This window comes from Ostrinia nubilalis, chromosome 16, assembly GCF_963855985.1.
Source record: "Ostrinia nubilalis chromosome 16, ilOstNubi1.1, whole genome shotgun sequence".
Classification (NCBI taxonomy): domain Eukaryota; kingdom Metazoa; phylum Arthropoda; class Insecta; order Lepidoptera; family Crambidae; genus Ostrinia; species Ostrinia nubilalis.
Window position 1 is genome coordinate 14,627,337 of NC_087103.1, and position 144,179 is coordinate 14,771,515.

General features: G+C 40.6%; 2 protein-coding genes and 1 non-coding gene across 3 annotated transcripts; 2 read left to right on the forward strand and 1 right to left on the reverse strand.

The window, feature by feature from the left end:
- Positions 1 to 17,727: 17,727 nt before the first annotated feature.
- On the forward strand, positions 17,728 to 80,079 carry LOC135079465 (fibrillin-2-like). Its single transcript, XM_063974125.1, has 54 exons — positions 17,728 to 17,878; positions 32,580 to 32,755; positions 35,259 to 35,341; positions 35,748 to 35,867; positions 36,753 to 36,857; positions 37,499 to 37,606; positions 38,049 to 38,227; positions 38,678 to 38,839; positions 39,151 to 39,238; positions 39,336 to 39,491; positions 39,789 to 39,996; positions 40,490 to 40,627; positions 40,970 to 41,086; positions 41,438 to 41,657; positions 43,164 to 43,374; positions 43,704 to 43,808; positions 43,883 to 44,142; positions 44,433 to 44,613; positions 45,503 to 45,610; positions 46,428 to 46,597; positions 46,835 to 46,967; positions 47,042 to 47,200; positions 47,298 to 47,623; positions 47,787 to 47,937; positions 48,025 to 48,177; positions 48,246 to 48,426; positions 48,898 to 49,090; positions 49,786 to 49,959; positions 50,707 to 50,873; positions 51,216 to 51,355; positions 51,693 to 51,809; positions 52,338 to 52,484; positions 53,350 to 53,466; positions 58,188 to 58,291; positions 58,638 to 58,899; positions 60,515 to 60,839; positions 63,064 to 63,297; positions 63,581 to 63,750; positions 64,069 to 64,270; positions 65,167 to 65,286; positions 65,864 to 66,021; positions 66,438 to 66,538; positions 67,350 to 67,589; positions 68,031 to 68,250; positions 68,777 to 68,950; positions 69,701 to 69,812; positions 70,236 to 70,553; positions 70,882 to 71,171; positions 73,269 to 73,475; positions 74,908 to 75,062; positions 75,900 to 76,142; positions 76,227 to 76,317; positions 76,876 to 77,027; positions 77,639 to 80,079. Exons 1-54 carry the CDS (start codon positions 17,876 to 17,878, stop codon positions 77,873 to 77,875), a joined length of 9,171 nt encoding a protein of 3,056 aa, XP_063830195.1. The 5' UTR covers positions 17,728 to 17,875; the 3' UTR covers positions 77,876 to 80,079.
- A 332-nt stretch (positions 80,080 to 80,411) lies between these two features.
- LOC135079463 (solute carrier family 25 member 3-like) lies at positions 80,412 to 81,627 on the forward strand. Its single transcript, XM_063974124.1, has one exon. It carries the CDS (start codon positions 80,558 to 80,560, stop codon positions 81,503 to 81,505), a length of 948 nt encoding a protein of 315 aa, XP_063830194.1. The 5' UTR covers positions 80,412 to 80,557; the 3' UTR covers positions 81,506 to 81,627.
- A 33,107-nt stretch (positions 81,628 to 114,734) lies between these two features.
- Positions 114,735 to 114,806, reverse strand: Trnat-cgu (transfer RNA threonine (anticodon CGU)). Its single transcript has one exon. It is a non-coding gene; the product is annotated as a tRNA-Thr (tRNA).
- Positions 114,807 to 144,179: the final 29,373 nt, after the last annotated feature.

Genomic DNA, 144,179 nt, shown 5'->3' on the forward strand with positions numbered 1-144,179 from the left:
AACCGGACACAGAAACAATTGCAGCAACAAACGTAACTATGCAACTAATTTAAAAATAGTGTGGCGTAGGCGCAGGGAATGGGATAAAACAAGCCAATTGTTGAATTAAGATAGCTACTAATAAGTTGCAGTCTTGCAGTCAGGTGTAGGGTCTTCCGCGGGGGCCGCTTATGTAACGCGGCACGTGGACGCTGATTTGCAAATTGCAAAACCAACAAACTAAATGATAAAATGCGTTTAACACATTGCATTTCCTGATTGACTGATTTAAAATATTTCTTCTCCAGTTACATTGTGTGTAAAGTGTTCCGGAACAGCGTGGGTAGATGAAGGAAGGGAGAAGAGAATTTACTGTCACGTGTTTACTATGCATGGAATCGGTGTCAATTACTGGGGCATCTATAGACACGAGTAGGTACCTTCTGTTGAGAAGTCGGAGTGCATAAACAAGTCCCTCTTTTCATTTATTTACATTGTGCATGATCTTTCTACCTATACCTCCATTCGATTAGGCCTATTTCGTTCGTTTCAGCCAAATGATGTCCACTGCTGGACAAAGGCCTCCCCCAAGGCTTTCCATAACGACCGGTCCTGCGCTGCCCGCATCCAGGTTCTTCCCGCAACCTGTACCAGATCGTCGGTCCACCTAGTAGGTAGGAGGCCTACTTATTTAGGTTAATCAAATAAATGCTTACATTCCATTATTACAATCAAAAGTTAATTTCGAATCTCAGTGATTTCTTGCAAAGTTGTTTTTCAGCTATGCGTAGCCCTTTGCTACCCTACTGATCAGTTTTAGTTTTGATCCTACACAGTTTTACGTAGTTCTCAGAGTTGTATATCGTGTCCACAAAGTTAATACCTAGCGAATAGTTTACTCACATAATTCGTTAAGCAAAAATATTTATTCGACAATTAAAATTCCTGGCGTTATCTGGCAAGGATCTCCAAGCACACGCCGCGATAACGGAGCGCCAGCTTAACCCCATTCGTTTGAATTGGTTAGAATGCATCGGCTCATCGCTCATCTGCCAGTGCGCAGGTTTTATTGATATTTTTGGTATTTTCTTTAAAAAGTAATTAATGATACTCCCGCTAACCTTTCCAGCAAGCTGTCCTGAAGAAGTAGTACGGTTTAAAGTACAGGCACGAGTAAAAGCACTTTTTAAAAGCCTATTTACAAGAAATATCTTGACTTTCAATAAAAGAGTCGGGTTTACCACAATAGTCCAGCGGTTTACGATGATCGAATCGAACTAGACTAAGACCCTCTAATCGGCTCTATCTTGTTCAATTAAGTATTTATTCTTGTACTGGCAGCAAAAAAATTGGCTCAACCTAGCCCAGGACAGGAAGAAATGGAGCGGAATGGAGGAGGCTTTTGCCCATACAGAGTGCCACAAGAGTGAACGGACAGATGCTCTAACTTAATTTATGAATTGTAATTTGTAAACTTGTGGAAATAAAAGCTTTTTATTTTATTTTATTCTTGTACTAACAATAAACAGTTCTATTTCTTGTCTAGTGCTTTAAAAACACCTGTCTCAAACCCAGAGATCCCGGGTTCGATTCCCGATTCATAATGTTATGCTCAGTTTAAATTTCTAAGCCCACCTGCTACATCTAAATATATATAACTCAAAGGTGACTGACTGACTAACGGCACCCCTAAGAGGGTAAAACGGGATCCACGCGTAAGAAGTCGCGGGCGGCCGCTAGTTTTACACTAAATAACAATCACTGTTCAGACGAACATTGATCTCTGATCAGCAACAAATTTGGCCTACATCATAGTGCAATCGTTGCACATTACACGGGCGTACACTAATATAGATTTAAGTAATGTACTTGTATGTGTGTGTAAATAGCGTTAGTATAAATATTGTAAGATTGTTAATAAATCCTCTTTGACCGTTTGGACTTGGACTACATCATTTCAACTACGTATCGTTCCACCTGGTAACTATATTCCTCTCACTGTGGCCAAGACACCCTTAGCCATCAGATCCTGATCAGTCTTGTGAGTCTGCTTGACTGGCAGTGAGAAAACCCACTCCTCACCTTATTCCTCACCACATTCCGTCTGTTACCTTAGGTCTCACGGTGCAGACATCCCTCACTTATTTATATATTTATTTATCTTACATTTATGCTGTAGGTCAGGGAACTAGGGAATTAGGATACCTAGGGACATAGTTCTATCCTATAGTATAATTGTTCATGTGTAGCTAGCCGGTGCCTTTACAAGAGACCACACTTCCACGCACTTAAATACATTATTTTCACACTCTACATTAACATTAGTCGGCAGCTGCACAATCACATAAAGTCTTGCAGTAGCATAATGATGTTTGAATGTAATAGAAAGATAAATTAGCTCCTTAATCTAAACATCAAGATTGGTCTGTCCTATAATTGGCACATGTTTGTGCATGGTGTCGGGTGCTCCCATAACCCGGAACGCGATCGGGGTCACATTTCGCAAGTGACGACACTCATATCACTATCATAACATTGGAATTTTTCTTGTCTAAATTTTGATATGAGCATGTACCTAAATACGCCATAGGACCTTCTAATAGCGTGTCACATAAGGTAGATATTAAGGCTTGTTTTTCCAAAGAGATTCACTCTGGTTGGAAAAACATCTTAAGTAAACACTCTACAAATTAAAATGTAACAAATAGCAGACTAGAGCCACATCATTAGCCAAAGTCTGAGAGTAGTAGTATGATCTCAGCCATAGGACGTCCACTGCTGAACATAGGCCTCCCCCAATGCTTTCCATGTTACCCGGTTGGTTAGGTTAGGTTAGGTTTGGCCTGCCTACAATGTAGGCATGTTTTCCAGCATGGCTTTAACTATGCTGGAGAGCGAAAGGTCTACGCCTACCGCTGAACCAGTCTGGGGGCAAACATGCTCCGCCTTATTGCCTGAGGCCCGGCAACTGCCAGGTCGTGCGTGGAGGGGGAGTGGAAGTCGACCAAACGGGTTCCCACTCCTCCTCGACACACGATGCACGGTTTATGGTGGATAGGTTTAGTGGGTAGGGTCCGCTAAATAGGACGAGCCCCACACACCTCCCAGCAGCCCCTCGTGACTGGGAGACGGTGCGCAAAATGCATTCCGCCACCTAAAAAAAAAAAAAAAAAAGGTTTGGCCTGCCTCCAGCGCTTTCCTGCTACCTTTATGATGTCGTCGATTCACCACACACGAGAGTAGCTACTCGTATATAAAAGGTATTTAAAAGGTTAACCCATTGCCTAACAGGTGTAAGGGGGAGTTTTTAAGTTAACCAGCATCTGGGTCATATATTTATCACTCCTCTCTAAGCGATCGCCACCGCTCCGCAAATCAAAGAGTTGACTACTACACATAACAGCAGATCTAGGTATGTATGTATGAAGATAATGAGATATAAAGACCTATGTGCCTTTCATTCAGAAGGTCAGGAGTAGCTTTAAGTTATATACATAATACATTATGTAACTACTAAACTAAACTAAAAAACCGTTGATCTCTACGAATAGGCTCTATTGACTCGATCCTAGACTTTATTTGTACAGTAAATCTGTTTGCCCTTTTATTGCTATCCACATAGTAACTTACAATCTGAGATTACATAACTAAAGTATAGTCTCTTGAGATAATATTTGCACAAATTAATCATAGTAAGTAGGTACTGGTGCCTTGTATTGTATGACATCAGCGCGGTGGACATTATGCCTGTTGAATTGTAATGGCAGCCATATAGGCTTCTATGATGGTTGTAAAACTGCTAACGATTTATAAATAGCGTCCCATGGTTTATAAATGTTATTATTCACAGATATTTTATTATGTTATGGCGCCTGTAAGAGCTTTATAGAACACACGCGTTGGAACTAGAGCAACTTACTTGCGAGGACAAAAGCATCATCTAGTTTATTAAATATCATTTTTATGGGGTGATCCAATCTTTAAGAAACAATGTAAAACATCTTGACTATCGTACGCGATTAATGCAAAGAAGTTTTTACAAATATCGTCCGTATATGTCACGATTTATTTATTGTATAAGTAATAACTAGAGATTCAACATTCAGAATGATGAAAAATGCCTTTCAAAGGTAACAGACATCGTAATGCTTAAAAGCAGCCTAGAGCTGGAACATGAGCGTTGACTTGAAGGCACCATTTTACCGTGAATGTAGGTAGAGACACAGAATAGATGGGGTGTCGGGAATTAGAAACGATATGAAATATTTTATATTCAATTTGGACTTTTGGCACCTGTATGGTGATCGTATTCCGAATATCGAATAGGTCGTCGCAACTTCGCAAGTCGTACTCGAAGACTCGTTCTATTTTACCGCGATTACTTATTATGGGCTTTAAGTGAATGGTGACTTATTATGGCTAATTAAATTTCTGACAAACTAATCTTATTATCTGGTGAATAAAGAGGTTCAACATTATAGTACCAAGACAATAGTTCGTAGTCTGGGGAATTTATTTAAATTAGTAGTTAGTAGGTAAGTAAAATCGACTTTAGAGATTCCTCGAATAAGCTATTAATCCATCAGTTTTATAATTTAACTGGAATCCAAGGTTTGAGATAAGGCAATCATTTGATGGAGCGGTGATATTACATCACACAGCAAAGTAAGCGAGTTAACGCAATTGTTTACAATTTGTATTAATTGAGACAATTGATTTACAGATTATGCGCTTGCCTCTAAAAATACCGACGTGTGAACCGACGAGGGAGAAGTAGGTACTTGGTGGATTTAGCAAGACCATCATCAATCGTCATCGAAAATCTGAGCTACCACTAGGTCCTATGCTCCGATGAACTGACCGTTTATATTTATTTATGTGGAAAGTGTTGCTTGAATAAGGCTGTTAATCCAAGTGGCTTTTTCTCAAAGACATAGGCTTGGAGGAATATTATTCGTCTCTCCTTTATATGTGGCCTATGTGGGGCTATGTGCTCTAGGTATGTGTAAAGTAGCCACTAGTGGTAACTTTCGCACCCAGTGGCGGCGTAGCATGACTTGGCACCCGGGGCGATCACCCCACCCCCATGCTCGGGGCTATGGCACCCCAGAATGGTCAGGTCTGGTAGCCCCCAGGATACCGATTCGAAGATGAAAGATGTACGAATCAGTTATAATAAGACAAGACACCCCCCCCCCCCCCCCGTATCATGATCTTTATCATGCAGATGCGCCAGTGAGTACCTACTAATCTGCGCTAATTTTGTCACCCCCTGATGCTTGGCACCCGGGGCGGACCGCCCCCACCGCCCCCCCCCCTTACGCCGCTACTGTTCGCACCCTACTACATTACTGTATTTTATACAGTGTAAACACAAAGCAGGACCGGTCTTTGTGGAAATCCTTGGGGGAGGCCTTTGTCCAGCAGTGGACGTCTTTCGGCTGAAACGAACGAACGAAGGAATGAAACACAAAGCAACAAGGAACCTGAGCAGTAGTTCACCAAACCTGAATATATTCACAAATCGGGGCTTCATGTGGTCTATATAGCGTACAACTCTTATCAGCGACTCTCACGCCTGTATTCACAAACGATGCTTGCTTAAGTGACGCAGAAAATCGAACGCACAGCGTTGAATAAGCATTGACTGTGTGATTGGTTCGTGTGTCACCCTGTGCATCCAGGCGCACTGTAAGACCTCAAGTAACGTTTTTGAATACGGGCGTAGGTATCTGTTGAGAGCAGTTTTGATGTAATATTTCTCAGGAATACTAAAGACATCAAAGTCAAATAAATGAAGGCCATGCTGTGGTGGGAACTCCCGCCCTCTTAGAAACATTAATTGTTTATGTATCCAACCATTTTTTAACAATAACTTGAGGTTTGTTTTTAATTGGTCTTACGCTGAACTTAATCTTATGCACTTTGGAACTATTTATTATCTTTTTTGCTGACAATAGTGTCGAGTTTCTTGCGCTGCTTCTTCACAGCACTGACCCATTTATTGTCCCGACGCAGTGCTAGGGTTAATACTGGGACGTGTAAAAGTGCTTTTTAAAAGCCTATTTGGAAAAATAAACGGAGTTTTTGCCACCCTCGACTCTCAAGGAATAGCAGTCGTTACATACGTTTTTTTTGAGTTTCCATGCATTTTCATCGTAAGTTTCAAAGATAGCTTGAACAACTGTTAGCAAAACAGAATGAGTTTTCACCAAAAACAGCTCAGTAAGTGGGGCACGGCAGAGAGGCTGCGGCAAACAGCGATTAGATACCGACGGCAAACACACCGGCTAATTAGGTAATTGTTATCTGCCCGGTCACATGCTCGCAGGTGCAATGTCTTCTGAAAATATTAGAAAATGATCATCTCTCATTATTTCAGAAAATACTGCACGTAATACACACACACACATGCGAGATTATTTTCGGTTATCGGAGAAAGCCTGCATTATATAGACCAGTTAAATATCCTGAAAGATCAACAATTTACTGCTGAAAATAGTCACTCCTTCTATTTTAAGTTGAATAGTCCGATGTAAAATGACATTTATTTTACGTAGTTTTTAAATACTTAAGCTTAAATCCCATTCACACTGAAAAATAACAATTTCTCTACCAAGAGCTGATGAGCTGAAATGCCGAAATGATCGGCGCAGTCACTCGGCAAGACAAAGGTCTCGGGTTCGAGACTTACGTTTTCAGTCGATCTTTAAACCGAAAAAGCATCTTTGACTAGTTAACATTTTGTAAAAATTTAAATACTGAATGATACAACTTTGTAATAGTTTAATGCAATTATTTAATCACTAGATAATGTAGCAAGATTTGGTAGAGGCAAACGAAATTCAAGTGGCATGAGTCAGGCATTACATTACTTTGATAAAGATGCAAGTAAACTTCGCATAATATTTGAAAACATTTGTTTACATGTTTGAGGACATTTTGCAACAATAAGCCATTACGTAAGTTTTCTTTATTCTGTTATCAAAATTATGTGAATCATAATTTAAACGAGATATAGGTACTTGTGAAAAAATAAATAAATTGACCGCTATTAATCGACAATGACAATGATTCACCAAATGATATTTTTAATTTCAGGATAAATGTGCTCATGTATTAATTGTAATATTATTTACTAGCGGCCGCCCGCGACTTCGTACGCGTGGATCAGATTTTTTCATACAAATGTTTTTTCCCGCTAACTCCCGTTCCCGTGGAAATTTTGCAATATCCTGTTGTAACTAAGCTTTAAGTTTACTAAGGTATCTGCATGCCAAATTTCAAGCGTCTAACTTAAGCGGTTTAGATTTTTCATATAAAAGGATTTTCCCGCTAATTCCCGTTCCCGTGGGAATTTCGGAAATTCCTTTCTTAGTGCACCTCTACGGTACCTAAGCTACGTCCCTTCCAAATTTCAAGTGCCTACGTTTAGCCGTTTAGGCTGTGCGTTGATATGTCAGTCAGTTTAGTTTCTCCTAAATACATAGTCGTAAAACTTAATGAGGGCTATCGTTTTTATACTTAACAGTTGGCACCCCTGGCGATTGACAGGACCTTACTCTACAGTGGCGCCATCTTGATGAGTGCAAATGCTTGATGTCCTCCTACCACTTTAGCGCTCACAAGTTGGCGCCACTGTCTTCGCTACTAGCAAGTGACAGGACCTTACTCTACAGTGGCGCTAACTGGTGAGCGCTAAAACGATAGCCCTCAACAATTAAGTATGACAGTCACTAAACCACAAAAACTATGCTATTATTATACTTGTAATGTAACTAGTCTTTGTCCACGGGGTACGTAGAATTCAGTATATTTCTATACAAAATAGGTATTATTAATTTTTAGCTTTTCACTTAAAATGTAAACTTGATGAGGAGCCTATTCTTCGCTAATACACTTTTCCGAAGTAGATTGAACTTAGTGATGTGCATAAAACTTTAGACCAACGAGCCATTTCAGCCTTAGTTCGATCGTTTTAACCAAATAACGTCTACTATTGGACAAAAGTCTCTAAGGATTTCCACAACGACCTTCACCAGATTATTGGTCCACCTAGTGGGAGGCCTGTCCACACTACGTTTTCCGGCCCTTGATCACCACTCGAGAACTTTCAGCTTTTTAGTTATAAATGCTAATTTGGAGGAGATTAGAAATGATTCAATCCTCTTTATGATCGAGGTAGAGTTTAGAGTTTTGACCATGGAAAGATGAAAAACTTTATATTTATAAAATTTTCCTAAGTAAGAAATGACCTGCTGAGTGGAGCCAGGATAATTAGTAAATGCTTAACCACCTTAATTTGGCACGCACCGTAAGTATTTAGCCAAAACATAGGTACATGCCGCATTCCAGTGGAAGCCTGAACACATAGTAACGTTTTTGCAATCTTATCTTGTTCTCGGGTTAATCTCTTGATGACGGCGAATATTTCGCGCGGGACGTCATCGAAATTAGAGCTTTAGCCTTTATGTGAGCAGCATGTGCCAGCAGACATATTAGAGCCGTAAGTGTTTGCATGAGTTGTTCAGATGTTCCTTTAGTTTTGTACACAAGGAAGTTGAAACATCTAAACAAAAAGGTTTTGCCTTTGGGTTTTGAGGTGTTAATCCTACATAATGCTGTAGGCTGTAGTAATGCTGGCATCTAAGTTAAAATCATATTTAAAAAATAGAACCTTTGGGGATATGAATATCTCGATCGCCATTAATGCTACGCCCTATAAAGCTACGAAAATCTTGAGTTCTGAAATTAAAAGAAAGAAAGTAACACCTACCTTCCTATTAGTTACTTTTGCATTATTTTGTTTGGCATGGTGACATACGTGACATACTCGTAGCAACTTTATGAGGAACCTTCCATAATAATAAAGTTATATGTACATATAGCTTAGTATGTAGAGTCAGTTAAAGTTATTTCAGAAGATGAGACATCTGTACATGATAGTGAAGTAATCTTTTATTTTAATCGTTTAGTCACTGCAGGCTACCTTCTGTGTATAAAGCGAATTTGCCCAGGTGTCCCGGTTGTCGTCGAGTTAATTACATTTAAATAATTTCGAGGATGTCACGCCTTTAATAGCGAAGCCCAAACATGACTGAGTGACGGATAACAATGTCATGTAGATTTTATAGCGACGCATATAAGAACCTTGGGGCATAAAGATGAGGCTATATTGCCCTATAGTAACGGGTATTAACTAGTTCATTCGATCACTAAAACATAGATTATACGAAGTTATTTATAGTTTAATAGTGGTATTAATTTCTCGTTTCATCTTAGTGGAATTAACTTTGGACAAAAAGTGATTAAAGCCTTTATCTACTAGCAAATAGTTAACCGTACTTATTAGGTAGAGTCCGACGTCATAGCAGCGCGGGCAGTAAAATATTTAAATTAAATTAAATTAAAAATTGTTTATTTCTGTAAATCATTTACAATAAAGTTACCGGGGTCTCCCAGAAAGTAATCGTAAGATACTTGTGTTGGGAGTACCTCGCTCTTCCACCTTAGTTACAAATTAGATTTACGTGATAGATTTGCTAGTAGTAATAACATTGTTAAGTACACAAGGTTATAATTAAGGTAAGTGTGCATGGGTGTGATGTGTATGTATGTAAATGTGAGGTAAGTGTGCTTAGGTGTGATATGAGTATATGTTTGTAAATGTTGAGTATGTGAGTATGGGTGTGATGCGAGTATAAAATATGTATGTAAATGTGAGGTAAGTGTACATGGGTGTGGTGTGTATGTATGTAAATGTGAGGTAAATATGCATGGGTGTAATGTGAGTATATGTATGTAAATGTGAGGTAAGTGTACATGGGTGTGATGAGAGTATAAAATATGTATGTAGATGTGAGGCAAATGTGCATGGGTGTGATGTGTATGTTATGTTGTGTGTCAATTTCAACTTCAACTAATTCTTACAAAAATATTTTCCACCTCAACGTAATCGAGTGTAAAAAGCCAATCAGTGAGACATTTCTTACACTCAAACAGTAACTTGGGGTAAATATTAAGAATGCGATTAATTTTATTATAAACGTGGGGGGCTTGGGATAAGTTTTGCCGAGTGGCAAAGACAGTTCGCGAAGGATAGGTAGGGGCCACGATATCGCACCTTCTTTTACTGAGTTTAGCATTATCAAGAGGTAGCGTTTTATGATATCTTAGTGTCAAATGCAAAATATATAGTTTCCTGACAGTAAGTAGTTTAGAGGTTTTATATAGGGCATCGGTAGAGAATCTAAAGGGCTTACAGTACATTACCTTAATCAGGGACCTTTGAGCTCGTTCTAATAATTTATTTACATTTTTCAACATATTTTCTTTACATTTTTCACCAAACAATGCTGCGAAATCTTGCAGCTCAAGCGAATAACTTTTATTATGACGAATTTCTATCTTTCATCTCCCTACCGGCTTCCCAGGTCAACACCCTATAATATGCATAGTTCAGCACATACTTCTTTATTAGTTTACGACGTCGTATTAGACTGAAACCATAACACTATGCGTGAAAGGTGAACGTCCTTGCGGCGAGGAAGCGCTGTCGATCTGGTCGAAGTGTAGTCGAACTGGTCGAAGTAGGTGATCGAAGACAAAGAGCCAGCTGCACAGGTGTCCATGAGACGGCGGGTCAACATTGAATATAGGTCACAGACTACCATGCTATGTCATAGATCAAGAGTACAGATGTTGCGTTATTGGCTACACTATGCCTATATGGTTCGTCCTTGCTGGTGTAATTACCGACCCAGGCATTGGCAGGGTCAAGATTGAACGTAGATCGCTGAATAAAAAAAAATTATTAAATAACTAACTTTGTAAAACAAAATATCGGAATGGAACATGGACTTTTATGAGAGAGAGGATCAACGCCAAAATATAATATACCTGCCATAGATCACACAGCCAAATAGGTTGACCATAGATCAAACGTGAAGGTGACATCTATTTCGCCGTAATATCATACTGGTTATTTAGTTAAATAAACACTGTTTTTAGTTCACTGTTGTTTTATTTTCTCTTACAATTACACAGACATGTTTTTTACCACAGACAATCAAGAAGTTTTTTTTTTTTTTTTATTACGGTCCGATCATATAGGGAATAATCCATCCATACCGCCGCCCAAGGACGATTACAGTCCTTCAAGATAGAGGAATGAATAGACACCAATCTAATAATCTAGTTGGAATCATCCAGGGGTAGAGGGCACAATTTGGCAATTGGCCTTTTAAAAATACCGTCTTTATACCTTAAAGAAACAACTCGAGTTACCCCATCTGCACCTGGGTGCTTCCGAACAACACGCCCCAAAAGCCATTTTCCAGGAGGAAGTCTATCATCCTTTACTAATACAACGGTACCTATAGCGATTTCCGGCTGATCTTTGTTCCATTTGTAACGATGTTGCAAGGTTGTCAAATATTCATTCTGCCATCGCTGCCATAAACATTGTACCATACGTTGAATTATATGCCACCGATGCAAAGGGCTAAGTTTTACGTCCACTAAAGATGGTTCCGGTACACCAATTAAAGGTTCCCCAATAAGGAAATGTCCCGGAGTTAAGGGAGCTTCATCAAGAGTAGAATTTACTATAGTAAGAGGGCGGGAATTAACGCAAGCTTCCACTTGGGTTAAGAGCGTAGAAAACTCTTCATAAGTAAGTAAAGTTTGTCCGATTACGCGTTTTAGATGTCCTTTAACACTTTTAACTCCTGACTCCCAAAGCCCTCCGAAATGAGGTGAACTAGGAGGTATAAAGTACCAAGTCGTTTTGTCATTAGCCAAAAGTTCCGAAATTTCTGCAACGAGTTTAGATTTTGAGTCATGAAAGGCAATGCTTAAGTCGCGAGACGCGCCTACAAAATTGGTGCCGTGATCACTCCAAATTTCCTTGCAGTGGCCACGACGGGCAGTAAAACGTCTAAAAGCAGCAATAAAGGCAGCTGACGTCAGGTCAGTAACCAGTTCTAGATGAATGGCTTTTGTGACGGTACATACGAATAAGCAAATGTACACTTTACAAGTTCTCTTACATCTACCAGGATACAATTTCATGGCAAACGGGCCAGCAAAATCTACACCACTAGTTAAAAATGGACGACTTGGTTTGACACGAAACTTAGGAAGATCTGCCATAAATGGCACAGAGGGATTAGCTCTCTGTTTAAAACATGGTACACATTTTGAAAGTACACTTTTAACTAGATTTTTGACTCTAATTATCCAAAATTTTTGTTTAATAACATTCAAAGTGAGTTGATTTCCTCCATGTAAAGATTTCAGATGTGCATTTAACACAATAAGTTTAGAAAGATTAGAATCGTTACTCAAAATAATAGGATTTTTCATATTATCTGAAATCTCTGCATTGGCAAGTCGACCACCGACACGAACTATACCATTAATATCTAAGTATGGATTAAGTACACGCAATTTACTTGATTGGTGAACTCGCTTACCCTGTGACAGGCAAGAAATTTCCTCATGAAACGAATCCGATTGAGACATCATAATGCATCTGTTAAAAGCGTCGTCAAGCTCCATAGAACTCAGATAAGCGGGTTCATCAAACAGTGTCCTATTTATTTTTGATTTACACAGTTTAATAAATCTCAAACAATAAGCAGTTACACGTATCAATTTTGAGAGAGTTGACCATCGTTTCAAATAAGAAATAGTATCAGCATTTTCAAAAACATTCACATTCGCTTCTACTTTAGTTTTAACTTTCATTTCCAAATCAGTGACTGGGACTACATTCTCATGGTTTACAATTGGATTACAATTTTGTAAAAATTGTGGGCCATTCCACCACAGGTCTGACTGCTGCAAATCACTTGGGTATACTCCACGTGAAGTCAGATCGGCTGGATTATTCGCGGAACTAACATGATGCCACTGGTTACTATTTGTAAGTGTCAAAATCTCTGAAGTACGATTAGCGACAAAGGTAGTCTATGTAATTGGTGTTTTACGCAGCCAAGCCAGAACTATGGTTGAATCTGTCCAAGCATAGATGTTTTCATTTGGTATATTAAGTATAGTTTTAACATGTTGTATCAAATTTGCTACGAGAACTGCACCACAGAGTTCGAGACGAGGGAGTGAAACTTGTTTGACAGGTGCAACTTTCGATTTGGCCATAACAAGATAAACTTTAACTGCATCACTGTCCCAAACTCGGAGATACACAACTCCAGCATAAGCAGCACAGGAAGCATCACTAAATCCATGCAGTTCCAATTTCATTGTACTATTAGAGATTCCAAGCCATCTTGGGAACTGAATGGTTTCAGCGTGTGTGAAACGATTAACATAATTAATCCATTCTTGTTTCAAATCATTAGGTAACTCTTCGTCCCAATCCAAGCCAGCTAACCACAGTTTTTGCATAAAGATTTTAAGGGTTATTATACTTGGTGTTAGCCAACCTAGTGGGTCGAAGGTTTTTGCAATGGTAGATAATACATTTCGTTTGGTGATATTATCATTTACAAAATTTACACATATGTTCAATTCAAAATTATCTGTTTGTGAGTTCCATGTAATACCCAAAGTTTTCAGGGTATCTTCAACTTTTATATGGACTTCATTTTGTAGTTCTTTGTCATGATCAGGAATTTGTGATAGTACTGCTTTACTATTTGATGCCCATTTGTGTAGAGGGAAACCACCGCGTGCTAACAACTCAGTCAATCGTTTTTGAAGGACAGCAGCATCATCTTCACTGGATGCCCCGGTCATCAGATCATCCATGTACAGATCAGTTTTCAAAATTTCTGCTTCTATAGGAAAATCATGCTTTTCATCTTCAGCGAGTTGGTGAAGTGTGCGTATGGCTAAAAAGGGAGCGCATGATGTTCCATAAGTTACGGTGAGTAGTCTATATTCCTGTATCGGTTGTGATGGGCATTCTCGCCACAGTATTCTCTGGTAGTCCACATCATCTTTGGATACTAATATCTGTCTGTACATTTTTTGAATGTCAGCTACTAAACAGAATTTATGTTGTCTCCATCTTGTAATTAAGTCTCTGACATCTTGTTGTAATGGGTATCCAATCAAAAGTTCTTCGTTTAACGATTTTCCTTTTTCAGGTACAGCACTTCCGTCGAAGACAACTCGCAGCTACGTGCTCAAGCTTGTCGGCCGGAGGACAGCGTGGTGAGGTAAGTAGTGACGTTTCTCTATTTTCTTCTCATTTTCAGGTACTATCATCATGTGACCTTGTGATTCATATTGTTTCATGAATTTGTGATAATCTTCCTTGAAGTCTTCGTTGCGTGTGAAACGTTTTTCCATATGTTGCAAGCGGTTAACAGCAAGGAACTCAACATCACCGAGGTTTGTGGGTGGATCATCTTTGAACGGTAAAGACACAATGTAACGTCCATCATCATTGCGCTTGTGAGTAGCCTTAAAATGTTCTTCACATTGTAATTCCAATTCTGTCATTGGTTTCTTGTACTGTATATTCTCTTCAATTTCCCAGAATTGTCTCAATAATTGATCTACTTCCAATTTTGTGTGAGTAACTACCATGTTGTGTTCTAGTGTTGCCGCATCAGTTTGTGAGGCTCTTCCAGAAATCAACCAACCCAGACGAGAGTTGAGTGCGATGAGTGAATTATACTTGCGAAGACCTTGTAGCAGGATGTGAGCATGCACGTCGGCACCAAGTAAGACGTCGATAGATCCTGGCTTGTGAAAGTTTGGATCAGCTAGATCCAACTGCATGTGTGAGGGCCAAGTATCTTGTGGGAATTCACGAGACGGCAGCAATGAAGTGAGTTTCTTGAGTACGTATGCATTCACTTCAAATGTGGATGTTTCACATTTTGTGGAGTGTATTGTGAGTTTCACCATAGATTTTGTAGTGACCACTGATGAGTTTGATATGCCGGAGATTTTGCCAATAACAGGAGTGCGGTCAAGATTCAATAATTGTGCAGCTGCTTCGGAGATAAAGGAGCCCTGTGACCCTTGGTCAATAAGAGCTCTCAGTGTATAAGTATCACTGTTCCTAGACTCGACCTTTATTTCAGCGGTTGCTAATATAACTAAGTCATCATTTGTTTCAGCCTTCAAGTTGACACTGAGATTGCAAGAAGCGCCAGATTCAGTATCATTTTCCTTTGCTGTAGATTTGTTACTTTCAGGTTTCTCGGTGTTATTCGTTTGTGAAGGTCTTGTGAAATGTAGTAAGGTATGATGTCTACGTCCACATTTTTTGCAATTCGTGCTTTGTCTGCAATGTGACACAGAGTGACCTTTTATTAAGCAATTGAAGCATATGTTGTTTTTCTTGACATAATCTTGGCGTTCAGAAACAGGTAATGCAGAAAACTCTTTACAGTGGCAAATGTAATGATTCTGTGAGCAGTAAGTACAAGTGCTTTCGACTTCAGTGGCAAAACTTTTCACTGTAGTTGTCTTTGGTGTATGCTGAACAGATTTTGATACATCTTTTTTATAAACTTCTCGAGGTTGTGAAAGATTGACCATTTCCATTGTTCGAAATCGTTTTTCAAGGAAGTTACTTAGTTCTTCATATGTGGGAATATTTGTAGAATTTTCTAAAGACTGTTCCCAAAGTTTGTGAGATTCTATGTCTAACTTTGAGACTATGATATGTACCACTATTGCATTCCAGGAATCTATCTCTATGTTTTTTAGTGAGGTAAGACATTGGCTAGTATTATCTAATAAATCTTTAATACCTTTGGCAGACTCTGTTGTTAGTTTTTTCTGCGATAGAAATCTACTGAGAATATTATTCACAATCACTCGCTTATTTTCATATCTTTCATTTAGCTTTTTCCATGCATCATCATAGTTAGCCTCAGTTAATGAATAATTTTTGAGTAACTGTTCGGCTTCTCCTGATAAACTGGATTTTAGATAATGATGTTTTTCAATTTTCGTTAAGCGATCATTGCAATGTATTAGTGAGATAAAAAGGTCTCTATAACTCATCCATGCATTATAATCTCCTGAAAATTGCGGTATCGTTATTGATGGGAGTTTTGGTCTCATTTTTGAAATCTCAGCAGAGGTTATGTCAAGCTCACTAACTGTGGTTGTGGTTGATGTAATATCATATTTCTTGTCTTTTAGCCATGTTTTCAGATCTAAGTAATTTTCCTCTGTGCATTCGTAGTTTTTCTCAATGTCGAAATTATAATCTTTTTTTGAGGTTTCGTTGTTTATTATTGCTGTCAATGACTCGTAACTTTTAGTGTACTCACACCAATAATCTCTCAATGCTTCCAAGCGGGTGTCGATATAACCTTTTGTTCTCTTGTCTTTAGGTGATTTTCTCGTATTGGTGGAAAGTTTCTCAATCTTTGTAGAGTTTTGGTTCATCACCATGATGTGTTTTGTTACACGTTCCGCCATTTTCACAAACTCGTATTTTATAGTTATATTCCACTTTGACACTGATTTCAACAATAATTACACTTTACTTTGATTACTATCCGGTTCTCAGAAGGACCATTTGGTTATTTAGTTAAATAAACACTGTTTTTAGTTCACTGTTGTTTTATTTTCTCTTACAATTACACAGACATGTTTTTTACCACAGACAATCAAGAAGTTTTTTTTTATTTTTATTACGGTCCGATCATATAGGGAATAATCCATCCACATACTTACTTGTTCCTTCTATCTTGAAGCTGTATGACATTGGTGTCAATCTTCAAGGGCCATCGATGCTGAAAATTTTAACGAAAACACATCTGTGAGAGAGAGAGACTCTTTATTGTCATTGAATTATGAAAACGTTTTTCTTTTTAAACCTTGATAATCATTACTTTTATGCACTTTTAGAAAATTTAAAATTATTGAAATTGAGCTCTAAGTATAATCTTTAGTCAAAAATTCGGCTCTACAAACGACATTTTTCGTTTATTGTTTTAATCTATGAGAGCTACTATAAACACATTTTTAAAGTTTAATACAATGATCATATGTGACGCAGATGCTCGAATTACACATACTTTAAGAATTTATTTGAAGGTTACATGGCGAATCATATGCAAGTGAATAAATAGACCATACATAATATTAAAAACCTACATAACTACTTAGTTTATGATGAAGTATGGAAAATTTGAGCGGAAATAATTTAGTTTATATTATAAAAGAATACAAGTATACGTAATCAATATTATAATACGCAGCTTAAAGCAGGTTAAGAGTCCATGCTAATAATGTAGAGCCATTAATCTGAATGTTTAACTTAGTCACTTACTGAACGTTTAACGTAGAGGACGAGAAACAAAAGTGGTCTTATTGTTATACCCCGTAGAACACCTTAAACAACTACTCAAAAGTTATTGGTATGTAAAATTAGAAATAAATAAGAAAACATAACATTTAAGAAAGTGCGTAGAATTTGCTCATAAGTTTATTTTATTGAACTTTCATAAGCTTCATAGGGAATCACCTAATGCAAAGAAATATAACCCATACCAATCAAATGAGAGGATGTCTAAAACTACGAGCACGATCGTAACTCAACAAGTGCAAACCATAAATCCGATAGCGGCGAATCAGAGGCATCGAGTACACAAACCACGAGCTTTAAAACGAGCGCAATAAACAAACATTTAGGTAAAGAATAGCTACTAATAACGTAACGGAAGCAGCATCGATCTAAGTGGTTGGGCAAATGTGCGCGCGCGCCGGATTCATTGATAACGCTCGAAATCGCGAGCGGAGTCGGTCGCCTGTCAGCTCAGTCGAGAGCGCGCCGCCGAGACGAGCGCCCGGTGCAGGCGCGAACGTGTGTGACCCCAGCCCCAGCCTAGCCCCAGCCCAGCCCCAGCCCCACCAGCCCCACTAGCGGCCAGCCCCCCGGCTTGGAAACTGTGGCATGGTAACGTGACCTTAGCCAGGATTTAATTTAATACCGCCCGGACGGATCCTGGGCGCTTGCCGCCTATTGTCTCGAATAGGTCTAGAGATAGGTATCGTATTACGTAATGTCACTGAAAAAACTTTTCGTGTATTTTTAAAGTTAAAATTAATTTAATTTTCATAAGATTTGTGAAAATATTTTTTGGTAGAGCTTTCAAATTTTCATTTCAAAGTTAATCATCACGCACATGGGTCATGTTTAAATTATTATTTGATTCCAAGTTTCAGTAAAAGTAATTTCTAATTCCTAGAAATAATATAGAATAACAACTATCGTCATCTCTTACTCGTAGTTGTTGTCAACAACAACTCTTGGAAGCTCTTAAGTTCGTGATAAGTAGTTGATAAAAAATCTCATAAAATGTGTGAAACATGTGGTGGTGGGATGTTTGTGATGCCAAACCGGGCCAGGGTTAGCAGCAGCGTTATCGGAGGAGGAACCGCGAAGGCTGTGCTTGCGCAACGGGCGTATCGCGTCCGTCGCTAAATTCCCTTGTGTGGGAATCCTGTGCTCATTATTATGTTACAATTCATTTATTCGCTCTGATATACCTATTGCCATTGTGATTGTCTGTGTTTCAGTTTCTGTCAGAACTTTTTTGTACGAGAAATTATTGTAGAGCTTTTCTACTGACTCATTGTATCATCTTCTGTTGATATTTTGGTATTCATCTCTCTAACCATCTAATTCGAAGTCCAAAGGAGGAGGGCCAAATACGTTTTTTAAAAAGATCAGACTACTCTTAAGATAAATGTCTAAGTTTAGAAAAAATATAACTGCAAGTTGTTAATTAAACACAAAAACACTACTGCAACGGGGACAAGTTTCTAAAAGCTTTGATGACTGCAAGCAAATATGTATTTACTTGATAAAAAAACAATGTTTTCTAAATAAAGTTTTTACCCAAACTTTTGCGGATGCTAAGTCAAATAAGAATATATTACGAAAGTGGCAAGAACACGCGAATTAACCAAACAAACATGGCATGGTTTAATCAATCTCAAAAATAAACTTGGACTAGTTTGTATGAACGAGGATTGTAGTTAACGAAATGTTGTTGTGATCAAAGTTTCGTAAGCTTTCTTTGACGTCAGCCACTGGACTGAAACCCATTTCGAGCTTTTTGTAAACAATGATTTACATTCTCATGTTTATGATTTAAAACAGTCGGGAAAAGTTAACTGGCTGTTAATTTTTCTTTTATTTGCGTTGAAATGCTTCAACGAGTACCGTAATCGAAATGTACAACTTCAAATGTCTGTAGACCTTAATATCGGGATCATTTATTAATTAAAATCTCGTCAAATGCTTAGTTTCTAATAGTAATCTGTGTTATAAACATTGTGATGATATTATTCGTAGCCTCTATGTCGTGTTGATTAAATTCGCGACTTTTGACTCGACACACATTCGTACACATTGACACGAAGAAGTAGTGGGATTATTATCTGTTTCGTATTGATGTTATTCGGTAACATGAATAGCTAAAATGTTACAACTAAATATGCCTATCTTCTCTCAAATTCATTGAGGAAGAAGATAAGTGAGATCCATAAGAGATTTACAATTATAATTAAATTAGTACATACCTACATTATTGCCCTAGATTTACGAGTTTAAACGTCGTCTAGAAACTATTACTTACGAAACTATACTAATCCAATTTGCTGATATTACTTTTCGTTTAAAGTAATGATCATATAAATGGAATAAGATCGTGATCAGTTAAGTAAGATTTTCTTGTACTTATTATTCAAGCATGTTAAATATAATAGGAATAAGATTAACAGCATGAAGAGTCTAGTATGTCGTCCTCTAACAGAATTTGTCCTAAGTAGGTAATTTATCATCCAGATATAAGGCATCAAGTCATTGATCATTAGATTTTCCAAGCCTCGATCCTGACTGAGTATTTGCAACCTGTTTGTTGTGACAAAGTTCGAAGATTAATGTTGCGGTCGACATTGGCCTGCGCGCGCAAACTAATTCCCCATTGTGTCTGTCGTTACAAATCATAGTCGATCGTTAAGCAGGCACATTGTGACCACTATAAAACTTTAGGGCCCAAAGCGACGCTTACGCAACGCAATTTTACACATCATTGTTGTTAATAGCAATTCAACTGTTACTAGGCCGCGTTTGATGGAAACGATAAATTATTTCAACGATAAATAATAACGGAATAGATGTAAAGCTGTAGTTAGAAAGTTCAAGTCACTGAAGATAACACAACCCTACTTATGGTAGAGTCGTAACTCTAAGGTAAACTTTGAAAAGTTTCCTTTTTTGTAAAATATTTTTTAGAAGTTACTAAAATTAGCATAATTCTCGAATTAAAATTTAAACAAGCAGTTATTCTAAAAGTTGTGAGAGCACGTTTTTAGCTTTTTTACACTTAATTTACTAACTAAGTTTAAGAACTTCAAAACTAAAATTAACTTGACGAGCCTTACTATGTACTTTTCTTTTCACGCCCCATTTTTTTACCTAAAATACATTAACGTAGTCTTCCATTGGTTAATCCTTTAAATCTCTTATTTCAGTCTGATAACGAAGTGCACAGTTCGCAACTCTACATAAACCCGTTTTCATCAACACTTAGTTAATATTTATCCACATAGGAACTGCAAATAAATAGGCTACGAGATACATGTTCCTGGAGTATCAAGTATCTAGGATCAGCCCATTTCAGCACAGGCCTCCATTGAGCGACGAGGAAGCGCGGGCACTTATGCGCGCGCGCACAACAGGCCTTTCTAGTGATCGATGCGCAGCTAGATTTAACGCGGCAGTCATATTGAGATTAAAGCCTTGTTCGCACTAGTTGCGTGATGAGTAGAGCAACTCGCCATTAGTTATAACTAATCGCTACTGACCAAAAAATCGTTCGCACCTTGGTTGAGTACAGTTTACAATACAAGTAACTTGTGGTTTTTGTATGAACTCCACTAAACTCTACTCGTTTAGCAAGTAAGCAGGGTGGTAGAGGGTGCTACTCGCCTGTCAAAATAAAACAAAATGGATTGGCTCGACTGAACGATAATAGTAAACTACTCGACAAAATTTTGTTGTTCGGACACGTTTAGCTATTAATTACACCACTCGCCACTCGTCTAAATTTCTCGACTAATGCGAACGAGGCTTAGGCCCTGTTTCCACTAAAGCAGAGAAGAAAGGATAATGTTTGAATATCCAATCAGATTTCCGAACTGAAGCTGAGCTTGTGTGGAAATGACAAAATCTGATTGGTCACTCAAATACATCTCCTCTCTTCTCCGCTTTGGTGGAAACTGGGCCTTAACGCGGGAATCAAATATGTAGGTACGAGATTGGTGGAAATGGATGTAATGCAAGGCGAGGAGTGAGATGTTGTTTTGTTAGCGGTTATTGATATTCATATTTCAGAGCATTTCAGCACTCTGGAAATGACTGACTGCGGTGTAAGCTGTGGTATTTATTCTTAGAACTAATGAACGTAGACGTATCATTATGTTGGAAACTCTTGTTAAAGAAAAATGGTGTTAACTTCAAAACAGCCTGAGGACAGAATCGACCAGTAGTCACTAGTCATAGAAGATATTGGATACAGATGAAGGCCAGTTGTAGAGGCCTATTATCAGGTGTGGATAAATTCATAGTTAATTGATTGATGACAATAGAAAGTACCTACATCATTCTGCCTACGCATGTAACAACTTAAAACCGTTCTTAGATCCAACTCTGTCACTAACTCTACCAAAATTTCAAAGAAATCCTAGGTATTACACTAATCGTGTTCAGACTTCAGTCTAGTGCTAGGAATCCGTAGAAGTCTACCACTTGACACCTTAGGGATTTCTGACTTTTAAGCCTTTTAGCTACATTTTACATTTACTTACTTTAGTATAATCGAAGAATAATATCGCCTTATTTAAAACCTTCAATTCAGAACAGCGCCTGTTATTTATTGGCTATATTTTATCTTCATGCTTCGTACATCTGTTTAAATATTATGTAGTTAATATCGTTGGATCGACCTTGACCTAAATTTGGTCTGGTGCCCTAATCTCCATTATGTACCTACACGTGGTTCAAGTTGTGTGAAGTGTTTTAGAAGAATAGATAATTCATTAAATAGATAATTGATTTAAAAAGCAGCATGAATATTGAGATAGATCACGTTTTAAATTTTAAATAAAAAAATAAAAAGAAGTAGAGTTTCTCTGATCCCAAAGATCTGATTAGAAATCATCCCTGTATTATTTTTATCCCTAATTTTTCAACCTGAAATAACTTTTATATGAAACTCTTGTATAGTCTAGTCATAAAATACTGCAGAATTGAGATAACAAGTGAATGCAAAATATTTTTTTCAAAGAGTTCCAAGTTTCGCGTCAAAATTTTATTGCTAGCCAGCATTATAATTTAGATCCACAAAGAAGTTTTAAAACCAATATTAACTAAGCAGTACAAAAAATGTTTCATTCAAAAAGCTCTAAACCGAATTAAACAACCCCTAATCTACTTTCGCTAAAGGAATTTATAACTAATCGAAATGGGGCACCTCCAATGGTAATTCCGAGTCCCTAAATTAATTAGCTTGCTCGCTCTAATTAAGAAAGATTAGTGTCAGATTCTTAACCGAATAATAGTTGAAACGGGGTCGTCGCACGGCGGCGTTGTGTTTACCTGCCCGTGTTGTCCCATAGTTCGTGATAACCACTATCAATCAAAGTGATTGATGCGCCATGACACTTTTTGAGTTTTATTCTGCAAGTAAATGAGGACGGAGCCTTGGCGTTTTTATTTGCACATCATCATAGAGACGACAGACGTGAGTGGTGTAATATTCGCCTTTTTTGTTTAAAGTATAAGACTTTGTTTTGTTTGTGATTTTACTGTGTAGTTATTTATCACAACATGCAAATCATAAAATAATTTATCAATATTTATCCTTAATTGTAACGGTATTTCATTCTAACAATGCTATTTCAGGTTTTTTACATGTAGGTAATTGTTGGTAATTAAATCAAACTTTCGTAGTAAAAGAACCAAAAGACCCGACTCTAAAAAGTTTGTAATAATTTAATTTATTTTTAAATGACTGGCACTTTGAAAAAAAATTAGAAATAAAAAGTAAAAATGACAAATATTTCACTGTTATAAAAACAAATGACTGTCTTGATGTTCTTTTTAATCCGTTGTGTGAACGATTAGAAACAAACTTTAAATTAGTAATTTGAATGTTGCTACGGGTTTTTAGAAGTTATTTTAAAATCAGGTAAGATTCGGAAATTAATTCGTATTGTTGTTATTTCAGTAGGTATGTAATTATGCAGATTTTTGAAAATCCCACTTGCTGATCTGGCGTGTTAAATACGATTTTGTTTGTTTTAAATAAATTTGGAATATAATAGGAACTCATATTGCTATCGCGGTTTATTTGTGAACGTAAAACAGAAGTAGAAAGAAAAATATGTGGCTAGGCCTGCATTACCGCGAGTTACGACATTCTTACAAAAGTGAGTAGGAAACAGTACTCCACACAAAGCTCAAAACTAGTTTTTCGATGGAAACAGAGATTGATTAATCGATCGAGCTGTCAGTGTCAGTCAATGGCGCCCGTTCGTCTGAGGTTCGACGACTTCGAACAAGCACAAACATCTATATTGTTTTGAAGTGATCCCGGGGAGCGTGTGGGATATTGTTTCTAACGATGCGTCGGATAAAACGATATAGGGACTGGATGTAAGTGTGATTTAGACATGTAATGGTATTGCGCAATGGCTGATCAGTTGGAATGCATTTGGGTTTTTTTATCGGAGAAATAATAAATTATGCTACAGTAGTATCGTCGACACAGAGTCACGGACATAGAGTCACAAGCTATGGATTAAAGTTGCGATTATTTTTTCAAATCGTTGAAGTCTGAAAAAACTTTTAAGAAAATAATTTTGGAAAACGTGTGCTTCAAAACACGTAAGAGCTTAATTTTCCTTTTCCCAATATATTCGTTTAAAAATTATTAGCTTTTAAATCATCTAAAAACGTATAAATAGGTTCACAATTTTCTTCTATAGTGCACGACTATTTTGTACAAGGCCTTTTGTGTCTGTAGGTATGTTTACAAAGATGTTGGCTGTGTGGAAGTTCTGTAGATTCTATTATTAATTTTGTAAAATTAACTCGTGTTTTCTTTTAGTAATACTCGTGGGGCACGTTTGTGGTACTTACTTTCTTATTTTTCAATTTGAATCCAAAGACCAAATGTATACTGACTGTACTATGTTTTGTTTAAGTTGACCAGTGAACTTCATCTAACACCAGCCAGTAGTGATAGAATAATTAAAATGCTTTCAATCATCAAGCCACTGGCCATGTGCTTTCATGTTCGTGACAAAATCTGTTGAGGCCGGTGACTCATCGTCCTAGCTAAATATTTATTAGTCTGCAGTCCTGTTAGGGCCCGCTTGTTTTAATGAGTTTGTCTCCTATGTTAACAACGTTGAGGAAAACATTTTATATTTTACTAAACTTTAACGATGCTCCTAGTCTTAGTTCATGTAGAGCGAAACAAAGATACGGGACTATTCCCACCTGTCGTTCCCACCGCTGCAATTCCTGTGTAACCAGGATCTAAAGCTTGGCCGCCAATAAAAACCAAATAAGTGAAGGTCAAGTTTATCCAGGGAGACATAAAGATAGTGGGACCCTGCAAAAAGTGTAATACAACGGCTTCTGACATAAGTCACTGATGCATAGAAAAGACCAAAGGCAGTAAATTGTACTAATGCCTGAATTTTTGCCCATTTTTGTAATAAATAAAGTTTTTACGAACTTAGTTTTGTCATGATTAATACAGTAACAGTTTTAGTTCCTACATATTTTACCTATTTCTGACCTGTTCCTACCACAGACAGCGTGGTAGAATTACAATGCCGATGTAAAATTAACCTCGCTCGATAAATAAGGACAGTAAATCTAATCTCAGTTACCGTAACCGATTATTGGAGAGGTGGCATTAATAAGCCTTCGGGGCATCCCGTAAATAAGAATGTTAATTAATAAGGGTGCGTGCTTATGGGTGGCCAGCCGAATTGATTCTCTATGCTTTACATGGCGCCCGGTTGATAAATTGTCCATGGTAATGCGGATGGCGGCTACTTTGAATGTAGAGCTGCGGAGTTGGTTCGGTTTTGTTACTGATCTCTTGAAAAATACTAAAAGTATCTCAGATTTATGTTGTAACGCTATTTTGAAATAAAATTGTGTCTATCTTAATGCAATGTGGTGTCTTTAGTACTATATGGCAGTGTGACTCTGTCATAGCTGCTCACAAGCCACATAATTTAAGTTTATTTCTGTAAGTTCCTGAAGCGATTCCGTTGTTCAGTTCGCAGCACGTTAACAAACGCTCAATTGAGGGCAGTCCTTACGCTGTGTGCGGACATGGTGCAGTGTTTAAAGACAGTAATCAACAACAATTATGATCGCGTAATAGGCTATTAGTCTTTGGAACTATTTAGTGAAGATGGATTTATCACTTTTTATTTTGCTAGTAAGTCTACAACATAAAACTAGAGGTGTTAATTTATGGCAAAATCATGTTAATAAGGTTATTTAGCCGCTCTAAATATTATTCGTTTGAGACTAAAACAGATATCTCCAAAATCAACCTAATTGTAGAGTAACGAGGCAACTTACTCTTCTCTAAGAAGATATTTTTCTTGACAGATTGAGAGATTCTGCTAATAAACTAAAAACTTCTAAGCCCTTTTCGATTCCGCTGGGTTCCCGTTAGATCGGGCTGTACGAGCGTCGATTAATCCCTGGTCGTCAGCGATCACGAGCTGCCCGGCGCACCTATAAGACGTTGACGAATAATTCCCCGCTAATGCACGCGCGCGATCGCGCTGTAGGCAGGGAGATAGCGTGCACGATTCACGAGTTATAGACCTCACTTCGGAGAAGATACAGCGCGAGATACACTATCTGAGGTAACGGTTGTCAAAACAATAAAACACTCGCGGTTGTTAGTCTGTTAAGTTACGGATAGTTGGAAAACGGGCATTAGTGCTTACTTTGGCTCTACTTTTAGGTACACGTAAATTGATGGGTCCAATTATAATAAAGAATTCATATTCTATGTGTCAGACGTAAGCCGATTAAGTATGCTCTATAAATTCGTTTAATAGCAGCATTTACAAATCGCAGTGCTTTTCAGTTCTAAGATCGTCTCTATTATCCATGAGGTAGGTGACATAAAATGAGGAGTTAGTTTGTAAAGTTCACAAGGATACAAAAATATTATTATTAATTTGCTTGACAGATATGTAAAATGTAAAAATTAACGCCCAAGAAGGCCATTATCGCTTTTTCCCGAATGTCTATCTCCGAGCCTACGCGGCGCACGCGTGCCGATCACCGGTGCCGCGCGTTTTGACATATCATCGTAACTCATCGCGCCCAATAAGCGACACTTGACAGTGATCCGGGCCGACTGTACACAATCGTTTGCGGCACGCATTGTACTGTGTAGAGTCAGTACTATTCTAAATGCAGCTCTTTACATGTTGTGGGATTTGTAACGAACGTCTCAGTTTCAAGTTTATTTACTAATACTTTATTTAATGCTGATAAATTTTTGCGAGCCACCAAACCATACTACTGGAATGACTCTATGATGTCTTCTAGCTAATGATGATGACTCTTTTGCTATGCTTGTCTTTTAAAACATCTCTACATAATTTACATAGCAAGGAGAGTCATGTACGTTTATTTCTACGTACTCGAAGGGTTCGTTTTCGTTTTCGTTTCGTTTCAGCCAAATGACGTCCACTGCTGGACAAAGGGTATCATGTATTATTAGTATAATTCAAAGTTCTGTATGTTGTGAATAATGGTTATCATAGTGTAATAAATAAATTAAATTAAATTAATCATTATCTTAAACCACTTCCGTAGTAGCAGCTACTCTATTACTTGTAGAGTAATCTATTTCAGGCGTAATTAAATAGTAATTTGTATTTAATTATAGGCTGGGTAGACCTGAGATTATCCTGAAACCAGTATCCACGATAATAAGTTGGAGGTAGTAGTAAGAGCAATAAATCTTTTCTATGTCCAAAACGACCAGATCTTTAGTTGTGTTTCAGTGCTCCTAAATTATCAACTATTACCTGTTTAATTACCTCACCAAATCTCGTTTTGGTCACATTGTCGTACAAAAAAGGTAAGGCCACCTTGACCTATTCTTGCTTTTCAAATCCACTTTATAAGAGTCATGAATTTATAGCTAACACCAACCAATTTTGCATGTGGTTCTATCGACGACTGTATCCATCCATATTTTGTAAAATATTTTAGTAACATGGTATTTCAGTCTCTATCACATTTTAAATGCTAGATCTTTCTCTTCGACACCTCTAAGTTTCTAACAGTTATTTGAAATTGAAATGTTTCCATCATAAATACAAGAAACCCGTCGTGCCAGCAAACATTACAAGCGGTGGCCTTATTAGAGGATCTGCGTCGGATTCGGGTCGCGAGTGTTTGGGGAAAGTTCGTTACGGGCCATTCACACCCATCAAAGGATTCCCACTTTGTTTGTTTTTAAAGGACGGTAAGAAAGTACTTAAACTAATAAATAACGGGAAATTTTGAAGGAGGCAACTTGTGCTTGACAGGACAAAGTTGTATTGATCCGAACTGATATTGTTTGCTTACTAAATGAGGACCTGTAATAAAACCAAAAGTTGGTAGAGATATCCAAAAGTATGTCAAAATATAGTAGTAATAAGGAATGAAAATATCAAAATTATGTAAATTCCAACAAAGATGTTGGATTTGTTCTAGCTCGCGGCTTCATTCTGTCTGTCACCGTTATCAGTCAAATTGCTGTTTGCTCGCAGGTTGTGATTAGGCACCTAGTACGTTGTGCTGATTACATCTAGTTTATTTCTATAGTACCTACTTACTACACATTAACAGTTTTTAATTAGTGCTTCTCTTTACACACATTCTTTGTAGTAGCGTAGATGCTTGCTTGCTATGCTGTTGTAAAGGGCGCTACGGCATTAAACACAGTTATACAATTTATATGCCTTTGCAAATGTTTCAAATGTTGTAGCTACTTGTCAATGGCCGATGTGTAGAGTCCCAAAGGTTTCGACGAATAAATCAACATAATGTATTAATTTTCGACTCTGGCACTAACTTTGCTCTAAAATGTAGAGCTTTAGGATAATGATTACCAATCCGATTATAAAATTTAATTACGGTGTCCATATTAAGTCGATTTCTGAGTGTTAATATCGCCTAATTTTCATCTTCAGGTGATTGAAAATTCAGTTTTTTCTTCAAATGAAGTTGTGCAGATATTTACAGCACTTTCACATAAAACAGTAGAACTTCTTATCACTCCAGCCATTATCGTCTCCAGCGAAATCTCGGTGTAGTCCAGTTAGCGTCCCCGGCATAGTAGCGGGGTCCCAGATTCGAGCGTGGGCGCATTGAGTCACCGCCGGATCGCGCCGATTGCCGCGGCCGATGCGTCGGATCAATGCTTTGTTTACCGACTGTTACTTGTTACTACCATACAAAGTGAACTTTCTGTGATGTGGTAGTAAAACGGGCTCTATTGACACTCGTCTTTGATTTGAAGCGCACCTATACGTTTTAATTCAGCTATAGGCTATATTTACGCAATGTAGAGTTGTGTTCTAACTCAATTAATACTAGTAGCTCACACCATAAAAATCTTGGTCATATAGTTCTGGGAGAACATTACGAGTACAAGACAACGCCACTCTTGAGGCGGAGTTTTGGGCTGACACTGTGTAGGTTTGTTGTCGACACGAAAAGAAGAAGATTACAAGACTTGGCTCAAGTTAAAAATTCAAAGATTCTTTTGGTAAGCTTTGGAACTCTATACTTTCACGACGAGTGAGTCAAATTGCATCTTTAAGTAACTATGAATACAAGAGACTTGTATTCCATTTGAACTTTTTCTCCTCTTCACTTACTGACCTCTACTGGAGTAATGAGAAAGGATATCGTGGGCTTAGGTTACTAATGCACATTGAATCTATAATGTAGATTAAATTGAGCTCACCAGCTCAGTAGCACGTTATCTAACATACGGTTTTGTCTGAATTAAAATCTCACATTTCTGTAGTACTAGCATTTATAGTGCTTTGCAATACCTGAAGCTCAGATGAAGGTGTTTTAAGTACCTTTGTAAACAATTTGTAAATTAAGTCTTTGGACTTAATGATCCGAATCTGAAAAATTTTGGTATTCTCGAAATATGATGAATGTACTTTTGAGTAAGTATTATGTTCCACGATTTAGCAGTTCAGTCTAGTTTGTGATAGAAATGCTATCTGCAGTATTCGTACAACAATCCAGACTCCAAAATGATGTTATTTGTATTCTTTGTGTGATAATCTTCTAAGTACGGCTTTATAGTGTCAATTTTTAGATCTTTTAGTAGGCCAGTAGAATTAAACACAAAAATTGATTAAATCGGAAATAATTCCTACAAAAGATTTTTTTGCTTTAATGGCTTCATTGGTTGCCCATTAAGACTCTCCTAAGTTTTCGACTTCGACGGAGTTGTGCTTAAGTGGTGGGGGCCCCCGAAAGCGGCGTTTTTTCGGTTTTCCGGTTATACCACGTAAAGGACTTACCCTATCGAAAAGTGGTCTTCATGACGGTTAAAGGGCACTTAATCCTGCATTGAATAAGACCAAATTCATATGTTTTGGACAAACCGTTCTCGCGCTAAAGTTCGGCAAAGTAGAAAATATACGTATAATTAATGACCCTCTCCACGTCCAATGGCTTGTTACCCACATGCTTCCAAGCCTTGTAAAGGGTCGCCTTAACCAGTGTAACCCTAACAAGGCTCACGAGTTTGATTCGCTTATCCTTGTTCGTCCCAGCCGTTCCTTAACTGCGGTTGCTGCACCTCTTCCTGACACTCTCCTGGACGACTCTATGTTACCTAATGTGGCTGCCTCTCTTCCTTGTACCCTCCTGTACGATTGCATTGCTTAGCTATATGCCTGGTCCAAGGTTCGACGCCACAAAATTAACTTTGTTCGCGTGAAAATAGTTTAAATACTATTTTCCGTGCTTGCAACATTTTTCTTTACTGCTTCGCCTCTATTAGTCGTAGAGTGATTGTATATATCCTATAGCCTTCCTAAATGTATGAGCTATTCAACACAAAAATAATGATTTCAATCAAACTAGTAATTCTTAAGATTAGCGCGTTCAAACAAACAAACAAAAAACTCTTCAGCGTTTTAATATGAACTTGTTGTTGTTGATTTTTGGCGTCGAACCTTAGACCAGGCATACGGCTAGGCAACGTAGTCATGCAGGAGGATACAAGGAAGAGGGGCAGCCACAGTAGGTAACACAGAGTCGTTCAAGTGAGTGCCAGGAAGAGGTGCAGCAACCGCAGTTAAGGAACGGCTGGGACGAACAAGGATAGGCGCATCAAGCTCGTAAGCCTTGATAGGATTACACTGGTTGTGGTGGCCCTTTTCAAGACTTGGAAGCCTGTGGGTAACAAACCATTGGACGTGGAGAGGGTCATTAATTATACGTATATTTTCTACTTTGCCGAACTTTAGCGCGAGAACGGTTTGTCCAAAACATATGAATTTGGTCTTATTCAATGCAGGACTAAGTGCCCTTCAACCGTCATGAAGACCACTTTTTGATATGGTAAGTCCTTTACGCGGTATAACCGGAAAACCGAAAAAATGCCTCTTTCGGGGGCCCCCACCACTTAAGCACAACTCCGTCGAAGTCGAAAACTTAGGAGAATCTTAATGGGCAACCAATGAAGCCATTAAAACAATAAAATCTTTTGTAGGAATTATTTCCGATTTAAAAGCTAATTCTACTGGACTATAGGGCATGTTCTTCAAACTTACTTACCTTACTCAATGATATACCTTACTCTACATCGGTATTGCTTTAAAGCAGTTGTAAGATCAATGTTTGTATTTATAGCGTTATTATTGCGCCATATTCCTCGCTCGTAACGTCAAATTAAGCTTTCAATGACAGCTAATTGCCGACTTGCGCAGGCGTTCTTTGATTCGGATGCTTATTGTTTTGAACCAGTTCGGAGTTTAACGATTCCGTAACGTCTAAAGATTGTTATGAATTACGCACCAACACAAATCTCTACGCTCTTCAACCGTCTGTTGACGCTATTTCATATCTTTATTATTAATTTTGTAGGGTCTTAAACCTATATCATGCATGTTTACTGTGCGCACTCTAGGCTCACTAAATAATGAGTTCTTAAACGTTTTGGTGAGGAAATGTGCACTTATAATGTGTATAACTTACAATTATTTCAATCAAGTACATATTATGATTATGCCAAATACACACATATGATCGATTAATTGAATGCAGATCTAAAATGTTTCTTAGCGCATCTTATAGGTATACCCGTAGGAGGATGATTGGTATTCTTTCAACTTCCACCTCTAATTGTGCCCATGCGCATGTGCCCACATTATTGACCTGGTTTGGAATTCGCAAGGTTAAGGTCCCTCAAACTGCAGTGGGCCTCTGGGCCTTATCGATGGACCGACGATTACCTCTCCACTAAATATAGTGAGTGGCTGCAATAGGGTAGGGTCGTCGGCCCCGTTATCATTTCGGCACAGATTCCTTGACCCCGCCTCCCCGCGCGCGCCCCTCACATATCTGCAACTATATTAATTACTCATTATAACAGCTGTCTCTTTTTACTACAAAACTATCCCTTTATATGCAAATATACGAGGTATCGTTTCAGATAATTCAAAACTCAAAGTTAGAAAGCAGAATAGTGAAGATCTTGCTCTACATTTTTATCGTAGTATTAAATTGCTTCCCACAATGTCTTACGTTACATTGATGAAGTACCGCCTCAAATCAGCATACATAAACCGACACCTAATAAGACTTAGATCGATCAGCATTATTCGGGCGGGTATTTGTAAATAGTACCTTTGTCCCAAAATGGTGTGACGGAATGGGAATCCGACCATATACGGGCCTGACAGTGTTTGTTTTCAGCCTACACTCTTGCTCTACCAATCAAATTGCGGCCTTTCATTCACATTGTCTTATCGTTTGCCAAATACACACATTCGATCTTGATTTGGCTGGCAAAGATTGAATGTTCAAAAGTCCAAATAAGGATGTGTAGACCACGAGATTGAAAGCTTTTGTGAAAACTTTTCTAATACGACTTTAATCTAATTTTGTAACTGACCAAGTTTGAAACGTCGGGTTCCCTTTTAATTATCAACTTCACGGTGGTCTACGCAATTAGGCATTCTCCCGAGCGACGGTTATCATCGCCTTATCTCGAAACTTCTTCGTTTTGATTCATTAATTTGCGTACACACTCCGCCTTGATTCAATCGACATTAAAAATAGTTAACTGGGTTACAAATGCTTCGGCTCTGACCTCGGGCTATCAAAATATTGCATTTAGTGATAAAACGCGCGCTCCTCCGAATATTTATGCAATGTTTTTGTAAAAAGTTTAATAATAATTTTGGCCATGATCGAAGTCGTAAAACTGATATCCGATGTGTACGAGTATACCTACCGGATGTTATACAACATCGGACTTGAATGTTTGTTTGTTATGCAGGGTGATGGTGCCAAGATGACAATGCAGTGGTTCCTGCCAGCGCTGCTGGTGCTGAGCGCGCTGTGCTCGCTGGCGACCGCTGAGCCGCGCTACCCCCAGCAGAGCACGCACCGGCCGCGCCACTGGCAGCGCGGCGCCCGCACGCTGGATGAGCGAACACCCAGCCAGTTTGTCGGGTGAGAGAAAATGCAGCACATTGCCATAATCCGTGAAATCCCCGTCCACGACTCACAGAGACAAGATCCACATACTGGATGAGCGTACCCCCAGCCTTTGCGTTAGATGACCCGCTTGCAGCCCAGCCAAAACCAAACACATACCTACTAAGTTAAGTTAAGTTGCTTACTTTGGGGCTAGCTGGCGCTGAGTGAAATTGACCAAAGATTTATTATTTATTATTATTATTATTTATTACTAGCTATACCAAGATCCGTGTACTTCTTGGTATATTCACGCCTATTCTTATTTTCAGGAGAATAGGTAGGTACTCTTCTAAATACACAATATCTGGTAATCTGGTTACACCACGTGTCATCCTTCAATGTGTCACGTTACGGCCTTTATTGTCTTACTAATATTAGCAACTGCATTGCAAGTGTGCAATCCATTTCTGGCTAACATCATTGTCAAGATAGGTTCGGATCAAAAGCTCTTGGAATACTGTGAATTATAAATAGGTGCAATCAAAGAAGATGCAACATGAATCATGTGGCAACGCCGTGCGCGCGCACTGAGAGCATCGTCCCCAGACGTGCGATGCATAATCCAGTAATGCACATGCCTGCAATTGCTAGGCTCCACCTGTCTCCGTCGGGACATGTCAAGTAAAATAATGTTTTTTACGATGAACCTGATTTGCGTAGTCTTGGAGTGTTTAAGAATTATCCTTCAAAGTTTCCTGTTAATAGTAATTTCTGAATCACTTACCATCAGATGAACCAGCACGCGGTGTACCTTAAAAAAGAAACACATCTTTAGTATGTTTATTTAAGTTTTATGATGAGTGATTTTAAGCATTCGGTATTCGGGGACACAGTGCAAAAGCCATTTACAAAAATGTAGAGTTTAGAAAGAATCGCGATAGATCTCAAACGATCAATAAGTACATGTGCAATTTCCCATACTGATTTTTATTATAAAAATTGAACATAACTTATAATTATCCGAGATGTAGGGACCACTTCCGGGCACTGCCGACTGTCCTCCAGTCACGTTTCCTCATTCCGGGCGCGGTTGGAGCATCGTAACATGAGTAGTACGGCGCGGGCGCACGCGTGGGTGGGTTTCACGCCTATAATTTCGGGGAGATCGGCACCGGAACGGCAGGTGACGAGGCCCCAAGGCCGGTGCAACGGGGAAAATCGCGTTAGGAACGCCACTTGGGAGGTAGTTCTCATGACCTTAATTTGAGGATCATCTGAGGTTCCGTTGAAAATATTCGTAATGTTGTGATGACTTTGCACATTGTTCATGGGCACGAAGAATATTGACAATTGAACTCGTTTTGGGAAGTGCAGTTTGGAAGGCATTTCATACGGGAAAGGAGCACGTTCCTATGACATAGCGAGAGTAAAAGCTGAATGCAAGTTTACCACGACGTTTTGTTCAATCTGTGAATTCATCAATATTAAATGGGCACTTGCACCATTCGGGTTGTGATTGTGATTTGCGGATTGTTTTACTGAGGCAACTTATTCCAATCGTGATGTAGTTACAGGAATTTAAACTCCATCTGAATAGACTGCCATTTGTACGAGCATACATATTATAAACATGTGGTCAGTCGTCATTGACAGCGCATTTAAACTCATTTGCCGGAATTTATTTGATAAACAATTGCATTTAGCAGAGATACAGCGATTTTGTTACAAGGTCTCTATATCCAGTGACTAAGGACGCCGATAACATGTCGGCCTATTGACCTGGACAGAAATTAGTCTAGTTAAAGACCGAAGCGAATCGGCTAACTACTGCGACCCACCTTAGCCACGGTTCACGAGGCAGGCAAGCTCCGCCACCATCGCTCTCTAAATAAAGTCCTGTCCAACTTTTGAGATTACGTAATGGTCAGCGCAGGCCATATACGAGACAAAAGGATAATTAATTGACAACCGTTTTGGAAGACAAAGATGACGGTCCAAGTATGAATTCAAAAGACACTGTTGATAGGGGTGTAGGTGGACGGTCAATTTCTATGATTTATGTCGCCAGGAAATTGGTGGCGTTATTTTTACTGTAAATGGATTGTTTTAGAGCCATAAATTACATGTTACAATGTTATAATGGGTTTTTAATTAATAACTCCAAAGCTGAAACTGCGTAGCCATTAGTATATTTTATGGCGTCTGTAAATATTGTCTTAATTAGGAAGTGGTACCAGTTTAGCGAGTCATAAAATATTGTTGAATCAGAATTGGCCGATTTTGAGTCCAGACAAAGTTGCAAGAGGTAATCTAAACTTTTAAGCGGACTTATTTATTACAGTTAGTAATAATAAAGCCTGCTATACAAGTACCTCTACACTGTATATTTAGATGACGGGATAGTGGTTTATGAGTTTTATAAAGCGGCCGAACTGATAAGCGATAAAAATTAAAATTTATAACATTATCTTTTAATTTAATAGGTAAACCTGCATGTAACAAACCTACATAACTTATAACATTGTTGTTATTTCAGGCCACACGTCTGCCGGAGTCGCAACAGCACGCATTGCTGTCCAGGATGGACTTCCAGGCCAAATTCGCTTCTTTGTGTTGTCCGTAAGTAGTAAAAGTTATGTACTAGTACCTACTGATATAATAAGCAGGCATAGGTAGCGAGTTTCCTTTATAGCAGTGTTTTTCAACCCCCCTAGTATGAAAAAATATTTTGCGATCCCCCCCGACTGTTCGCTTTTTTTTCGCTCAATTTTTAGGGTTTCATAGATTTTGTAGGGACTGAATTTTTCAATCTATACAACATTTATGCATTTGCATAATTAGATTTCGGATAAATCTATCTTTAAAACTTTACTGTTTTTTACTTAGGTAGTTTTTACGACCTTTCGCGACCCCCCTATAGAGGCTTCGCGATCCCCCCAGGGGATCGCGATCCACCGGTTGAAAAACACTGCTTTATAGTATTTCCATATTAGTCTGCAGATTGAGGTGTGTTTTAATTTTGTAGCCATCTGCCGGCCGGACTGCGGGCCCGGGCCGGGCTCGTGCGTGGCGCCCAACATGTGCCGCTGCCCGGGCGGCGTGGAGGCGCCCTCTTGCGCCAACGGGGGACTCTATCCTTACCCACGTGAGTATACCTAACCAGAGTAAATACAAATGAGTAGGTCATCTTCATAGAAACGCATGGGCGCGGTTTGTATGTGAGCGCGCCAACACGTACGCGGCGCGCACGCACACACTGACAAAATTTAGCGGGGATTAGAGGGGATCCAGTCGTGGTTGCGCCGAATTTTGTCAGTGTGTGCATGCGCGCCGCATACGTATATTGGCGCGCTCACATACAAACCGCGCTCGGTGCTTTTCTATGGAGATGACCTACTCATTTGTATTTACTCTGGTATAACATTGCGGATTCTTAACAGATTAATTATCTTAAAAATTATAAATAACATGAAAATATCGAACTGCCTAAGGCGGGAATTGATCACACGGACCTTTCGCTTGCCGGGCGACTGCTCTTCCAACTGAGCTACTTAGACACTGGATAAACCCATCGCAATTTTCAAGTGTAATACGCTGTTACCATTAATTATCCTGTCCAGTAATAATCATGTTTGAACTTTAAGATTGAATCCACAATTTTAATGCAGTCTTGTGTTTGTGCCTTTATGGCATGACTGTATTCAGAAAAGAGTGACTCACTTGCTCTGTTGTTCTAAAGATAAAATCATAGTGAGATGTCTGCTTTAGAACATTTTCATACAGTTTGAGTATTTTTTTCTTATTTGGCGCCCAACATGGTGCGAAAGCTATTATGTCCTCTTACGCGCAATATGGTCTCAAAAGTGGTAGTCAACGTCTTGTATTATGTCGATTTTAGAATGTAGACTTTTTGGAGACCTTCTGGTGCATTCATTGAGTTATAATGAACTACATAGTAATATTACTTCAATAGGTGCATTGGAGATTGTACTTATTTGTTTGCAACTAGTTCGTTTGGTTTGTCTTGCAGCGCGCACGCGCGGCGGCTGCCGGCGCATCTGCATGAACGGCGGGACGTGCACCAACGGCACCTGCGCCTGCGCGCCCGGCTGGAGCGGCGAGTTCTGTACCGACCGTAAGTTATGCATCATAGTCAAAGTGGTCATTGCTCATCACAAACACGTCATCATCATCATCATTTCAGCCATAGGACGTCCACTGCTGAACATAGGCCTCCCCCAATGATTTCCATGTTGATCGATTGGTAGCGGCCACCTTTATGATGACTTCGGTCCACCTTGTGGGTGGACGTACCACACTGCGTTTTTCGGCACGCAACCTCCCCTCCAGAACCTTGCTGCCCCATCGGCTGTCAATTCTGCGTACTAATTTGCCCTGCCCATTGCCACTTCAGCTTGCTAATCCAAACAGGTGTTTTATAAAATGACGTTGAGTTTCGGCTGTGTTGCTTTAGCAGCAGTCAGCAGACTGGCAGACGGCAGTAGCAATACAGTCTAAACGTCGAGCTGTAAGTACTCGTGCACTGACTTGACTGGGGGTACAATAAGTGACCTTCCCACTTTAAATTGTAGTAGATCAGTGTGAGCATGTTGTATAATATATCATGAAGTGGTGGTAGAGCAAGCTACCTATATTTGAAGTGCTCTGGAAAGGGCCTATATACTGAATAAACTATTTAATTTAATTTCATTGTATGTTTGTTTTTGTGCAGTCGAGTATATTTTTGTTTCACTTAACTGTAATATTCTCCTTCAGCAATTTGCCGCGAGCCATGCCTGCATGGAGGGCGCTGTATCGCGCCCGACCGCTGCGTCTGCTTCCACGGCCTGTCTGGGACACGTTGTGAGATCGATAGAAGGACTGGTAAGGCAACAAATTTTTCACCGCGATACACATAATATGCGAATCAGTTTTTAGAAATTAAATTCATTTACCTAATAAATAAGTCTGAAGTTTGATGGAACTAAACTAAAAGAGTTTTCATTAGGCGCCATGCGTCTTCTTTTGGCAGTTGAATAAACAACTAACCATAATAATCATCATTTATGATACCGCAATAAAAATAAAGCAAAAAGTGTTGGTAGCTTTTCAAAGCAATCGACCTTCGAGAGGTGTTAAATCCGTTAACGCCTCACCATTAACCAAATAATCACCAGTCTACTTACTCATCGAGTTTTATGGCAGTCGAATATTTTCATTTATCTAAAATCTCTACAAATCAAGATTTGGTGTTTAACGCTTCAGTAAGTAGGAAGCTTTTTGACAAAATCTATTGTTGTCATCTAGAGTCATAATCTTATTTCAGGGCCCTGCTACACCGACACTCGCGGAGCCTTATGCACTGGAGCGCTAGAAGGAGTGGTGTGCACCAAACAGCTGTGCTGCGCCACCGTGGGCGTAGCTTGGGGGCACCCTTGTGAGCGCTGCGGGGACCTCGACTGCCCCACTGGACATCTAAGGAATCTTGCTACTAAGGAGTGCCAGGTGAGAGGTTTCGGTGTGATAGTAAGGTTTTCTTTAATGGTTCATGATTTACTCGTAGGTGTGCATTTAGATCTTTAGATGGTTTGTGCATGAAGATGGTCAGTGGAGTTATTCGCACCTATGGTCCCTTTTCTTGGTTCTCTGATTAGTGTTTTGTTTTCTTGAAAGGTATATCCACCTTAGAAAATAACGCGTCAGAACCAGTTTCAGCTCCGCGACAAAATAAAACGCAGAGATTACCCCAGTAGAAGGCATTATAGAGTATGCTTCTCTCAGTTTTTATCCTTAATCTTGATAGAGCAGGATGGGGGACCACTGCCAGTTTTCCACCAGAAAAGTTGCGTGTAAACAGAGTTATGTGGACTGAAGTTTTTATAGGCTTGAAATTTTAAGTGTGCAGGCTTTATCACGTAAGCAGCTCACGTAGGCTAAACTCCTGGTATATTCCAGGACATCGACGAGTGCGCAGCGGTCCCAGGGCTATGCAGCGGCGGCAAGTGCGTGAACAGTATCGGTTCGTTTTCGTGCGAGTGCCCGCCCGGCCAGCGCCGCCACCGCGTCACCAACAACTGCGAGGACATCGACGAGTGCGAGGACCCTGACATCTGCCCCGTGAGTTTGATGAGCTCTATCAACACATTGCACCTGTATTGCTATATCACTGAAACTATTTTACTTTCCCATGACCTTACATGATGGTGGCCACAGGATGACCAGTCCACTGCTGAACTAGGTCTCCCACAATGATTTCCAGATTGGTAAACTTTAGATTTGTTAAGTTACCCCTTTGACTGGAAAAGATCTACTTTCCACTTCTTCTTCAATTTGGTTTTATCACATCTTGCTGGTCTAAATATTTCGACAGGTGGAAATGATTCTTTTCTTCTAATAATCCCGCATGATTTCATTGTATTTTGTTGCAGAACGGCAAATGCGTGAATACTGAAGGCGACTACTACTGTCTTTGCAATCCTCACTTCATTCCTAGTCCAGACAAGAAGTTTTGTATCGGTACGTATTTTCACTCCAATGGGTTACCAATATAATATTTACCATAAGAATATGGTGTTTTACTTAACTGTTATCTAACTTTGGTTACCTTCTGCAGATGGCCGTGTGAGCAGTTGCTTCGCGTACTTGGGCGAGACGGGAGAATGTGCCGAAAGGCTGCCAGTCCAGCTGTCGAATCGCGACTGCTGTTGTGGTTTCAACATGGGTCGAGCTTGGGGTGATCTTTGTACACCTTGCCCTCCCAGAGGAGCTGGTGAGATACCTCCACTATTATACGTGTTATGATTTCTTTTATTCTTGAGATATATCCGATCTTTTTGTGTAAAATGGCATAGGTGGAATTTTCATCACTTTTGTTTCGTGTATGTTTCGTGAAAATGATAATTTCTGATACAGACTACAGCTCATTAATACTTTAGTGAATGCCTATTAATTTTGATGAGTCTCTGACGTACCTACGTGGAAAAGAACGCCACCAAAAGTTGTGATTAGAGGGGTGCTTTTCAAAGTATCCGAATTTCGGTGACAGTAACTTTTTTACCTAATGCAGTGGAATGGATCCATCTCTGTGGCGGCGGCGGCGTGCCTCCCTACTGGCACCGCAACACGACCGGCGGCGGCGGCGGCGGCGGCGGCGGCGGGCTCGGGCCGGACGACGACTTCGAGGCCAAGTCTATCGCCGTCTACCCCAAGATCAACGAGTGTATGCTGAGGAGCGGAATTTGCGGCCTGGGAGAGTGTGTTGATAAGGATGTTGGGTAAGAATAAGTTGATCATAGTAAATCACCTAGTGATATCCTCGATACACGAGTGCAAAGTATATGACCTGCAGTAGGTACGGCTAGCATGAAAAACTTTCGAGTTCAAATCGTTTGCGTACTCGAATCGCCATCAAAAGATTTAGTAATAAAACTACAACAGCGCCCTTGTGAACGTGTCGTAAAGTGAACTTAGTATGAGATATGGTTGCCGGTTGCACGAAACTTATTTTGAGAATCAAAATTGTCACGTTATCGTTTAATTCGAAGATTGAGTACCTATTGAATTTTATCGAATACGCAAACGATTCGAAGACGAAAGTTGTTCATGCTAGAGGTACTGATGATGATTTGTCTTAATTTGTTACGGTTTAAATTTACTGAAATAAGTTTGCATACTTCTGTCATTCGAATGCCAATGTCGCTGATGCTGATGTCTACATGATGCCAAGAATTTATTTAATTTCTTTTTCTCAACTGTTCATGCCTCCAGATATTCATGTAACTGCTGGGATGGCGCGGAAGAGACAGTACAGGATGGCAACCCGATCTGTATTGATATCGACGAGTGCGCGCTCGGCTACTGCAAGGGAGGCACTTGTATCAATAACCCCGGCTCCTTTGAATGCAGGTATAGATATTTTCCCATCTAAATATTACTAAAGCCCGGTCCGTGAGCACGTAGAATTTTGTCCAATGACCCCTAGCTACCCATCCTTATCGCTCGCGCGTAATTATATTGCTGTGGCGACTGTGCGACTGGCACCCGCAGTGAGTGTGCGAGCGCGATAGCAACATATTACGCGCGAGCGATAAGGATGGGTAGCTAGGGATCATTGGACAAAATTCTACGTGCTCATGGACCAGACTATACTCAGGATTTTGACTCTTTTGCAGCTTGTTGTCTAAACTAACTTGTTGAAAGTAAGGTCCAGGTTTCAATGTTTTAAGTTTTAATTTTGATTGTTTTCAGATGTCCACCAGGCTTCGACCCTGTAGACAACAACAGACGGTGCAGTGACCAAAACGAATGTGAAATGACGAACGGAGCCATGTGCACCAATGGCATATGCAGAAGCATTGGACCTGGGTAAGTCTTCATAAAAACGAGATCATCATCTACAAAATAGACTAAAAAGTCGGTGAATTAATTGACTAAGGCTGATTTGCACCACCTTACTTTGATCGTAACTATAATGGTGCGTCCACACTGGGCGAACGGGCTCACTCGGCAAACTCGACATCCTGCTCACTCAAGAGCAGGATGACCAGCGTGCCGCGCGAGCCCGTTGTGTGGACGCACCATTACGATAACCGGTATATTTTGTATGGACTTTGACAGATTTTTGTCGTTTGTCAAACCTAACTTTTCCAATGTTCTACGAATTAGCAGTGTCTAAGCCGGCTCTCGTCTTTATTTTGATTCCCATGTCTTCTACAGCACCTACGAATGTGTTTGCAACGCCGGCTACGAGTCGACGGAGACCGGCAACGCGTGCCGCGACGTGGACGAGTGCCGCGACACGCCCAACGTGTGCCGCCGCGGCCGCTGCCGCAACACGCCCGGCAGCTACGACTGCCAGTGCGACGCCGGCTTCCAGTTCGTGCTGGGCGGCTACTGCAGCGACATCGACGAGTGCAGCGACAAGTCCGTGTGCCAGGTGAGTGGCACATGCAGTGGCTCAGACGAGTGCCGCAACACGCCCGGCAGCTACGACTGCCAGTGCGACGCCGGCTTCCAGTTCGTGCTGGGCGGCTACTGCAGCGACATCGACGAGTGCAGCGACAAGTCCGTGTGCCAGGTGAGTGGCACATGCAGTGGCTCAGACGAGTGCCGCAACACGCCCGGCAGCTACGACTGCCAGTGCGACGCCGGCTTCCAGTTCGTGCTGGGCGGCTACTGCAGCGACATCGACGAGTGCAGCGACAAGTCCGTGTGCCAGGTGAGTGGCACATGCAGTGGCTCAGACGAGTGCCGCAACACGCCCGGCAGCTACGACTGCCAGTGCGACGCCGGCTTCCAGTTCGTGCTGGGCGGCTACTGCAGCGACATCGACGAGTGCAGCGACAAGTCCGTGTGCCAGGTGAGTGGCACATGCAGTGGCTCAGACGAGTGCCGCAACACGCCCGGCAGCTACGACTGCCAGTGCGACGCCGGCTTCCAGTTCGTGCTGGGCGGCTACTGCAGCGACATCGACGAGTGCAGCGACAAGTCCGTGTGCCAGGTGAGTGGCACATGCAGTGGCTCAGACGAGTGCCGCAACACGCCCGGCAGCTACGACTGCCAGTGCGACGCCGGCTTCCAGTTCGTGCTGGGCGGCTACTGCAGCGACATCGACGAGTGCAGCGACAAGTCCGTGTGCCAGGTGAGTGGCACATGCAGTGGCTCAGACAAGTGCCGCAACACGCCCGGCAGCTACGACTGCCAGTGCGACGCCGGCTTCCAGTTCGTGCTGGGCGGCTACTGCAGCGACATCGACGAGTGCAGCGACAAGTCCGTGTGCCAGGTGAGTGGCACATGCAGTGGCTCAGACAAGTGCCGCAACACGCCCGGCAGCTACGACTGCCAGTGCGACGCCGGCTTCCAGTTCGTGCTGGGCGGCTACTGCAGCGACATCGACGAGTGCAGCGACAAGTCCGTGTGCCAGGTGAGTGGCACATGCAGTGGCTCAGATGAATGCCGCGGCCGCTGCTGCAACACACTCTGTGTGACAATCAAGTGATTGCCACTGCTCAGCATTTTGACGTTCAATATTTTGACGTTCATAAGTGCCACTTGTGGTCTAAACTGAATAAATACTTTTGATTTTGATTTTGATCAGAGTGCGATGACGCATTGGCTCAACGATACCTGTTGGCTTACAGCCACAGAGATAAAATTTGCTTGTCAGACTAATATTATTACTCTCCAACTGCAGCATCAGCCACCTCTAGATCATTCCGTAACGGGATTGATATCTATTTCGTGTAAATAAAGGATTTTACCTGAGGGTAGGTACTCTTTAACGTATTTTCACGTCCTGTGTTTGGCATATAAAGGAAAAATTGGAATAGCCTACCTGTACCTACTCTCAAATTTGGATTCGTCGGCATTAACATATTGGTTATTCCTGTTCAAACGAAGCTCTCTCCATTACTTCTTTTCTGAATTGTTGTTTTCTCTACAGGGCGGGCGCTGCGTGAACCTAGAAGGCTCGTTCCAGTGCGTGTGCGAGGCAGGCTACCGGCCGACAGCTGGGCGCGGCGCCTGCACCGACGTGGACGAGTGCGCCGAGCAGCGCGTGTGCCGCAACGGCCACTGCCATAATACCGCCGGGTCGTTCCGATGCGAGTGCCTGCCTGGGTTCACGCTTAGTGCTGATGGGAGGACTTGCTTAGGTAGGTTGTGTTTCACGTTCACCACCACAGGCGAAATATGCCATGTTTTCTTACGATACGTCATGAGCAGAGATGCTGGATATACCGACGGCCTGAAGGTAAAAGCAGCAGTATTTGGATAAAAAAAAGAAAGAGTTCGAGCTTTTGGACACTTCATCCGAGCAATGATGATGTTGAAGATCAAAAGATTTTTTGTTTTTTGACTCACCTGATCTATTCTTTGTCTATAAAGTGCTTATTAACTTTTGCCTTTTTTGCCTTTTAAAAGGCCCTGGCCACTTATTCTGTGGTTCTGGCTAAAGCGTGGTACTTCTGGTTGTGATTTTCAGATGAAGTCCAAGATTTGTGTTACGAGAAATATGAAGAAGGCCAATGCTCTGGTCCTGGTTCCAGTCCTGTAACCAGGTCGCAGTGTTGTTGTAGTGCAAGTAAAGGTAAGACATCTTCTATGGTTTACTAATATCTTCAAGAAATATTCGGATTGACTCACATTATTTTATTATTTTAGGATTAAGATTGGGTTGGGGCGTATCCTGCAAACCATGCCCGAAGAATGGTACCAAGGACTACGAGGTCCTCTGCCCCTCGGGTGCCAGCAAAGACAACAGCGGAGCGGACATTAACGAGTGCACAGTGATCCCAGGCATCTGCCAGCACGGGACCTGTGAAAACCTGGAACCGGGATACAGATGTATTTGTGACCCTGGCTTCCATCCTGATGTGGATAGCATCTGTCGGGACATTGACGAGTGCGATATGCATCAATCAGTAAGTCGTATGCAACTATAAAATGTAACTTAATTCATATTCTTCTCTAATTGTTCGCCAAGAGAAATTCACGTGGTGTAATCTATGTCGATGATATGATAGTTTTATTTTATCCACAACGAGAAATGAATGTTTCTCAAAGTGCCACAAAGTTGGTATATTTATATGTCTCGGAGTTAGCAGATCGTCTGACGATAAGCTTGTTAACCCACGATTCTTTGCTACGTGTTAGTACGCGCTTTGCACCAATAGTGTAGCAATTTCTCCAAAAGAGCATAATGTTGTTCCAGTATTGCACAGGCGGGCAGTGCCGCAACACGCCAGGCAGCTTCACGTGCGTGTGCCCGCCCGGCACGCGCTACGAGCCCGACGAGCAGCTGTGCCGCGACATCGACGAGTGCGAGGGTGAGCTCACTTTCCTCGTCTCCGACTATGAGCGCGGGGACATCCCCCCCGCCTTCCCCGTCACAGGTTACCACTTGACTACAGCATCGCTGACCACTGACCCTCATGAGCCTTCTAACATCGAGGACCATTACGCTGTGGTGGTGCCGGCCGGTAGCCGATATCGATAGTTGATCGTCTAAAGCACGTAGAATTTTGTCCAATGACCCCTAGCTATCCATCCTTATCGCTCGCGCGTAATTATATTGCTGTCGCGACTGTGCGACTGGCACCCGCAGTGAGTTTGCGAGCGCGATAGCAACATAATTACGCGCGAGCGATAAGGAACCCATCCTTGCTTGGAGTCATTGGACAAAATTCTACGTGCTCACGGACCTGAGGTGGAATTGTGTAAAGCAATTGTAATCATTTGACAGTTCATAACGTACGATTATTCTGTCAAACGCTTTGTTTAACTGAGTTTATCGTACGTTATGAACTGTCAAATGATTACGATTGCTTTACACAATTCCACCCCAGACTATAACACAACGAATAATTCACCTTTTTAGTTTAGTTTGGAAGCAACTATCGATATTGATGCTATTAATGGTATGGCATCACTACAAGCAAAGCGTCATGTAACACGCTGACAGCTGGGTCATAGACATCCGATGCTGCTATTAAACAGGCTGTATTAAATACCTACTTGATTACTTAATTAAAAACGCATAATCTTAATTTTATGGTACACGCAATCGTCTCATTGCACTGCTTATTTTTCATTATGATTTGTAATAAATTACTGATATTTAACATAATTTAATTTGCTTAATTTAAATAAGATATTTTGAATTTTCTCCAATGAAGAATTCGTTATTCCCAAAAAAGATTTGTAGGGTAGTCTTTGAATTGATCTATTGGTCCCTCCTGTATGCTTTCGGAGGGTAGTCGAACAAGATGTGTGTGCTTGCAGAGCTGAACAACCCGTGCGACAACGGGCGCTGCATCAACACCCACGGCAGCTACGAGTGCGAGTGCGAACATGGCTTCGTGTTGGACGCCACCGGGCAACATTGTTTGGGTAAGATACATTCTTCTTCTCTTCTTCCACTTATGTCATCATCATCATCATCTCAGCTATAGGACGTCCACTGCTGAACATAGGCCTCCCCCAATGCTTTCCATGTTACCCTGTTGGTAGCGGCCTGCGTCCAGCGCTTTCCTGCTACCTTTACGATGTCGTCGGTCCACCTTGTGGGTGGACGTCACACGCTGCGTTTTGCACTTATGTACTTCTGAATAATTTGGGAGTTCTACAACCCCCTAGAACTATTTGTTTCGACATCCTCAATGCTTTGTAGAGTCTTGGAGTTGAAAGTTATCTTAATTTGTAGATAGCCAGTCAAATCTACATCAGGATAGATTTAGCTCTGCTTTAAGCTGCCTAAGTTATGATATTTGCCGAAACTGTTCAGCTGGTTATACAGGGTGTTTGTTGATTTCAATCCTCGCCATACTTATTTAGGTGATCTATTATGACTTATGTATTAAACGCATTATCCACAAAAAAAAAATACAAACGAAAGTGGAATTTTTAGCGAATATTTTCCGTGCGAAATAAGCTGTCTGTGGCTCGCAATACTGCAATAGTTTATACTGTGGCACCATCAAGCTACGCGTATTGCTCGCTTATCATGTCGGATAGCCTACTGAAGGAAGCCATGTAAAGTAGGTAGTGTAAATAGGTATTTTTCTTTGACTAACTAAAGTTAAAGTTCTTTAAAAAAAAAATCGAAGTTTTTTTTACTGATTCGTGATAAGAATAAGCTACTTAATCAACTCCCTAAATATGGCGAGTAGTGAAATCAACACCCTGTATGACCGAAGTTCTTCTATAGATAATAGACGTGGTTCTTGCTGGCGTCGAGTGGTAGACGGGCAATGTGAAGCCGCAGCGCCGCGCCCGCTTCTCCGGCAAGAGTGCTGCTGCAGCGTCGGCCTGGCCTGGGGCTCCCCCTGCGAGCCCTGCGACCTAGACCACTGCCCTTGCCCCAAAGGATTTGCCAAGGTATATTTCATCTGCTTATCAACTGCTGATACTACATAATGAGGGTTTTCGCGATTGAAAAATCCGCCAGATGGCAATACGTAGACGCGAGGTTCAACTGCTGCGTGATTGGTGGATTTTGACATATCTGTCAATGTCATGTCAAAAATAACCAATCATTGAAAGTGTGCACGAAAATAGGTAGACCTATCTTGAAGTATTTGAAGATAAGTGAGGGAAACAATTTGTCTTTTTCAGCTTGATGGCTCCACATGCCGTGACGTAGATGAGTGTACCCTGGATCCAGACCTATGTGTGGGCGGGAGGTGCGTCAACACTGATGGCTCATACCGGTGCGAGTGTCCACCTGGCCTCACGCTTGACCCTAGCGGTGAGTCAAATAAAAAAAAATATATAGGGCAAATGCGTTTCAACAGATTATTCAATCCCTTGTAATTCTCACAGGTAACAGATGTGTGGACACTCGCCACGAGATTTGCTACACAGAGTATATGGGAGGACGATGCACAGGCCCGTTGCAGGCGGTCCTCAAAGCTGTGTGCTGTTGCTCTGCGCTTGGTAAAGCTTGGGGAGACTCGCGGTGCGAGCCTTGCCCGAAGAAAGGTAAAGCTTTCTGTCTGCTTTTCGGTAAAATATACCTTATCTTTGGTCTCTTGAACTTTTGATGCTTAATAATTGAAATTAAAAATATGGATGTCAGGTACTGATGCATTCCGGAACTTGTGTATGGTGAGCGACGTGACTGGCCCAACCGGAGTGTGGGACAGACCATTCGAGGGCGGCGGCAACATGACCGGCATCTGGAGCCACACCGGCGACGGGCACGGCGGCGGCGGGCCCGGTGGCGGTCCCGGTATGTGGCCGGACGGCGGGTGGCCGCCGGGTGGTTCTGATGGAGACACCAGCTTCATTGGCAAGGAGATGGACGTCAACGAGTGCTCTGCTTTCCCTGGACTGTGTGGTCATGGAAGATGCAAGAATATGATGGGCACTTTCGTGTGCGAATGTTTCCCAGGATATGAACCGGTAAATAAATTTTGGAGCTATCATAGTTTTAATAGGTATTGCTCGATTAATAGTGTTAATTTTCATAAGTATTGTTTATGTATGTGTATACTTAAGATTTATTTAAATGGAAGTGTGGGTTTTTTGGCTGTCACTTGTTACCAACCCTTTTTAATCTTCACAGGATTCCAAGAACCACACATGTGTAGATGTAAACGAGTGTGAGATAGTGTCGAATGTGTGCGGCGCTGGTGAGTGCCGCAACAATGAAGGCAGCTTCAGCTGTCACTGCCACCCTGGCCACAGAGCTGATGAGATCTCCAAGGTTTGCGTGGGTAAGTCGTTAAGTGCTTAAATTCTTAGGTTGAATTGCTCTATTTATCGAAGTAGTTTTTGAACCATGTTACTGGTGTTTTCACCAGATATCGACGAGTGCTTCGAAGACCGATCGCTATGCCGCGGCGGCCGCTGCGTCAACACCCCAGGGTCTTTCCGCTGCGAATGCGCTCCTGGGATGGAACTTTCACCTGACCGACTCTCTTGCAAGGATATCGACGAGTGTTCTATTACTTCTGGTAACTATTATTCCGACCATCTATATGTAATACCATCTAGTAGATACATTATTAACCAATTTGTATAGGAATTTGCAGCAACGGAGCGTGTGAGAATCTCATGGGAACGTACCAGTGTGTTTGTGACGAAGGCTACGCGCAACTGTCAGTCAAGTCTCACTGTGAAGATATAGACGAGTGCTCGGAAGACCCCACTCGGTGTCAACACGAGTGTGTGAACACGCCTGGATCTTACCACTGCGCTTGTAGGTGAGTGATGCATAATCAGTCTTTTATTCTGATGTTTTAGTACCACAAAGTGCATAAGTACGTCGGCCTGACAGATAAAGAAGGTTTTAGTTAGATGTTGTTGTGTGCAAAAGTTCCTTCCCTCGTGAACTGCGTCTCGTCCTCCTTCCTGACATACGCGGTTTGATGACCATATTCATTGATACTAGGATATGTCAGGCGCGGATGTTTCTCTCGAATGAATTAGTCTGCGCAGCGAAGGCTTGTAGCTGCGTGCTATAGACTCAATATACTGAACTGACAGCGGGGCGCCACCGTCAATAGCGGATCGCTGGTTCCGATTTTTGCCATGTTGGAAACTATAATAATATGTATAGTTGAACGATGGTGTTGCCCTCCTGTCAATAAGTTTGGTGGGACAGTTCAGTTTAGGTCATCTGTAGATTATTGACATCAGTGGTGGGACTCTCCTAAACTCAATTGATGTACCAGGGAGGGCTGGCAACTGCGCGCTGACGGTCGCACGTGCCGCGACGTGGACGAGTGCGCGGGCGGCGCGCGGCCGTGCGGCGGCGGCGAGTGCCGCAACACGCCCGGCTCCTACGCCTGCACCTGCGCCGACGGGCTGCTGCCGGCGCCTGACAACGCGCCGCCCACCTGCATCGACATCGACGAGTGCTCCGACGTACGTATTCACACCGATTGTTTCTATCTATTATACTATACAGGGTGGAAACGATAAGTGATCCCACTCGATTATTTCTAAACTATACAAGACTAGCGGCTGCCCGCGACTTCGTACGCGTGGATCCCGTTTTACCCCCTTAGGGGCCCGTTCCCGTGGGAATTTCGGGAATTCCTTTCTTAGTGCACCTCTACGGTATCTAAGCTACGTCCCTTCCAAATTTCAAGTGCCTACGTTTAGCCGTTTAGGCTGTGCGTTGATCTGTCAGTCAGTCAGTCAGTTTCTCCTTTTATATATTTAGAAGATATTGAAAAACTGGTTACTGATCCTGTAAGTGCTTCACGAGTTCTTTAAAACGCGGAAGCTGGAAACATTGAATTTTCGGATGGAACCAGTTTATTCTGTAACCTATAATTGATACTGTTTGAAAGAACTCATGAAGCACTTTCAGGATCAGTAACAAGTTTTTTGATATCTTGTATAGTTTATAAATAATGGAGTGAGATCATCTATCCACCCTGTATTGTATAAACAAACTTCTGAGGTGCTCTCACCATCAATGTTACGACTTATTTTACTGGAGAGATTTTTTACTATCAACAGGGTTGATCCAACTTTATTATCTCATTTTTTTTGTAACGATAACAACGCCCAATCAGAAGGAATGTGAAAATTAACTTATTTTCATGCCCCAGGTGCCAGATCTTTGCGGAGCGGGCGAGTGCCGCAACACGATCGGCAGCTTCGTGTGCCGCTGCCCCGACGGGTACAGCGTGAAGCCCGAGCAGGGCCCCGCCTGCACCGACGACGACGAGTGCGAGCTCGGCACCTGCGACTGCCACCCCGCCGCCGACTGCATCAACCTGCCCGTGAGTACTTGTGCCGCGACACGATCGCAGCTTCGTGTGCCGCTGCCCCGACGGGTACAGCGTGAAGCCCGAGCAGGGCCCCGCCTGCACCGACGACGACGAGTGCGAGCTCGGCACCTGCGACTGCCACCCCGCCGCCGACTGCATCAACTTGCCCGTGAGTAATTGTGCCCCGACACGATCGCAGCTCCAGATTCAAAAGTCACACCCTCCCCAATCCGTCTGGTCAGTGTGGGGATTGTAGGCCAAATACTTCATTTGCTTTTGGCAAATTAGCGGGGATCGAGCTCTTGCAGCAACCGCCTCTGTGGTCTAGTGGTAAGACCACCTGCTTCAGACGCAGAGGTCCCGGGTTCGGTTCCCAGTGGGGGCAGATTTTTCTGTTCGGTTTGGTTGGTGGTAGGGCTTGTTCTAAGTCCGCCTGGCTAGCTACCACCATCTTACCTAAGTCTGTCGCCATAACAACAATGTTAACAGCATTGTTGTGTTCCGGCAGTTAGAGGTAAGATAGCCAGTTCCTACGTGGTTGAGGATTCCGGGTGAAGATCGCTTCCACCTTCGGCCTGATCATCATTTACCATCAGGTTAGATACAGGCCAAGAGCTTCCTCGTTGTGGATAAAACAAAAAGTTAAGATTAAAGGATCAGATGTCGGGATAAGGGTACCTGGCGTCGTGTCCATGATTTTCTTTCCTCTACCTCTTTCAATGACATTTCAGCATTGTAAATGGCCGTAATATGTTCCAGGGCTCCTTCCAATGCCGCTGCCGCGACGGCTGGCGCGGTGATGGAACCGAATGTGAGGACGTCGACGAGTGTGTGACCAACAACGGAGGCTGTCACCCTCGGGCTACCTGCCGTAATACTGACGGCTCCTTCGTCTGCCTCTGCGACACTGGCTACAAAGGAGATGGGTATGACACGAGTGTTCCTCTTTGTATATTCTTATTCATCCTCCAAACATTGCTGTCGATATGATATCCTGAAATGAGATGATGTGGAAAAGGTTCTCCTACTTGCTTGCGACTTAGCAAAAGGAGCAGATGTAGGTAATGCAAGGCCTCTAAAGGTTGTAATCGACAGACTATACACTCATCACTGACTAAACGTTGTTACCTACTAAGTACAGCGCTCTCGTGATGCAATTTTAATTTTGAACAGCTCGTTAAAAGTACCAGCAACTTTGTGTTTCTCTTCCCCCCATTTCTAGGAACTAGCCTGTGAAGATTACTGATTTGTATCACGTCTATGTCCAGATACTCGTGCGTGGACATCGACGAGTGCGCCAACGACCCGACGCTGTGCGAGAACGGGCACTGCACCAACACGCCCGGCGGCTACTACTGCGACTGCGACGTCGGCTTCACCAAGACGCCCGACGAGAGAGCCTGTCTTGGTACGCTTAGTATTATACCCTTAAAGACGTTGTTTATGGACTTTAAGACAAGGCAATAAGGCTATAGATATAGTGGAAACTGCCTTGTATCTTATGGTTTGGGGGAACCTTGGACCCCGGCCCTCAACAATATCTAGCGCTCGTGTTATACATGTGCTCATTACCATAAATATGTATCAATCACAATCAATAATAAATCATCCCACAAGTGCTGATGAATTAGAAGCAACACAACTTCTATTCAAAAAGCGTTTTGCTCTTAATACGGCATCACATTTACACGGTTCAGACAAGTGGGGTAAAGGAGACCACGTTTAAAACTTTTTTGTTTTTGCAGACATGGACGAGTGCGCGACTTTCGACAACGTTTGCGTGTTCGGCCGCTGCGTGAACACGTACGGCATGTTCAAGTGCATCTGCGACAAAGGCTACCAGTCTGATAACGTCGACGAATGTAAGTTTAACCCTTCAAATGCCCTTTCTAAATGTCTTCGTCACCAAAGTCATTCTATTATTGTCATTATTGTTAACTACTCTTGAAAAATAGGCTGGCAATAGTGACTGAGTTTCTTGCGCTGCTTCTTCTCATCACTGGTCCATTTATTGTCCTGAAGCAATGGTAGAGTTAATACTGGGACGTGTAAAAGTGCTTTTTAAAAGCTTACTTGCATAAATAAATGAGTTTCATGAGTTTTTTACTAATGCTCCTCATCACCGTTCTTCTTGTACTCTCATAAAAGACTATGGAGAGATTTCGGGAGGTTTTTGTAAATTCTTAGGTAGTTTAATCAGCTTTCGAGGTAATTTGCTAGTTTTGAACAATACATTTACTTCAATTTATTTATTTTGCCTTCAAAGCCACATTAATTGGAAGAACACATGTCTTGTATGAGGAAGGCATTCTTTGATTTGTTCACCTTTAACTTAGCAGAAAAAAATCTTCCCTTGTATATCTATCATAGCTGGCATTATTACGTTGCAGTGATGCTGGGCTTCAACTGCACGGACGTGGACGAGTGCAAGTCGCCGCAGTCGTGCCAGTACGGCGAGTGCGTCAACACGCAGGGCTCGTACGTCTGCCGCTGCCCGCCCAACTACGAGCTCGTCTCCGACGGCACTGCCTGCTTTGGTAACTTTCGTCTTCAGCTCATTTAGTCTCCATGAACACGATCGTCTCTAATGAAGGGTACTAGAGGCGAATAGAGGATTTGGCCCAAATTTTCAACACTAGTTAAAATAGGTTGGGGAGGCCTCATCATTATATCAGCCACAGGACGTTTACTGCTAAACATAGGCCTCCAATCCCTGTCCAATGATTTTCATATTGACCGGTTGGTAGCGGCTTGCATCCTGCTACTTTTATGAGGTCTTGTGGGTGGACGTCCCACACTGAGCTTTTTGGTACATCGCCTCCATTCCAGAAAGTTGCTGCCCCATCGGTCGTCAGTTCTGCGTACTATGTGCCCTGCCCATTGCCACTTCAGTTTGCTTATCCGTCGGGCGATGTCAGTGATTTTAGTTCTTTTACGGATCTCCTTATTTCTGATTCGATATCGTAGAGAAACACCGAGCATAGCCCTTTCCGTGTTGTGTAACTTTGTGCTTCTTTATAAGGTCTATTACCACCATCATCTGTCACCTGGGTGATCAAAGTGGATTCCAGTAGGCCTAAGATGCACGCCGTGATAACTTTTATCGACGCCAAAATGTATGGGCAAAATCGATAAAATAACGTGATAACCGCTTATCGCGGCGCGCATCCTAGGCCTACAGGAGACACTTTGGTGTCCTTTGATCACCCATGGTTGTGTCCATTTTGATCACCGAGGTGATCTTATCCATAGGTGATCAAAGGTCACTAAAGTGTCGCCAGGAGGCCAGTGGAATAGACCCCTTATAAGACACAAAGAGCATTTCCCTCTTGCCTCTGAGCTAGATAAAGCCAGAAGATAAATAGAATTGCCTTAACTGTGATATTTGATCTTGTATTGCAGACTCGCGCAAGGCGCGCTGCTACGGCGAGGTGCAGGTGCGCGCGGGCGCCGAGCACTGCCACGACAGCGACGAGCTGTCCGAGGACGGCACCATGGCCGCCTGCTGCTGCTCCGTCGGTCAGTGACAAATGACAATACTTCATGCTTAAAAAAACCCTTATGTCCAAAGGGTACGAGGTTCGAGACTATATTGATGACAAGGATGCGTGGTCAGTTCAGTCTGCACATATTTGATGTACTTAAATTTGGCTATTCTTACCGTTAGATAATTCCTGGCAATAAGTGGTGACTGAGTTTGTTCCGGCGTTTCTTCTTAGCACTTGCCATATGTTTGTCTCGAAGCGCTGGTAGGGCCCAAAAGATAAGGAGACATGTAAAGTGCCCCATAAGGGCTACCTTTTTTTTTATATATTTGACGTTCATAAGTGCCACTTGTGGTCTAAACTGAATAAATATTTTAGATTTTGATTTTTGATTTTGCTTGTGGTCTTCTTATCATATCGATGTTACGGCTAAAGATAGTTGTGAACATAAACTTAAGATTAGCCGGCTAAACTTAAGTTTATCTTCGAAAAGCAGCTAAAGTTCGATAGCATGTTAGTTTGCGTCGTGATATTCCATCTTTAGCCGGCTAATGTGCACATTAGCCAAAACGAAACGGCTAAAAATGTATTCGAAGGGCGCGACAGGCCGGCGGAGGGCTTGAGGGGACGGTGGGGAGACAACGCGCGCGCAGTTTTATTTTGTTTTATTTTGTAATTTTACTTAAATACCTACAGAAGATTCAATTGTAATGACCAAATGGTTCCTTATTATTTTATTTTAATGATTAGGTAGATATTGTTTTAAGTGATTAATATTTTGTTATTGTAATTATTGTAATTTTGAATACCTACATAAAAGTATGTGTAATGAAAGTGATTATTTAACACGTTCCGCTGCGGTAACAGCACATACAGTAAAGGTGGAATTCATTCATATTATGGCAGTACGGGTCTCGCCGTAATCAATCTAAAAATCACTACGGCAACAACCGTCGATTTTACATTAGAGTTTCATAGAGAGCAGACTTGTTGTTGCAAAATATTGTGAACAACAGTACGGGTATAGGTGTATGAAACATTTATGTGAAGATTGTTAGTGTCATAGTAGACTGGAGTACAGCGTCGGAACGTGTTAATAAAGTTTTCGTGTCAAAATAGTAAACATAATTACATTGTTTCCTTTTCCATTTCCTTCTACATTTTTAGCCAAGGGCCTGCGGTTACACTTAAGGCCGGGTAGCAGAGAAAATGGCGAAAATGAGGTTTTCATTTTTCATTTTTGAGGTACTAAACAGTAAAATTAAAGGCTAAGATTTTTATTGGGCATAGTTGAGGATATTTTCTAGGGCTATTAACGGATGGAAACACGATTTGATGAAGTTGACTCGATAGAATAAATTCCCAAAGTTACCTCTATTCGTTTTCTATTTATGGTTTTATTTTTAAAATAAGCGATTTGAGTTTCTAAATCTTTTACTAAACTAAAGTTCAGAAATAACTTGAGGGCTTTTAACGGATGAAATTTTTATATTGCGTCTTATTTAGTTACTATGTTAAAAAATGTGGAAAAAATCGTCCATGACGGCTTGGACAATCTCAATCAGTCGCGCGGTGGCGCTTACGGAGGACGGACGCGTGCCAGTTTTTTGGCCGTGACAGTTCGCGATTTGTCAATATTTTTGACAATGATGACTTTGATGAGTCACAGTATAATAATATCAGTGTTACTGGAGAAAGCTTAAATTTTTGATAATTAAGAATTATCAATTTTGTCTACCTATTGAAATTTAAATCGTTCGCATCCTTTTAAACGAACTCTACTCATGATACATAGTACATTCCTCAAATATGAGACAAAACCAATGAGTTAAAATTACATTTTAATAGTACCTACATACAATCGTCTTACACTCTTTAGAAGAGCACACTGACACAAATAAATAATAAAAAATACTGTCTAAGGTCTGTAGCTAAAGGTTTAAGCTGTAAGATAGAAGAATCTTCTAGCCAAAAAGATGGCAGATGCAGCAGATGTCAACGGATTTAAAACTGCAGTTCATATGACTTCTTGTAGACTTGAGTCTCTAGAGCGTCCCTTCCTCCACCATGCGTAAGAATGTTTCAAAAATACTGTCTAAGGTCTGTAGCTAATAAGGTCTAAGCTGCAAGATAGAAGAATCTTCTAGCCAAAAAGATGGCAGATGCAGCAGATGTCAACGGATTTAAAACTGGAGTTCATGTGACTCCTTGTAGACTTGAGTGTCTAGAGCGTCCCTTCCTCCACCATGCGTAAGAATTTTCACAAAAATACTGTCTAAGGTCTGTAGCTAAAAGTCTAAGCCGTAAGATAGAAGAATCTTATAGCCAAAAACATGGCAGATGCAGCAGATATCAACGGATTTAAAACTGGAGTTCATGTGTATCCTTGTAGTTTTGAGTCTCTAGAGCAGTGGTTCTTAACCTTTAAGTCATGAGGGACCATTTTACCAAATTTCTGTCTTGTCAGGGACCACCTCATAATCGGTCAAAACCAGTTTGACTGCAAAAATCAGTTAAAAGTGGTTTTGACCAAGGTGTGCAAGTGCACATCGTAGACCACTTGGAATGGCTCCAGGGACCACCAGTGGTCCGCGGACCACCGGTTAAGAACCACTGCTCTAGAGCGTCCCTTCCTCCACCATGCGTAAGAATGTTTCAAAAATACTGTCTAAGGTCTGTAGCTAAAGGTCTAAGCTGCAAGATAGAAGAATCTTCTAGCCAAAAAGATGGCAGATGCAGCAGATGTCAACGGATTTAAAACTTGGAGTTCATGTGACTCCTTCTAGACTTGAGTCTCTAGAGCGTCCCTTCCTCCACCATGCGTAAAAGTTTTCCAAAAATACTGTCTAAGGTCTGTAATAAAAGTCTAAGCTGCAAGATAGAAGAATCTTTTAGCCAAAAACATGGCAGATGCAGCATATATCAACGGATTTAAGACAGGGAATCGCGTATTCGGCCACGAAAGTAAGACTGTTAAAATAAATTAGATTTCTTGAAATCTCTCTTTTGCGCAAAGCCACATCATTTATATTTACTGTGGTTATAAAGGTGTACCAGGGGTACATGCTACACCTTTTTATTCGATTGTAAGAGTACTGGTTTACTCACAAATCCGTTTTATCAGATTTTTGAAATCTTTTAATTACACTGGTGTTTATCATTCAAATCAATGACTAATGTTTGAAATAATTTGGACATATCAAGGTCTATCATTGGTATTTTTTTCAAACTTCTGCGTTGAGCCATTTACGAGATCTGGGACATCACAAAACATTACCCCAGCAAAATAACAAGAGCTATCTATCCATGTATTTGGTTACGGGATAGAACGACTTTCAAAAAAAAATTTGCCAGGGTAATGTTTGAAACGTTGCCCCAGCAAAATCTGTTTTTTCCTAATAACTTTAAAACTATAATTTGAACGAATTTTGCTATTAGTGGACAAATTTTTGCTCACGATGGACTAATTATCTGCTATAATCTCGACTCTCTAAAGCACAACATTTATAAAAACTTTGCTGCGGTAATGCACTCCAGGTAACCGTGTGTGATGCTCATTGCTCATAGTAATTTTCAATACAGAGCCCCGTACATACGTTATACATAAATTATGGAAAGAAAACACCCAGACCAATACAAACAAATATGTATGCAATTTTAGTATGATATTTTTATTTATTAATAAACAAAAAGACTGAACAAAATTGATGCGTGTACTGATTAATGTAATTAACCTCATGCAAATTTTCGTGAATTGCAACAACTATAATTTATTATCCAAGCTCTAAATAATCGCTACTACGAGTAACTGATCATAAAATGTTTTTCCAATCGCTCAAGCTCCCGAGGATCTACCGATAGGTCGGGTGACGTAATCTTGAAATTCTTTTAGCCGGCGCGGAACTTCCGGAAGGTCGGGTGACGCCACGCCTCTTTGAACCGTGTTTACTTTGGCAGTTATATTCTATATTTATTCGATTCTAAAATATATTCCCAAAAATTTTGAAAGTTGTTTTAATTTGTATCACTTGGATATGATTTGTATTAGAAAGTGCTGTGAATGTGGCACTTGAACGGAAGGAAGTCAACCTAACCTAACCAACTGCGTATTTCTATACTGTGTAGCCGCGAGAGCTCTTTGGCGCGCTGTCTTCGGCGAAGTATTGCGCGCGCAGATTTTGACAGCGCGAAATACCTACTTTAGCAGAAATACCAAGCCTTAAGTTTAGCCGGCTAAAGATAGAAGAAACTAACATTAGCACCTCGTCGAAGATAAACTTAAGTTTAGCCGGCTAATCTTAAGTTTATGTTCACACCTATCTTTAGCCGTAACATCGACAACAAACCTACACAGTGTCAGCCCAAAACTTCGCCACAAGAGTGGCGCTGTCAGCAGCATTCATTAAATCCTCCTGCGTGCAGTTGCTTGGGCACTCAGGGCACGACATCATGTACTTCATCGACTGGGGAACAAAACCGCACCTAAACAGTTTGTCCTTACTACGGCCGACCTGTGTCCGAAATCTATTTAAAAACTTCCAGGTAAGCCAGGGGAGCTCTTGTCCAGGCGAAGGACTCTCAGACATAGGGACAAAATGGCAGGGAAGATCAGCTCTCTCACGCCATAACCTGTCTCTCTCTTTTGACTGATCGTCATGAGTGACACACTTTTTACAAAATTGCTTCGCTTGTGGTAAAACTATGATTGTGTCACTTGACATTATGATACTGAATAGTCGTGTTCATGTTTTACAGGTGTCGCATGGGGCAATTACTGCGACCTCTGCCCAGAGCCGGGAACTGAAGCGTACAGACAACTTTGTCCTGGAGGCCCTGGCTACCAACCTGTGCTTGAACCGGTATGTTTTCTTTGATCACATTTATCTTTGATAGTCTTTGTATAATAAAATAGTTAAGTTATCATTATCACCATCATTAGCCAGTTGCTGATTACTTCAAGACATAAGATTTCTCAAGGAGCATCAAATAAATTTTCCACTTTTTTCATCCATATTGCCAGCTATCTTCTTGAGTTCTTCTTTCCTTGCTATATTTGCTGAGATCTCCGAAACCGATAACCGAACGTTGTGTCGGTTCTGCGACTGATATGGTTGATACACTACCACTTTAGCTTGCTTCATCTTTGGTCTATATCCAATGTCCATTATTTTTTCCTCTTCTTCATATACCAATTTCCACTTCCAGCCGTCATACGTGGTAACCCTGGCCGACATCGACGAGTGCGAGCAGCACCCAGCGCTGTGCGAGCACGGCACGTGCACGAACACGTTCGGCTCGTTCGTGTGCACGTGCGGCGACGGCTGGCAGCTGACCGACGACGAGCGCAAGTGCGTCGACGTCGACGAGTGCGCCGTGCCCGGGGTCTGCGGCCCGGGCATCTGCCGGAATCTACCCGGGTCTTATGTCTGCCTGTGCCCGGAGGGATATGTGCCCATGCCTAATAACAGTGAGTGCATACCTCTACTCTACCATGAAGATGCATAATTATTATTACTGACGGGATTTCTACCATGTACCTTAATTTTGAGTTTCCGATATTTCGGCACTGTTGCAAGCGCTACGATCACGGAGTAACTGAAGAAACTTGCAGGTGAGATGTCTGCCCATAACATCTCACCCGCAAGTTTCTGACCATGAAAGTTTGAAACAATATAGCACAGTCTTTTATTTTGCCTTAGAAACGGACATCCCTGTTTTATTAATTCAATCGTTAGATATTACTATTATGTATAAAATTGATGAAGGAACTAGTAGTTGTATTTGCTTAGTTTCGAAGAAATATTCGATATTGTGATTTTATAAAAAAAAACAGTTTTAGAAACATATTTTCTAAAAAAATTACATTAAGTCAGAATTTTGTAAATAAATTTACCTATCACTGTAACGTCTACCTTTATGCAATAATAAATGGTTATTGCTGCAGTAATTTAGGAATTATTTAATAATTTATGATTTTCAGAAAACATTTTTTTCTCCGTTGTCCTAGAAAATTGGCAGCTATATTTACTTTATATTGATGCATGATATAATTATCTATAATACCTGAAAATATTACTTGCCTATCCCGTGGAAGTTGGATGATACGACTAGAAAAATTTGTCAAAAGTAATATTGACTAAGGCCATCGGTCAAAACCACTATTAACTGAAATTTGCAGTCAAAAGTGGTTTTGATCGATTATGAGTTTTGACTGCAACATATATATCGATGTTTCGAAAACGATAGGATTTCCAATAAGCCGCCACAAGTGAAGAGAGAGAGTTCAGAGTTGGCCCCTCTATAATTATCAAACTCGACCCGACAAATTAATAACTGTAAAAGCAATGAATTTCAATAGTTATCTAACAAAGGCATTAAAACCGTATTGTTACGGACGGCATTTAAAAAACTAAAAAATATTTAGATGACAACCCTATTTACATATTATAAATTTTCTAAACTCATAGAAATTAAAATATCTTCGAACTTCCACGGGATAGGCAAGCAATTATAGCAATTATATCATGCATCAATATAAAGTAAATATAGCTGCCACTTTTCTAGGACAACGGAGAAAAAAATGTTTTCTGAAAATCATAAATTATTAAATAATTCCTAAATTACTGCAGCAATAACCATTTATTTTTGCATAAAGGTAGACGTTACAGTGATAGGTAAATTTATTTACAAAATTCTGACTTAATGTAATTTTTTTAGAAAATATGCTTCTAAAACTGATTTTTTTTATAAAATCTCAAAATCAAATATTTCTTCGAAACTAAACAAATACAACTACTAGTTCCTTCATCAATTTTATACATAATAGTAATATCTAACGATTGAATTAATAAAACAGGGATGTCCGCTTCTAAGCCAAAATAAAACACTGTGTATAGGTATGATTATGAAGATGCAATTTATTTTTATTTGCATTTGGGACTTACTGGGACTTAACTTGTTGAGTTACTAAAACTTAAATTGGTGGTCAAACTGTACTGCTGTGCAGGAGTCGTACTTCGTCGTTGGATCTTTCGACGGAATCAAGAGATGATATTTTGTACCGTCATCTTTGTCCTTTACAGAGGAGTGCGTCGACGTCCGCCAACGGCAATGCTACTTAGAATGGGACGCGGACAACAACGAGTGCTCGAACGCGGCCGGCGCGGCGCAGACGCGGCGCGTGTGCTGCTGCTCCGTGGGCCGCGCGTGGGGCGCGCCGTGCGAGCGCTGTCCCGCGCCCAGCGAGCCCGCCTACGCCGCGCTGTGCGGCGCGCGGCCCGGCCTCTACCGCAACCCCGTCACCAACGAGACCAAGCCCATCAACGAGTGCGACATCATGCCGCAGCTGTGCAAGCCTGGTACCTGCCACGATACTCCCACCGGGTTCACTTGTGGCTGCGACCATGGGTACGTACTTACCTGCTACCCTGATACACCTAGGGACATTCACCGTGCGAGCGCTGTCCGGCGCCCAGCGAGCCCGCCTACGCCGCGCTGTGCGGCGCGCGGCCCGGTCTCTACCGCAACCCCGTCACCAACGAGACCAAGCCCATCAACGAGTGCGACATCATGCCGCAGCTGTGCAAGCCTGGTACCTGCCACGATACTCCCACCGGGTTCACTTGTGGCTGCGACCATGGGTACGTACTTACCTGCTACCCTGATACACCTAGGGACATTCACCGTGCGAGCGCTGTCCGGCGCCCAGCGAGCCCGCCTACGCCGCGCTGTGCGGCGCGCGGCCCGGTCTCTACCGCAACCCCGTCACCAACGAGACCAAGCCCATCAACGAGTGCGACATCATGCCGCAGCTGTGCAAGCCTGGTACCTGCCACGATACTCCCACCGGGTTCACTTGTGGCTGCGACCATGGGTAGGTACTTACCTGCTACCCTGATACACCTAGGGACATTCACCGTGCGAGCGCTGTCCGGCGCCCAGCGAGCCCGCCTACGCCGCGCTGTGCGGCGCGCGGCCCGGTCTCTACCGCAACCCCGTCACCAACGAGACCAAGCCCATCAACGAGTGCGACATCATGCCGCAGCTCTGCAAGCCTGGTACTTGCCACGACACGCCTACTGGCTTCACTTGCGGCTGCGATCATGGGTACGTCCTTACTTCGCTGATACTCTTAGGTACATGCTCCGTGCGAGCGCTGTCCGGCGCCGAGCGAGCCCGCCTACGCCGCGCTGTGCGGCGCGCGGCCCGGCCTCTACCGCAACCCCGTCACCAACGAGACCAAGCCCATCAACGAGTGCGACATCATGCCGCAGCTCTGCAAGCCCGGCACCTGCCACGACACGCCCACCGGCTTCACTTGCGGCTGTGACCACGGGTACGTACATGTGTCCCTGACTGTACCTAGGTACATGCTCCGAGCGAGCGCTATCCGGCGCCGAGCGAGCCCGCCTACGCCGCGCTGTGCGGCGCGCGGCCCGGCCTCTACCGCAACCCCGTCACCAACGAGACCAAGCCCATCAACGAGTGCGACATCATGCCGCAGCTCTGCAAGCCCGGCACCTGCCACGACACGCCCACCGGCTTCACTTGCGGCTGTGATCATGGGTACGTACCTGTGTCCCTGACTGTACCTAGGTACATTCGCCGTGCGAGCGCTGCCCGGCCCTACCGCAACCCCGTCACCAACGAGACCAAGCCCATCAACGAGTGCGACATCATGCCGCAGCTCTGCAAGCCTGGCACCTGCCACGGTACTCCCACCGGCTTCAGTTGCGGCTGTGACCACGGGTACGTACCTGCGTCCCTAACTGTACCTAGGGACATTCACCGTGCGAGCGCTGCCCGGCCCTACCGCAACCCCGTCACCAACGAGACCAAGCCCATCAACGAGTGCGACATCATGCCGCAGCTCTGCAAGCCTGGTACCTGCCACGATACTCCCACCGGCTTCACTTGCGGCTGTGACCACGGGTACGTACCTGCGTCCCTAACTGTACCTAGGGACATTCACCGTGCGAGCGCTGCCCGGCCCTACCGCAACCCCGTCACCAACGAGACCAAGCCCATCAACGAGTGTGACATCATGCCGCAGCTCTGCAAGCCTGGCACCTGCCACGATACTCCCACAGGGTTCACTTGTGGCTGCGACCATGGGTACGTACCTGCTTCCCTGATACACCTAGGTACATGTTCCGTGCGAACGCTGTCCGGCGCCCAGCGAGCCCGCCTACGCCGCGCTGTGCGGCGCGCGGCCCGGCCTCTACCGCAACCCCGTCACCAACGAGACCAAGCCCATCAACGAGTGCGACATCATGCCGCAGCTGTGCAAGCCTGGCACCTGCCACGACACGCCTACTGGCTTCACTTGTGGCTGCGACCATGGGTACGTACCCGTACCACAATCACACATAATATAGCTGGGGTGTAGAAACCGGGTTGCGCTTAGACACGAACCATAAAGCACAATTATTATTTCCCCCTACACCCCATCCACAATTTAGATTCTAGGCGCTAGAAGAGCAGCAGTTTGAACGAGGGAGATGAACACTAAGCTAAGTTTGTTAAGAGGATGTGATGCTATTGTCTGGTTGTGCTAGTTTTTACGGAAGAAGAAACTTTCAGATGGATTTTAGGGCTGACTTTATTTAAATAAGGAACTAATTTGTTACAGCTACGAGCACGACAACACGTCGCACTTGTGCCGCGACGTGGACGAGTGCGCGTTAGGCCGCGCGCGCTGCCGCGGACTGGCTCAGTGCGCCAACGTGCCGGGCTCGTACGAGTGCCGCTGCCCGCCCGGCTACCGCCTCACGCCCAGCCTCGACGAGTGCGAGGACGTCGACGAGTGCGACGACGAGCGCCTGTGCGAGCACGGCGACTGCAAGAACACGCTCGGCTCATACAGGTGCCAATCACCATCATCATCTCAGGCATAGGACGTCCACTGCTGAACATAGGCCTCCCCCAATGCTTTCCATGTTGCCCGGTTGGTAGCGGCCTGCGTCCAACGCCTTCCTGCTACCTTTACGATGTCGTCCACAAAGTGGACCACCTTATGGGTGGACGTCCCACGCTGCCAATATAGCTGCGTTTTTTTATCAGTTGAACCAATTCCATAGTATGGTACAGTGACCGCTACGAGAAGATGTGACTTTTCGAAGATAACCAATAACATGATGTTTCCTCAGATGCGACTGCCAGCCCGGCTACACGCTGCGCGACAACGCGTGTCGAGACGTGGACGAGTGCGCGCGGCCGCGGCCCATGTGCCGCAATGGCACATGTGAAAACCTGCCCGGCTCCTACGCCTGTCACTGCGACGAGGGCTTCAAGCCCGGCCCTAACAACGACTGCATTGGTAAGACTCTCTTGTAATTTCACCAGAAGACTGAATCTTGCGTGACTGATGATATTGTGATATTACGTGGTAGGTATATTGAGACATAGTAACTGGTTGACAGTCAGTCGTTTTTTCGTGATTCTTTTTCTCTGGTCTGGTCTGGTCTGGTCTGGTCTGGTCTGGTCTGAAGCTATGATGTAGCTTGGGGACAAGTATTTGGACCAGACCAAGGAGCTTTTTTCAAGAATCTCTCGTTTAAGATAATGACAGTTATAGTTATAGATATTTAGATGAGAATTTAGGAGATTCCACCTTGCACTTTATGTGACGTTGCAGACATCAACGAGTGCCGCGAAGGAGGCATGGTGTGTCGCAACGGCCGCTGCCGCAACACAGTCGGCTCGTTCCGCTGCGAGTGCGCGCCCGGCTACGCGCTCACGGGCGACGGCCGCAACTGCCGCGACGTGGACGAGTGCTCCGAGGAGCCGCACCCCTGCGGCCGCGAGGGCTCGCCGTCCTGCACCAACACTAACGGAGGGTGAGTGTGCGAGGGAGACAGATGCCGCAACACGGTCGGCTCGTGCTACGCGCTCACGGGCGACGGCCGCAACTGCCGCGACGTGGACGAGTGCTCCGAGGAGCCGCACCCCTGCGGCCGCGAGGGCTCGCCGTCCTGCACCAACACTAACGGAGGGTGAGTGTGCGAGGGAGACAGATGCCGCAACACGGTCGGCTCGTGCTACGCGCTCACGGGCGACGGCCGCAACTGCCGCGACGTGGACGAGTGCTCCGAGGAGCCGCACCCCTGTGGCCGCGAGGGCTCGCCGTCCTGCACCAACACTAACGGAGGGTGAGTGTGCGAGGGAGACAGATGCCGCAACACGGTCGGCTCGTGCTACGCGCTCACGGGCGACGGCCGCAACTGCCGCGACGTGGACGAGTGCTCCGAGGAGCCGCACCCCTGCGGCCGCGAGGGCTCGCCGTCCTGCACCAACACTAACGGAGGGTGAGTGTGCGAGGGAGACAGACGCCGCAACACAGTTGGGTCGTTCCGCTGCGAGGGCTTCCACGAGGGCTCGCCGTCGTGTACGAATACTAATGGCGGATGAGTTTCACGAAGAATACCAGATAGACAGTAATTCCCCAGGCAACTGCTACGGTCTGAACAATGGACTCTACTGGTCCCTTAGTAAGAGGTCGACGGAAGCATCTGGAACTATGCCTGCACCTTAGTAGCCTGTGCAATGCAGGTGCACGCTCTCACGCATCTGGCTTGCTGACTATTCTCTCCTCCGCTGTTGCCAATCCTTAGGACACTTGTCAAACTGTCTTGATTGCATTTGCAGCATTTTGATGAAACGGTTCAAAATCACTTGGAAGAACAAAGCAGTTCCTTATTCCATACAAAAAATAGCTTACTTATTTTCTTTTCAGATATGAATGCTCGTGTGGAGAGGGCTGGCGTCTCGTGGGAAGACGCTGCGTGGACAGAGATGAGTGCAAAGAGGTGCCGTATGCCTGCGCCGGTGGCGAGTGCAGAAACTTTAACGGAGGGTGAGTCATCTGTTCTGTTCCTTCACTCAGCAGGGGGCGTATTGAAAGGCAGTGTCAAGGCATATGACATGCAGGTCATGGTTTATGCTCATTGAAGTTCTTTAAGTATCATGGTATACGGATCTGAGACGTGGTCGCTTACTATGGGCCTCATAAGAAGGGCTAAAGAGCGATGGAGCGTGCTATGCTCGGAGTTTTCCTGCGTGCTCGAATCAGAAATGAGGAGATCCGTAGGAGAACCAGAGTGACTGACATAGCCGCTAAAATCAAGTGGCATTGGGCGGGGCACATAGCTCGGAGAGCTGACGGCCGCTGGGGCAGGAAAGTTCTTGAGTGGCGACCACGAGCCGGAAGACGTAGCGTGGGCAGGCCTCCCACTAGGTGGACCGACGATCTGGTGAAGGTCGCGGGAGGTGCCTGGATGCGAGCGGCGCAGGACCGGTCTTTGTGGAAATCCTTGGGGGAGAGGCCTTTGTCCAGCAGTGGACGTCTTTCGGCTGAAACGACGAAGCATCAAGCACAGTTGCAATGCTTTCTTTTTTGTCTGTTTATAAAACGTTGTTTTATCTTCTATCAGATACGTGTGCGACTGCCCCGTGGGCTGGCGCTTTGACAAAGCAGCTGCTCTGTGCGTAGATGAACGCACTGAGATGTGTTTCGACGAGTGGAGCGGCGGCCGCTGCCACCGCGCGCGCCCGCTGCGCCTCTCGCGACCCGAGTGCTGCTGCTCGGAGGGTACGTATGCCCTTAGCATAGGGTTCAAATTCCAGTACATAATAATATGCTCTTGGCATAAGGGTGAAATTCCACTGTGGAAGTTTTAGGTACATTGTTGTGTTGACGACTGCATATGGCGCAGTCAACAAGCAGAATAATATTTTTTTTACATCGTTAGTGAAAAACGCAATCCGATGATTCGTGGAGGACAAGAGTGACACAAGCTGGTGGTGGTAGATGCTTGTTCGAAACTGTATACATGGAGCAGCATCGTTTCACATCATGCCGCATTTTTTTTGGAGCATTTCAATTCCCAAGTCATTCGACATACACATTGCAATGTGTTTCAAACAATATTATTAGTCAAACCTTTTATATTTAAATAATAGGCTTATCTTTAGTATTTTGTACCTGAACTACACACTTAATTTTAGGTGCTGCTTGGGGTACTTATTGTGAGCGCTGTCCTGCACCGGAATCTCCGGAATTCCTGCGCATCTGCCAAGGCGGCATGGGACGTCCTAATATGACACAGGTAACATTTTTCATTCATTGTCTAAGCTCAGGATTCATGTAACAATAAACACTTTTAAACTGCCTTAGACTCGCGCCAGCAAAACTAATTAGTTAAACTGCCCTTCATGATGTAACGAAATGATTGAAGATGGTTAACGCTATCGCTAAAGTCATAAATTATACGCGTAAGTATAGTTACCGAAAATTCTGCGTCAAGTTGAGATTCCGGGTACGCTCATTCACATTAATTAGCATCTGTATCGCTGTCGACAGAACAACCGTAATTCCATGCTCAAAGGAAATCATTTGGAGGGAATGGAGGGATATGTCCCGATCGAGAGGCTTTCAATAAGGGACGGCGAAATGCGCGCGCGTCCCAAATTAATGTCGTGTGTTTATAATGAATAAAGATAAAAATACCTTGCCCTCTTTACGCTCCCCTTTTATGTTGGGGATTTATGATCCGATTTTAAATTTTCGTTCTGGTAATGGGTGTAAATGAATACGTATGACTGTGCGTTGAAATATAGATTTCTCCAAAATATGTGATTTTTCAGCTTTCAGAAAATATAGGTCTCATACGATATGATCATATGAGCCGCTTGTTCGTTGAGTTTAAATCGATCTTATTAAAACTGTAACTCCCAGAGTGTTTATCATGATAATGTCCAATGTTTTTATGCCTACCATAATGCATGAGCCCGTCTGGTCAGCGGTGGGAGTATAGGCGAAATCCTCTAGCCTCTGGAAAATTAGAAAGAGTTGTGTTCCTGTAGTGGAGACTAAACGACCTGATGATGATGATGATGACGTCACTGTTTAATACACAGGACCTGGATGAATGCAAAGTGCGTCCCGACGTGTGCCGCGGTGGTCGCTGCGTGAACACTGACGGCTCGTTCCGCTGCGAGTGCGCCGACGGCTACATTCTCGACGCGGCCGCGCTGACTTGCGTTGACGCGGACGAGTGCGCGCTCGACCCGCGCATCTGTGGCAACGGGACCTGCACCAACACTGATGGAGGGTACCAGTGCACTTGCAACCTTGGCTTCACGGAGGGACCTGAACACGTGAGTCCATTATGATCGTTATACTGTATACTTTGCTCATGAGCACGGACGGCTCATTCCGCTGCGAGTGCGCCGACGGCTACATTCTCGACGCGGCTGCGCTGAACTGCGTAGACGCCGACGAGTGCGCGCTCGACCCACGCATTTGTGGCAACGGGACCTGCACTAACACTGATGGAGGATACCAGTGCACTTGCAACCTTGGGTTCACGGTGGGACCTGAATACGTGAGTACATTGGGTTGTGGTGGTTATATTGTGTCCAAGCTATTGGAGTAAAACATTGGCACTTCTTAGCACTCTTCCCTTTTATTCCAGTCCAGTTGTTTATGATCTTGTCAGAATGTTGGATGTATTTTATGAAATGCTCGTGTTCTGGTGCTCAAACACTGAACAGTTTAACCAAGTTTGCGTTGTAGTCTAACAAGACCTTCGTTTGCAGACATGCGTGGACATCGACGAGTGCGCAGAAGGCCGGGCCTCTTGTTCGTTCCGCTGCCACAACACGCTGGGCTCGTTCCGCTGCACGTGCCCGTACGGGTACACGGTGGCGGCCGACGGCGTGCACTGCCGCGACATCGACGAGTGCGCCGCGCCCGACCCGCCCTGCCCGCACGCGTGCGAGAATATCGTCGGCTCGTACGTCTGCAAGTGTCCTGAAGGTTAGTTCTTCTTCTTCAAATCCTTCATTAGCATACGAGTATTTTACCCTTTTCAGGAATTTCAGGTCGCTTAATAAATATAACTTGCCGTACCACACTTCTTCAGTCAAATTACTTTGAAGCCTAGAGTTGTGGAGTGTGGAGGCCCTGGCTAGTTGTAAAGATAGGAATGGAATGATCTCTTCATTTTCTTAGCAGGTTCCTCTGTCACCCAACACACCTACTGCTGACGTCACTGTTACAAAGCCAGCCATAGCTACACAGCCGTGGAGGGAAGTCAAGTGCTGCAATGTCGACGGAATGCACCCAAATCGTTAATAGCGAACGATGATAGCTCATAGTCAAGAAGAACACCTTGTTTAAGAGCTAAATGCTGTCAATTTGGTTTAAAGCGAAACATGATTCAATGCTATATGTCACCAACCAACGGCCTACGTTGATTCAATTAAGACGTATCCTGTCTAACGCCCATTCCGACAATAAGTAAAGAAGAAGATGCTTCATGAATCTCATGTGTCTATCACAGGCTATCGGCGAACATCAGCGCTACACGACGCGCCCGACGCGTGCGAGGACATCGACGAGTGCGCCGAGCGGCCGGAGCGCTGCTCGCCCGGCGTGTGCATCAACACCGACGGCGGCTTCGCCTGCGACTGCGACGCCGGCTTCGAGCCCAGCGATGATGGGACGGCTTGCATCGGTATGTAGGAGAATGGCATCTATTGTCGCTCCATAAGATACTGCAGTGTTCAGCGTCATGTAGTACATGTGTACAATAAATTAACTACCGTCACACGCTTCTGAATCGTATGAAGACTTCGAAGATTGCATAGGATCAAAATCAAAAATATTTTATTCAGTTTAGACCACAAGTGGCACTTATGAACGTCAAAATATAGTAAATAATAAAAAAAGAAAAGGTAGCCCTTATGGGGCACTTTACATGTCTCCTTATCTTTTGGGCCTTAACAGCGCGTGAGAAGTTACAGCACTGATTTTTTTTTTAAAGATTATTAGTAATTATAATAGTCCCGTTAGCCCCTTGTACTAACTAAGCTAAATGTGCTTGTATCACGAGTGAGCTCACCACAATAGCCGCCGCGGCGGCGTGGACCGAACCCGCGTTTCCCGTATCACGGCCAGTCCGACCCCTTCACCGTTCGGCTAACGTGGTTTCATAGTACTAGATACTGCAGTACTCAGCGTCATGTGCTGTCGTCTGTACAATAAATTAGCTACCGTCACACGAATAACGCTTCTGACTCGTATGAAGACTTCGAAGATTGCATAGAGAAGTTAGAGCACTGCTCGTTGTACTAGGAAAATTTATTTCAATCTTCTAGACGTTTTTGGTCCATTTGCATTCTCTGCCTTCTTTCGGACATTCAAGTCTCAACCTAACTTTATTTTTCCATGGCAAGTCAAATAAAGATACTGATATCCTTTTCAGATCATCGAACGGGAATGTGCCACCGCTCGCTGGTCTCCGGCCGTTGCACCCCAGAGCCGTGGCCCAGGAGGATCGAGTCCTCTACGCCAGCACTACCTGCACACGTCACTAAGTAAGCGCAGATGGAGTCTTATGGACCAACCGCCTCTGTGGTCTAGTGGTAAGACCACCTGCTTCAGGCGCAGAGGTCCCGGGTTCGATTCCCATTGGGGGCAGATTTTTCTGTTCGATTTGGTTGGTGGTAGGGCTTGTTCTAAGTCCGCCTGGCTAGCTACCACCATCTTACCTAAGTCTGTCGCCATAACAACAATGTTAACAGCATTGTCGTGTTCCGGCAGTTAGAGGTAAGGTAGCCAGTTCCTCCGTGGTTGAGGATTCCGGGTGAAGCTCGCTTCCACCTTCGGCCTAATCGTCACTTACCATCAGGTGAGATACAGGCCAAGAGCTTCCTCGTTGTGGATAAAGAAACAAAAAAAAAGGTTTTGATTCAAATATTCTGAGTTATTAAGTGACTGACTCCAAAAACTTTCTCCAGGGCTCAATGTTGCTGTACTGTCGGCGCGGCCTGGGGTCCTGAATGCGAGCTGTGTCCCGCTCACGGAACTGCCGAGAGAGCTGAACTCTGCACGGTCACCAATCTCGGCGGAGGCGGCGGCGGCGGTGGCACCGGCGGCGGCGGCGGCGGTTTCGGCGGCGGCTTCGGCGGCGGCAGCGACCACAAAATCGGAGGCGGACACGGCGGAGGAGTCATCGGAGGGGACGGCAGGTTCCCGGACATATTCGGAGACGTCGACGAGTGTGCGGCCATGCCTGGACTCTGCGCTCCGGGCAGATGTGTGAACACGATTGGCAGGCGAGTTGTGATAATTTATTTTTTATGACCTTTTCTTGGATGTCAACTAAAGACCTTTTCTTTCCCAACAGCCATCAGCTCTACTATTCTATTTCCATTTACTTTGGACTAAAAGTAACTAAATAATGTACCAGTCTTGACTCTAGCCCCCAACAAGTGGACAAATGAGACAGTTGTAATTTCGAAAGACCTTAGCTACGGCGTTTTACTTGTAGTGAAGAGCGATCAAAAAGTGCCACTTGTCTAGGGGGCAGTTTATTTGTTGTGTAGTATCGTATGATTTTTTCTTCATAATAATTATTCTTTTGATTTATATCCTATCTTCTAGTTTCCGCTGCGTATGCGGCCGTGGCTACAAATCAGCGGGCGACGTGTGCGTGGACGTGGACGAGTGCGCTGTGCGTCCCAAGCCGTGCGCACAGGTGTGCCGCAACACCGAGGGCTCGTACGAGTGCGCCTGCCGCGCCGGCTACGAGCTCGACGACGACGCCGACTGCAAAGACGTGGACGAGTGTGCGCGCGGAACGCATACTTGTCAACAGACCTGTACTAATACGGATGGGTCTTATGAATGCTCCTGTCAAGAGGGATATGAGAAACGTGGAGATGCTTGCGTAGGTCAGTATACGAGAGCAGTTATATTGTTAGACCCATAGCTGGGCACCGTTAACCAAATAGTTAACTTCGTTAATCGTTAAACCGTTAATAAAAAAATTAACTTCGTTAAACGTTAAAACGTTACATTTCACAAGATTAGACTTAACGCAAGTTAACGTTAATCGTTAATCCGTTAACACATGATAATAAAACAAAAAAAATAATTGTATGCAAGGTTCAAATAATTTCGAAAGCTATATCTGTATCGCGCATGGAATTTATTCCTCTTTTTTAGGGTTCCGTACTTCCGTAGACCTGACAAGGATCCCTTATAGTTTCGATATGTCTGTCTGTCTGTCCGAGGTTTTGCTTGGAAACTATTGGCACTAGGGAGCTGTAATTTTGTAGAGATATGTATATTAATCACGCCGACAAAACGGTAGATTAAAATTTGGATAAAATTTCCCCCTACATGTAAAGTGGGGATGAATTTTTTTTTCATCTTCAACCCCATCGTGTGGGGTATAGTTGGATAGGTCTTTTAAAATGGCTTAGGGGTTCCTAAGACTTTTTTTCCATTTAGGGATCTGTTTGCAAATTATTAAAGTTTAAAGTGGCAATTTTTGTTCGAGTCGGGCCCCCACTCTAAAAACTAAACTGTTGGCTTGAAAAATCTGGAAAAATTCGTGATAACACTGCTATTCATGAACTTTCAAGGAAAACTATAGCGGTTAAGATACAGCAATTACTTTGAGAGTAATAGTCATTTAACTCATGTATTACAACACTCACTCTTTTGTACCTCTACAAATTGTATTTTGCAAAGAGCTAAGTAATTTTGTTTACCGTTTGGAAAGATGCGAGACATTCCCAACACAAGTATCTCCGATTACTTACTGGGAAGCCTCCGCACAAATATTGTATAAAACTTTTTGTCAATAAACAATTTTTAATTTTTTTAATTACAAAATTTCTTAACTAGTGAAAATTCCTTAGAAGAAAATATGAAAAGTGACTGTATGACTGTAATACCATTTAGCACCAAAGTGCTCGAAAAGACAAATCCAGCAAACCCAAACTCGATAAGTTTCCACCGTTTCGTTTAGGAATTCCTATGGCCACCTCCTGACTCCATCGTCAGGACCCTGGACACCATCTAGTACTAAAGTGCTCGAAAAGACAAATTTAACGAACCCAAATTCGATGCGATGCCGCCGTTTCATTTAGGAGTTCCTATGGCCACCTCATGACTCCATCATCAGACCACCTCAATAACCCAAATTCGATGCGATGCCGCCGTTTCATTTAGGAGTTCCTATGGCCACCTCATGACTCCATCATCAGACCACCTCAATGGTACTATAACATTGCATTGTCATCGGACTTACATAAGTATACCAAATTTCAGCTCAATCGGTTGAGGAAAACTAGTCTTATATTCAGTTGCAAGAGTTGTCCCACACATACTAACAAAAAATGTCGTTAGTGATCTGGTTACAAAAACTGTTGTTTTGGGTTCTGGAAGTTCTGAAATCCCGAACGTACTTGTCAGAACTTTTTGCGTTTTTCTAGCGTTTTTCAGCGTGCTTTTGGTAAATCGTAGGTACTGGATTAACGATTAACGGACTTAGGATAATTTAACGGAAGTTAACGAGTCCGTTAACATTTTTTAAAGTTAACTTAAAAGTTAATCCGTTAATAGAAATGTTAACTTCGTTAATTAACGATTAACGGATTAACGAGTTAATGCCCAGCTATGGTTAGACCTTTAGAATAGATAGACTGTCAGTCGCCTAAAGCCTGGTCCGTGAGCACGTAGAATTTTGTCCAGTGACCCCAAGAGCTACCCACCCTTATCGCTCGCGCGTAATTATATTGCTTTCGCGACTGTGCGACGGGCGCCCGCAGTGAGTGTGCGACAAAATTCTACGTGCTCACGGACCAGGCTTAAGCAGGAACTACGCCGGTGGCAGCCTATAGCTGCCTGACAAGCTCCTGGACTTGGTGGATCTTGTATCCATACTTTTCAGACTAAAGAGATCAAAAAGGAAACTTTGAACTAACTTTGATAATTACGAAGTTGAGTATACTTCATAGTTTGTATTGTTTTGATTTCAGATGTGAACGAATGCCACGAGGAGGGCATCTGCCCGGCGCCGGGCAAGTGCGTGAACCTGCTGGGCTCGTACCGCTGCGTGTGCCCGCGCGGCTTCCGCCTGGACCTGGCCGGCGCGCGCTGCCTCGACCGCGACGAGTGCGAGGACGGCCGCTGCCAGTCGCCCTGCCGCAACTACGCCGGCGGCTACCGCTGCGAGTGCCCGGCCGGTGAGACTTTTTTTTTATGCTAGACAAAGCAGGTATTTGACCGTAATCGCACCTGGTGTCAAGTGGGATGCAGTCTAGGATGGTACATATCTGCCCTGTAAGTGCCTATTCACTCTCGGATGAGAGTGAATAGGAAACGCCCGGATTATAGTGTTCAGGAAATACAGCAGCAGGCAGCGAATTCCAGTCCCTAGCTGTTCGCATTATAAACGAGTCGTCGAAACGCTTAGTGCGAGCTGGTGGAATGTCGACAATGTAGGGATGGTACGCTAACCTGCGTCTGGTTCCCCGGTAACTTGCTGCCTTACAGCTGCCCGACCGCGACGAGTGCGAGGACGGCCGCTGCCAGTCGCCCTGCCGCAACTACGCCGGCGGCTACCGCTGCGAGTGCCCGGCCGGTGAGACTGGTTGCCTTACAGCTGCCCGGCGCAACGAGGCGAGGACGGCCGCTGCCAGTCGCCCTGCCGCAACTACGCCGGCGGCTACCGTTGCGAGTGCCCGGCCGGTGAGACTGGTTGCCTTACAGCTGCCCGGCCGCGACGAGGCGGACGGCCGCTGCCAGTCGCCCTGCCGCAACTACGCCGGCGGCTACCGTTGCGAGTGCCCGGCCGGTGAGACTGGTTGCCTTACAGCTGCCCGGCCGCGACGAGGCGGACGGCCGCTGCCAGTCGCCCTGCCGCAACTACGCCGGCGGCTACCGCTACGAGTGCCCGGCCGGTGAGACTGGTTGCCTTACAGCTGCCCGGCTGGTGAGACTGGTTGCCTTACAGCTGCCCGGCGCGACGAGACCGGCGGCTACCGCTGCGAGTGCCCGGCCGGTGAGACTGGTTGCCTTACAGCTGCCCGGCCGCGACTCCTCTTATCGCATCTGGGGTTCGGGGTAGTCATACAGATAGTTTGTGAATTTGTTATTTGGTCAGTTAAAATACCATCCTAGGCTTCCTTCAACCATGCTGCAAAATGAATCCAAACAGTCTGGTGCGTGCAACCTCTACTACACAGTTTCTTCTTAAGAAGACTGTTAACAGTTGCCTGAACAGTTGCCTCAAACTGAGTTTGTTGCGGCGTTTCTTCTCAGCACTTGCCATATATTGTTTGTCTCGAAGCGCTGGTAGGGCCCAAAAGATAAAAGGAGATATGTAAAGTGCCCCATAAGGGCTACCTTTTCTTTTTTATTATTTACTATAATACTATAATAATATTTTAAGAATAAGAATGTCTTTATTCTTTATCATTTTGACGTTCATAAGTGCCACTTGTGGTCTAAACGGAATAAATGTTTTTGATTTTGATTTTGCCATTTGTTTTCTTCAGGTGCTGTGCTGGTAGGGTCCAAAAAATAAGGAGAGCTCCTTAAGAGCTATTTTAATTGGTTTTTAGTGTGCTTTAGATCCAAATCTGGTTCAAATTGAACAAATATGTTTAATTTCAGGCTCCGTGCGCGGCGCGAGCGGCGCATGCGTGCCTGTGGACGCGTGCGCGGCGGGCCCGTGCGGCGCTTCGCCGTGCTTCCCGGTGGCGGGCGCCTACCGCTGCGGCTGCCCCGCCGGCTACGGCTGGGACGCGGCGCACGGCGTGTGCCTGCAGGTCAGTGGCACTCAACTCAAGTGGAAAGTTTCTTCCCAACTTGAATTTCAGTCAAAAATGTTGAGAATGATAGTGGACGCTCCATGGTAAAATTCATAAAAATTAAAATTCATAAATTAAAATTCATAATGTCACTAATGAAAGACTACACCACGACCTTGAGATCAAAACAGTGAAGGAAGAAATAAAAGCAAGAGCCAAGGCATATAAAGACAGACTGCAGCTACACCCAAACATATTGGCACACCACCTAATGGATGACTTAACTCCGAGTGTCCGGAGACTAAAAAAAAGAGTACCGCAAGACTTGCTCTAATTATGAGGACATGTCACAGGATATGCACCCCAATTTCCACTGATTAACAGAAATATTGCTTAATGACCTCCAGAAGACAGATTGCAATAGAATAAGGAAAAAAAACACTTGAATTTCGATTTATCTAAATTGAAAGAGTCCAGTTCTCCAACCATTGTTCTTGGTTGGGTTGGTGATGGGTTACACATAGCGTAAAAACTTATGTGTTTCCAGTTTAAAATATGATTCCAAGTTTTTGAAGGTATGTTAAATTGTGAATCAGATTGAGCCATGTCAGCCACATAAGTGAAATAAACAAAATCCAAGTTACTCGTGCAGCTTGATGCATATCCAGGACAGACTGTCATCTTCCCTAGTCTAGGATGGTTGGAGATGACTTATCAAGTATTGGGAGGGAACTTTTTTGGAGGAAGAGAACTAACTAGCCCTTCCACAACCTTATATTATTATATCATACCGAAAGGGTGATGATTGTTTCGTATTTATTCCTTCAGATGACATGAACTCATATTTTTCCTCAGTTGGCTGGCGGCTGTGCTACAGCTAGCTGCTTATTCGGCTGCCAGTCTCTCGGCGACTCGTTCGAGTGCGGCTGCCCCACCGGCTACAGACTGGTCGGAGCTGGTCACTGCCTCACGGCGCTCGACGCAGCATTACCTCCCGATGACATAGGAGACGCGCCCGTCTTCCCGCTCGGCAACCAGTACAAGGTTGGAGGGACGGGAAGCGACTTGGTATCTAACGAGGGCTGCTTCAGCTGTAAGGTGAGTTATCACTGGATTTAAAAAGGACTTCTAACGTCATTTTATTTAGTCAAAATAAAAATATTTATCTTGTTTCTTCTGCAGATAAATGGACGTAGACGAAGAGCACCCGAGGAAGCATTAGTATTCGCCAACGGCACCACAGTCGTAAGGAAACGCAGGAGACGTAGCAGACGTAAGTGTCGGATATTTTTTGTTAGTTACCTACTTCTCCAGTCATCTAATCAGTTTTTAATTTGATGCTTATAAAGGCAATATAGACCTTATGCTTAGGTAAAGTTATTTCATGGTACTGCTGTATTGTATGCGGCTTCGTAAGCATTTCACACAGCAATAGATCTTTTATTCTATGGAGTTTTCAAAATGTACAGAGCTCGTTCATGCACTAAAATCTTTTGAATATGTGTAATTAGAGCGACTCCTGGCTGTCTGAAAATTAATTTGATGCTGTGCTACGAAAGGAATGTCAGGCAGTTAGTCTGATTGAGCCATGCTAAAGCCTGGTCCGTGAGCACGTAGAATTTTGTCCAATGACCCCAAGCTACCCATCCTTATCGCTCGCGCGTAATTATGTTGTTGTCGCGCTCGCACACTCACTGCGGGCGCCCGTCGCACAGTCGCGACCAGGCTTTAATTCATAAGGCTTAACACCATCGTTGTGATCTCATTGTTACCACTGGTTAAGGAGGTGTAGGTCTCATAGATCTGTCTCTAACTTGTTCTGCCGTGTCAGGGCGCCGCTCGCTGCTGGAGCCCGAAGCAGAGCTGATCGTGATCGCTGCGACGGCGCGCCAGACGTGGGGCCGCGCGCCGCTGCTGCGCCTCGTGCCCGCTGAGGGCAGCGCGCGCGCGCACTACCGCATCGCGTATGGGGACGACGACAAGGTAACAGATTATTTTTATTGGCATTTACCTCTTTTTTTCTTATGCACTGTGAAACGCTTGTATAGGCGTGAATAGATGTCATTCATAAACCCCTGCTCCTTCAAAGATTCAGGTTGGATGGGACATTCAGGGACAGGACATTCCATGGTGTAAAGGTGTGGCGTTGCCATACCTAATCTACAATAGCTTTCATAAGTTCCAATTAATTACAACATAACTGAGAATAATATTATTCAGGGATTTTTTTGCCACCTTAGTTGCCATTGTTGTTCTATTTTGTTTCCTGAAATACTTTGTATGCTTCCGCTGAAATGCGTTAGTTGTATGTTTTCAGATTTTAAAAGTTTCTATGTACAACTGTCCATTATTTCTAGAAGAATATTCTAGATTTGACAGTAGGTACAGATGCTTCAGTCCGAAGGTATAGTCATACAATAATGAAAACGACAAAGCACATGATGTCGTGCCAGGAGTGCCCCAGCAACTGCTCGCAGGAGGATTTAATGAATGCCGCTGTCAACGCCTCTCTTGTAGCGGAGTTTTGGGCTGACACTGTGTAGGTTTGGTGTCGACACGATAAGAAGAAGAATACATTAATGATTGTCTTCCAGGACTTCATCCTCAACAAGCGTGATGGCGCGTGGGCATTACGAATGCGCCGGCACCTCAAGTCAAACACAGAGTTAGAACGACAGCTGGAATTAGAAGCCCGCTTCGTCTACCCGCAGTCGAGGCCGCGTTCTCGTCGCGCCGCCCTCTCCCCGCTCGCTTCCTCCACCCCTCTCGCGCCCGCGCCGTTACGCCTCTACGTCACTGTCCGAGTTGCGCCCGCGCCTTCGAAACGCTGATACGGTATCTGTACGGCTAGCACGAAAAACTTTCGAGTTCAAATCGTTTGCATACTCGAATCGCCATCAAAAGATTTAGTAAGAAAACTACAACAGCGCCCTTGTGAACGTGTCGTAAAGTGAACTTGGTATGAGATGTGGTTGCACGAAACTTATTTTGAGAATCAAAATTGTCACGTTATCGTTTAATTCAAAGATTGAGTATCGAATTTTATCGAATACGCAAACGATTCGAAGACGAAAGTTGTTCATGCTAGAGGTACTGGTATACGAAACTAGACTTGTTTTGTGAAGCTGTGTAAGAATGAAAACGTTGATGTTTCTTGAGTGGATTTTTTTGGATGAAGGTATTTTTACGTTGCTTCGTGACGTGTGAGGAGTATACGATATTTTTGTGGAATCACTGTAATCTACGCATTCCACGTAGCAATGTAAATATACCTTTTCATCTTTCGTAATTAGAAAAAGATTTGTAGAGTGTTTTATTCATGTATTATTTTTGGATTTTGTGGAGATATGTAAATTGAGTTTCCAAGAAGAAATAAGTATAGCTATGTAACTGTTAATAAAATTACATCCATAATGAACGGAATGAAATTAAAAAGCGTCTTAAAACGTCTTAGTAATTTCAGAGAATACCGTTTCTCGAGTTTGTTAATTATGTTCTCTAAATATTGTTTTTTTTTACGTTTCCTAATTATTACTCCTCTATGTTGGTTTTGCGCTGTTCATGTGAAAAACACATTCTGCTATTAAACCATCAAATGATATTTTCACAAATGAATTGTTCCTGGAACTTCCTGAAATGGTTATGAAAATAGCTTCGTAAGTATTCAAAACGAAACGCTCTACACTTCTCTTGGTAATTTGATATATTTTTCAATTATAGAGATGCACTTGTGAAGTCGATAAAATTATCGATATGAAAAAAAAAATTGTTTCAGAGTGTAATAATATCTTGCTTTTTGCTGACATAACTATTTTAACAAAAATATTACTGTCGTTACTAATATTAGTTGGCGTCGCAAAAAGCAGGATGTTGATTTATGTTGTGTAAATAATATTATAATGATTGGAGTGGTAATAAAATGATTGAGTGTTATGTAATCACTGCCATGTATCCAGTCACTGAGCGACAACATACTGCCATAGTGTTGTGCTAAGTCACGCGCACTCATATCGGTAGATTAACTGAACAAAATGTCAGTTAACAGGAATTTTATGTAAGTTTCTTATATTTGACGATAAGGCTAGTCACACTACGTATGAAAAGAAAGTGTCACTGGAACGATTGACTGGTTTTTGTCGCCTTTGAATATTTTTGGCCAACGGATAACGCTATGTGAGTCTATCTAAACTAATTTAGTGTATCTTCTTCTCTTATCACAATAACTTTCACTACAAAGCTAAACCTACGTTAAAATATAGCAATACCTACCCCAGTTAAAACATCATTAATTTTCGATAAACAACTTTAAAAAGTCCAGTTCAACTTTTCATTAAATGGTGAATAATAAAGTTTTAAGTCAGTTTAGTTTAGAGACTGGCACAATGGAGTTGTGTCAATTCACGACTAAATGTTAAAGTTGGTTAATCGAATCACTAAGCGGGCCGCGTCGGCGCAAAATATTCAAGGCATGTTCCTCCGAGTCATGCAGTCCGGCCGCCTGGGGCGATCTCGTCGGCAGTATTAAATTGTGTGAGGTTTGAATGCATAATAATTATGTACTAGTTATTGACGAGAGAGCGTCGAATATCGTCCAACCAAATAGATGTATTTAAATATCGAATGTAATACGAGTACGATACGATTATCGATATTTTTTATGTTTAACGTTTCGCATCACCATTTGCCATTGAAAGCCAGTGTATAGGTGTTCGTTTAACATAAGTAACAAATACGTAGATTTATTAAGAGCCTATTTATTTTTATTCTCATTCTAAGTCTAAGGTAGCGATAAAATCTGCGTACATTCGAAGATTTATTTTATATTTGCATAAGCTGAATTTAATATTATATTTTGGCTCGTAGAAAGTACAAAAGTGAATGCAATAGAGCTGTTTAATTTTGTAAATATGTGTATACAAAAATAAAAATTAATATAAAATGTTAGTACATTTAGGCTTAATTAATACCTTACAGAATAAAGATAATGTATGTTGGTGGATGAAAATAAAATTAATAAATTTTTAATTCAAATAAATGCTGTATTTATTTAATACCTTTTGATAAAGAGCAATTAAGTGCTCGGTTAGTTTGAAGTGACCAAAATCAATATAATATTTGTATTATGGTCAGAAAACAATTTGATAATTAAGTAATTTCAGAGAATTGACCAACGTGATTGTAAATAACGCTTTCCAAGAATACTAAAAACTTTTAATTATAAATCATAATACAGGTATGGTGATGATAACCTGTATGACGTTTCCAAATTTTGTCTGCTCGAAGTGAAAAGCTATAAACAAAAATATTTCTTCTTAAACCTACATTTTGAGATATGACTTTCAATGTCAGTGGAAAGATGAGCAAAATTGATGTCAAAGTGGTACGTCAAAAGAAGAAAGCAAAAACATTCAAATTAACGCTTAAAATTTCACAATAGGAAAAGACATCCATAGCAAGGTGCGGGCGGAGGGTCGAGCAGTTTCTGGGCGCGGAAGTGTACACTCGCGAGCAACATGGCCAAACCCAAGGAGGAGTTCTCGTGCGAGATGTTCAGCAACAAGTTCTTCATGCTGTGCGGCGCGGGCGGCGCCGTGGCTTGCGGCGCCACGCACACCTTCGTCACGCCGCTCGACCTCGTCAAGTGCCGCCTGCAGGTCGACCCCGCCAAGTACAAGTCCATCTTCAAGGGCTTCGGCATCTCCTTCAAGGAGGGCGGCATGGCCAACCTCGTCAAGGGCTGGGCGCCCACCCTCATCGGCTACTCCCTCCAGGGCGCCGCTAAATTCTCCGGCTACGAATACTTCAAATACAAATTCGCCACTATGGTTGATGAGGAAACTGCGTACCTTTACCGGACATACATGTATTTAGCAGCGTCAGCCTCCGCGGAGTTGATCGCGGATATTCTCCTGTGCCCGTTCGAAGCGACCAAAGTGCGGATGCAGACCACGCCCGGGTACACTTCGCAGATGAGGAAGGCCATGCCGCACATGATGGCGACCGAAGGGTTCGGCGTGTTCTACAAAGGCCTGGCGCCTCTATGGGGCCGGCAGGTGCCGTACACCATGATGAAGTTTTCCTCGTTCGAGAAGACGCTGGAGTACCTGTACGCGAATGTGGTGCCGAAACCGAGGGCCGAGTGCACGAAGGCGGAGCAGCTGGTGCTGACGTTCACGGCCGGCTACATCGCGGGCGTGCTGTGCGCGATCGTGTCGCACCCCTCGGACACGATCGTGTCCAAGCTGAACAAGGACCCGAGCGCGACGATCGGCGGGATCATCAACGAGGTGGGCATGGTGGGCATCTGGCGGGGGCTGGTGGCGCGCATCGTGATGATCGGCACGCTGACGGGGCTGCAGTGGTTCGTGTACGACGCCTTCAAGGTGTACACGAAGATGCCGCGCCCGCCGCCCGCCGACATGCCCGAGTCGCTGCGAAAGAAGCTCGCCGCCCGGAAGTAGCTCCTCCCGCCGCCCGCCCGAGTCCGTCACGTGTCGTAAATTAAGCATGCGGTGAATCATGATCGCTGTGTTACATAACATGTATTTAATATTTTATAATAATATATCCCGTATTATAAAGATTTGTTGTGTGATTAAATATATTTTTCACTCAATTACGTGACAAATAATAGCACATACACTTGGAGGAAAATATGAATATCGTAACACAAATGAAATAATCAAGTTATGAGAACACTCATTCGGGGATTCGTCGGGATATAATATTACTTGGAATAAAGACGTTATTGTACATTTCCGATATTCTTATCGGCGAGTGTACACACCCGGCGAGGGAACAAAAAGATTTGTTTAGGGACTAGCGTGAAAACGAAAAATAAGAATCCTTTTATTGGAAAGCAATTCCTCACCAGTTATCTACACTATATTGGGAAATACGAACGGAAAAACAGATTATAATAGCACGAGACGCTCGTATACAAAGGAGGTCTGGATCCTCGGGGTGGGCAATAACAATAATATGGGGATTTATCTGAGCATCGTGCGCCACTTACCGGATTTAGCCGGGCGATCCGGTAAAGTGACCTCCGGTAATAGCGCGCGAGCCCGACTATGTTTTATAAGTGGCGGATCGGATCCGCGGACCGCCATGGCCCCCATTTAACATAATCTCGGAGTTATCTGCTGTCCGCGAGAGATATCATTCGCTTTTTACGATATACTGCGGCCGGCTACTATGTTTATCGATGGGTGTATTTAGGGGGAACTTAACCTTTCAAGTTTAGTGTCTTATTATTTAACTGTAATACAGACAACACAACCTAGAAAATAGAAACACAATTTCACAACTGTGTATTCAGGCTGTGTTGAAGTCGCTCCTCTTAAAAGCAATTAACTACTTTATATTGTTTAAAACTTTCATGGTCACTAACATCGTTCGTTCGTTCCACCCGAAAGAATAGAATAGAATAACGTTTATTTTGCTGCCACATGAATACACATACATACATAAAATAAACGGTCAACATTACAGAACCAGTCAAAAGACGTCCACTGCTGGACAAAGGCCTCCCCCAAGGATTTCCACAAAGACCGGTCCTGCGCCGCTCGCATCCAGGCACCTCCCGCGACCTTCACCAGACCGTCGGCCCACTTAGGCCTGAGGCCTGCCCACGCTACGTCTTGCGGCTCGTGGTCGCCACTCAAGAACTTTCCTGCCCCAGCGGCCATCAAAATCAAAATCAAAATCAAAATTTTCTTTATTTGTTTAGACTAATTAAATTAGTAGGTACTTGCAAATCGTCAAATGCTCTTAAGGAGCCTATACATGTCTCATTCTTTTTTTGCCCTACCAGCGCTTCGAGACAAACATTTGGCAAGTGCTGAGAAGAAGCGCCGCAACAAACTCAGTCACCACTGTCTGCCGGTTTAAAAATATAAAAAAGTAGGAAGTTACAATACAGTCAGAAGCAAGTTACTTACCACGCGCTCCCGTTGATAGAAGGTGGCCTTTAAGACGTCCATCTAGCACGAGACCGCGTGGCAGTTTTGAATATATTTATTTAGTGCCGTGCTAATTTCTAGGTTAATTGTTGCGTTTTGATACATATATATTTTATGTCAGATATATCTTTCCTTGACCAGTCCCCGAAGGCAGCGCCTGTTCACAGACATGACGTGTGAACCAGCCATCGCTTCACTCGACCATATTATCAGCTCTACGAGCTATGTGCCCCGCCCACTGCCACTTGATTTTAGCGATTCTGCGGGCTATGTCAGTCACTCTGGTTCTCCTACGGATCTCCTCATTTCTGATTCGATCACGCAGGGAAACTCCGAGCATAGCACGCTCCATCGCCCTTTCGGGTCACTAACATAATAATAATTATTTACGGGATTACCATGTACCTTAATTTTGAGTTTCGGATATTTTGGCACTGTTGCAAGCGCCATGGTCACGGAGTAATAACTACTACCTATTACACTCCAAAGTATTAAAGGTAAAGGCTAATTCAGTTCCCTCTTTGTCCAATTTAAAATTGAAAGTGAAGGAGCTATTTTCTTATTTTTATGCAAACAAAAGTATCTAGCTAAGGCGTTATTCCGTCACGAACCCATTGCGGCCAGTCTGCAGTAAAATCTTCAGGCCCTCGCCCGAGCACGTTCTGTGGTTTTGTGTAAGTTCAAATTTAAATTATGTATTTATTTAAATTTATATCAATCTCAGGGATGGATAGGTAAAGCTTTATCACTCCAGGACAGCTTTTCTGGTAATGATTGTACTTGTACGTGTAGGTACTACATGTAGACGTGAAATTGAATTTTTGTTTTGGTTGATCTATAGGTTAAAACTTACTCACATAGGTGAACCACCAATTCAAGCTTCACCCAAAGTCATACCTAAATAGTTTTCGGTTCCCAATATAGTAGTAGACTCCGTGACTTGCACTTCAGTGAGTAGTGAGTTAACGCGTCTGGGCTGGGGTCTTTGTGTATTTCGAGCAGAATTAACTTAGCTACTTCTTTCCACCAATTTTAAAAATATTCAACGTAGCTAATAAAGTGACTGTATTAGTCTCTGCTCGTCACGTACGCTAATTTAGATTTTGAGGTTCATACTACAGAAGACAGCACATTAAGTAAAACATTGATGCATCTTGTGTAGTTGTAATTGGTACTATTTCTCAACCAAAATGTTGCTGGCGATTGTAACATTCGAACTTGCGACGTGACTCGCGCGAACTTCGACAACTTGCGAATCGAATTTTTGTTGCATTCGGAAACATTTTTAATATCGCCGCATTCGCCGCATACTGACTTCTCGTTCCACAAAAAGGGAACGACAGAGGGCTTAGTGCGATTTTACGTTTTTGATGAGTGTGTACGGTTTATTTTGTTTACGTAACTACTACGGCAATGCTGGAAGCTTGTGGGGTTCATAAATGATAAGGTACATTTTTCATTGAGTTCTCTTTTGACTTTCACACACTTTCTGGCATGTGGACCAAAGTAATCCAGAATCCACCAGTGTAGGACTTAAAGTTTTCAAAAATTTTCTGAGTTACAAATAAGTCTGTTAAACAGCAGACAGTTGCACAGACCTGGGCCTTCTGAATCCACTTTAGCTCCTACTCGTATAGATTTTGCCCAAAGAAGTGACTTCGGAATAGTCGAGTAAGTAACCTCGCGTGATTTCTTCGACGAATTCAAATGTAAAGCTTTAAAGTTTCGCCTGAAAATTATTCGGAGGAATTTCTAAAATGTATGGTACCTACTAACTAGTATGAGTATGTTGTCTTCGTATAGATCTCCTCATAAGCTCTTGAACTCATGAAAATAACTTTTCGTGACAGTATTATTGACGTTAGAATCTCATTAAATGGTTTATAAGTAGTTACTTAAATTATTTGTGCATGTATTAATTTATTTTAGTCTCTTTCTAACAAACTTCCAGACATTAAAATGACATAGGTAGTTTCTTACAATGTGGCTTCTCATTTAGTTACTCCACTATCTGCTCAAGTCGGCGCTTAATGCCGTTCGTGAATATTCCAGGAAATATCACTAGTAACCCAATTTTGTCGGTATGCAGGCATAGGGAGGCAATATCTCACTATCGATAAACTGTTTAATATTTTTAGGCATGTTATGATTATGCTGTCGCATAGATGTTGCAAGAAATAGCAAATTCCCAAGGGCGTCACAGTAAAAACATTCCTTTATGCCCTAAAAGTTTGGGAAGACCTTGAATAGACAAAGAAATAATGCACATACTACTGGTGCTCCTGAAATATTTCATAGACGAATAATGACTGACTCTGAACACAGACCGTAAACTGAATAAGAAAACCTACATAGCCTAGTTTATTTACGTACCGCTTTACAAGATTACTGGAAAGATCGAGACTTTCACAAAAGCGACATGGATATTTCCACACGTTTCTATTACTTGAAAAAGTCATCCGATATTAAGATTTCGCATTTTCGCCACTGATGTTATCGATAGTTCAATACATCGTTGCATCCCTATGCAGGCATCCCGTTTGAAGCGAGCTGAAACGATTTCCATGTCGGTGCGTTCAAATATCACCTCTGCACACAAACGCTAAGGTGCATCAGCGACTAGGCTATACAGCTTGTAACCGACTTTGTGCCATGTAAGAAATTCATGTTTAAGCTTGGGAACAATGTTAGAACTTGTTTTCCCCGAATGAAGTTACGTAAAACGGGAGGCGTTCGGAGCACTGAACAGGCATTTTCTGTCCGCTCTATCATAGTTCTCATCTTCATCCTTCCGGTAAGATTTTTAGCAAGAACAAACTAAATAAAAGAGGTAATACATGTAGAAGTTGTAAGTATGACAACGCTACTCTGTTGAAGTCCATAAATTATGTTAATTGGTGCTAATTGCCACCGTAACTACGAGTATACCTAATGATTCGCTCACTTTTCCTGCGTGTGTGTATGTGTGCTTTTAGTGACATACCATACATACCAAATCATAGCGTTTAAGGTAAGATTTGAATCTACAACATTTCATTTGGCGACTTACGTCTTGTCTGAAGTAGTTCCCTGAAAATATAAAAGTAGGCACTTAACAAACTCATTGTTAAGAGAGAATATTCTCTTTCATTAAATATTCCGTCTAAAGGACATTTCGAATAATTGAAATCGCTTCAACCGTCTTAATCCCCGAGATATTCTTTTGAAACTATCTGCTTCACGCACTGAATGCTTTGAGCGTATTAAATTCCATCTTAATCGCTTCATAAGTTAGCTCGCTATAAAACTTGAAAGTGCTCAGAGCATTCCTTGGAAATCAAATAACTTGCAAGCAAGAATCGAATCCGATAAACTGCAAGTGGAATAATTGAAAAAGTTGTGTTTTAAACGGTCGCCGCGCTGGTGGCGCTCGTGGACCCGGGTACAGTTGATCGTGTCACAGTTTAATAAGTCCTACAGCTGTTTAACAAAAGTATTTCTACAGAAACACAGTGTAGATTTGGAGGAAGCTACCCAAAATTCAAGTTGCAACTAATCTTTCGTCCATTAAAATGCTAGTAAAACTTAAATTACGATCAATCGAAGGAAATTTCATTTCACAGTAGTGGAGTGGTTTTCAATAGCTATCAAGTCAACTGCTTCTTAAAAAAAACATCAGAATTTTTACCGTATTGCGACGCATATCGTCGTTATGGCGTGTGTCATGCCATGTTGTGATGTCATAGATTTATGATGCGTCGTCATATTATTATCATGTTTATGTGTAAGAGCCCTAAACCACTGTAGGGATGCGAAGCTGTGGAGCGCTGCGGGCCGCGACACTGGAACTGAATTAAGCCAGCGCGACAGTAGCGAGTTTGTAAACTGGGGGCTTGATGTAGATCGCTGGAAGCGGCCATATCGTTAGTTAAAACTTTGCCTGTTGCTGAAGTTCGGATTAGAATGGAGACTACGTGCCAGAAGACGCAGTTTACAGTGATCCCGCAACACGGAGCGGCTATCGGGGAAACTTATGGCCTGGCTTAGATTAGTGTATTGCAAACGGGGTAAGTAGGTAAACCAGGTCAGCAATCTAGTTTGTTTGTACGCAATGTAAATAACGCTCCAGCCTAGGAGAAAAAGTCTACCTGAAGAAGAAGAAAAGAAGAACTTACTATTTACAGGGCCAACTCAAAATAAAGGGTTAAACGTAACCTTTAGAAATAAAGTTTTTATTTGTGAATAGAAAACCATACCATAATAATAATAACCTTTCTAACCATACCTGTTGTGACCTGTGACCATACCATGTTGCTGTGCCTGCTTTCATATTCAAGGAACCAGATCAGATCAAGGAGCACAACCTAGCACCATTAGTCTGACGGTGAGCGGACATCAGGCATTAACAATTAAAATTGATATATAATTTCATAATGATGCTTCGAATTTCTTCCTTCAGATGAGGAAACCTCATGAGAGATCGGTATCAAATACCTTAAACCTGTCACATCCAGCAGCTTTACCTTGACCGAGCAAGTTGTCCGACCGCTCCCGGATAAGTTTCTATTGTCACTGCGCCTCATAATACATGACGTGGACTCCGGCCGAAGACAATAATGTGACCCGCAACTTGTTGAGACACCTCGGCCCGATACGGCACAGTCGTAACTTCGCCTCATAGGATGAGCGACCATTGGTTAAGTTTCTATTGTCATTCCGTCTATTTCGTGCTACATAAGTGGGGGTTTTGATTGTGTTTCTGGAAGCAATTTTCTGTTACGAATCTCATGTTATTTATATTTGGTAATTTGTAGTCAGCAAAGTCTGGAGACAGTGTAAGGTTTAAAAAGGATTTTCTGTCTTTTTTATAATTTGCGTTCTACATGACGTGGACTCCTCCGGCCGAAGACAATAATGTGACCCGCAACTTGTTGGGGCACCTCGGCCCGATACGGCACAGTCGTAGCTTCGCCTCATAGGATGAGCGACCATTGGTTAAGTTTCTATTGTCATTCCGTCTATTTCGTGCTACATAAGTGGGGGTTTTGATTGTGTTTGGTGGAAGCAATTTTCTGTTTCGATTCTCATTTTTACCGTAATATTTTGCAATTTGTTTAACTCAAGCTAAAGCTAAATATTATGATTTAACTCAAGCTACGAATTGTATATGATGCTAATTCCACAACGCAACGATAGTCTCACATCACAATACTCAAACCTATAATATTATAAAGCATTGTCACGAGCAGACGTAAGCCTCTTGAGTGGCCGCTTAACCTCTTAAGGCTTGACACTAGCTTTCTAGGTTTAATATTTTATGCAATATTCTCTACTTATGAAAGGCGTCTTCGTGATATACATAGTTGCCACTCTTCTGACTCTGACATCATCAGATGTGGCATAATAATATACATCACTTAGATACATAATCCTATGAATCATTTGAGCATTAAGTAATTTATCTATGTAAATACGTTGAAAATAATTTATTTACATATTATCCTAACAAAATTAACTCGTAGGTATATGTATCTAATGTTGACTTCGTAAGCCTTTCCCATTGAACTTAATTATGGCATCATATAATTAGATTCGCGTCTCCCACCGGTGCGAGTATGGCTAGAGGCGCATGTCGTCAAATTGACTCATTACGCGGACTCAACGCGCGGTAATTAAAAGCTGACTGGCGACTAATTTGGACGGTGCTTAGCGATGGCACCTCTGCCGTCGAGTGGTTAACAGGTACACTGTGATCAGAGAAAGATTCACGAAATTCGCGACGAATGCTGTAGCCTGATAGTGACGGAAGTTTAAAGGTGCCGATTTCGATTTTTTTGGTGATAGGTAGATGAGCAGTTTAGTGCAATATAAACGATTTAATTGATTAAATCGGTAACGTATTTATCTATCGAAAAGTGGTTTCTTAAGTAAAACTACAATTGAAGAAGATCACAGAATAGTTAAGTTTGTAATAATTAACGAAACAAAATTTTACAGCTCCATTTCAGGTGGTAAGAAGATTATTAGAAAAACTAACATTTTGGCCAGTTTCCAAGTGTTTGCTACAATTAAAAGTTATTGTGAAGTACAATTTCCATTTTAAATTTCTCTGTCACGCGGCATACTGCAGCTGGAATTATGCTCCTGAAACCTTTTTGTTTAGCAAAAATAAACTTGAAAAGTTTTATAGTGAAACTTTAGGCGGTGCGCAAACGTAGACACATTTATAGACTAAGTAAGTAGGTACGCATAAATGTACTGGTGATTTTTTCTTTCTTAATTAAAATATTAATCAGTTCCGTTCATTTCTGGCGTACCGTTTCACCAGCGCGCGTTATAGACAGTGGCGGATTTACAAATTTGCCGCTAGTAGGCCATTCAATTTTTGCCGCCCCTACCTACTGACTTTTGAAATTCAATACGTTAGTTTAATCCCGTTATTAGTATGATTGTGAACTTAATTATATTTCTGTCAGTTACTAGATTATTATTGCAACCCGCTATGTACCTACTGAAGATTTTAATGTTGACCTAAAAACTGCAGTATGTTAAAAATACCTACACTATACAGGGTGGAAACGTTAAGTGATCTCACTCGATTATTTCTAAACTATACAAGATATCGAAAAACTGATTACTGATTCTGAAAGTGCTTCACAAGCTCTTTTAAACGGTACCAATAATAGGTTACAGAATAAACTGGATCAATCCGAAAATTCAAAGCATAATTTCGCGCGCGGCGCGGTGGCGGCGCGGCGGCTGCGCGGCAGCGGTGTTCACGCGGCGCGTATAAACAGTGCAAAGGCGCGGCGACGGCGCGGCGGTGGCGCGGTAGCGGCATCGTGTGCAGGAGCGCTTACGAAAGTTTTCCAAAATGTTGATGTATGTTGACCGAATGTTGTAAACGTCAAGGGAATCACATGATCATCACAATTTTAAAATAAATTGCACTAAATTTCCTTTAAATTGCAATAGCTTAAGTTCTACAAAAATGTACAGATTTCGTTTCCTTGAATTTTCAAAAGTGAATTTTCTTCGGGGCCACCCTGTAAAACAATATACACGAAGTTGTGGAGAGATGGTGCTCGTGCTAGGCTCCGAAGATCCTATGTTACGAGTTTATTATTTTATTTTTATTGAAACGCTATTGGAATATTTTAAAATTCATGATCACATAAGTACCTAAGTATACATATTACAGTGCGTTTAATAATCGTTTATTTATATATGGATTGTAGAGGTATACGTATAATTGGTTATATTTTTTTTTCGTGTAAAAAAAAATAGCTAAAATTGCCGCCCCCTAAATCTGCCGCCCTAGGCACTGGCCTACTTGGCCTATTGGTAAATCCGCCACTGGTTATAGACAAATGGTGTCAAAAACCATAATCACAAAACAGTGAAATACAAAATAAAATTACCAAAATTATAAACATTATGGAATGCAAAAAAAAAAAATATATTCTTTAGCAATAAGAACACCACAAAGCAAAGAGCGCCAACCATTAGAAAATACTTTCTAATCCTGCCAATAGATGACGTTAGTGGTATCTGAGAATCGGATATCGAGTAAGGAAATACAAAATAAGTAAAGCTGCTAAACTGCAACGTTACAAGTTGACTTCAGACTAGTATGCTTCAGAGACACTAGACGCAATGTACATTTTATTGTTCGAGGCTCACCGGGGAGCCACGTGGCATCCAACAGACTCGCATTATATTTTATGTCCAGTAGTTACTTCTTCTACCCTACGATTGTAATCAAAAAGTAATAAATTAACCAAAATTAGGTTCACATCAAAGTGGTTAGTGACTGAAAAAAGTTCAGAAGGCCTGCCCTAAAATATACGGATCCCAAAAGTGCCGTGGAAAATGTTATGTAGCGATGAGAAGGCAATGGAGCTATGAATATTTACAGTGACTTTACTGCGTGGGCAGCCCGAAATTAAGTTTGTGCGTTTGTTACAAAATTGAAATTGTTTAGCAAACAAATAGATAATTGGGTTTCTGACTCAAGTTAATTAGGTTTTATTTTGACTGAAGAAACTTCTTTTTAGGAATGCTAAGGGGGCTTTGGAAATACTATTATTAACATGTATACTTACTATAGCTTTTTTAAGCATAACAAGGCAGATATTTGGCAATCGCACCTGGTGTTAAGTAGATGCAGTCTATCTTGGATGGTACATAATTATCTGCCCTGTAAGTGCCTACTTATTCCATAAACAGACCTACATGTAACTAAGATTGAACACAGCTTAAGTGTTTTTGAGTTTTGTTACGCATTTGTACTACTACACATTTTACTGTACTATACGTCATAATAATATATTATTATGTATATCCTATACAAATGGTTTGGCACCAAAAGCTGTCAATATCCTTATTATTCTAATTCCCCAGCGTGAGCTTACTTGGAAAATTCATTTTCCCAAAACGTGTATGATACTCACAAACCTAATAATAGTCCTTTAACCCAACTACAGAAAATATTTCGCTAGTTCCAATAAATGGTCACAGAATTCCACGTTTTGAGATATTTGAAAATGGCAAGTTTCACGCACATTTGCGCTCTATTGTGTGGGGTAGAGGGTTGAAATTGGTGTGGTTGGGATGGGAAAATATGGTTAGTGGCGGGCAGAATTCTAGGATGTAGTACATGCGATGGCATTCAATAATTTGCAAGTGTGTCAAATGGCGCAGGTGACGGCCGGGTTGTCCCAGCGGGTCTAGTCAAAACGCACTTTAAAATCGCAAACCCATCGCAAACCAGTCGCAAACAAATAAACAAATCGCAAAAGAGGTCGATAACAAAAAAGGCTTAGTCAAACGGCAAAAAATCGAATCGCAAAGCCCTACCTATCGATAATCGAAAGACTGGATTGAAATTTCCCATACAAAGGCTTAGCCAACATGCATTTAAGACTCAATCAAAATCGAATCGAATCGCAACACCCGCCATTTTCATTGCGATTACTAAAACCCCGGTGATAAGCTTCGATTCGATCGAAACCAATAGGGTGAGTTGCACCACCTAACTTTGACCGTAACTATGACGTTAACCGGTGTTTTTTGTATGGAGTTTGACAGATTATAGACGTTTGTCAAAGTTAAACTAAGATGGTGCAACCCTCCCTAAGGTTGTTTTGACAAATCCGTATTGCGATGTCGTTTTGACAGCTAGTTTGACAGCGAAGCATAGACGTAAACAGAGAGCAGAAAGAAGGAACTAATTTAAAAAAAAAAAGCTAGAAAAAGTAAAAACAATCGCAAAGTCATAGACATTTTTTAACTTTTATTCGATTTTGAATGAACTTTTATATCGCCGCGTCGTTGGTGGTTCAATGTGCATTTTGGCTGCCATTTTCCGATCGAATCGAATTACTGGTGACGCGGCGACTGACATTAGTGAAAACTTCCTATTGGTTTGTGATGGCATTTTGACTAGACCCACAGATCTGGGGCGTCTGTGTCGCACTTTGTAAACTCGCTCCACAAACTACAAAGTCACCGTCGTTATCTGTTTTCAATGAAACGTAGACGTTTTCAATGAAACGTGGACGGGTCAGACTCGTGTACACCTGTTTCTGACCGCAATCGGAATGACCCAGGCTTAAATTTTTAGGGGGGTACTGCAATAGGAGTGTATGTGGTGGTAGAGCAAGCTATAAGCTATATGGTAGAGTAAGTATTTTGGACGTGTTTGTTTAAGTACCCCGAAAAAGAGCTACATTTTAATAAATAATTTCTTTTGTCGGCTAAGCTGCACACATTCTCCTAATATTGAACTGGGCCCCATTTTTTTGGGGCATGTTTAGACGATGTAATTTATAAAAAGCAACTAACTGGTCTATCCAAATGTTATAAAATTGTGGTTAAATCATGTCAATATACAGTTACAGTTAAATATTACTGGTAATACTTAACTGCTAATGTGTCAATCGTTAGGTCTTATTGTCTCATAATTTCCAAATGCACTCCATTTAGAAGTACTGCAGCTATCAGAATGAGAGCGAGAGGGTCACTCGACTATCCCGTCTTCGTAACTCGCTTCCAAAGTAAAAGCAATCACAAAACATTGACTGCATGCTGCACAGTGCACAGTACTGTCGGTCAATGCTGCATGAATGGGGCAACTCGGCGAACTTCGGCCAACAGTTGTGGGGCAACCTGCAGCGCCGAAGGGGTTCAGTGTTGATACTAGCTGACGTTTATAAAAATGATAGCGCTGTCTACGCTTGTAAATAAATTTATTTGTTCACGTGAATGCTATTTTGAATTATTTGATACAGAATTAGTTTAAAAGAGTTGCGATTTATGTAATTATTTTGTGAAATTGTAACGCAAATTTATAGAAAGTGGTTAGGTTTAAGTAGGAACCGACTTCATCTATGATTACTTAGGTAACTGCATGTCCGTTTTCACCACCAATCCATAATTTTAAGTAATCCCTTTGAAAACTAAATTCGTGTTAACTTAAAAATTAGAGATTGATGGTGGAAACAGGCATTAAACTCTTTCAAGCTAAATAATGTGCTTTGCATCAACTTTTTTGAATTTCAACGGTAACGCCATCTTCGGCGTGGTTTGAGAAAAGTTCGCTTTGGAAGAAGGCTATAACTACGAATATGAAAAGACATTTTAACAATTTACTCAAAATAATACTCGATTCCAATATCTCTGACTTCACGAAGGTAGCAGACCAATGTCGTAAACCTGGAGCGGAATCCGAAACGCTAAGTAATTAGTTAACGAATAAAAACTGCGAGACATCTGCTATCTCGATTTATTCGAGTACCGTCATAAACGAGAAACAACTCGGCTCAAAGGAGTAATTACCAAATGAGTTTTTATCTGAAGCAGGTAATTATCAAGTCCGTTAATTAAAGCTGGGGAATGTTCTGGCACTCTAGTTGTGTGTCTTCATTAATTAATAAATTTCGCCGTAGTTTTCCCCGGGACAGTTTGGAACTGCGATGCATTCATTGTTTGGATTTAGTGTTATTTAGCTTTAAAGGTGTCGAGTTAGGTGCATTGAAGTTTTTACTGTCTGGTTTATTTCCAGGTATTATCCAGGCATGGCTGGGCTAGATTGGGATAATGGAAACCTCGTAGTTCCACAAGTGCGGTGAAGCAACTGGTACGTCAAGGCACACTCTCTGACTGGGAAAAGCAGTCAGGTATATTTATTAAATCTTTAACTGGTAGTGGCAGAATTGTTGCCACCATATTTTGAACCTTATAAAGAAAACATAAGGTACAAAACTAATGAAAAACATTTTTCTCAATACCAGTTAAAGGGTGATTATTCTTTTGGTGCGCCATTGTTGATCAAATCCGCTGGTAGAAGAAAGCAATAAATGCTAAAAGGAATTTAACTAAGTACAGCACACATTGAAAAATGTTATCTAAGCTAGGAATTCAATTACGTCAGTAGAATATCTGCTGCAAAAGCACTGTCCCACAGTGCTTTTGCAGCAGATATTCTACTGACGTGGACTAGATAATGAAAACACAAATTTACACATTGTAACATCAGTATTTAATTAAGCTCACCAGTTAATCGGTATAAAGACTCGATTCTTTGATAAATTGATAACAATATGCCGCAACAATTACCGTAAATATCGGTAACGAGTCTCATTATTTATTTCAGAGCGGGATAGTTCTGGAATGTCTCGCTTTATGGCAATTTACTGGATTTCGTTATGGTAATCATTTAATTTGCCATCGCTGTGTCCACCATTAATCAGCCCGGATTTATCCGAAAGTTATTGTTTGAATATTTATCCTGCCAATAATTTCAGGTAAATAACGCATACACAAAGTCAAAATGGATGACACGTTTCAGCAGATAAATATTTTATAAGGTTTTTATTCGTTTCCATAATATATTTTTACGGGAAACGCTACGAGAGAATAAATAATACAAATATAAAGCAAGGAAATGTATTTCTATTTAAAGAATTTTCATTTGATTCCCTCTTTTCCTGTTTAATCTAATTCGGCATTTTAAATAAGAGCTGCTTCTTGCTTTTAATGCTCTATTATGCTGGTAAATGTATAAACGAATCTAATCTTTTGAACGAAACATGTTTGCATTTCTACTTATTTATTAATTTAATCATGAGAATAAATTTTATAATAATAGATACATTAACTTAAAATGACTTAAAAACTAAAATTTAAAAATTACTAATTATAAAAACTATTTACAAAATAAAAAATACTTCACCCCCAGCGCCGCAGTCAGGAATGGTGCCCAAAAGGCTGGCAGCATTGCCACGTTGAATGGCCAGGCTAATTCTCTGACCAAAATAGCTGCCAGCCTTTTGATCACCGGTCACCTCGGTGAGCCTCTTTGCCAGTTCCTTATAAAAGGAACGAGCGCTTGGACCCCATGGTCCCATAGTCTCAACCCCAAACGGCACAAATATATAACTCTCATTGAGAGCTGCATATTTGCGCCGCTTGGAGCACTCAGCCGAGGCCGCCGCCGCGCCTGCGGCAAGGGAGGTACCTCCTGTATGAGACGGAGCAAGCGTATCCGCGCATGTTGCGTCCCACACAAGAGGACGTCCCTGCTTCCAGGGAATGAGCGTCATGCCGTCAGGTCTCTTGCCGTCGTCACGGAATATGCCGTTAGGCTCTAAAACTGCTGGCACATTGACGGCGACAAGAGCTCTGCGGATGACGTCATTGATGCAGGCGTGTCGGGAGACTCGACCAGCGCTCATTTGGCATGAGAGGCCATGGTGTCCTAACTCACCGACGCGAGTACCGCAACGACAGCGATGGGGATGGTTTGTCTTGACGCCAAGTCTAAGGGAAATGGCAAGGGACAGTGTACTCCTGTCAAGCAGAGTCCCGATATTGGCCGAAGGAAGAGCATGTAGCCAGTAACCGGACTCTGCCTGAAAGACCGCTAGTAGGCGAGCACGCTCTGCAGCATTTTCGGAGGAAGCCAATAGATCACTCTGAAAACGCAAACAGAGCGGCTCGTCCCACTGCCTCTGAGACGATAGAGAGGTAGGTGGATCGGCTCCCGGGCATGCCCTAGTCCAAGCGTTTCTGGCCTCTGCGAGGTGAGCCAACTCCACTACCCCTAAAGAAGGGGATAGTAATTTATTAAAGAGTTCGGCTGTACCATACGCAGAAGACAGAAAAGCTGGAAGGGCAATATGCGATATCTGACGTGTGCCTAGTCCTCCGAAACGCACAGGGAGAGAGGCCTGTTTCCAGGCGTTATCGCTAAATGCACAATTTAGAATTTTGGAGAGTGTCTCCCTGAGCGAACTATCAATAGTTGACAGTAGTCCTGGAAAAAGCCAAAAATGGGTACTACGTAAAAAATATATAAATTTTGGGGCGTATGCGCAAAAACGGATTAAATACAAAGCCATGTGAGGGTTTCTACTTTAAGTAGGTACTTGTATTTTGAAATTAGAAAATGATTAACATCTATCTCCTTAGTCCACTTAGGCTGAGTTGCATCAAAATAGGAGTTTAAGTAAAAGTTTTTGTCATATTTTTAATTCCGACAACACAATGTTAAACACAATATATACATACTTACCTACCCACTTTATTATGTATTAAATATTGAAATATATAGATAAATCCTTTCTGCGCATCATGTGATGTCTACGATGCATTTCGAATGCCCGCGTTTCAAACGTGGCTCAAAATGGATGTCATTTCAAATAGCAGGTATCATCTCCGCCCATCGAATGCGGGCAAAATCTATTTACAAAGCTTAACTGGTACCTACGAGTACATTCATACTCGTACTTTGATAGAGTAAATGATTTAGCAGATAGCACGGACGATTAGCAATGTCTAAATTGGAATTAAATATTTAGAATTATATAATTTCATAATATTCGCCTGATCGGCAATTAAATCAATTGGGGGTTTTAATCTTTGCTTGAGTTTAAAATATAGTTTTAGTAATGAAGTTCTTATTGAGCTATCCTGGCATTTTTGGGAAAAATGTTCCTAAAACAGATTTTTACAAACAATCAAGTAAGTCATGTCGGCAATCTTGTAAAAAATGGGTCCAAATACACAAAGTATGTACTAAAAGTAAAGATACACAAGTAACTTCACAATGCGTATCCCACCAAGCCACCAAATCGAGAGGGTTTGTGACAGTCAAACCTTTAGTGAGAGAGAGCACTACTCTTCACTTGTCAATCTTTTTGATGAAATCTGAAAACAACGTCGCCATCACTGCGCAGGAGCCATTAAATATGCGAGGTCAAAGGCCAGGTTATTTACACCCAGTCGCCTGAGCACTGAATAACTCACTCCGCTATAATTTACAATTCCCACCAACCTTTAAATAAACAATAATGAGCTTAATGTTTCCAATTTTCCGTTTACAATTTTATTAGAATTGAGTTTCGTTCTTTCAAGCTTTTTTAAAGAAAATCCCAAGGGTCGGAATGAGAGATTATTTCTAATTAATTTACGTCCCGACTGGAAACTACAATATTTTTATTTTGCGTTTGTTGCTGGCTCTACAGGGGGTCTACTATGAAATTATTATCATTTATGTGTTGACTACCATTTATGGAGTACTATATCTATTTGTTGTCTCATCAGTCGGGCTAGGGCCTAGGATGCACGCCGTGATATACTTTGTCGACGTCAAAATGTATAGGAAAAATCGATAAAATGGCGTGATAACCGTTTATCGCGGCGCGCATCCTAGGCCTACAGATCAGCATACGAGTAGTTTTCCCATTCAGCACTGAAATACTTATACTATGGTGGCACATGAAGTCTGATAAGTACCAAGGTTGTATTGTGACTTCAGCAATGTTAAAACACTGCCGTCAATAGAAGAATTGTTGCTAGGTCGTTTAGGTTTTTGAATAGACACAAAAGTGTTTTTAAATAAAGCTTACATCTTATCGTTTCTTACTTGATCAATCAAGCTGTAAAGTTCAATTTTGCCGGCGCGGTGTCACATCAAATTAGTACTGTCGTACATAACAAACAGTCATTGCTAAAATAATCTTTGTAATTTTTTTAATTATCGTTGCTAAAAGTAAAATTTCAGCTCTGTTTAATATTGTACAGTTGCTTTCGTTGGAAAATTATTATTAATTACAACGAAATAAGGTGCCATAGAGTTTACTACTAATCTACCTATATCAAATTTCAAAATAAAACAGGCAAAATAAACGAAACATTGTCGTAATTATGCTGCTGCTGTCTTTCCGGAAGACTATTATAATCCGGGCCTTTTCAAAGCGAGAGTGAATAGGCACTTACAGGGCAGATATGTACCATCCTAGACTGCATCCCACTTAACACCAGGTGCGATTGTGGTCAAATACCAGCCTTGTTATGCATAAAAAAATAAACAAAGAGCAACTTTCAGACCCACGCTCAGATCAGGGTGAATGGAATCACTAGAATTTTGACGTCGCTATCGTTATAATTTATTATTTTATAATGTGTGTGTCTACACTACTCTTACTGATTGAAGTTACATTGTGACAGTGTGTTCTACTCGTAGTGTGTTAGTTTTGTTTTCAGCAAATGAATAATGGAATAAATACACGATTTATTGTGCGCCCATTGTTACGATTCTCTTTGTTTGGCCTTGTTTTAGATCCTGGAATCGAATAGCTAAATATTTTTTAACACAATACTTGGACAATTTCTGTCATGTAAAGGCTCGGTGTTTTTATTTATTTTGTAAAGGAAAACAAAAAAAACTTAGCAGCTAATAATAAAGCACAAATGGAGAATTTTCTCGTGAAACCAAAACTGAAAACTCGATGGAAGTAATAGTAATAACACTCGACTCTCTCATTAAATAAAGGGAGAATTCGATTTAAACGTTCAATTTTCCCTCAATGCACAGTAAGAGGTGCTCTGCAGTCTATTCCTAAAAATGCACGAGAAACTCAATATTAAATGACGTTTCCAATCGGCCTTTCATTCGGACGACAAAGAGTTGTCTTTGAGGCGCCGTGAATAGCCTCACTCACTCACTCACTAGTCGCGAGTGAATGAGTGAATGAGTGAATGGAGACAATGGGCCGGCTATCAAAGGGAAGTGAAATATTGTAAGCACTGATAATTGGCTGTCTACTTATTTTCCTCCCTTGGGATAGCTTTTTCTTGGGGCACATTATAGGAAATGCCAGGAAAATGAATCCGTATTTATTTAACGTTGGATTTCGTAAAGGTGTTTCTGTTTCACCGGATAATTTATTTTATCATTTCTTTTATTTACTCGTACGACTACCTATATGTTTGTAAAATAAAATATTAAATCAGAAAATAATTAGGACGTTTTCAAATCTAGGTAATGTGCTTACCTACAGGAGACATTTTAACATTTTTTATTAAAAAGTATACTCGATAACATTACTTGTAGCCTATAATTTTGGGGTTAAAGTACTAGAAATAAATTACCAGTGAACCGAATGAAGCTTCTGAACCAAGCTTTTACTGCGGGTCGCGACGACTCAACGTCTCTATGACTACTGAGAGCTTTCTTGAAGATTGAACATGTTGCAGACGAAACTATGTTTAGGATACAAAAGTGGACGGTTTCCTGACCCGGTGGTACAGTTAGTGGGATAAATAATACATCCTAACCTAACCTAACCTAACCTACACCGAAGTACTCCAATTCAGTACTTCAATTCTTATGCGTGGTTCTCTATAAGGACCCTATATGTATGTAAGTTATGGTATATGGTCTTTTGCCGGCTGATTCTTGCTGACCTACCCAAGGTTACTGTTGTTACGCGAACCTTATCTTATTGGGTCCAGTACAATATGGCGGGCATTTTGGAATCAATAGGTCACGTCCCGCCGCAATATCGCATATCGCCGGACCCGTGTCAGCGGGATATTACACACAATCATGCTAGGGCGACCATCGATGACCATAACTTGTGGCCATATAACCGATTAGGTTCGATTAATCTTTTTGAACGAATCGAAACTACGTCAAAGTGACGCACTATGCGTATCATAGACAAATATAGAAAATTTTGACGCGCGACTTGTCACTGAAATTGTCATTGGTATTTTGTCAATAACTTTTCGTCTGGGATTTTTCAATTTGTTCAATATAGTAAAAGCTGTAAAAGGTATTTGATAAACAGTGGTGAGTGACAAGAAAATATCTTCGGAATGCAAAAGTGTGTTAAAGAATCTATTACCTGCTCAGAGATTGTGTAAGTACTAAGTCATATTACGATTTATACATAATATAGCACAGCATATAGGTTTGTTTACAATGTAGACAGGTACGACGCAGGACAGGTATTCATTAACTACATAATATTTATTACACAAAATATGTCAGATTTTATATTTCGGTTTACATTAAAATAAAAATGTTGCGCATAAATATCGGATCCCAAGTTTATCCGACCTTTCAAACAATCCGTGGTCTCTGTTGTCCATAACCGATAAGCGGCGATACTTTGCGTTGGACACCTCAAGCGGTTCCTCCAGGGACCCTCGGTCACTCCCGAGGGCCTGAAATACGGGGCTACTTCAATAACTAACCTGCGATGAATAATACCTTAACAGGTAGATAACTCTTCGAGCTGGCTCTATCTTGTATATTATTTATTGTTATAAACACAAGAGCTATGTTTTTGAATAGTTTTGAGAGGTTTTCTTATCGCCATGGCTTTATTTAACAGCCATTTTGCCAAATAATGAACGTACCTGCAGGAAATGTTAGCATTTATAACAGAGTTACTTGTAACATAATTATGGTATACGTAACGTAATCTTCTTTCATCTCCCGTTTCATGTTTAAGCGCTTTGATTTTGAAAACGCGTTTTCGTTAAAACAGCACGCGCCGGATCCTCCGTCAGCCGACAAAGGCTCCGCTCCGCTCCGTCAAGACGTTGGCCCAATCTCAGTAATTAATTGCTGAAGTCGTAGGGTATCTACACAATGGACGACTAATTACGCCACCATCTCTCGGACGAGAAAGCAAATTAATTTATTATGCCATTTTATACCCTTTGATTAAATGATCACGATATTAATATTAAATTGCCTTTGCTTCGACTTAACCTACATATCTTGATCGATGCCGTTCTTTGATAGCTGATTGAATGAATAGCTAATAACTTTGCTGCAAATTAATGTAACCCTGTATATGTACACTTTAGATTCTATAGATTCTGCGATGATTTATGTAAAAGCGGTACCTAATGCATGAAACTGAACAGATAGAATCAGAACATAATTTACACCCTTTATATGTGCATTTAATTCACAATAGAATTAAAATAAACTAAAATAAAAATAAAGTAAAAGTGATTTGTATGTTGTGTGCATATGAAAAGTAAACAGAATTACAAATGAATCTGGGGGCACGGCAGTGCCCCCACCAAGTCGAGCAAAAAAGCGGCACGGCCGTACCATCCTTTTCTCGAAGCAATTCAGGCCATTTTCGACCGCCTGTAACTTCGTTGTGGATAAAACTAGAAGGCTGAATTTTCATTAGCTATGCAGGCATTGTAAAGACACGGTATATTTAAAATTTCATTCAATTTGAACCAGTAGTTTAAGAATTATAACGGGTCAAAGTTACTTAATTTTGTCACTCACTGACTCACTGACTCACTGACTCACCGATCATCAAAACTCTAAGGCACTTCTAGCAGACCTAGAAGCTTCAAATTTGGAATATAAGTAGTGTTTGGTGTATGAATCAAGGAAAAACTTAAATATTTGGGGGCACGGTAGTGCAACCGCCAAGTCGAGTAAAATTTTTCAATTTCGGTCCAGTTTTCTAGATACATAACTGCTGTCTACAAAATACAAAAAGAAATGAGATTTGGGGGCACGGTAGTGCAACCGCCAAGTCGAGTAAAATTTTTCAATTTCGGTCCAGTTTTCTAGATACATAACTACTGTCTACAAAATACAAAAAGAAATGAGATCCCATTAAAAACAATACTTGTCAAAAAAACCAAGTCTCGCAACTCAGTTGTTCTACGGTAAAAAGTTGTGAGATCCATGTAATACCAAGTCCAGGCCAGGAAATCTTTAACGTTTTACATAAATATATTGACTTGGCCATCGCATGAAAACACGTGTAAATTAAATTATTTAGTGCGATGGCCAAGTCAATAATTTATGTAAAACGTTAAAGATTTCCTGGCCTGGACTTGGTATTACATGGATCTCACAACTTTTTACCGTAGAACAACTGAGTTGCGAGACTTGGTTTTTTTGACAAGTATTGTTTTTGATGGGATTGTCTTTTGCAGTTCAATTTAATTAATAATGTATGTAAGTAATGATAAAGGACTAAAGAACAAAATCATTTTTCATCATTATCATCATTTCAGCCGCAGGACTTTCTCTGCTGAACATAGGCCTACCCCAATGAGTTATCATATCGGATTACTTAAGCTTTCAATAATGCTTCGATTTTATTTACACAATGTGTTATGTCAGTTACAATCCAATAAAAAAATAATGTAAAGGAAAAATGAAACGAAATCTGAATAACAATGCTTATACAGTACACAGTATACAAAAATAAGTGAAGACATGAACAATAAGTGCGCATACCTGTCAATTATACTTTTCAATAGCCCCGATAAAAAGCTTTTGAAGCTCGCGCGGAGGTAGTTAGGAACTTTATGCCCCAGCCCGATACCAGGATAAAAGCTCGATTGGCTGAACGCTGTAATCACGAAGCTCTACACACTTACTTTTATACCATTTTTACTCCAATTCGATTCCGATAAAGCTCAACTTTCCTTCGTTAACCGGACTTTTAAAACTTTTGATTTTATTCATAATTCACTCTGCCGATTTGAATTTTTGATTTCTTTGTTTAATTTAATTGTTATAATGAACGGATTGTTTGTGATTTCATTAAAATAATTGTATTGGTAATTTTGAAGTTTGTTTCGCGTAATCAATTATGAATATTGGTTTAATGAATTATTGAAACAAAACTGCTTTTATAACTTTAGATTGGTGGTATCATGAATCGTCTTTTCTTGATAATTATTTTCTTATAAAGGCTCGTATTTGTAACATCCATTTATTTGCTTCAGGCAGCATTCGAACCCGCACCGCTTGCGTTGTAATGCAATGCCTAAACCAGTAGTAGTAGGCCAGGTGGCCGCCAAAATTGGTTTGATGTTGTTGAAATGGATTTAAAGAGATAAATGGATATAGAAACGTGCATGTAAAAGCGCTTTATAAAAGCCTACGTAGAAAATAAATAACAAATACGACTTTTAACAAACGCAACATTGTTGATTGAATGGCCACTATGGACATATCAGATAGTTTTATAAACGAGCACATTTAAGTTACACGAAAATTTTGCCACTTTTATATTTTATTACCTACTCGTATAAGTAAATAACATATAGCATGTAAAAAATACAAGGAACTTTTTGCATAAGCGCTGAGCCAAGGCTAGGCACACCATCGATCATGGCTGGCAACACCGTGGCACCGGCGAGTGTTGCCAAATTAAATAAATGCCGATTGATTGATGCGGCGAATGTGAATGAGCCTAAATAAACTGCCTGCGCTTTTACGCAGCGAGTTTCCGATGAAATTATTAATTATTATATATACTATGTAATTATTTCAACGAATACATAAAATTTCTCTATAATTACAATACCTAGACAAAAACAGCTTGATTCGTTGCACATCTTTCATAATATTTCTCAGCAATAACGTATACATGATACTAACGAATAATACTGTATTTTATAATTACAATTTTATTACTAGTCAGCTAAAACAAAAAATCCTTCTAATTTTTTCATAAATATTTATGTATTTGTTTACACCTCGTCGTAAAATTTTATTTACGTCCCCGTTTTCCCCGCGTTTGCCCCAAGATCTAGGGTGATTACCCCGCTCCCCCATAGGACCGGTCTACTCTCCCCATAGACCCGTCTGCACTCGCCATAAATTCGCCATAGACTCCCAGATAACGGCAAAACACAGATAACGTGCTTCGATTGATCGTCAATGAGTAGAAATTCATTTATCTCTACTAAACCTAGAGTGGAGAAGAAGTTGAGCGATTACTAACCGTATAATGTGGGTGGTAGAGCTCGTATTTGGGTGTGTAGTGGGTGTGTACAGAAAGCATAAACGCTCGTGCTGTGACGCGTAACAATTAAATGTTTTATTGTAATCGAATTATTCTACATCTACTTAAAATTCACACTAATTATATTATAATTAAACAGTAAAGTCACTTACTCATTAAAGTTTGTCAATATTAACCTAGCTTTGGATTTAATAAATGTCACGTTTACAGGTCTCAAATTTTATAGAATTTAACTTCCTGATCATAAGAATTTGATGAATGTTTGAGCCAACAATTTTAAGTTTCGTGTTTGCAGCTTTTGTGAACAATCAATAGAACTAAAGTAGAAAAATAAAGCTTTAAGTTAACTGAAGCTAAAAGCTTTATGTGTTATGAATAGATGAGTTAGTTGCATCTTAGGTAGATTCAAGAAAAGTTTAAGTGAACATAATATTAATATAATTTTATTACAGTTCACTGTTACAGCGAATGTTCCCCGATCGAGTTCTTTCGTTCAGCCTCTCGAACCGCCCCTTAACCGAAGGAAGCACATAATTTGTGACCGCTATCGACACGTAGATAAAACCCTACGATTCGGCGAGACTTTAATTTCTTTCTTCACGATAAATGTTCTCGAGCACTCGTCCTTATTCCCCCTTACCCGAAAGAAAGAGACAAATGCCCGTCGCGAACAAAGGAATTTAGTAATTTAATCACAGCGGTACATTTTTATTAGCGTTTGTTTACAGCAGTGCTGTTGTGATAGGCCAGCACAAAAGATCTATTAACATTTAAAGCAGCCACAATGTATTGTTTTGTGCGCAAACTGTCCACAAACAACATGAGACGAGTGGAAAAATACTGGACTGAAACACGTGTTATTTCGTCAAAGCAATGTGATTTCAGAACAAAGAATTTAGGGTTTTATGTGTGTGTAACAACATTTGTATGATGGCAGATGTGTTTTCGTTTGTTATACAATAAAAAGGAAAGAAGCTATAAATGATAATTATTTCCAATTAATCTTTGTTATTTTTATAGCGTGAGCAACATTTCCATTGGTAAATATTACGGGGTAAATGATTTCGTTCTAGCCGACCTCAAATTTGCATCGAATAATATTTTTGCTTCAACCTTTTTTACATCAACGGCAATTAACTCCACAATCAAGAGTTCTTTTTTCAATCAATCTTCAAAATGAATTAATTGTTACTCTTTGAGATAAAATTCGGCGTATCAAAATAAATTTTGGCACGAATTTACTAACGAATAAATATTAGACACACACGTTTTCGTTAATCATGATCAGTTCTTATGTAAGTAATTAGGTATGAAAGTACTGCAACAAAGTCAAATCAACTCCAAATATTATGTCATGTTGATTTATCATCTCTTTTTATTTATATTCGAGTAGAAGCTTTTAAACAGTAAATAATTAAATAGGTCCTTAAAAAGCTAAAGGAGCTTAAATGTCAACTTAGGTATGTATGTTAAGCAATCATCATCAGCAACATCTGCCAACACCTTCACCATACCTACTGGTTAAACAAATTAATTTAAACACCATCTTGATCTACGCGAAGGAGCATAAAATTAAAATAAAGTTCACACAGCATAATATTCCTAACTGAATTACTGCGTTGAACAAAAGTGAACAAGTTACAATAAGTGAATCTTGTCCGCATTGCTAATCCTATTACGGTGTTATGAGAGAAGCCATAGAGCAATTACGAGCAGAGAGCATTAGAGCGGTCGCCGGCTGATTAAATCTCGAGTGACGGGAAGGAATGACCGGCCTCGTGTTTGGAGAAGCCCTGGATTTGAGCGGCACCTTCTTGCACCGATGTGTAATCTGTTGTTGGGGAACATTCAGTAGGTACAGATGGAGCAATCGATAAATCATTGAAAGGTGATTTTGAAACATACTAACGATTTTACTAACAGCAGATTAATCCTTTATGGATCAAGATCATCTTTCATCCTTTAAATTTTCACCCAAAGAACATTGTCCAATGTACCTACTGTCAGTGAATAAAGCTCTTCAGTGACAGCAGAAGAAGCCACGGCAAGACGTGTTATACTTAACTATAAAATTTTAATTCAGAAACAGAATGATAGATAAAAAAAAAGATAAACTTTTCAAAAAGTTTTCCTTAGCTACATAGGTACTATCTTCTGCCACAGAAAAGATTCAGATAATTTGGATTAGCTATTTGATAAATTGTTCTATCTATTGCAACATTACAAGACGTTGAGTGCTCGCTTCGGTGTAAGGGGTTACCTGGTGGCGGCCCGCTGCGGTGTCCGGAGATATGCCTTGCAAAAATTAGTGATCAAAAGACAGCACTTGCTGCGTATCACGGCTACGTCTGCTCAAATTTAAGATATGGTCTTGTTCTGTGGGGAAACTCGGTCGATATCCAGCGTGCCTTTTTAATTCAAAAAAAGTGTCTGAGAGCTATTTGTGGTGCTGGGCCAATGGATTCATGTCGACCAATATTTAAAAAACTTAATTTGCTGACATTACCATCAATGTATATTTTTGAAATATGTATATTTACTAAAAACAATATTAATTCTTTTCAAACGAAACAAGAGATTTGTACATTTTTTACACGGTATCCTAATCGTTTGGTGGTACCGTCTTGTTCAACGACGAATTTTCAGAGAAATTGCTACTTTATGTCTATAAAACTGTACAATAAACTTCCGGACGCAATGAAGGACTTACCCACTAAGCAATTTAAATACCAGCTTTATAAATTGTTAAGCGACAAATGTTTTTATAGCATAAATGAATTTATTAATTGCAAATTTTAAAGAAATTGACACTGTTTTTCTATTATATATTTTTTTTTAATCGAAATGTATTTTGTTTATTATTATTGAATGTATAATATCATCATTGCTAATTAATTGATTATTTTAGTTGAATTTTTATAGTCTTAGAGACTTATTTATTTGGACAAAATTGTGTGCTTTCTGTTTCACTGTATGTTGCATGCCAATTGTCGTTGGTTAGATGTGTGAAACGAACATTCATTGTTTATCACTACTTTGTACCACATTTACCGCAATAAAGAAATTCTATTCTATTCTATTCTATGGCCCGCTCTTACCGCCATTTTGATAATTGTTCTATTGCAACTGAGCATAAGACCATAATAAGACGAGTGCTCGCTCCGGTGTGCAGCGCGGCCATGATGTTTAATCTAGGGGCTACCTGGCGGCGGCCGCTGCGGCGTCCGGAGATATGGCCCTCTCTTACCGCCATTTTGCCATCACGAAGGCTGACTTCATTCAAGACGGTTGGGATTTTGGCTAGAGATACATCAATTAACTATGCAAAATTTTCTAACACTAGTGTGTGCAAAACGGATTAGGCAATAAGTTTCTTCTTGTAGCAAACCTATCTGCCTATTAGCGTTCGATGTAGCTTAGCGTAAATTACTGATGGCTAAAGATTCCCGTAAAAGCACGGAATCGTGTATGTATGGCATCTAGACGACACGTGCAGATATTTGAATAATTTTTATATTATCCTACATCCATTAAGAAGGATGAGAGAAGATAATTATGTTCCTACCCAGCATGTAACAAGGGTTAAAACCCTACCGGATACAAACCATGACCATGATGGGCTTTGTAGTTTTGAGTACAAACCATTAAAGTGGCATTCTACTCATTTTCAGGACATCAAAAGCTACGAATTTCTCGTCTTCAATAACTAATTTACTGAAAAACATCATGTAAGTACCTAGTTACATGAGTGTCTTTCTGAGAAACAGCTTTATACATAAATATTTTGTACAGTAACTTTTATGTTCACAATATATTTTTGGGGCTGCTTATCCATTTCTACGAATCGTGCACAAGAAAAGTGCCACAAGCCTTACTATGGATGAATGAACATTTTATGTATTTTATAAAATTCTGTTTTCTTTCTCTTTATTGTATTATCGATATCAAAAACATCTTTGCAAATTACCAAACGCTTGTTTCTATAATAGGTATAAATCTCAAAAAATATTTTTCAGATCTTGTTCTGTAAGATATTTTTGTAAATGTGCTTATTGTGATCTACCTGGGAATCAAAACTAGGACCATTCGATACTTTAAGCTTTAAGCTGTAAGTAAGAGCAACATCAGACGTGTTAAGTACTCAATCGTCTTAATCGCTTTAATTCACTTAATGTTATTACACACTTGGCTGATTAAACGCGTCCTTTCAAAATAATTTTCAACACATTTCGAGCTGTCAGACCGACTAATGTCATGAAATGGCATGAATAAGTAGTTGGAATACCAACTTTAATCGTTCAGGCTAAAGTTGAGTTTGCATTTGGCTGTGACGCGTGAGGCGCGACAAGACAATTGGAACTAATACTAGTGGGTATTTAGATTTATGAATCAGCGGCGAATAGTGCCAGCGCTTCCTCCAGGCGAGAAGTTCGTGGGTGTCGCTTTGGTACCGTATGGTTCGAGCGAGCAGACTCTTATTACACTACTACCTACCTACTATACTAGAGCTACCACGTATTATATTATGGTACTTTAATAAATTAATCATATTTCAGCTGGCACATCCATTGGATGGTTCACATAACCAATCAATTGGCATACATAGGTTTTTCATTGACTTAAAAATGATTGGTTTCATATCAACTACCAATGGTGTTAACTAATCTGTTTCCTAACCCCAAGTACTATACATTACTGCGACTTCATAACGGATTCCTTATAGGCCAGTAGAATTAAACACAAAAATTGATTAAATCGGAAATAATTCCTACAAAAGATTTTTTTGCTTTAATGGCTTCATTGGTTGCCCATTAAGACTCTCCTAAGTTTTCGACTTCGACGGAGTTGTGCTTAAGTGGTGGGGGCCCCCGAAAGCGGCGTTTTTTCGGTTTTCCGGTTATACCGCGTAAAGGACTTACCCTATCGAAAAGTGGTCTTCATGACGGTTAAAGGGCACTTAATCCTGCATTGAATAAGACCAAATTCATATGTTTTGGACAAACCGTTCACGCGCTAAAGTTCGGCAAAGTAGAAAATATACGTATAATTAATGACCCTCTCCACGTCCAATGGCTTGTTACCCACATGCTTCCAAGCCTTGTAAAGGGTCACCTTAACCAGTGTAACCCTAACAAGGCTCATGAGTTTGATTCGCTTATCCTTGTTCGTCCCAGCCGTTCCTTAACTGCGGTTGCTGCACCTCTTCCTGACACTCTCCTGAACGACTCTGTGTTACCTAATGTGGCTGCCTCTCTTCCTTGTACCCTCCTGTACGATTGCATTGCTTAGCTATATGCCTGGTCCAAGGTTCGACGCCACAAAATCAACTTTGTACGCGTGAAAATAGTTTAAATACTATTTTCCGTGCTTGCAACATTTTTCTTTACTGCTTCGCCTCTATTAGTCGTAGAGTGATTGTATATATCCTATAGCCTTCCTCAATGTATGAGCTATTCAACACAAAAATAATGATTTCAATCAAACTAGTAATTCTTAAGATTAGCGCGTTCAAACAAACAAACAAAAAACTCTTCAGCGTTTTAATATGAACTTGTTGTTGTTGATTTTTGGCGTCGAACCTTAGACCAGGCATACGGCTAGGCAACGTAGTCATGCAGGCGGATACAAGGAAGAGGGGCAGCCACAGTAGGTAACACAGAGTCGTTCAGGTGAGTGCCAGGAAGAGGTGCAGCAACCGCAGTTAAGGAACGGCTGGGACGAACAAGGATAGGCGCATCAAGCTCGTAAGCCTTGATAGGGTTACACTGGTTGAGGTGGCCCTTTTCAAGACTTGGAAGCCTGTGGGTAACAAACCATTGGACGTGGAGAGGGTCATTAATTATACGTATATTTTCTACTTTGCCGAACTTTAGCGCGAGAACGGTTTGTCCAAAACATATGAATTTGGTCTTATTCAATGCAGGATTAAGTGCCCTTCAACCGTCATGAAGACCACTTTTTGATAGGGTAAGTCCTTTACGCGGTATAACCGGAAAACCGAAAAAATGCCTCTTTCGGGGGCCCCCACCACTTAAGCACAACTCCGTCGAAGTCGAAAACTTAGGAGAATCTTAATGGGCAACCAATGAAGCCATTAAAACAATAAAATCTTTTGTAGGAATTATTTCCGATTTACGATTCCGACTGAAAAAGCTAATTCTACTGGACTATTAAGAACGTAATCGATTCTTATAAATACGTCGTCATCATTACACTAAAATGTGTCCCTCGCGAGTTAGGAACCGACAATCAAAGGTGTCGTCGACTTAAATTAAGCTTAGAAATGTTTCGTAACTCACAGACGCTTAATTTGCAGTTCCGACATTGTTAGGGATCTTCTTTATGACAAAAGTTTTCTGTCTCTTCTTGGATGGTTGTAAATAAGTAGAACTTACCTGCAACAACAAAAACAATGGGTTAAGCTCTATGAACAACCTGAATTGTTTAACTCTAGTGTGTTTTGCGGGCACAAAATAGTATATCTAAAAATTTTAGCATTTTACACTTGTTAAACAAAATAAATAGTCAAAAATAATTAAGAAAAGCATAAATTAAAAAAATATGAATCTACTAATCAACTTTTAAGTAACTTGTTTAGTCTGTGATTGGTCCAAATATCAAAATAAAACCTGTCACAGCTTGCATGCAACTTTGAATTTGTCTCGTTTGCTTTCAGTACGAACTTGAAATTCCATTGGGAATGGAGTACTAATTGAATAACAAATATATTTTCAATGAGTGCAACGCTTTTCCCTAGTGACGATTCGAGGATTGAAGACTATACTACGACTTTTTGCAGCAATACTTACCTACGCTAGCGAGGTAGCGTTGATGCAGTTGCAACATAAATAGTCTACTTTATACGCAAGCGTTACTAAAAGCAGCAATACAATCGCAATGCAGTCGTGTGGCTTTATATACCGCTATAACGTTGAAAAAAGGTCGCAGTGTGTAAAAGGGCCTAAAACCTATAAACCATGCAACATTTTTTGTTTTTCTGTAACTGTGAAATCAATAACAAGCGGAGCCAAAATCAAAAGTTTTTATTTTTGATCAGGTACTACCAAATTGCAAATTCTAGTCTATTTCCTTACAATGTGTCAAAGTAAGCCCGAGCCAGATTAATAGATCGCTCATTAGAACTACCGCGTCCCGGCAAAGTCTGAGATGAATTAGGATCGCATTCTGGGAACGGCTAGTCCCGATAACCTGGGGGGATAATGGCTTCTTTCGAGGCTCCTTTGGAGATTAAGGAGCCAACTTAAAATTTGAACGTTTTCAGATTAGATTAGATTTGTACATTGATTCTAGAAATACAACAAATAAGCTCTACATTAAACTACTTTTAATCCTATCTGTAGACAATCGTGCTGGTTGCATTATTACTTAATATTTAAGTTATTAAGATTTAGTACATAAGCCCTCAATGTAACTGTTTGTTGTCCCAAATAAAGAGAAAAAAAAAGTAACTTTAGAATAATACTTGTACAAATCTGCAATGATTAATTTAGTCCAAGCGTCAAATGAAACTATTAACACTAGGTGAGCGAAAACAACTTATCGAAGTTTCAACAACATGCAAAAGAAAAACAATTGAAAATAAAATAAGTGCAATGTTAAATCCAATCGTTGCCCTACTTTCAATGATTTAATCGCCGCCTTGTAAATGATGCACATCTGGCAAATCTAAGAAGAGATTGAGTATTGAGTTACAAGCTGATAAAAGAAGTGATAATATGGAAAGATCTAAAGTGGTAATCAGCTGTACCTACCTACCTTTAGTTTAACAAAAAACCGTATTTGTTACAAATGACAAATGACTTTACAGTCCTCAGATCTTAAGTGAGGACCGCTGAGCGACGGACCACCGAAAACTATGGCTTTCAAGTGATTTTTGAGACATTTCCTTTATTTCATCAGTAACTTTTAAAATAACAGATTTTTAACTTACGCCATTGTGCACCAAAATGAACATACCAAACGTGTAACCTATTTCAAATATAATTGATCACTGAAGTTCACCTGCGATAAGAAAGTTTAGTTTAATGTATCTCGTGTGCGCCGGAATACTTCTGTGTTCGTGATTTAGGACGCGCGTGTATGAAGAACAAGAGTATTTATGGTCAGTTAATATGGTGAAAGGCTGAAATCAGCAGAATACTGAAAGCAATATAATATTTATTCCAAAATTATAAGGTTACCTTAATATTTTTGGAAATATTTTTTTGTCCTAATTAAAAAAAAAAAGAGGCTCAAATAGGGATGCACCTTTAATCAGTCTGAATTAACTTTTAGATGTTCAGTATGATTGAACAACTACTTATTTTTTTACTACTACGCTACTACCTAAATTTTGCTGTAAATGCTATGATGCTCTTTTCTGTATTTATAATCTTTTCGATTTTTAATCTTTTGAAGAATAGACCATGATCCTTGTTTTATTCATACTGAGAATATCTTGTGTAATGATGACTCTATGCTCATTTTAATTTGATTGGAAATTGACAAGACAGATTCGCACTACAATTGCGCTGTTTTGGCAATGGAAAAATTAAACAACTTAGATAAAAATTAAAATCAAGCCTTTGACATCCGTCTTTCGTTGTCGGGCTTACTGACGTCATATTGTCATGTTTGTCGTCCCCTGTAATCCGCCTTATGCTAACGGGCCCATTCGTTACTTCTGTACGCGCGAATTAAACCGATGCGATGCGGTATTTATGGCTTTATCCAAGGACAATTTTCATTTGATTTCGAGTAAGAGAGTAATAAAAGCTTGGAAAGTATCATTAGGTACTACCCAAAATAAGCAATAATCAGGTAGGTACTGATTGAGTCAAGCGTTCGACCTATTATAATTTTCCACTGCTCGTAGACAATAACTCTTGTGGCTTTGAATTTACATCTTGACCTAAGGCACGTTTATTACAGACACAGCTTTAATCTCTAATAGAGAAAGCTTTCCTTTGAATATTATAAAATTACTCTTTATAAGTTCGTTCGTTCGTTTCAGCCAAATGACGTCCACTGCTGGACAAAGGACTCTTTATAAGTAAGGCAAACTTAACTCTAAACAAAATAAAAATATAACCTTATTTTAGTCAAAAATAAAAGTGTGTCCGTGAGGCAAAGAGGCACAGTATGTATGACAGTAACTAAGTATAGTATACCTACTACGTACAAGTAATGACAAAACCTCATAGAAGGCTCAAGGTCACCCAAAGGGCGATGGAGCGTACCTACTATGCTCGGAGTTTCCCTGCGTGATCGAATCAGAAATGAGAAATGTGGCAATCCTTGAGGGAGGCCTTTTAGAAATAAGATACTAATATCAGCTTAAGCTTTTACTAAGAGATCAATAAAGATTGATCTCAGTTATCCGAAATGAATACTTTTTATTTTATTGTATTTTTATTTTTTTGTCCAGCAGTGGACGTCATTCGGCTGAAACAAACGGACGAATGAAAAAGCCAATAATAGGTTATACTTATTCTGTAGTAATATATCACTAATTTTATTTTTAATCAAAAGTAATACCTATGGATAATAAATTCAGACCAGTAATAATACCTTTTTCTACGAATGAAGATCTCATAAATTAACCGACTAACTTGCTAATTTAAGTTTAATTAGATTTGCTCTTTCAAAAAAAAATAGGTTTTTGGGTACCTTATTAGTTTCCAAAATGTTATACTTAAATTATTCCATGTTTTAAGAGTGAGCTTCAATTTATACTAACTACTCTTAACACCAAATTATTTTGCTTAAAATTGGCAAATGTAAAGCAGATAACTTAAAGTGCACTAAAATATTAACTGCCAGATAAACTTGTTTCGATAGAAATGCTGGAGTTTGCGAGTTGAAGTTAAATAAATAACTAGACGTTGCCTCAAAATCCTCGGTATCTGGTAACGATAACGATATACAATTCACAAACAACCGCTTGCAAACGAAGCAACTTAATAAATTGCCCGACTATACATCATTCCGCGACGCAGGAGTTGCATTTGTTGCCGTTAAAGTTTAAATTAGGTCTTATTAGATCTGGTCAGATCTGTACTTGTGAAAGTCAAAAGTTAAAGTGACAGACAGCTGCGTTGGTAGGATCCAGACAATTTGGAAAAAAAAATGAGCACGAACATTCATGCTGGAAGTTAGTCGTTTTGTAACTACAAAAAAGTTATTACCTATTACCTAAATAAGAGTTTGAGCAAATAAAGTCTATCTAATATTTGTCCCCAAATTATATCACCAGTCGTAGTAGTAGTAGACACTATCGTTAAAATTATATCATCTCAACAACATAAAAACAATAGACAATCGGACACCGCCATTAAATTTTTATGAGCTGTCAAACGGTGTCTCACCGTAGAGTTTTTATGAAAATACCCACGTTTAACTTCATTTGTTTTATACGTTCTGTTTTTAAAATTTACAGATTAAATTAATGATTTCAAAGCAAATAAAAATAGAAGAGTACAATACGAAAATGTGAACTAGCTTACATAATTTAAAAACATTTTTTAGGGTTTTTTGATAATCATAATATTTGACCTCCTTACCATACTATTCCCATTCAGACCCTATTACTTCTATAAACATTTTACTTAGGCCAGTAAAAAAGCAAAAACAAAAATGTTAATGCATGCCTCCTGTGAGGATTGAACTCACGACCCCTGGTTTACGAGACCAGTGCTCTACCACTGAGCTAAAGAGGCGTAGCTTCAGCCGGCGTAGTCTGCTAACTTAACTAACGCGGCAGGTGGCTATTAAATTTTCATTCATAAATTCATAAAATTTTATAACTACTCTCTCAGTGAATATTTTTAAATGTCTCAGCATACACAACGCACACAAAGACTATTACTGTAGTAATAATTGGGTACTTTTATTTTATGGAGAAAATATGAGCAAATTCAGACTAAAATAATGTTAAACTAAAATATTAAACTATGTTTTAAGAGTAGGTACTTTTATTATTCAAATATTTTATTCCTCAACTTCGGGACAATAAATAATAAGAAGCATCGAAAGAAAACTTCATAGCTCGTGGTTCGACATTTTAGGGTTTGTAAGCAACAAGGAATGAAGGAACTCACATAATATGAAATACGTCTGACATCTGGCCTGGTTTCATCAGTGGACGTCTGCTGAGTTGACGATGATGAATAATAATATACTCGTAAGTTTGTCTTTCTGGTGAAGCAGTGTGTAGCTTAGAACCTCCTTCAAATTAGAAGTTTTGAGACGGACGGTTGTCGTCCGTTTGTACGACCGCACACGGAAAATTGTATGATAATTGCGTTATATTTAACAAAACTGACAAGTACCAAGTGTGCGGACTTGCATACGCACGACAACCGTCCTGCTCAATTTGAAAGAGCCCTTAGTACTAACTAAAAGCTCTAATAATTAGTTTGGCTTTTCAGTGTACATGCAAAATAATTAGTTATTTACCATCTTGTCAGGTTTAGCAGCAGCACAATGGCTCTCCGCTAATTCGCCCGCTTTCAACTAAGAACTTTCACTGCGTTCAGAATTTTATCGTTGACGGGTGTGGAGTTCAAAGATTTATTTGCCTGGATCTAGACTAGACGTAACAAAGGAACGTATTTAGGTTATTTTCCAGGAATAGTTTAATTGGTGCGCATCGCATTTCGTGGAACTCATTTGTGTAATTTTAATTATGACTGCAAACTGTTTTGTAGTCAATTTTCCATAGAAAACTGAAGTTGTACTTTAATTACAGAAATATTCGTGCCTGTATCATTATACGAGTAATACATCCATACAAATATGAATGCGAAAGTACCTAAGTACCATTTTCAGTTTATTTGTTACTTTATGATGTTGTTTGAAAAGGGTATACTCGTAGTTGTGCAACACTGAACCGTATTACATTGTCTGGAGGGTGCTACTATCCATACTGAGTTATTAGTTCCGATTTTTGCCACGTTGGAAAACCGTAAAATTATGACATTTACAGGAGGGCGCTACTATCAATACTGGGTTATAGTTCCCATTTTTTTCACTTGATGTTTTAGAATCGTTTGATTATAATTTGTGTAGGAACAGATCATAATTTAAGCTTCGGGTACAGGACGTTCGCATACACAATATTTATTAAAAGGAACCTGTCATTGAGTTACTTTAAAACTTACCTTTCTGATGTCGTACCCAATGCAAAATCCTGCCACTATTTTCAGATAAAACTATTCACGAAACCACAAGAAACTTCACAAATCACAATACACACACACACTCTTTAACCACAAACTTAGTTCTTAAATAAGTTTTCAAAGACCGAAATTAAAATAAATCGTGATAATATTCAGGCGATCTAAGAATAAACTGAGTTCCAGTTCACGTAAACAATGCGTAAATTCATTTATCAAATTTAAATTTAGAATCGATTATTTTTTAATATGGCAAAGGCATAAAGAAACAGTCGCAGTAGCTATGGTTTCAGTCACGTGATCAATATTTTTTATTTTCCGGGTAGATTGTTTTCGCGATGCGTCGGTTACAGTTTCTGCGCGGGAGTTGCGACGCGCCCTTGTATGTGCGAATTAGTGCTTTTATAAAATTATTGTAATAAAATTGTAATATTGTAATTGGTAATTTGATCCCGGTTTGACTATTATTCGTTAGTTTGTGATGTTTTTAATATCTTGTGACTGTTATAAATCGTGATAGTGGAGATGACTTTTCCAAAGTTATAGAATTATACGCAATGTAGGTCGGTTTTTCTCAAGGCGTTGGATGCGGTGCTGTGAAGTCATTTTGCTATTCGGAATTTAATTGTTAATGAAGGTGAGTGAATTTTGCATTAATATTTTGATAAGATGGTTGCGTTTATAACTGTAATTAGGAAAATGTAGTTACTTTTGCAAAATGAGAAATGTAGGTAGTGTTCTCGAAAACTTCGAAGACTTTATATTACAGATCGATATTCATGTAGGCAAAGCCACGGGCAAAAAGTAAGCTTTGGGTACAGAATAATTTCAGTTGCAACATTTTTAAAGCGAGTTCAGTTTTAAATTCAGTGCAAAATAATATTTTCAATTAATCAAAAGGCTGCCATTTAAAAAATAAATTAATTTAGAATTCGAAATTCAAAAGCCTTTGTAGCAAAAAAGGAAAAAATATCCTGTAATGGAACATGCTGCAAGTTGCTATAGTTATTTTTTTATTTTTCTGGGGAGGTAGATAATTTTCACGCTGCGTCTGGTCACAGTCGATGCGCACGAGTTGTGGCACACCCTTTCTTACTAGAAGAAGTAAAGGAATATTTTAATTTGATATTGTAATTTTTGTAATTAATAATCACAGTTTTGACATTTGTTTCTTGAGTCGTGGTGTATTTTGGCATCTTGTGACTGTTCTAAATTGTGTGACCGTGGCGATCGGGGATTTTTTTTCAAATATAAATTTTTCATAGTAAAGTGTGTTGTTAGTGAGTTTATTTTTACAAGACGTTTGGATGCGGTGTAGTGAAGTTATTTCATATTTGGAATTTACGTTTAAAGAAGGTGGGTGCATTTTGCATTAATATTCAACAAGGTTTTTCCGTTTTACATTTAATTTATACTAAGTTAGGCAAACCCAGGTGATTGTACAATGAGAAATGTAAGTAATAGGTAAGTACTTATTTGTAGTGTAGTTTTACAAGACGTGTGGATGCGGTGCAGTGAATTCATTTGTTAATCGAAATTTACTTACATTTTGCATTAATATTTTACAAGGTTTTGCGTTTATTACCTCCAACTAGCTGTGCCCGCGACTTCGTCCGCGTGGAATAATGACTTTGGGTAGGCACTTTTAATAATTTAGTCTAATTATTTTACTAATAGCTTTTGCCCGCGACTTCGTCCGCGGAGAAGTCGAAAACGTTCTCATACGATTTTTAAATGTTTTCAACGTTATTATCTAAATGTTTGAATACTTATAAAATATAAAAATCTTAAAGGTTAAATAAACATGAAAATATTTTTTTCTTATATTTTATGAATATGCAGCTCGGCCTTTGATCCGGTGAAAGTTACTCGGTGGTAGGTATTATCTTTTTACTACGAAATCGAAAACTACACCTACCGCAGTATTATTGGTAAACTTTTTTTTTATTTTCCTACCGGTGCTAGAATCACCAAGCTTCTAGCATGCCACTGGCCGTGGGAGAAGGAGCTTTTCCTCAAGACTACTCCCACGACCTCAAGGGCCTCCGCCAAAACTCTCGCGCGAAAATGAGTTTTTGTATATACAGCGCAAGCAGGTGCCCGCGGCATGACCGTCATGCATTACTATGCATTGTTAGGCGAGCGCACGCAGCGGGCACCCACTCCGAGGTTAAGTGGAGGCCCCTAGAGTATGATAGTCTGTAACATGACATGATTGTAAAAAAAATGCACTAATGAGTATGTAATTAATATCAACTTTGAAGCAAATCACCACTAAAATAACTTTCTACCCCTTTTTAACATAGTTAGGGGGTGCATTTCACTAAAATACGAAACACATCTTCCATTAATTCTGTTATAGAATGCTTATGCGAAATTTGAAGTAGATTGAACGAAGGAATCTCGTTATCCCATACAAACTTTGCCACCCCTTTTTACCTCCTTAGGGGTAGAATTTTGGAAAATCCTTTCTTATCAGATGCTTACGTCTTACAAAGAACACACCGTCCAAGTTTCAGGTCTCTACGATCAGCGATTTAGGCTGTGCATTGATCCATCAGTGGCGCGCGCAGTACTTGATCATTATTTTGCTGCGATGATATTTTAAAACTACGATATCTCCTAAGATATTTATTGAAATCGAATGGTGTAAAGGCCAAGTATGTTTAAAATTAAATACTTGTGATGAATAACTTATTTATTTGGATAAGGATTAATATCATGTTTATGAAAAAACCTCCGCAAATAATGCATTAATATAAAACAGATTTCTTTTTGCATAAAAAGGGTTACTATGAGCCAACCTTAAAAGATAGACATATACTATCGCGGACTTTTTTTTAGAACTTTTAAAGGGGAACAATCCTGTCATACATGATTTTTGCGAAACTTTAACCGTTTACGCAGCGTCAGCTCTCAAAAGGAAAAAAATCACTGATTTCAAACATTCTTCATTGGTGCTCCGCTCCTATTGGTCTTAGCGTGATGATATATAGCCTAAAGCCTTCAGAAACTAACGGGCTATCCAACACAAAAAGAATTTTTCAAATCGGTCCAGTAGTTTCTGAGATTAGCGCGTTCAACCAAACAAACAAACAAACAAACAAACAAACAAACTCTTCAGCTTTATAATATTAGTATAGATTTATAAGTTGGTTGTAAAATGAGGTGATTGTAAAATGAGAAATGTACTTAGTAGGTAGTGTTCTCAGTTTTATTGGATTTCTCATAGCAAATTACGGTCAGCTTAAATATTTTTATTTTCTTTTGCGGGTGGAATATTTTCACGGCTGGCTGGAAGACTCTGCGCGTGAGTTGGTTGGTTTATTGTCAGTTTTTGAGTTTAGTTGGTTAGTTTTTGATGTTTTTGGCTACTTAAAACTTTTATAAAGTGGTAAACTTATAAATTATGTAGACTTTTTCAAAGTAGGTTGTATAACTTTTCATAGTAACATGTGTTAGTGGTTTACTTTTACAAGCGTGTGGATGCGGTGCAGTGATTCATTTGTTAGTCTGAATTTACTTATAAAGAAGGTAGGTGCATTTTGCATTAATATTTAACATGCGTTTATTACATTTAATTTATACTAAGTAAGGCAAACGCAGGTGATTGTACGATGAGAAATATAATAGGTAGGTGGTGTTCTCGAGTTTCTTGGATATCTCATAGTAAATCACGATCAGCTGAGCTGTTTGATAGATTTGCATTACAATAGCTTTAATTAACGTGTCGCGATCAAAACGATTGACAGGCTCACTGTCGCTAATGAACGTATGACAACTGTTTGCTATGTAAATGCGCCTAAACATAATGAACCGCCTAATTACAGGGTAATTGCTCATTTGGAACACGTTTATAATGCTCCATCCATTCATTTGTCATGAACGCGTGAGACGCGGGAGAGCAGCCAGCTCGTTATTGTTTGAAAATAACAATAAAATAGACGTCCGTATCAATAGAATCTGATTTTTTTTCTAACAAAGCCGAGTACTAGCATCTAACCGGCTGTTTCTGTGTGGGTCCACCCAAGAAGAATGCAAGATTGTAAGGTAGTGAAGATGAAATGTGTGTGTTCAACTGGCCAGTGGGCGGGGCACATAGCTCGTAGAGACGGTGGCCGTTGGGGCAGACAAGTTCTCGAGTGGCGACCACGGGCTGGAAGACATAGCGTGGGCAGGCCTCCTACTAGGTGGACCGACGATTTGGTAAAGTTCGCGGGAAGAGTCTGGATGCGGGCAGCGCCGGACCGTGCATTGTGGAAAACCTTGGAGGAGGCCTTTCTCCAGCAGTGGACGTCATTTGGCTGAAACGAACGAACGAAGATGGAATATTCATAATAGTACAAAGGCGAAGCCTGTTTAAATAAAAGAACTCATTCGCAATTCTTTTCATAACTTTTTTTTACGGTATTTGGTTCATTGTACGCCTAAGTATTATATTCATTGTTATTTATTTTGCTTTAGATCTAACTTTAAATAGAAATACGTTCTAATTTAGACACTTGTCCTTGCTGTTGTACAAGGGCTTGTATTGTTAATGGGGGCAAGAGTTAGGCATTCGTTCAAAGTTGGCGGCTATGGGGTGTTGCAAAGATTAGAGGCACATAATTTGCGTTTACTTACGAGTTTAGGCTTCGCGGGTTAGGGTGTTGGCCAAAAAGGTGGCGCAAACTTGCATTGGCCAATGATTTTGGAAAATCTTGTTTGGGCAAACTTGGAGGGATGGTTGGTTATGATAACATAGAATATTCTTATTTATTACTTTAATGCTTTGTGGGGCAGTTATGAGGTGTCTCTCTGAATGTGAGGTGAAGTGGTCGGACTGGCCGACTCGAGATCCGGGAACGCAGGTTCGAATCCCACCGCTCGACTATTGTGGTGAGCCCACTCGTAATACAAGCATATTTAGCTTACCACGAGGGGCTAAAGGGACTATTAGTAATTTGTGCAATACAAATTGCTAAAAATATTTAAAAAGAAAGAAAAGAATGTATATTAGTCCTGGAAACTCACATAAATATTCATTATTACGGGCAGTCTAATAAACTTTTTTTTCACGGTCATTGTCAAATAAAGAGTACTTAACATAATTCAAAGTCACGTATTTCCTTACAATTCTCTCTTTGAGCTTTGATGTTTTCCATGTAAATTAAATTGACCTTTATTTTCCTTTCAGATTAACATCGCGCAGCAGTTTGCTGTCTACATCGTCGAGTCAGGTAAGATTTCATATTTTAGATATTAGGGGCCTTAATACAAAACATTTAAATACACGTTGAACATTGTTTTAAAATGACATTTCAACTAAAATAGAAAGACACGGGTGTTAACGCGACATTTATGACCGCGTTACATTATGTACTCTTGCGGCTTGACGTTACATTCGATATGAAATGACAATTTAAACAAGTTTTTAATGGGCGTTTAACTTTTTGTAATAACCCCCAATATTTTTAGTACCTAAGATTTTTTTACCTTTTTTACAACTTTTTAATTGTTATGTCTACATTTACTTTCCGTGAATTCAAAGCTTAGCAACTCTCTAGCACCGTCTTATTCATAATGTAACTGTTACTGCTAGAACTAGTTGGAAGTTCCGGGCCGTTCTGGGGCGGGTTATCCACATTACGCCCGCCCTACGCCCGCGGGCGGGCGGAATTTTTAATCGTCACTAATTTTTGTTACGCAGATGTTTTCCGTCCGTTTGAATGTTTCATATTTTGAAAGGATTACAGTTTTCATTTGTGTTATGAGTGATGCTGGAGCCAGTGCAAATGAAAAATATTTGTCGTAAACGTTTTTGCAACGGGTTTCGCATATTTTACGTTGTTGTTTTTAGTTCCTTTGATGTTTTTCTCATTAATCATTGCATATTAAAGTCTGTCTCGTTATTTGTATTTATTGATGAGATTTCGCTGGTATTCGGCATCATTGTACCTATTTGTTTCGTTATGTCCTAAGTTTGTAGGGTACGAGGAAATTAGTTAGTGTTGATGTTTGTGATTAGCATAGATACTCGTATTTACTAGATTATTGCCAATAGTTAATTACTCAGAATGTCTTCAAGTCATGTTCTGTTAGAAAGTCTTATCTAATTACATAATATACATAACTATCTAACTCGGTGGCTGACTGACTGACTGACTAAAATAGTGATCTATCAACGCAAAGCCCAAACCACTGGACGGATCGGGCTGGGATGCTAGTTTGCTCGTTTGCCTCCTATCACATAAAAAAAAAAAAAAAAAAAGTATGCTGAAATTCATTAAGACTGGTGAAGCGGCTTAGGCTGTTAAATCGTAACAAACAGAGATACTGAGGTATTTATTTAGTATTAATAAAACAATGCTTCTTCTATGTTTTTGACCCAGTAGGTACTAAGCATTATGAAATATGTCAATAAGGGCACCTTCATAACAGAAGTTCCCCAACAAAAAGCCACGTAGCACACTTCACGCGACGCGAACGCCGTAAACAACATTACCGTAACCACATTGGAAGTGACCGCAACTTCGCGCCGTCCCGCGGGAGCCGTCCCGCTGTCCCGCCGATAAGGCACGTGCAATCGCGGGAATAACTTGTCCCGCTAACTCGCGAAGATAGTTACCGCCGCGAGGGACGTGTTCTTATTTTGTGAGAGTATTTTTGTTCTGTACATTTGCTTACCACTTTTGCTTAAGGAGTGTCTTTCGTAGACTATCGCCCGTATACACTAACATTACTATGAGGTCTCACAGTGCGCGTGGACGCACAGGGTGACATACGCACCAATCACAGAGCTCTATTCAACGCTGTGCGTACCATTTGCTGCTTCACTTAAGCAAGCATCATTTTTGTGAATACGGGCGTATGTTACTAATATCACTAAACTTGTGACTTAGGTTGCTAAGTGTCTAACTTTATGAGCCCCTATCTGTGCTATTGCACTTAGCTCAATCAGACGGCTCATTAAAATACCCTTTGAAGCATTAATCTTCAAACAGTTCTATCAATTCAAAGTGTTAGATGTCACTTTGACTTAATTAACATTATCTTGCCTATGACGGTGGATAGATGCGTGCCTTGTAATATTTTTTTAACTTGGTTTACACATTGATAGTGCCTAGGTACCAATTTATATATTTATTTAAAATCTTTATTGCACACAAAATTGCGATACAAAACGCGAACTTATTACAGTGTGGCATTCTCTACCAGTTAACCTTTAGGCTAAACAGTGAATTTGAGTACACATTTATAGTTTCTACTAAGTAAAACAGATTAGCAATACAGTTTTAAGTCGCTCTCTACCGATACGCAAGTCAAAACACATCCAAGTTAAGTCAGCGCCATAAAGCACAAGAAATAAAATAAACGCCGAAGCATTTGTATGACTTGAATTCAAGAGTAACTTCTCCAAAGACTATAACTCTGAAGAATTTCGCGATGTAGAAAATATCTTTTGTAGACACTAAAATCCGAAGTATGTACAGCTTTTTAGCATAGGTATATGGAGTAGTGCCGCCAAGTTGTTTTCTTTCTGCAGTTTACTATCGATATTTTTACTTATAGATGACTTTTGCAATTTGACGCATTTTCTCAATAGATTTTGAACTTAGCTTGATTTAATCTACATACGATAAGTTTATGTTTTTTGAGCGGAATGACGTCACCATTTTACCTATGATTCACAAATAAGGATTTTGTATTTGTATTTTGAATTTTGATCGATATCTATGTGCTGGCAGTCGAATTTTCCTATACATGCCTACTGTGCAGAAATGTTTCAGGAATTCAGTATTTCTTGTAAAATTGAATGCACAAAATAATAATGCAGCACTATTTGTTATTTATTATCACATTTAGTACAGACTGTTAGTACAGACTGCTTCAATTTCAAATAAAGATTCAGATTCCAACTATCGATACTAATCGACATCGACAAACTTTTCTCGTCCCTAGCGCACAATGTTCCTAAAACACGATAAGGCCACTCGTCGCCCGGGGCTCGGGTATTCAATCCCACATAGTTTCAAAAAGAATTTCCACTCGAACATGAAAATATTATTTTCAAAATATCCACTGCATTTTTGCCTATTGGATTTTTTCCAGTCGGTGCGAGTGTTTGGTGTTTGGCCGCGGACAATATCGATAAAGTGGGTATAGTTTCAATCGTTGTCGATATGAAATAAGTTTATTTTTCAAATTGAAAGTGTTATGAATTCGTTCATGAATTTAGTGTAAAATCATTCGCGTTGATGCGCTTTCAGTTCACATGGTTCAGTGATACTTCCATGGTATGTCGGTCCAGATTTAAGTATTTGTACCTCAACGCCGGTTTTCAGTAGATAATACTATTCAATAATATTCTGCTGTATACACCCAAGTCTCTTTAAGTTTAGGTACTACATAATATTAGCAATATTAGTTACTAAATCAAACAAAGAGATCACTAAGCAGTCATTAAAAAAACTTCGCGACGACACCGCCCGGAGTTTATCCGGACAACAATTCTAATTAAGTTGCACCGAGCTCATTAGAGGGCGCCACCGACACAGCGCCCTCTATAGCGCCGCGACAAAATCTTTTATGCCCAGATATTCCTTATCTCGGGGAGCGGACTCGCTATTTCTTGTTTTTTATCTTGACGACTTCTTTATCAAAACTATTTGCATTGTCCGCATTTTTGTAGACGGTCTTGTGCTTTTGAGGGTAGTTTTTTAAGTTGGCTGGTTTGGAGAAATTGTAATGAAATATTTTGTTTAAAATTCTAGCATTACGAATTCTTCGGTGTCTAGAGTTGAAGATTGGAGATTAAACTCAAAATACTTTATGTTAATTTGAAAGTAGACAGTAATAAATTTAAAAAAAAGACCTGCTTAGTTACTCTCCTTGTTTTTTGTGTGGGTTATTATAAAATTATAGTTAGACTACCATTATTATTTATTTTACTATGGTTTGATTCATGGGACCCACAATAGGCCGATTTAAGTCTTACGTAATTATATCGAACTGACGACAGTAGTTTCTTCACAACTGTTTGCGTAGTATGAACATCCCTAATCATATTAAATTCAAAGCAAATTAACCCTTAAAGTGGGCATTAAAAACTAAATTAGAAGCCGAATTAGTTGACATTAGGACCTCACTTAAGAAGTAGCGACTTAGCGGTCGGCAGGTAAGGCACCCTCCAAAGCTCTCGCCTAACCTTTGGCTTACTATCAAAGGAAGGGCCCAAAACAAAAGGGTACAAGGGAAATATTTACTTAAATTTGTTTTAAGGCTCTACTGACTTTGTTTCGGTCAAGTGACTAAGATGAAGTGTTATTTGATTGTGTGAGTAAAGAGAGACAGGACTAAGGTCATTTTGTAGTTCTTTGTTGTCAAGGTAAAAAGATGATGTTAAACGACACGAGGTTAGTTTGTGATCCCGAAAACTAGAAATTACTAAGAGGAAACATAGGCAGTCAGGTCCGTTTAAGATGTAGTCGAAAAACTAATACCCATATCGCTTAGTGACACCTTATAAAATGTAGTTTTTATTTACGGCTATGTTAGCATTTACGTGATTTTTAGTTATTTTTGGCTACGCCCAGTCTGTTGTGACGCAATATTTATGCTGAACAGGTTCTCTATCAGAACACTAGGTTCAAAAGTATTTGCTAACACAGAATGTTAATATTTTGAATAAAATTCATCAGAAAGTTTTATTAAACTCAAGTCGTAGTTCAAAATTTTCCATCAAGTCGGAGCCGGGTAAACAGGTCGGCCCGGTACAGCTATTAAAAAGTTCCGATTGTCCTAGACGGTATTTGTGATTCGTGGGCAGTCCCTAAAATAATTGGGAAAAGGCCAGGGTCTGATGACTCCATCTATTCACATAAGGCGCACGCTACGCTTGGCTTGGTTAGCTTTAGACAGCACTGCGTGTTCTCGAATGAAACTCACTTCTATTGTGTATTGTGCCAAATAAATAATATTCTATTCTATTCTATTCTATTCTATACTTGAAACGTTAACGCCCGAATTCACATACATTACTATGAGGTCTCACAGTGCTCGGGACGCGCAGGGTCCCACAAAACTTATCACAGAGCTCTATTCAACGCTGTGCGTTCGATTTGCTGCTTCACTTAAGCAAGTATCGTTTGTGAATACGGATAAAAGTCAGTTCTTTATTTAAGATTCTGTTGACGAAAAACCGAAAAAAATCGTAGTGATGAATCAAAATAGAAATGTTTTAAGGAACTCTGCATATTAATACTTTTACGCCTAGCTAGGTAAATAGATAGACCAAATAGCTCAGAATCTCATTATTATCTCAGAAGTAGTTCTTAACCAAATTATTAAGCAAGCTAAGGTACTTAGTAATTCGGTTGAGGAGGCGTAAAAGTATTTGCTAAATGTATGTATGTATTTTCCTTTGCCTGCCAAGTTAATGCTTTCTTCTCATTATTTCTGACTGAAGAGCAAAATTAGACCAGACTTTTGAATATCCAATCCAATTTATTAATGACATGATAAATTTCTCCCCCAATGAATTCCACATCGCATGGTTGGTAGCGGCCTGCATCCAGCGCCTCTCTGCTACTTTTATCAGGTTGTCGGTCCATCTTGCGGGAGGACGTCTCACGCTGCGTTTTCCGGTACATGGCCTCCACTACAGAACTTTGCTGCCCCATCTGTTCTGCGTACTAATATGTGCCCTACCTATGTTCAGCAGTGGACGTCCTGTGGCTGAAATGATAATGATTATAATTTTACTATTTGTTGTATTTTTACATAAGAAGCTTTTGCATTTTTTATAACCGCCAGAAGATAATAAAGCCTCATTATTATGCAAATTACGTGGTGTTTTTTCCATCTCGCCTTTCTATAATTTTATTGATAGGTATTGACTTTGTACCTCATAAAATCGTAAATATTCAAATCTCCCGTAGTAGGAGCCACGGCCCTGGTAACTAAGTGGTCCCTTTCACGCACGAAGTGACACAATTAGGGTCACTGTTCGTAACTCCGCCGTAATGAACGGGCTATCTGCCCCTACATATGTTAGCTCTTTCAAATTTCGCCTAATGCGAGTTTGTCTTTGATACTCTTCCGAACTTTTGTTTCGACCGGTTTCTGATGCAGTGTTGAGATTTTCGGTTCTTGTTGTTGTTGTCTTCAAGTACTAGTAAAATTAAAACAGTCATGCTAAAAATTATACTTGATTATAGTGACGTCAATCATAGTTCTCAAATTATACACGTTTTTTGAGATAGGTATATTAAGTTTGGCAATTCGTGTTTTTATGCAGAAAGGTAGATCCTAGTCATGTTTAAGAAATCTTTAGCATTTTATTTCATAATGAAGTACCTTTATGGATTATAGAAAACTTTGTTGCTAAAGCTAAAGGCATGCTCAAACAACAGCACAACTTTCTAATGCGAGAAAATGCCAAAGAAAGTTACGGAAATGTTTTAAAAGTGACCGAGCGGTGGTTCGATCCGATCAGTGAGCTATCTAAACCTTCTTGTCCTTTTAAAATCTTTTTGACCGACTTCAAAAAAGGAGAAGGTTCTCAATTCCGCTGTATGATTTTTTATTTATAAAGAAGATTGTATAGTCCATTCTGAGTGGAATTAAATCATAATTAAGTGACGCATTACAATGTTTTCCAAGAGGAAGAAAAAGCAAGCTTTAATACGAAAAAATTAAGCAGATAAAGTGGTTTAAAGATCGAAATCGGTATAGCAACACTTTCCCACGTCGCAAAATTCTACATTACCTTAAGTAAATTGAGAATTCTAAGAAAAATCCTCAACGAGATGAACCTAATCGGATAATCGGTTTAAGAGTGATTTCTCAGTAAGTGACCCAATTCCAGACTTCCAAATAAAGTTGAAAGCGCTTCTTATAATTGCTCCCTGTTTGCCCCGTGTGCCCATATTGACTAGTATCACAGGGGCCAGTGGTTACCCTGGGTTAATTTTGGACGGACGGTGGTATCTAAGCGTATTGGGGTTGGTAGGGTTGCCAGGCGTTGTCAGGCTTAAGCCGGACATGTTTGGCTTTTTACGGTCTTGTCCAGCCAAATATTGTCTTGTCCGGCCTGTCCGGCTTTTGTTAGGCTTTTTATTTGGCCTAATGCGCCAGGTGAAAGTCGAGCAACTGATGATACAATGAAAGTAGTACTCACTCGAGCTATTACACTAATTGCACCCCCCCCCCCCTCCCCCCATCATTTGTCCGGTTTTTAGGGTAAAATGTCCGGCCAAATGAAGTTCAGAGTCCGGCTTTTGTGTTTTCGGACCTGGCAACCCTTTGGGTAGGGTTGCTACTAATGTTTGCTTGGAACCCTTTCGGAATACAATTAAGGGATTCGTAATAGTTGGTGGTGTAAAGGTAGTGTGCAAATAGATTATGAATGTCTGGGTCGAATGAAAGAGGAAGATCAACTGGAGGTCAAGTGCTTTGGAAGCGCGATAATGATAGCTTTCCAACGTGGTGATATAAATCGGGTGTTTTAAGTGAAAATATTATTCGCATCCAGGCCTTCCAATCGATTCAGAATGTTGTATATTGCCTTTTGGCCTAGGCGCAGATCACCGACTTTTAGTTTACGGATAGTTGGGCCTGAGGTGGAATTCATAAAGTACGATTATTTTGTCAAACGCTTTGTTCATCTGACTTTATCGTACGTTATGAACTGTCATATGATTACGATTGCTTTACACAATTCCACCTCTGATTCTAATTTCTATAAAGAATTAATGTGCGCACTTCCATACATGGCCATTCTGGTTAACAGTTCGACCCAACTATCGGCCAAGTAAAAGTCGGTGGTCGGCGCCTAGGCTTACAATTTAAAGATAACTTACGTATTTTTACTTGGAAATTAATTTTCTTTTTAAGTATCGTAATTGATAACAGTACTAAGCCGATATTCATTTTCAAATAAATATTATATCACTACGGCATAGGCCTTGTCCAGGAGGGCGAATTCGCCGCGAATGTCTTCACGCGAACACGAGCGTATATGACGCGATTTACGCGCGAATTTACAACTCGCGCTTATCTTGTGGACGCAATGTATTGGCTGCTAGCACAGTCATATACATAATAATATTATAATACTGTGCTGCTAGTTTCTCGCCAACGCGCGTATGATTCGCGACGAATTCGCCCTCCTGGACAAGGCCATACCTAGAGACACGAAGTACAGTCTACGCCATTAGTTTTTTTCCTCGAATCTTGTGAGGCAACCCTAGAGCCGCGGGTCACGGGACGACTGGTTTAATTAAATAATGCTCGTATTGACCTTTCGGACTTGATCTTGTAGTTCAGTGGTCGCGCGATTTGATTTATGATCCGTTCAATTAATTTATTTTCCTTCTAATGTACTCGTAGGTTCGTTTAAAGGAAACGTAAAATTGATTCTATGATGGCTTGATTAAATTATTTATTTATTTATTATTAGGTACAGTTATCAATCGAAATATTATATAACTCAAAGGTCTGACGAAGTCGCGGGCGGCCACTAGTAGTACATAAAATATCATCTGTTACAAATATAAATAACCTTATCTTTTTTTGAAGGCGGTGTAGTATGTAAATATAGATTTTGCGATGAAACACGAATACGTTCATACAAATATAATTACGTCAATTAGCCGGAATGTAAAAAAGGAGGAATCCGCAAAGCGTTCCAGAAGTTTCCGAAAGAAATGGAAAAAGTTCTTTCATTATAACAAAATTAGAGCAGCGGTTTCGCTGAAGCCTTAGAAAGGGGAACATTTGTTAGAAATCTGAGCGCTGCAGCGCTTAACGGGCGTAGACATGACACATTCAATTAAAACGCGAAAGAATTCTATCCTATTCCGAATAAACGTTTATGTCCATGATATTCCTGGGGTTATTTAGGTTTTGGTTTGCTAGAATGTGGTATCGTTAGTGGATTTTTAGTTTTCAGTCTGATACATTCTTAAATTTGTCTGATTTAGATTCGATATTTCCTTGTCAATTTTCGCAGTTGCAATATTACAAGTGACGTGATGAACGCCTGTATTCACAAATGATGCTTGCTTAAGTGAAGCAGCAAATCGAATGCACAGGGTTGAATAGAGCTCTATGATTGGTTCGTGTGTCACCCTGTGCGTCCATGCGCACGGTGAGACCTCATAGTAATGTTTGTGAATACGAGCGTAAATGTCTTTTCGTAAAGCTTAAGGATTGTTTGCTTCATATTTCATGAAATAAGTTTTACTTTATACATTTACTAATTTTACTTAATGATCAGCCTTACTTGATCATCGAAAATTGGGAAGAACATAATATTAGCCCTTTCTAAACGTTTCTAGTCTACCACATCGAGGTAACATGATACTGCAGTACATGGCAAGTCCAATAACATCACGAGGGTGCTCGTTATCCTTGTTTTTCTACTAATGTACGCTTTTTACTCCCTGACCTCTAAGTGGGACGTGTGCCTAATACCAGAATGTTTTCAAAATATGTAACACGTTTTAGGATACTGTGTCGTTGACCTTTTTGTGGGAAATTATCTAAATATACTCAAAGGTGACTGCCTGACATAGTGATCTATCAACGCACAGCCCAAACCACTGGACGGATCGGACTGTGGCATGCAGGTATATGTTATGACGTAGGCATCCGCTAAGAAAGGATTTTACGAAACTCCACCCCTAAGGGGGTAAAACGGGATCCACGCGTACGTAGTCGCGGGCGGCTAGTTATTAATATAGGGGAAGGGGGGGCATAGTGGAGTACTTAACTTCAATCGAAAAAATAAAAAGAACCAGATAAGTTACGAAGACTAGTTTTAATCGAAATGATACTACAAGTATTATATTATAGATAACTCTAAAAAAACTTTACGAATTATTAACTATTTTGGCACAAAATAAGTTTTTTTTATAGTCTATAATTTTCCGCTTTGCCCTTATCACAAGGGTAAAGTGGAATTGCACTTTGGGCAAAGTGAAAAAGGCACTTATTAAGCGTTTATCTACTGTATTTGAGCATTTTGCTAATGAGGTCAATTAAATGAAATAACATAAACAACTTATTTAGTAATTAGGAACTGTTTTAGGCCATGAAAAACCTTGTCCCTTAATACTGCAAGATCATATATTTCTTGCTCCAGTTTTTTTTAAAATACTGGACGAAACCTATCAATCTTCTTCGATGCATCACCAGATTTCAAATGACAATGAAGAGTTCCAATTAGGATACCATATTTTTTGATGCCGAACTAATCGTAGTAAGACTCGCTTCCTCCATCGCTCTTCTCATTTGATCTTCTGTCCATGAGCCTTGGTTCGTTTTACTTTTGTAATAATTATGAACCATCTGAAAAAACAAATTAAATATTTCTATGTGGGAATCATTTCACTTTGCCCCCTTGTAATTTTTTCCACTTTGCCTTTTTGATAATAATTACAGTTTTCAATTGATAACTAATAAAGTATTAAAATTTGTTTAATCTACAAAATGTCAAAGTAATCTATGATAAACAGATATTAGATTTAAATAATAAAAATACCATCACTACTCACTTTTCACAATAATATCCAGTCTCCAAAATCCTTGAATTTCGTAAGAAACTCACACGATCTACATCGCGCAGTCATGTAGCCTACTCGGTGGCGCTAGCCGGACTGATTTTGGTCAATGACCTTGGTCGGCCCTGTGCTTGGCTTACGTGAAGCACGAGTGCCGTTGGGTGAAAGAGTGTTGGTAAAATCAAATTTTTCGCTTTGCCCACCCCTTCCACTATGCCCCCCTCTCCCCTAAACAATTTACAAGTAGGAATACTTTTCAACCTAGGGCATCTTCTGTTTGAATTAGTTCATCATCATTTATCCATCATCATCATCTCAGCCATAGGACGTCCACTGCTGAACATAGGCCTCATAACAAAAGCCCAATGCTTTCCATGTTGCCCGGTCGTTGGTAGCGTACAGTAACCGGAAAACGCAGCGTGGGACGTCCACCCACAAGGCGGACCGGACGACATAGTTTGAATTAGTTATTCGTATAAAGTTATTTTGTTTTTGATAGTGGTTATGGTGACAGAGTTCCTTGCAGTGTTTCAGCTCTTAACAAAATTAAATGGTTATCTTGGGGTTCGGGCTGCTGGTAGATCAGTACGATCATCAGTCATGCGGAACCATTTTAAAGATTCGTACCTAAGTATGAAAACTCTGAAGAATTTAGAATTAACTTCGATGGTGAGGTATTTCGACCCAATTTAAGATTCGTTAAATCTTTGACACTGCTCGATCGGATCGATGCGGCTTATCGTCCTTCAGGGGCTGGGATCATCTTTCGTATTGGTTAAGGAGAAGCCCCGAATTTCCTTTTGGAATAGTTAATTCTTTTAAATAAGAAAGCCTTGGACCTTGATTGCAATAACATCTTGAACCTTCTACAGAAAGGTTTACTTTTCAAGTAACTTTTATCAGAATTACGCCCATATTCACAAGCGATATTTCTTTGCGCACAGCGTTGAATAGAGCACTGTGATTGGTTCGTGTGTGACCCTGTGCGACGTGCGTCCACGCGTACTGTGAGACCTCATAGTAATCTTAGTGAATACGGGTTTTAGATCATTTATGACACATTAAGGTGACATTAACGTCCGCAAGAACCATGTAGGTAGTTGAGATCGGTGAAAGGCAGCCCAATGCTGGTGTTATGTCCTTCCCATAGCACATAGAGCTAGAGGATTCTTGCACATCTTCACTTGCCCACACGACACAGTATTTTAAATATTGTGTATGATATGAACACAAGAAACAGCTGATGTGCAAGACGTATTTTCACGCTGCATTAGCCAACATTATACCTCTCGAAGTTTAGCGACTTCCTTTTATATTCCTTTTTGCCGCAAAGAAATCCTTTTCTTCCAAGTTTCTCTTCTGCAAGAGCCAAAAACCTCGCATCGTGAGGTGTGAGACGCCCTCGTCCCACGACGTGTCCCGCTCTAGACGGATGTCCCAGTTTAATCAACGACTTAACGTTATTTTTCTCGCCGCACTGGAGATGGCTGAGTGTCGCTGGTATTAGTGGCTGCCGTGAGACGCCTTTACACTGTGCGATTTCGAAATATTGGAATTACGTCAAATATGTTTCTTTTTGGTAAATGTCGACAACACTTCAAAAACTTTTTCGGATTATCGTCATTCTTTGTAAGTGAAAATCATGTCGTAACTTACGGATACCTGCATTATATTATTGTGGAATTTGTTAGTATCTCGGGGTCGTAAATGAGTTTCCGATCAATTACAATATTATTAAAATAAACACTTCAAAAGTACCAAGATCAGAGAGATACAATTCGTGCGTCTGTGGGTGGACTTCGGTAAGCTACCTTCATATTGTTTCTATGTTTTGCCTTAATCAGGGACATTTTGATCTACTTACTTTATTAAAAAAGATTGTGCAGTGTAACGCGCACCTATAGACTCTAGGCTTTGGTTTGAAAGTTAATTCCCGAGCGATCTCGCCGGTGGGTTTAGCGCGCGCGATCACCAAATCGATCGCCGCCGCTCAGCACGCGGAAAAGGCTGCACTGCAACCAATTATTTTGTACAAGTGCCGGGAGTGGTGTGTCTTGAAAGGAACTTTTAATTGATTTTGCTTTAGTATTATTTTTCAGCTATGAATGGAGTAGTTGGTAGATTAATCCGCTTCCCTAATAGCTTGGGAATTGCTATTTCGGAATTGCAAATTGTTTTGCTTAGAATGATAGGTTAGGTAGGATGCTATTTTATGAATTTGTAAATTGAACTCTGTAAACTATAGGTGGGTAGTGGTAGTTCGCATTCAAAAGAACAAAAAGGTTCTGAAACTTCTCTAATATAATAAGTAAGATTATAACAACACTAATAACAAAGTTGATTCTCGTGCCTAACAATAATTCAATTATTATAATTGAAAGATTTTATTATTTCAGGTTTCTAAATAATCACTCATTTTGAGAGTTTAACGTACTCTATACAGGGTCAACTATGTTAACAGACTAAAGCACTTACCTTTGACAAAAGTCACTATTCTGTATCTGACTCGAGTTTATAAAGCAGCAATCAACGTCAGACACAGCGGCAATAGTTTTTGCCGCGTCAGGTTCCGCAAAAAGTCGCTAAGCGCGCTCATACGTCACGCGTCGCGCTAATCGCGCGCATATCTCACGTCACAAGCCGTGTGAACGCACCCTGCGAGTGATGGCCGCGATAATTGTTTTGTGTCCTTTGTACTTGGTCATAATGAGAGGTGTAGGGTCACTTTTTAATTAGAGATTTAGAGGTGTGGACATTGACGAAAACATTTGCATTTGTGGATTGTGGACGAAGGCATAATTATCAAATTAGGCACGGCATTCTAAGTAGTATTAGATGTGTTTTTAAAACATAAATGTGCAGAGGGATGTGCTGTTGGAAATTGCTAAGGTTTAAGTTTCCACATTAATGCTTCATAATCTGTCCTATTTTCTTCAGGCTACTAGCTATTTTCCTCTATTTCTGTCATGACAGCTTAGTGAAGGTTTGACGGCTTCAAGACGTCTCTTGGTTATTTTTCCATTGGTACGAGTTATTTGCCCATTAAGTAGTGCGGATCAACTCGCTCGATACACATTTCATGATAATGCTCCTTCATCAACCTAACTGATTTCAAACTTCAACATAATCCCTTTCTAATTTATTTTAAGGCGTATGATTAAGAATAATTACCGTTTAAATCCAAATGCACTCTCGCATTCATCATCTCAGTTCGCAACAGTACAGGCGTCATGTTGGAGCTGAGGCCAAAAGACAAAGGCCTCGGAGGCCGCGAGGCCCCGCTTGGCCCCGAGCCCAATTGCTAATAACGCTTTCATAACAATAAACCAGAACTGCTTGAAGACTTTTCATTAACCGCGGCGTACACTGGGAAAATTTAGATTTTTCATTTTCTGGGATATAATTTTTGACTATGTTTTTAAAGAGGATGCTATTGGGCGGTACATAATACAAAAGTAGCAAGGCAAGTGTTATTGCTATTGTCTTCCATTTTTCATTTCACATTATACACTCGCGAGCAAAAATATGGAATCACCCTATTATAAACTTTAAATTGATACCAAAGATACATACAATACATAGTCATTCAGTTCTTAAGACCGCTCGGAACACAAAGGGTGATTCCATACTTTTGCTCGTAAGTATAGATAGATAGGTAATACTAACAATTAATATCATGGGCAGTGCACGCTAAATTAATTAAATTCGACGTTTTTTTGTAATTTATTGTATTGTATAAAATATTATTTTGTAGGACAGTAACTTATTTATAATTATGTATTTTCTTTTTCTTTCAGATACGGCTGTCATTGGCTAATGGTAAGTGTTTTATAACTCGCTTTTCTCGTTTTAATTACAAAATGTGTCAACCGATGATCTCTAACTGAAAGATACATACAGCGTAGGATTAGGATGTGTGTTTTTTTAGTGTGTGTGTTCATTTTTTTCAGTGTTTTAAATATGCCTTCTAAACTCTGCTAAGTATACGTCGGCCTTTACACCGACGGATTTAGTCCCATTGCCGGCGAGTTAAGTTCGCAGTGAAGTATGATAGTCTCGGGGGCGAGCACGTGAACTGGCCTATTATTCATTTGTTAATAGCACTAATAGGTTCAATGGAATGCACTTAAAACTTTCTTAATAGTCAAGTTTACGGTAATTAGTCTTCTTTTATCGTGGGGACTAGTGTTAGAGATGGTGTGCCTCTGTAAGTAGGTACTAGGCGCTTGACCTGACTGGACTCGGAGAATTTTCACGCGGTAACAATCATACAAATAATGTAGGTATTTTCTGAGAATGACACGTGGCAATATTATGTACCTATGAAACCGAGGACATAAAGTGACCTCCACAGAACATAGATGTTATGTGGTGCCCTTGCAGAACATAGAGTGCCCTCTACAAAGCCAAGAACTGAATCCACTGTGGTTTCAAATGACTGCTACAGCCAGTTTGAAAACTCTGAATTTTAAACTCTTCATTCCTATTTGAAGTTTGATAAAACCAATCAAGTGTGAATCGGATTCGCATAGGTAGATCTCTGCAGTATCATAGAACAGCCCACTGATTGATTTTACGCCATCAATTTTAAAGATTGGACAGTAAAATAAAAATATAAAATTGGGTTACGAGCACTAAAACATTATTGAATTTAAAAAAAGACCAGTGATTCATGAAATCAGATTTTATGGAGATTTTGATGGATAATAATAGTTCGTTAAAAATAAACTGGAAAGGCTCGATTTACGCCTTTCAATAACATAAAAATATCAAGCCAAAATGATTTATTTTTACAGTTTTTCTCTTGGTCTAGTCTTTTTAATTTTTCAGGCTAGCCTTTTTGTTATTAGATTTAAAAATTTAGCGAATTTGACTAGGTGGGTAATAAAATTCCTAGGTAACTTTAATTTAATATTATTTTGAAGATACAAAAGGCAGACTTATAATTTAGGATGTTGATGAACGTAGGGTTATTCGGCGTTCTCGTTATTAGATATTTGACCTTGTTTGAAATATACATAAATTAGAGATAGAAATAGCTGCCTGTTTGTCGTGTCTCCAGAATATTTTTCAAGTTTTTCTAAAAATGCGTACAAATTAGGTACCTAATTTGAAATATAATAATCCACTAATTCATAAAAACTGAAACAATTTTAGAACACCTTTGAACAAAAAAGGGTTCTCTTAAACAGCGATATCAACATTTTTCAGAAAGTGGCACAACATTCAAGAACTAATACTTACCGAACCTTTGCTAGATAATTCAGTGTGTTACAAAATTGAAAATCGGTATAGTTAGCGCTATTTCCAATTTTGTAACACAGGGGTAAGAGTTCCATGTACAATTTATATTGCTACTGGGTGTGCTGAAAGACGCTTTATTTGCTAGGTTGTAATACAATGTTAAGTCGTTTTTTAGTACCTAAGTACTTTACGATTTGGTATAACGTTTGTTGCACGTGAAATATCAATCCATTTTGACCCAAATTCAAAATCCATTGAGAGTATCTTCGTATCGTTTTGTAAGAGACTATCTACCGAATATTTACTGTTGTAATTTTGCGTATAGTTTTCTTATTTGCTTCAACATGATTTGCTCGCGTGTTTTGAAAAGTCGAATGTTTTCCTTATAAAAAGCGGCCAAGGCGGGCTTAGGCAAAACCAAAATAGCGAAAGCAAACGAAAATGTCAAAACAAATAAGATCCCGTGATTAACTCCAAGGAATGCGACGAAAAGTGTGAATGATGAGCAGGTGTGCCCCATGTTGTACCCGGATCAGCCGGATCACCGGATTGGCCGGGGCCGGACCGTGAAATTAGATTGTTGCTTTGAACTCACACCTTTATAACGAATTCCGAAGGATTTTTGTGAATGCTAAGGGAAAAACAACTTTAGCAGTTATTTCGACTTCAAAGCGCTGAGAGAATGCCGAAGGAACTAAGTATATTGGTGTTGTTGTAGTGTTATATCGTGGGTGTTTTCTTTTGTAAGCGCGTGTACCTCGGCGTACTAGCATTGCTCATCTGAAACTTTCTTTTTTTAACAATATACCCAAAGAATTAAAGAATTAAATATTTATCAATTTAAGGTGCATCTATATAATTGGCTTGTCTCACAGAACTTCTATAGGGTAAAGTTGCCTATATTGTACCAGTTAACGAACTTTACAAGCTGTCACAAAAACTATGTAACTTAAGAGCATTATATTACTAGAAATCAAAAGGTTGTTCTATTGGTGTTCATTTTTTATTACAAGATAATGAGAAAATGTAATATGAAAAACGATAATTAAAGTTTTTTTTAAAGTCTGAAAAAGTACAATTTAGGAAACCGGTTTCCTTAATTGTACCATAGGTATCCTAATTTGTACTTCATGACCGAAATGAGGTTCAAGTGCCCTTTATACACTGAAATCAGTCTTACTAACATATTATCTTTATAAAAATATAATTTTTAACGGGTTGAATATTAATAATGTAACTAAATAAAATAACAACAAAACACAATGTAATAGAACTTTTATACAAAAACTATTAAAGGGTTCTCTTATTTTACTTGAATCTTAATCAGTCTTAATAAAATTTTAACAGTGGGCCTGCCCTTGGAAATGGTTAGGTTTTTTGCATATTTGTTTGAATTCTATAAATGTCTCTTTAAGGTGGGTTTAGGTACGTTGAAAATACGTGAACACTCGTTAATTCCCATGGATTTCTTTTCCAAACAATCTAAGGCTTTTTCTTAGTCATCTTGCGTCCATTTATAATATTTTTTATCCCTTCCAGATATCTGAAAACATTTCAATATAGTTAACAATCGAGTTGAAGAACCTCCATACACCTAAATTGTACCGGTACATATTAGGCGTACCCTACCTGGTACAAATTAGGCAACCCTAAGTTTTATTTTTATGTGAGCAGGTGCCATAACTTCAAAATGCTAAATATCAAAACTATATTCTCTGAAAAGTAAACTAATATGCCTACTTTCCAAAAACATATATAACAGTTGCAGTGTATTTATCGTTGCCACAAGAAATCCTTAGGTAAACAACCATAAAATAAGATCAGGTCGCCGTAATAATTATTTTTATTTACTACACTTCACTCTGTTGTGACATCGAATCCAAAATGGCAGCGATTGCGTCATATTGGTAGCCTTAGATTTTAGTGTTGTCAATTTAAAACTAAACCTTACGGTTTGGTAGATTTTGAAGTGGTACAATTTACGAACCGGTACAATTTGAGCAACTCCACCCTAACATTAAAGAATTATTAACTGTAAGGCCTGGCTAAACTTTGAGCATTATTTTGACCATAATATGGGTTGTCATGAGTTTGTTACCATAATTTGCATGCTTAATTCTCTGGCTAAACATGTCTGAAACATTTTGAATATTCCATCTTTGTATACCATGTTTACTGGCAAATAAAGATTTATTTTATTTTCATGATGCCGTCCTCTTTACAACTATGCGCCAGAAGTTATAAGTACTCGTAGGTTTCATTACCGTGCAATACACATTTTTATAACAATATAATAACTATGTTAGTGTATGTGATAGGTAAAATATGCACAAGATTCGCTTAGTTTAAAATTAGATGGGGCTGACATTATTTTTTCAAATATACATTTCTAATTATTTTAATTTCACGAATTAATTCAATAAGTTAAGCTCGACTGGACAAGAAGCAAAATCACTTTAGAAGATTTATCACATCCCGTGAAAATGCATTCCAGTTTAATCTGTCATTACCAAGTCGAAAAACTATGACGACAATTGAGAAATTTGAGTTTCTGGTTCCCGACGAATGCATTTCAAACTAGTTCTGCAACTGGCTTTTGCTGCTAACCGTGCCACGTACCGACAGCATACGTGTGGCGAAACTGCGCCCAGCAATTCGGTAGTTATGAGAATTTCTACAGTCAAAATAGTTGCGACGAGACTGTTAATTTTTTCGCGGAATTGCACGACCATTTTAAAGCGGCTAAAGCATTTTGTTCGTGCGCTAATAAACCAGGTGTCGTGTGTTTTTATTCACGGTGCGCGTGTGTTGATGTTTGTTGGAATTAATATGGGAAAGAGTAAGTTACACTGTAAAGTTGCGTTTGTTTCACAAATACGGAATACCTTAGTTCGTTCGTTTCAGCCAAATGACTTCCACTGCTGGACAAAGGCATCCCACGAGGTTTTCGACAATGAACGGTCCTGCGCTGCCCGCTTCCAGGCTCTTCCCGTGACTTTTACTAGATCGTCGGTCCACCTAGTAGGAGGCCTGCCCACGCTACGTCTTCCAGCCCGTGGTCGCCACTCGAGAACTTTTCTGTCTCAATTTGGTTTACTGTGTAAGATGAAAATAAGAGACAAATTGTATCATACCTCTAACCAACTTGAATATTACAAGCAATAAAGAGTATTGATCCTTTTAAGAGTTATAACAAAGCAAACTTGTAACTAGATTCAAAAGTTCCCACGACGCTTACGAAATACCTTCACTTAATAAGTGACGTGTGCTAAACCAATATCGCACCGTCTTGGAACTTCGCGAGCTCAATAATTGGCTTAGTGCTCTGTTCGAGCCCGCGACAGCCGAAATTGAAGCCGAGACGAAACGTAGATTTATTTGTTTCGTAACTAAAGGCTAAAATTAGAAATTAACAACTTTAATGCCAGACGAGCGTCTATTTACTTCAAAAAGTTACGCGCGTTTAGGATTGTTTTATAACAGTTGCTTAGGTGACATAAATTCGTAACAAATTGTAGTTTTCAATTTCAGTTTCATTTTGCTGAAAGAAAGTACTTTTTATTTACAGCTGTATTCTATTTCTTACTTTAACATGTAGGTTTTGATATCTTGTAACTACCATAGGCATTTATTTGACAATCGCATATACGCTTCAAGCGTGCAGTACCTACCTAATACTGTTTTAGGAAAATCTGTCGATTCTTGTTACTTGCCATGCCGCTAGAATGCTGAGGGTAGTGTACAGTGTACACCATAGGCTTATTTGGGCTTGATTGATAGTTTACTATTGCTGTCTTTCTTCCCAGAAGAATATGACGTAACCAGACTCTACCCCCACAACAATTTTTCCAGTAAAAAGGTGTTTCCAGGGAACTACTCGCGAGGCATATTTCCAGTAAAAAGATGTGTTTCTGTTTAAGCAACATTTTTTTTATCCACAACGAGGAAGCTCTTGGCCTGTATCTCACCTGATGGTATGTGACGATCAGGCCGAAGGTGGAAGCGAGCTTCACCCGGAGGATTTAGTTCCTTTCCCACACCCCGTGCTTCGTCTTCCAGCAATTTGAAGTAACAATTACTTCAGGCTGTACGTGGAGACGCCATCGATCCCGAACTAGCCGGATTTATGGCAGTCGTAAAACTGCTCGGGGTAAAGCTGTGTGCGCACTTGGATGTGACAGGCTTTTTATTGAAGTGTAATTAGTGTTTCATACTAAATGAGTAGGTGTAGGTGGTCTTTTTGGTTGGAAGTTGGATTCTCGTGTTGGATATGAGCTTAATTTTTTATGCAAGACAAAGCAGGTATTTAACCGCAATCGCACTTGATGTTAAGTGAGATGCAGTCTAGGATGGTACATATCTGCCCAGTAAGTGCCTATTCACTCTCGCCTTGAAAAGGCCCCGAATTATGCATGCAGCGAATTCCAGTCCCTTAGCTTAATTTCAGAAGGACACTGATTAAAACATAACTTCACGTAATTTTTCCTAGTTACATTATTAGGATATTGCAATTAGGGTAGGGTGTAGATTTTTTTTAAAGGAATATTAGTAATTCTTATTCCACAAATTACTAACACCTACCGTCATTAGTTCCGTCAACCCCTCGTACTAAGCTAAATATGCTTGTGCTACGAGTTGGTTCATCACAATAGTCGAGCGGCGTTGGGGTTCGAACCAGCATCCCTCGGATCTCGAGTCTGCACCAGTCACCTTTCTTTCTCTGTTAGGCTATCGTCGTTTAAGATTCAATGAGACTTGAACTCTGTTCTCTCTACAAAGCTAAGGCCCGTATTACGAAACGAAGCTCAAGTCTACTCTCAAGAATCTCACTGGTTTTCGTGAAAATTTAATTCCGATATCAAGTGAGGATGCGTCCTTACAGAGCACGCCGCGTCAGCCGTCTCAAATTTGCCTATTAATCAGTCGGGCAGGTGGTTTGTTAGCCCCGGCTTGTGTTACACTATTTATAAACAGCTAATGACTGACGGTCGCGACAAAAGGAAGGGTTTTGTTGAAGACTGAGGGATATGACAGCGAAAAGTCTAACGGCATATCAAGGATACATATTGAAACATTAAGAAAATATTCCTTTGTACCTACGTTCGTTTCAGACAAATGACGTTCACTATTAGACAATGGCCTTCCCCAAGGATTTCCACAACGTCCGGTCCTGCGCATCAGTCACCTTTTTTTTTTTACCCAGTACAATGGCCTATCCATACCTACCGCCGGGGGACGGCAGGTTATGTGGGGCTCGAACCCACTAAAAACCTGGGGTGTTCCCTCTGCCGCATAGTGGTCGGCACCTTGGGTACTAGAAACGACCAAGGCGCCTTCCGCGGACGTCTCGCCCTACACGGCGGGACCCAAGTCACCTCCCGCGACCTTCACCAGTGTTCTTACCATGAGTTTACGTTAGGTGATGCTCGCTAGCGACTGCGTAAAAAATGTCATTAATTGTATGACATATTGTGCAGCGCCCCTAGCGGCTACTTTCAAGAAACAAAATCTTCATAGAGATTTTTGACGTACTCGCTAGCGAGCACACCTAACGTAAATTCATGGTAGGTACACTGGTCGTCGTTCCATCTAGTGGGAGGCCTGCCCACACTACGTTTTTCGGCCCGTGGTTGCCATTCGAAAACTTTTCTGCCCCAGCGGCCATCAGCTCTACGAGCTATGTGCATGAGCTACGAGAAAGCTAAGTTTGGCAATTCTGCGGTCTATATCAGCTACTGTAGATTGAAAAGATAACAAACAAACTCTTTATTTTTAGAACTTTATTCTGCTAGTAATCAGAAAATTCCTGGTAATGTTTCACGTTTATTTTTCTATTTTAAGGTTGTTCTTTACTCTCAGGGTAATACTGTTATTTTTTCTATTTCCACGAAAAATTACACAGCTCGCTTAGGGGCGAGGTGAATGTACTGTATTTCGTACAGTTTCCTTTTTGTACGAAACAGTTTATTACCAAATTATGAAACGGTTTTGAAATGTTATCCAAAGCTCAATTTTTCCGTTGTGGCTTAATGCAAACCGCGAACACAAAAAAAGATAAATTTTTAAAGTTCCAAACTAATCGGCAGCACTGGCTGGTTATTCCGTTCCTATTTGTGACAGAAGAAAGAAGATATCAGAGGTGTTCTATTTTTAAATGTCGCCGAGAGTTTAATCACGGCTCGCGCCTCCGCCATCCTCGGCGCACGACGTCTCCATTTTGGCGGGCGCGGTATCGGCGCGTGGGCGATGAGCGATTTACAATCACTTGGGGTGTGGTCTAAGGAGTTCCCTTGCAGATATGTAAATGAGCTATCAATGCTACATAAACTTTCCCTTTATGTTTATTTCGCCAAAGTACAGGCAGCATATTAGGTAAGATGGTTCCTGATCAAGCTGCAAGCTATTCTCACTTTTACACGAAAATTGAAGCAAGTGAAAGAGAGTGAAATTAATTTCAGATAGTCTTTGAGAATTTTCCAGCTAGTCAGGTTACTGGTACTTAAAGGTTGAAAATTGAGCTTGATTTGTAACGTCAATTGCATTATATTTTTTTTAAATCATGTTGTCATAGCCATGGTGTCTTTCAGTCAGCCAGCATCTACCTGTCTCGATTGGTAAATATTAATTTTATTGGAAAATTGGCTAAATTGACTGTCCTGACCTGACCAGCATAGAACAGAGCAGTCAAGCATCTGCAGTTTTCATTGGTCCGTCCTTAAACAATTTGCAAAATTTTTGACATTTGGACACTACATCGTTAAAAAAAAAAACTAAAACTCATTTATTTCTGTAAATCGAAGTTATTGATTAGTTTTGACACCGTGTCAAAGGTCACATTTCCACCTTAATATTCCGCGACCTCTCCACCTTGGATCCTTCCTCATCTCCACGGCAGCTGCACAGTCCCAGATTACTTTGCAATTGAAAACAAATAATAATAAATACGGAGCGGTTTGAACGCGCCCCGCAAATTGAAAAAGCGAGAACACGCAGCAGTAAGATATTGGCCGAAGCCAGATGCTCAAATATGAGGTTTATTCCCGAAGATACTTACATTGTTTCTGGAGGTCTGTATTGAGTTCTTTATGCAGTTATATAATTTTATAAGCATAAGTAGGTACAGTAG

Excerpts from the sequence above, each read along its gene's own strand:
- LOC135079465 (XM_063974125.1), top strand. Across the intron at positions 43,375-43,703 it reads TGATGGGAGGACTTGCTTAG|ATGAAGTCCAAGATTTGTGT; the intron begins GTAGGTTGTGTT and ends TGTGATTTTCAG. Across the intron at positions 77,028-77,638 it reads CGTATGGGGACGACGACAAG|GACTTCATCCTCAACAAGCG; the intron begins GTAACAGATTAT and ends ATTGTCTTCCAG.
- LOC135079463 (XM_063974124.1), top strand. The coding sequence starts at position 80,558 with ATGGCCAAACCCAAGGAGGAGTTCTCGTGCGAGATGTTCAGCAACAAG.